The following is a 144,179-nucleotide window of genomic DNA, read 5'->3' on the forward strand; positions in this document are numbered from 1 at the left end:
AGAAGCGCTCTTTAAAGGAACGTTCGAAGCGCACTTTTGCGGAAATTTTAAAGGGCGCTTCTCCACTGGCCCAACAACAACAACAAACAATCTCCACAAACAATGTTTTCTCTACGTTGCCAGTTGATGAAATGGAAGCGGACACAGCTAGCGGGGGCACTCCGTTTATTTTCAAAGGGAATCCCCGGCGCAAAAATGTGACCACTCCCAAATTTCAAGAACAAGTTCCCCCGGTGATACCCCCTGTTAGTTTGCCTAAAAAATCGAGTGCAGCGGACAAGCAAAATCAGGTTCCTCCTGGCTTCCGTGGGCATAGTTCACCCTCGAACGACCCAGCACTCGAGGTGACATCAAAAACCCCATCTGTCCCTGTTTTTCCGTCCAGCTCAACTTCCCAATCGGGATTTATAAAGTTGACTGACCTTGTGGATCAAATCTTCACGTGTTTTAATGTCTCCGACTCCATCAGAACTATTGTCATCTCAATGCTTCCAGTATTAAAGACAATTCTGCAACAATTGATGCAAACATGGCCCCTCCTTGCAATGATTATCTCTCTCGATGTCTAATTCAAATAGAGAGGTCGGAGATATCACTGTTTTACAGTGGAATTGTCGTAGTCTTATCCCTAAATTGGATACATTCAAATTTTTAATTCATAAGTTCAATTGTGATGTTTTTGCTCTGTCCGAAACTTGGCTTTCTTCGCGAGATGATCTCTCTTTCCACGATTTTAATATTATACGCTTAGACCGTGATGACAGATACGGAGGGGTGCTACTGGGGATCAATAAGTGCCACTCATTTTTTCGAATTGACCTTCCACCTATTGGAGGGATCGAAGCTGTTGCTTGTCATGCAAACATCAGAGGCAAAGACCTCTGTATTGTCAGCTTGTATTGGCCTCCGAGAGCTGCGGTTAGCCGCAAACAACTTGATGACATGTGCTCACTCCTTCCTGAGCCACGATTGATCTTGGGAGACTTCAACTCTCACGGAACTGCCTGGGGGGAACAGTACGACGACAATCGTTCATTGTTGATATATGACCTTTGTAACAGCTTCAATATGACCGTTTTGAACACTGGGGAAACAACACGTGTACCTAAACCTCCTGCTAACCCAAGTGCTCTTGACCTCTCGCTTTGCTCGAATGCACTATCGTTAGATTGCATGTGGAATGTAATCCAGGACCCCAACGGTAGTGATCACTTGCCAATCAAAATTTCCATCACATCATTTTTCAGAATCAATAAACATGGCATATGACCTCACAAGACACATTGACTGGAAAAAATATACGGACGCGATTGCTCTAGCCATCAATTCCAGAGATGGTTTACCTCCATTGGTGGAGTATAACTTCCTTTCTCGTTTAATCTATGACAGCGCGTTTCGTCAAACAAAACCCATCCCAGGTTCTACTATTCGTCGAAGGCCTCCCAATCCATGGTGGGATAGCCAATGTTCCAAGCTTTTTGTAGAAAAATCGAATGCATTTAAAGCTTTTCGGAAACGTGGAACCCCTGAAAATTTTCAAACGTATTTATCCCTTGAGAACCAGTTCAAAAATTTAATCAAAGGGAAAAAAACGTGCTTATTGGCGAAATTTCGTGGGAGGTTTGGTACGAGAACCGTCAATGAAAAAAATATGGAAAGTGGCTCGAAACATGAGAAATCGCTCTTCAACGAATGAAAGCGAAGAATATTCACATAGATGGATTTTTAATTTTGCACGGAAGGTTTGTCCTGATTCCGCTCCTGTGCAAAAAATAGTTCGAGATATACCACAAGATAGGTGCGATCTTGATTCCGAGTTTTCGATGGTAGAATTCTCTCTTGCTCTCCTTTCTTGTAACAATTCTGCTCCGGGATCGGATCGAATTAAGTTCAACTTGCTGAAAAACCTCCCTGATGTGGCGAAACACCGCTTGTTGAATTTATTCAATCGGTTTCTGGAGCATAATATTGTTCCAGATGATTGGAGACAAGTACGAGCTATAGCTATTCAAAAACCCGGAAAACCCGCGTCCAACTTCAATTCGTACCGCCCAATAGCAATGCTGTCTTGTATACGGAAATTGTTGGAGAAAATGATCTTGTTTCGCCTTGATCGATGGGTTGAAAAGAATGGCCTCTACTTAAGCCCCCTTTTGTACAACTTCTACGTAAGCGACATCGACAATTGCCTTACACAAAATTGCAGCCTAAGACAACTTGCAGATGATGGAGTGGTGTCTGTCGTAGGATCAAACGAATCCGACCTGCAAGGATCCTTACAAGATACTTTGAACAATTTTTCAACCTGGGACATTGGGCTAGGGATCGAATTCTCCACGTAGAAAACAGAGATGGTGGTTTTTTCTAGGAAGCATAGACCAGCAAAACCAAAGCTTCAACTTTTGGGTAAACCGATCACTCATGCTATGTCATTCAAGTATCTTGGGGTCTGGTTCGACTCCAAATGTACTTGGGGGGCCCATATTAGGTATCTGAGTAAAAAATGCCAACAAAGAATAAACTTTCTCCGTACAATTACCGGCACCTGGTGGGGAGCCCATCCAGAAGATCTTATAATGTTGTATCGAACAACTATTCTCTCAGTGATGGAGTATGGCAGTTTCTGTTTTCAATCAGCTGCCAAAGCACATCTCATTAAACTCGAGCGAATTCAGTATCTTTGTCTCCGTATTGCGTTGGGATGTATGCCCTCAACGCATACCATGAGCCTCGAGGTTTTGGCAGGCGTACTCCCACTAAAAGATCGCTTCAATTTATTATCTCTTCGGTTCCTCATCCGGTGTAAGGTTATGAACCCATTGGTGATCGGAAATTTTGAGCAGCTGATCGAGCTAAATTTTCATTCTGGATTCATGAGCTCATATCATGAATTCGTCTCCATGCAGGTTGATCCTTCTTCGTATATTCCCAACCGTGTTTGTTTTCCTGACTACATCAATTCCTCTGTGCATTTTGATCTGTTCATGAAGGAGAAAATCCATGATATTCCAGATTATCTTCTATCGGGGATCGTTCCTACGATCTTTAATGCAAAGTATGGGAGTAACATGGGACTTTATTCGCACCTTCTCCCGACTCATGTCCAATCACTGTTCGTTAGACGCGTTACTCTTTCGTTTCAATCTGGCCGGTAGCAATCTCTGCATTTGTGGCCGAGGTTACCACGACATCGAACACCTTGTTTGGTCGTGCGAGGTGTATCTGGTTGCCAGATCGAATTTAGAAAACTCCCTTCGGGCTAGAGGAAGGCAGCCCAATGTGCCGGTGAGAGATGTGTTGGCTCGGTTACACCTTGATTACATGTCCCAAATATATGTTTTCCTTAAAGCTATCGATGTTCGTGTGTGATTATCCTTATATCCTTATACCCTGCTTTTCTTCCTTTACGAGTAATTGGTCCCCTTGCTTTAATCAGGAGAACAAGTTGAAATGTAAATTCACAATAGATATACGAATAGATTTAAGAATTAAGTGTGTGTGATTATCAACATTGTAATAATTTCCTTATATCCCATCCTTTTCCTGAAAAATTATGTCACCCTTCTAAACTCGAGTCCACCGCGAGTAATCGGTTTCCCACATTACTAACCATAGATTTAAGAAAATTGTTTGTATATATATATATATATATATATATATATATATATATATATATATATATATATATATATATATATATATATATATATATATATATATATATATATGTATATATATATATATATATATATATATATATATATATATATATATATATATATATATATATAGTTTTAAATACATATTAAAGAATTCGGCTCCTTTAAACTTATGTAACTGAGCCTGTAAAAATAAACGAATTAAAAAAAAAATGATAATTGGGTAATTTGGCATAATTTGACATCAATTCATAAAATCGGGAAGTCATGGCATGGTTCAATGAATAGGGGCTTCAGATTCTGGACTGGTCAGTTTATTTACCAGATCACAACTCAATCAAGAACTTATGAGGAGTTCGTACGATTAGTAGATGCAGCTTACAAGCAGTACGAGTGATTTGAAGAGCTTAAACAAACAATATCTTCCGCGTAGAACGAGATACACACTACAACGTGGCGAAGCTTGGTCAAAACCACCCCGAATGGGTTATTTAAGTTAATTGAGAACTAAAGATGACCTACGAATTAGGAGCTTATTGTTATTTATGTGAAATTAACGTTAATTTTGTAAAGGAGTGAGGGTTTTCCCATCTGGTTCTATAGTTATGAAACACTGGAATTTTTGTTTTTTGAATGTTTCGCGCATGAACACAACAATAAAGTTCAAACGGCCAGTCTTTTAAATGAAGATAGTTGTTATGTCCTACACTATATACTTCAATTGATCCGACTTCTTACATATCTCTGGAATCTCTGAAAAATGAGTGGTTCTATAGTTGTGAAACGCAGTTGGTTCAACGCTCCTACAGAAGTAGGTGAGTCTATAAATATACTATAAATTGTTGGGAATCAGAGCAGTGAGTCCGAAGTCCCTAAGGAGGATGGTTGGTATTTTGCTACCACGTGGAATGAAAGGAATTTTTCACTTCCAAATGCATTCTCAGAATATGCAGAAAGCAAACATAGGACAGAGTTTACACTGACGGACAGAGAAATATTAAATAGAATGTACCGTGTCCGTTTCTATAAAGTTAGGTAGCGAGTGTGTGTGAATCGATGGTATGCATTAACGAATTTCATGTCAACTTCATGTTTCATGTCATGTCATTGATCATTAACCCCTTCCCGTATTATTTAATACGTCATGTTATGTTATTCAAGTACCCACGAGTGAGGCTCGATGTTGTACGGGAAAGGGTTAAACAAACTTTGCGAACTTGAAATATAAAATATATATATAGGCTACTTCTTGAAAACCGTCAAAGTATTTTTCTATTTTTTTACGAAAATTTAACACAAACACTCACGTAATGTCAGAAAATAAACTGTATTGTTTGAACTTTCATAAAAAATACCAAAAAAATAAAAAAAGATAAAAAAATTTAATTAAAAATTTATTTACAACTAATCATATTTTTATTCAAAGTCAAGATAGCGATGCAGTGTATTCAACAACGTTTTAGATCTTATTCAAATATGAACTTTTGTCGAAGACGTCAACTTTCGATCTTTTATAGTTTCTGGAATTTATGACATTTTTGTATGGAGACTCCTGAAAAACTTCTCGTAACATTCTTATGTGTGAATTCTCGCGATTGACATGTTCTTGGCGTGTTGCTAAATGGACAAAAGTTTGCAGAATATGTCAATCGCGATATCTCAACTAAGTATCAACAAATGACGCAAGTTAATACATATGTTGAGACGGCAAAAGTTCCAATGGGAACGTTAACGCCTGTTGCGAGCGAACCCCGTTGGGTCGATGAGGCAGGCGAAATGTCGAAACTAGGTGACAGTGACATATCTGACAGTGCGAACCGAATTAAAATAGACAAACAATCAGATATACAAAACACAAGCTAAAGAACACAATAGGCAGACGTAAACAATTAGATTGAAAAGTGAAATTTATAAAACTTACTATTGAACACACGAATTACACAAATTAAAAGTTAAGGGACAGAAATGTGAGTCATAAACTTCATCGCACACTGTACCAAAGCAACAAAATGCTGTGCGTACCCAGCAAACATTAAATCGTATAACTAGCGTATATACAACACCATATATCCCATATTTTGGGTGGTATATGAAGCGCCAAACTGGCATATACATGCCAAAAAGGAGGTGGTATACATACATGACAATTGCTTGCAAATTAGTTTGGACGAATACAGGACCTACACATGCATCTAGTACGACTTTCGCCAGACGATTATACGATTTACTACAGGCAAAAAAAACGAATGGCGGAAAATATTCGTGAGGTTATAATTATTTTTATAGCCTAACGAACCACCTTTTGTAGATATGACAACATTTATATTTCTGAAAATAGGAATTATTCAATTGGCTTTTAGTGGGAGGAGGCAGAGATATTTAAAATGAATGATGGCGATGATTAAGAATTTTTTTCCGATGGTATTCGAACTCCGGTTGTTTGGATGATAAACAACGGCTATCTGAAATGTAATTCTGGAGCAGTTGAAACTCGTACATATAATAGGAAAAGATGCAATCGAACGCGTCATTTCTGGTCGTCTATTGTATTTTAGTGGAAATATCTTGAAATTTATATAGAAATGGTCAAGTAAGGTTCAGTACTACATATTTGAAGTAATCAAATGACATGGAGTAAACATTTTGAAGTAATATGGCCTCAATTACGATCTAATATGATTTACTGTTGAACGATTTCCCACAGCATGTAATACAATTTTTCGCAGTACTAACGGGTGTTAAATAAAAAATGAGAATTTTGTCAATTACATATAAAAAAAATTTTTTTTTCATCGATTTCAGTATTTTTTAGTAATAACATTATGTATTTTCTTCAAAAAAATGTACTTACTTTGTTTCATTAAACGATGTTGTATCCAACTCGATCCATTTTTCGCATAAGCTTCTTTCCAGAAGTGGTATCATTTCTTTGAACACTGATGAAACTGTTGGTTGAGCCATACCAAGTCAAAAGTTTTCTCCTTCATTACATTAATTTGATACAACCAGAAGCCAGAAGATTCAAACAAAGAAGATTCAACAAATTTCAAAGCTGCAGATGTAGCAGTACTTCTGAAAGTTGTTTGTAACACGGTTGTATCCAAAATATTTTTAAATGCTTCTCGACTAAGTCTGATATACTGCCGAAACCTTGAAACAAAAGAATAATTATTAACATTTATATCAGAAACGTATATAAGACAAACTCACTCATTTTCACTGAGCGAAAGAGAGTCACTTTTATCACATTTCGAGATCTTTTCTTTTTAATCACAATTCACAATTAATCACAATTGTTATATTACATCAAATTAAATTTGTTTTTTGGCATTGATATTTGCAATAGCTGTGTGTCGTGACCAGGGTCCCGCAATTTGGACGCCATCTTCAAATTTAGGTTGCTTCGACCTGAAAGGTACTTTCCACACCAAAAATCGTACACAGAATGGATTCTCAACTCGATGCAATGCATCATCCAACCTCGAGAATCAAATTCTCTCGCGCTTAATTATCTCTCAGGGCTCTCGTTTTCCTGAAGTGATGCCAGATTTACGGCAACTCGTAAATATTCGAAATGTGACCGTATATCGTAGAAGCTGGTACTTGAAGACAATTTTCAATGTTATTGTGTTTTCCTTTTATTGCACGGGATTTTATTTCGTTTATCTTCGTACCCAATTCGTACAAAATTCCTTTCTAAACATAAATGGAGCTCTCTGAAACCCTTGTCGTTCATCATTTTCAATATTTTTAACATCTATGGGGAAAGTCCGTCAAAATCTGAACTCTCTGTTCTCACATCGGAGTAAAGAGAATCATTCTCTTCTCTTCGGCTCGGCCTTCGGCAATCATCGTTCTCTTCGAACATCTCTCCTTCCGGTAAATCTTACGTTTAAGAAACTGCGTTTTCCGACACTGTTATTTAGAGTGTACAAGAAATGGGTTAATTTCAGTGCAAACTGAAGGAATTAATTATTAAAGCTGTCATATATAGCTGTATATTATTTTATGTCAGCTTTATTTCCCACACTGTGGAGGTTGCTTTGTTTACAAACCCAAAAATTTGACATTTCTCTTCGAGACAAATTTTGCTCGAAATATAGTACACTGAAAATACTAACTCGAAAAAGATACATAATACTAAAATCAATTGGATTCGAGTTTGAATTATCTCGAAACAAGTTACTCGTTTCGAAATGCGCAATGTCACCCACCCCTGGTTCACCGTGACTGGTTTTCACTGACATAAGGATAATCACTACAAACACCAGCTGGCACCTCTCTTTCAGTGATTTTCTATTCAAGCTACAAAAAGATGGCTACTTAGCAGTCCCCTGATTATGTACATAATTTTACAGACAATTTATATTCTCACACAGACATCTGAAAATAAAAAAATCTGGCATCTCTTGTAGAAGAAAACAACAAAAACAAATCATCACAAATGCAAAGAGTAATTGCATCTCTTCAACTACTTTTAATTTGTGTGTTCGAACAGCGTTTTTAACTTAATTTTATTACTAAAAGCTCAATTCCCTTTACAGAATAAAACACACAATGGAGGAAGACTTCGGTGGTGTCACGGATTCTCCAAAACGAGGCCCTACCCTGTCAACATCCACTTCTAGCTTTGAACCATTCGATGCACACGATCCGAACTTATCTCGATTGGCGACCAAAATGTTTCAAAAAACAGGCGAATACATTACACACGAACTGAGCACTACTGTTGAAGATTATAAACTGATCGAGAATATGAACAAAGCTATGATGGGGAAGGTGTCGGAAATGAGACAAATGTCCGATTCTATAGCAGCCAAAAATAACGAACTGAACAGGAATTATGAAGAGTTGGTAAGTTGTATTTACTATGAGCACTAATAAATTCTAAAGTTCCCCGATGGGTTCTGTTTCAGAAACCTCTACTGCAGAAAATCGACGACATTGAATCCACGGTTGACAAACTAGAAGCAGCAGCTTATCAGTTGGATGCGTACACGATTCGGTTGGAAAATAAGTTCAAAACTTTGAAGTCCAAAAAATAACTTAACGTTGTCGGTTGTAGCGACAATACGGCTCAAAATTACTGAACATGTTCTCTCGTCATTTAGTCAAATTCAAATTGTGTGATCTGTGGATTGCAATATGTTGCAAAACACCTGTCATCGCAGAACCCGTATTCCAGTTTTACTCATTTACGCTTTCAAAATAAAAATGCATCGTGATTAAATATAAAGCATTACATTTAATATAGTACACATGAATCATTCATAACAGCACAAACCATTGTAGAAGTTAGCACCGTTTATCATCCTAATAACAATTTGAATACTATCGCTATAAGATTCAGAAATATCAATGGAACTGAAAAGAATGCATAACGTTAGTATCAACCCAGTGTTGCATTTATATGGTTCAAATATACTTTTGGCCACAGTCCGAATTGCTCGTATCAAATTTAATATTTGCGCCTTTGTTGTTGGGGTTTCGCCGAAGCCGTGAACTTGAACCGAGGAAGCTCCCATTCCAACTAGAAATTGAAAACGTGTCAATATTATTAAGTTACTATGAAATTATTCCAGCGATAATACTCACATTTGGATAGAAATCTTTCTTCGTGTAAAATGCAGATCGCGTTTAAGCAAAGCAAAGAAGCCTCGATGAGTGACCACAATGTGAACATTTTGAAAAAATAATCTGTTCAAATTTTGAAATCTTAGTTCTGCTCGAGCTAAATTGGAGTGAAATCAAACGAATGTGTTTACATTTTGTCAAAAATAAGAAACGTCATCGGTATTTACGAACCGTAACGCAGTTACCATTACCTTTCTTGTAAATGGCATACCTTCTCCGTGAAGGGGTTCAACATTTTTTTACAGAAACATTAATCAGAATCCATCTTCTGGCAGAATTGACCAAGATGCGATTATTGACGAATTTCATGCTAAAGTGCGATTTACATACAACATCCACGTCACGTTCACGTCCAGTTACGTCACGTTACGTCAGCTATTCTACCATGCAATTCTTATGAAAACATTCACATACATCGGCAACGTAACGACCCGTCAGCTTACGTTCAACGAAAACGACCGGCAGAATTTGTAGAAAAGAATAATTGACGGAGAGGGACGGTTCGTTGGATTTTTGTCTCGGCTTTTGTTTTGATTTTGGTTGTATTTTTTATGCAAACATATCTCTTAGTTCCAAATGTCGGATTCAAAATCATTCGCGACTAGCTGTGAAAAAAGTCTAGCGTGGCACGAGTTTTTCTATTCCGAGCGGGAAGTGCGTAGCGTCCAACTTTTTGAAGTACGATGTAACTGCATCACGAATTTCTTCAGTGTTATCGAATCGTTGACCGCAACCGAACGCCTGTTTCATCACCGGGAATAAGTGATAGTCGCTAGGGGCACGGTCTGGGGAATAAGGAGGATGCTCGAACACAGTCGATTTGAATTTTTTCAATTGCTCTTGAGTTACGCGAGCAGGATGGGGCCGCGCATTATCGTGGATGGGGAACACTCCTTTCGTCGATAAACCTGGCCTTTTGTTCTCAATCGCGGCTCTTAATCGGTCCTAAACTTCACAATAGTACGGTGATGAAACAGGCGTTCGACGGTCAACGATTCGATAACACTGAAGAAATTCGTGACGCAAATACATCGTACTTCAAAAAGTTGGACGCTACGCACTTCGCGCTCGAAATAGAAAAACTCGTGCCACGCTATAAAAAAATGCCTCGGCGATTATGTAGAAAAATATAAAATAAAACGTAGATTACGAAAATTACCTTGTTTTTTGTCCTAACCAGGGGTACCAAATGTACCGCACCACGACTGTATTCTGACGACTGTCACCATCATTGGCCCGTAACAGTCGTTAGATCAATCTATTAACGACAATCACACAGTGAAAATGTCGTGCGAAATTTATATTTACTGTCGTGTGCTGTACACGGCTGCATTTCCATATGTGAGTATTTTGTTCATTCGTCTGCGACAGGCCTGGTTGCTAACTAGTCATGTTGTTTGTAGATTCGGAATGCAATCGTAAATGCATTGCTACTGTCGTGAATGATTTTTTTCCCTCGTGCTGATGATGTCGGGTGTCTTTGTATATATTATGCAACGTCGTTCGCTTACAAAAGTGTGTTCTTTATTCACCAGTATTTTATTCATTTTCTCATTCGCAAACTATAGGTTGTAGGCTTTGAAACGGAAGATAATTTTCAGTTTCAGGTGAATTCTGCAGCATATTCCGAAATGGAAAAAAAATATTTGTTGGTCGATGACGCGGCTATCATATGTGGAGAGCAAGTGAGCAGTGTGAGCAACAGGGGAGAATCTGTTGATAGAAATGCGAGAGGAAGTGTTGTGGGTGGAATTAGCGTAGATCGAACGTTTAAAGTTGGCTTCATTTGTGTTTATTGAGGCGATTTGAAATTGATTTGATCGAAATAAGGCCAAAAATGCATTGTTATATATTAATCTGTCACCACAATTATTAGTTTCCTACTTGGAGGATAAATCTAAACATTCCCAACACTGAGTATTTCCCGATGTCATCAATATATTAACAAAGAAACTCTCGCCTAGAATCATTAGGGATCCGTGCTTTTTTCTCCTATGAATTGCTGCTCATTTGTGTACCTATCTTGATTCGGCCATACCAGCAGTACATCATTCTCGATACAGCCGACCTAAAATTGAACCGGCTGTCTCTGTATATACGTAACTTGTGCTCACAACCACATCCCAGAGCGTACTGGTGAAAAAGCACAAACGCATAAAATAAAGGCTTGTTTTACGATCGCAATTTCTTGGTCATGACATTTTTCTTGCGACAGTCAAATTTTACAGTAACTCGGGTAAACCGATGATATTCATCGCATCGTGAGCGACTGTTACAGCGACAGAATTAATGGAGTAGCAGACACGAAAAAATGGAAAATGAACAGTACGTTTGGCTCACTACGATCGGGCCCGACAAATCAGACAAATTCGACGAAGCACCGACTGCTATAGTACAGGTTTATTTTATTCATTCGTGCTCTGTCGCTTGTATGCGAATGTAGCGCGCACACAGTGAGTCTCGATTTTATTTCATACCGACTGTAATGAAAATGCAGTACTTTTGGGACGCCTGGTCCTAACTTTATTTTTCCGCGATTTCTGAGGCACTGAAACTAATTATTTGAACAACCCTCGTATTATTGTTGAATACAGGTCTGGACTACGGGGCTTAAGCTTTCAAATACATAATACAAATAATTCAATGATTTTCATAAAATCTTTCTATATTTAGAACTGATTCTAGGCATGCTGATTTGAAAGAGGGCGTTGCAATTTAAAATTATTGTAGGTGGCGACACCATGAATAACATTAAATAAATCATTCGTTTGACATTTGACGTGACGGTGCTGGTGCGAGTATTGACTGCATGTGTGAATTGGTGGAGGAGTTGACGGAACGTGGACGTTCTTTTCCGTAACGTTCTATGTGAATCGCGCATAACTCGTCTTATGAGCACCTGACACGATCAAAATTATTGACAATGATTGTGTTCAATATCAACATTTTTCCATCTTACACGGTCAATATTTCCATCAACCCGGAACAACGAAAGTATTCGCGAAGACTAGTGGCGATATTCGAGTTTGAGATCCAAACTATTCTCCATCAGATAGTTTGAGATCCAAACTTTTCTCCATCAGATTAGAAGGCACAAAGGCGATTTGAAAGTTCTTACCCTTAACTTACCTTTCTTAACTTAACTTATTTCTTCTAAATTTTCCGATTCCTGCGCTCCCTCACAGTTCAAAACATAGTGAATGCATTTTGGTCAGGTCAGGTCAGGTAATGGATTATAGAGGCTTTAAACTTTAAACTTTAAACTAAACTTTTGGCCTACGGTGCATAAACAGGCTCTTGGTAACATCGTTCATCAGCGCTTTCATGATGAACGAAGTTAGCTTCACCACAACAGCGACCACATGCTCCAATCGTTGTTCAATTATAACTGAGTTCAATAGCCTATTTTGAAAGCAATTTTAAGGCTATTGAAACAAGTTTTTGGATCAAAAAGTAACAAGTATATAACGCGTAGACTTTCGAATGCAGTATTTAACATACCATTTCGATCAGTTGTTTGGAGTTAATAGCTCAAAATCTCGTTCTCCGGCGTAACGCTTTCGTTTTCGAAACTTTGAACTTACACCCCAGTATAGAAATGAAAGACGTAGTCCTACTCCAATATAAAATCAATTACAGACACATTTTTCCTGTACGATTTTCTCATCACTTGCAGAAAAAGTGATTTGCACTCACATAGAATACTAATTGAGGAGCTCAGAAAGAAATAGGGTGTAAGTGACTTGATCGATTTCTCTTCATGAACTTTTTTCTGACCGATCGTCCACATCGTCAAATAAGCTGGGAATATGTTTACAGCTAAGTTATGACCAGAAGAGAAAATCAAACATGTCACTTGCATCCCTTTTCTTTTAAGCCCCTCATATAATTTGTAGATCGGGATCGGGTTAAATTAACGCACGCTTTTTTCCTGCCTGTAATTATTCCAGATCGTGTCATTCTCCAAATTTCATAGCGGAATATGACGAAACACACAACTTAGAATAAAGTGGCTACTGCGTTTGCTAGCGCAAAAAATGATCGAATTCAGAACATTAAGAAACTACTAAAACGTTGTTATGTTTCCTCCACTCTTTAAACACCACATTGTCAATTCACATGAGGCCCATTTATACGTTGCTAGTAGCTGACTTGACAGTGAGCAGCTACTGGGCCGGTGAACTCACTTGACAATTGGTTGACTCGCCTTGTTCGTTCACACAGTGTGAGCTGCTGGCGAGAAACTAGACACTACAGCATGGGCTTAGCAGAGATGCCAGGTGATTTTTCAAATATCCATCAAATAGTCAGAAACAGCCGAATTCCACAGATGATTGATCCGAAATCGACTTCTCTATTTGCAGTTTTCGTGTCAGCTTTTAAGTTACATTTATCATTACACATTTTTATCGCGAAATACACGCTAACCGTGTAGGAAAATACTTTGTGCTGAATTTCTTCGAAATCTAGACCGACTCGTATGTTTACTCGCACCGTATAAACTAGGCTTTAGAGGTTTTGATTTGTAGCGCGAAAAGTACTGTATTGACGTAAGGCTACGTCTAACCGGAAGATATAGGAGGCACCGAACATGTGGGAAAAAAATTGATTTTGAACGCTTATAAGTCGAGCATTTCTTAATAGATCGCAAACATGTTCACTTCAATTGATAGGAAATATTTCTACGCATCTATCACAATTAATGACATTTTATTTTTCTTGAGATAAACAATTGAATGATTGTGAAATGTCAAGCATTGTCCAAACCACTATGTGCCTCGTTTTGATTGATCCAATTTGTGCTCCACGAATGGTTCCGACCAAAAGGTCGTGCTCTCTTCGGTTATGTTCCCGACGTTACCCACCCGTCTTTTTTGCTATTATAAGTATCAGTTTTGCAAACCAAATGCTTTCATACATGCTTTCTAGAATTTCAGAAGTTTATAAAATTCAATTGCAAAAAGAACTAACAGAAATGAAATGTCAGCAAATTTCTAGACACGCTTACAAATACGGCAACTCAGTCTCGAAGTCCGTGAGGTAAAACATCAACATCATGCATTTATATGGAATGTCAAGATATTGATGCTCGAAAATCAAAAAAATCGAAAATCGGTTGTGTTCAGCTGCCATTATGTTCTCAAATGTCATCATATTGACAATAGTATTGACCTGTATGGTTCGTTTTATGAGTTAGCAACACCATCTCAGATAACAATGCAACGTTGTGGGTGTAAAAACATTGGTCATTTAAGCAACCTTGCATACTAGAAATCTTCAACAAAGAAATAGACTACTTTTTGAAAAGGGCCAAAGTTTTTTCTATTAATTTCAACAAAAAATTATAACCCAAAAGCTATAATACCTACAAAGTTCTGGTCAAAGGATGGAATGTCAGAAATTGTTTAAATTTTCATAAAAATACAAACAAACTGTTTTAAAGTTTACACTGAAATAAAAATATTTTTAAAATTGAAATTCTTTTCTCCCAAAAACGTATTTTTTTTAATTCTCAAATAAACTTCCTAACTCAAAAACTATAAGACTTACAAAATGTTGGTTGAAGAATTGAATGTAGGGAATTATTTATGGTTTTATTAAAAAATATAACATAACATCAAAATTGAAATGCATTTTCTGAAAACTAGAATTTTTTTAAATTTCGAAACAAATATATATAAATAGCCCAATTACCAACAAGTCATCCATACATCGAAATAAGCGCACTGATACAAAGAAAAAATTTTCTTAGCAACAATTTTTTTCATGTTCCCTTTATAATATTACTGCTAATATTTAACTTGTAACATTTTTATGAGTTATCGTGATTGTCATGTTCTACAAACTTTTCTCTATTTAAAAACATGCCAAGAACATGGCAAATGCGAAAATTTACACACAAAAATGTTACAAGTAAAATGTTATATTTTCAGGAGTCTTCATAAAAAATGCCATCTATTCCAGAAACTATAAAAGATAGAAAGTTGATGGCTTGGACAAATGTTCATATTTTAATAAGACGTAAAACTTTGTCGAATACATTATATCGCTTTCTTGACTTTAAACAAAATCAGGATTAGTTGTAATTTTTCATAGAAAACATGAAAATTTTTTGTTGGAATAACTTTTTCCCTGTAAAAGTGCCAAAATGGTATTTTAGTAATGGTAATTGATAATTTAAACAGATGTTATAGTTTTAAATTCTATATTTTTTAAATTTTTTCACCCTCGTCATTTTCTTTCGATTGAGTTCGGATTTTTGCCGCAGTGGTTAGAGCATCCTCCGTACTCTCCCGAGCTTAGCCCAACAGATTATCACTTGTTCAGGTCTATGCAAAATCGCATGATGAATTGAGAGTGAAGGTTTAAACAGGCGGTAATGGACTTCCTTAGGGAGTATTTCAGATATTTGCCATATTCATTCATCGCTAAGGGTGCTCATACACTGTTTGACCGAAGCCAAACATTTGACTCTTTTTGACAGATAAAATTTGGTCAACGTGTACTGATCAAATATATTCTACTCAAAATACGACAAGCAAATATTCAATTGTTGGATGCCTAAAATATTTTTTCAGTCTGTTCTTCGAACCTGTCGGTACATGGTTAGGTTACTTTGCATATTTCAGTCGATTTTTTCCATGTTCGGTGTTTGATATTGTTTACCACTGTTGAAAATTGAAGAGTGGCAAACAAAATAGTGATTGTACAAATATCAAATCAAACTTTATCTGTCAAAAATATCAAATATTTGACCTCTGGGCAAACAGTGTACGGCCACCTTAAGGGTATAGACTAACTAATGTTAAAGGATACGTTAAATAAAATAATGGAAAAGATGTGCCTTACGAAAGGTGGCGAGGATGCAGGATAAAATGAATATGGATTTCCGGAAAAAATAGCAAAGGAAATAAACACAACGGAAAACCCCACCGTTAAAATGGTTAAAGGGGAATTGGTCGGTGTTAAGTCAGAGGGGACCAAGTCGCAAAATTGAAAATTTCGAGTTATTGATTAAATTTGGTTGAGTATTATGTGAGCTACATACCACATATATCAGATTTGGAAAATCACGCATACAACAGGAATAACGGATCGAAATTGTTATGATTGATCAACGAAAATCCCTCATAGTATGCAGTCAGAGGACCATGTACCATTTACCATGGCGAAATGGCTCTATATCATGTGCAGACAGAGTGGACCATGTGGCAGTCATTTGTATATTGAATCTAAACAATATCCAAGCGCCGAATTCAAACCAACAAAACATTTTCTTGAAGCTAATAGGTACCTTGTCGAAATGTGCTTGAACCCGTCAGTGTGAATGATCGCAAAATGTACTATTTCAGAGTGCTAATAAGGCTATAGCGATGACAATGAATCCAAATTTGACGATTCTGTCTAAGATGATTGAAAATGGGAAGTTTATGCTTAACATGTTTGCCGAGCAATCCTATTCATGTCAGCAGTAGATGGCATAGACTATTATGCTGAACGCAAACAAATGTTTATTCAGTTCCAAACTCACAATCCTTCTCGCTCTAATTTTCATAGCAGAATGGCACACTTTGACTCACAACTGTTAATTGATTGAGAAATATTTCAAAATTGTTCAGTCATAGTGAGCCAACTCTTAAAAAATGCTTCATTTGGTTCAGTCAGAGTGGACTATGTACGTATAGGCAGCCAAATAACTGCCTTTTTGGCATGATACATGATGTTTTCTCACAACTATCGTACGTCAAAGTATTGCCAGAATGTAGTTAACATTTCTGAGAACATTATTTAAATGCAGTAATTAAATGCTTTGAAAATTGCAGAGCATTAAACTTTATGTTCGTTTTCTCGAAATCATAAAAATATCACATGGTCCGGTCTGACTTAACAACGACCAATTAGGACTCAGTTTAAATTTAAATTCTCTAGCATAAAGACACGTAAATAAAGTAACGCCTTTATTATTATATGGCAGGTAACCATGTGCCGAAAACCATATTCAAAAAAAATAAGGCAAATACTTGTCTATGATTAATTGATAAATAAAAAATATGGACTGCCGGTAAGTTTCTTCGTTTTTTTCAAAAATTAATGCTTTATTCTGCAGAAATGGTTACAAATTTATAATTTAAAGTAGCTAGTCACAACTTTTTCCCATCTTTCTGACAATTCAAGGACCTATTTGCGGAAATAATCGGCCGGTTTGTCGACTAACCACGAATCGATACAATTTTTGACTTCATAAAAAAAAAGGTAGTAATCGAATTTTATCGTGTCTGCTCGTATTGTGACCGTTTTTACTTCAGTGCACGGCTCAAACGTATCAATTGTCTTCGGTAGAGGTCTTCCGTAATGGTTTCATTTGGTTTTAGCAGATCATAGTACACCACACCCAGCTGGTCCCACCAAATAGACAGCATAACCTTCTGGCCGTGAATATTCCGCACAGCCGTCGATGTTGATGCATGGCCGGGTATGCACACGTTGCCCGACGTTTAGAATGGTCGTAATGGACCCACTTTTCATTGCCAGTAACGATTCGATGCAAAAAAATCCTTTCTTTTATGCCGTTGGAGCAGTTGTTCGCACGTGAAAAAACGGCGTTCGACGTCTCGTGGCTTCAATTCATACGGCACCCGATGTCTTATCTTTCGGATCATTCCCATTGCTTTCAAACGATCGGACATGGTTTGCTGAGCTACTCCAAGTGTATATGCAAGTTCTTGTTGCGTTTGTGACGGATCTTGATCGAGTAAAGCCTCCAACTTTTTTGACGGTCCGGAACGTTTTTCGTCTTCCAAGTCAAAATTACCACTTTTAAACCGTGCAAACCACGTCTGACACTTTCGCTCAGTTGGAGCATGGTCACCATAAACTTCCACCAAAATGCGATGACTTTTCGCAGCTTTTTTCTTCATATTGAAGTAATGAAGTAACACTCCCCGCAAAAACACTCTCGTTGGTACAAAATTCGACATCTTCAAAGTGGCAAAAAACTATGTTGTTTACGCTTCAACTTTTTGACATATACTGAAAAAGACGCGCAATGACAGTAGCGCTCCAACGAATGTCTGGAAATTTGATTCACTGGAATAATAATCAAGTTACGCCATCTGTTGTAAAACCGAAGAAACTTACCGGTTCATCTAATATGTTTATACAGGGTGTTCAAAAAGTTCGAATACAATTAAAAGTGTGTCAGAAAAATTAAAAATGCAAGATATTCATTTTTGCGTCAATGTTCATTGAGGCAATGTTTATTGAGAACCTTTACGACATATTAGCTGGGAGCACCAATCCCTCCGCCCCCCCTCCTCCTTGTACTGTATGACGATCCCGAGACATTTCTCAAATGAATTGCACGCGGAACGCATCTGGTTCATTCGCATCTCGTCCCAGATCTTGGAAATGCGCTTCTTAAATAGAGCTCACTTTATGTTCGCTCTGATTGGCCAGCATGTACGATCAAACATAAAAGTCTAGGGGATTAAAATCTGGGGAGCCGCTAAGTCTTATCGAGAAAACCAGTCAAATTTTTTTTATTTGGAAAATAAATCAGAATGAATTGAATCTTTTTCGGATGAAAGAATATTTTGGCTCAAGTTTTGAATTTGCACCGCTAAAATTTTAACTGAAACTAAAAACGCTTACCAAATTATTTGGAGGTTATCACATGGAGTTTCTTGGAATGTGTTCAGTCTCCTTAGGACATCCACAACGAATACCGCAGCCTCTTTTTTGTGTATTATTTATTCCGTAATTTCTACTCAATTGACCGTCTTCACGCACCTCTAGTAGACAGTGTAGCAAAATAATGCTTGTTGTTAAAAATTATACCTACGCCCATCAACTAACATGTTCACATTGAACAGAATGCCTAGAGAAAAATCAGTTAACCAACCAATACTATGAAAACGCCAAATCATCCTCAACAGAATGTAGCCCGGATATGTTCGCTAGCTTCGTGCAAACGAATTACTATCAACGATGTGTTCTAGAAGGTTAAGCCTTTCGATAAAACTAGCTGAAAATAATTCTAACAATTCTTTACAGAACCAGGTTGCAAGATGAACTTCATATTAAATGCAGATGGATATAGATTTAATAGAGGGAATACGAAGTTGTACCCCCCTTTATTAAATCTATATCCATCTGCTTGCCTCGGAAAATATATTGTAATATACTGTGCCAAAATTCTATCTTTTTTTTTCTTGAAGCAGCGCTATTAACGTTTATAGTTTGTGTGTTACAGTTTTATTCCTCTTGTCCTCTACAAAGTGTTATAAATAATGCAGTCTTTGATTTGTTTTAAGTTGGTTTGCTAGCAAAACTGATACCCCATTTTAATTTTTTTTCCTTGTGTTTGTGTTCTCTTTTATATGAGCATATATTGTATTAATTTTATGTTTCATATTCCTTGTGGTAATTATTGATTGGCCATCCGTTAACATTGAGTTTTCTTGTAGTTGAAAATCATCGTTGCTCGTTGCTACGTGTAAAATTTGTTCTGCGTTGGAACCGAGGATATCTTGTACTAGGGACTTACCCATTAACCTGGTGCAGAGGTAACAAATATGAACGTGTTTTTTGGGTGTTTGTGTGTGAGGGAGAGTGTATGTATGGGAATTGGCTGGTTTAGATATAACATATAAAGTAAATTTTCCATGGTATTTGCAAATATCATTTTTCCGTGTCTTGTTGTTTCCTGGAAGTAAATGAAAAAGAAAACAGGAGAGTTTGTTATAATGATTAAAGTTTTCTGTGCATTCGATTCATCGTGTGTCTGTGTGTATTTAGTCTGGAAAAACCATAAAATTCAATTAAACTAAAATTTATGAATAGTCTATTTGATGAGATAATCGAAATATATGGATAGTGGGGGCAGTGATCATCTGTTTGTAGTATAACTATCGACTGTAGATGTCGTATTAATAGTCACCCTATGTTTGGAGATTTTCATGATTTTTGAGTCACCCTGTACTTCAGAAATTCTGTCGTGTTCAAGGAATGCCTCGTGAAATTTAGTTTATTCAATCAGATATCTTGGACAGATCATCAATCTGGACGACTGTTCGCATATTCTAAGATAGCTGAGCAGATATTTTGTTCAATTTCATCGATTAATTCTCATAGAAATTACTTTGATGTTTGGGGACAAAGTGGCCAACGGCGGATAACGACTTACATTGTTCTGTTTACTAAAGATATACCATTCTACTCTTGTAGGGGTCTTGTTCGTGTCTTTGACCCCGAAAAAACATGCCACTCCAACAAAAACCAAGCCTAATTATGTGAAACGTTATGTGTTTCGTTTCGTTTGTTTTTGTATGTTATTTCAATTACGACTTCAGTTTAATAGATCAAGACCATTTCATACATGTACAACCAAAATTGACTTAGCTCATGTTCTGTCATCCCGATTTATTTCATTAAATGAGATTAAAAATAACAGAAAATATCATGATTCTCAAATACTGGTAAGTATTTGTATAACATATATGGTACAGCAATATAAGATTAATACGAGCGAACGAAACAAGAGACAGATAAGCTTTCCGCATACTTTGCCTCATAAACGGCCCAGACCGAGATAGATATAGCTCCCCTTTATGCTCTCCTTTTTATTCTTAGGAAACACGTTTCAACTTAATTTTATAATCAGGTGCAATATTATCACGCATTTACTCAACAGCCTCACTAGCGTGGTCGTGTAAAACAGCCTTGCATTGGTTCGATCCCCGTTGACGTTGTTTGGACTTTTTTTTGGGTGCAATCTCAAAAAAATGAAAAAAAAATAGAAAGAGATGTTTGCTTCCATACATACAAACATTTTAAAACGTTGGGGGACAGATGATTTTATTTGCCCATTTGACGCTTCAAGGCACGAAATGGCACGGTTTTTGCCGAAACTGAAATGCTTCCTGACAACGCTAGTTTGGGTGTACCTACTATTTCATTAATGATTCAAACAAACTTCGACGAAAAAAAGCATGAATCTATCCCATTTAGCATGATATGTGAGTGACCACATTGACATTACGCCAAAAAAATTTCGAATTTTCAACTTTTTATCTAATGATGAAAAATGTACTATTTTAAATTGCTGTATTTACCTTTCGTGTTCGGAATTAATTTCCCTTGAAGAGATTCTATTATCTTTCCACGCTAATAATATTTTGTTTATACCGAGTACCGCTACCCATTATTCACAGAAATTCCATATACGAGGGCGTTCCGATAAGTACTTAGCCTACAAAAAAAAAACAAAAATTTCGGAAAAGTGGCGATTTATTTCTCAACATAGTCTATTTTTAGCTCGATACACTTGACCCAGCGATGCTCCAACTTCTTTAATCCATCTGAAAAAAACGTTTTCTCGAGGTCTGCAAAGTAGGCCTCCGTGGCGGCGATGATCTCCTCATTCGATTCAAATTTCTGCCCGGCGAGTGACTTTTTCAAGTTTGGAAACAAAAAAAAAGTAGCACGGGGCCAAATCTTGAGAATACGGTGTATGGGGCAGTAGTTCGTAGTGCAATTCGACCAATTTGGCCGTGGTGACGGCGGAATTTCCTTTTTCTTCGATTTTTCTAAAATCCGCGGACACGCCAGCTTCAAAACAAAACTACAAATCCGATTCGGCTGAAATTTTGAGTAAAGTAGCCATTTACGAGAATGTACAACACAATAAGTAATCTCTTTTGCAATACTGACACCATCGGGCGAAGAGGTTAAATACTTATCGGACCGCCCTCGTACGTTTTTGAAAATAATCACTAGACACTCCAAATTTGTTTTGGAAAAATGTAAACTGAGATTCCTTGTTTTAGTGGCTGAGAGCAAACAAACGACCGCAAAGGGTTGAAAATGTATGTTATTTTGAACAACAATAAGTTGAGCTACGTTATTTTTCGATAAACGGGGATCGAAGCGGTATGTGGACGCTGGAAAAGGGCATATTCCTGACCACTGTGCCCCCACTTCCCCTATGTGCTCATGTACCTTGTTATGGCAGTTTTACACGAGCTTTCCATTCAAGCCAAAACTTCGAGTGATTTTAAAGAAATGTAACGCTGGACAAGGACAAGTATTGTGTAGCGGCGAGTGATACAGTTGAGAGACGCATGAGAAATAGAGAACGCGGTAAATTATATACCCAATACGGCAGTTACGCTCCACTGCCAGCATCGAAGTTTGTGGTTACTCCCTGCAGCAGCGTGTCTTCGGTTTAAACCGAAAATTCATTCATTTTAGAAACACTGTATTGGGCCACTCAACTTTTAGCAGTAGTCCATTTAGTGCCTTCAAAAAGTGGAGACCATCACATCGGTCTTTTTTTCAGAATCCAGCCGAGCGTAGCGCAATGCAGAGTGAACTACAATCTACAATTCGTAAACTATTGGAATGGTATCAAATGTATTAATAAGTTTTTGACTGTACATCATCATTGAAATAAAAGTTCACAGTTGTTTTTTAAATATTTCATATCGTTGTCAATGATCTGATCGCGCAAAAGACCACCAAAATATGCTTCTGTCTATCATCAAATCATATGCAATCATGGAAAGAAGTTCTTCACTCAAAATTTAGTTACATTTCTCCCTTCAATATTCGAACGATAGTCAATTTTGTGAGAATACGGGGAGTGTTGTAATAGTTCATAAATATTCTATAAAAGCACGAAATTCATTTTCAAGTTTGCAAAACGATCTTAATAAAATCAGCTGTCGTTCGAATACTAACAAATGCAGTACTGAGATTTTGAAAAAAAAGAGTGACTAGAATGGACGTTTCTGAGAAAGGACGCATTGAACCCGAAACAATCACGAATGAACAAGATCGAAGAAAAAGAGATGATATTAAGGTCAAACGTATACGAAAACTATACTTCGAAACATCGACTATAGTTGGATGTCGTGCGTCAAAATTAGAAGGAGTATTTTAGTTGATGATGGTTCTCCATATTTATGACCTGTGATGGTTTGAATTTATTTCTCAATGAAGAGGACACTAGTATCTTCATTGGATAGAAACTCGTGGTAGAGACGACGAAAGGTGAGATCCATGGTTAGTTGAAGCATAGGTGTAAGTATTGATGAAGGACATCATGTAAGGCAAGTCTCAGAATAAACGGCTCATTCCACAATGGTCCAGGAGATGCATTTAAGTCGAAATTAGCATTTAGAGCTTGAAAGTTATTCTCTAGACAAAAACTGTCTGAGACAAAGTTGATACTCACGATAGAGCGCTCGTTTTTATGTTGTCAAAAATAGGGTGACCAAAATTTTCGATGAAATAAAAAATCTAACTAGAGGTAGGGGTAAACATAGTTCGACAATGTTGCAGCTCCAATTATTTGAGACATCTTTGTAGAACAAAGTTTTTCTCTATCTCTTGAAATAACCGATATAGCGCCTTTTTTCTAAGTTACGTAAGGGTCACCATGAAAAAAAAAGTCTTTTTGCTCTAACTTTTATATTTCAAATTCTACATGCAAACTGTCTTCGAAAGACTTGTAGAACTTACTAATACAAACATTTTTCTATGCAGAACTTGTTGATATCTCAACTTTACTCAAATTTATTGATATTTCTTCCCAAAAAACACGCTCTTTTCATTTGTTTGTCATTCTTTCTGGGGCAAACATAAAAAATGTTTGTTGACGGAATTTGAAAGAGCAGATTTCACTCTATATAATATGTGATTTTCAAAACTATGTTATTTTTTGTGTTTGAGTAAATTAAAATTCAAATCATGAGTTTTTTGATGAAACCCCATCAACAACATTGAGCAGGATTAAGATACTGACATGTTCTGCATCGCAAAATGTTGGTATTGATAAGCTCTAAGAGTCGTTCGAAGACAATTTTGATGTAGAATTTTAAATATAAAAGTTAGAGTAAAAAACCCTGTTTTTTCATAGTTACCCTAATGCAATTCAAATAGAAAGCGCTAAAAACAACTTTGTGGGAGATATTTATTGTTTAGACAAAATCTGTCTTAGACAAAGATGTTACATATGATAGAGCACTCATTTTTATGTTATTAAAAATAGGGTGACCAAAATTGTCGATGAAATGAAAAATCTAACTTTCTTATCTTTATAGATAGAGATAAACGTAGTTCAACAATGTTGTAGCCCCAGTTATGTTGAACAACTTTGTAGAACAGAGCTTTTTCATGGTGACCCTAACGTAACATAGAAAAAAGGCGCAATATCGATTATTTTAAGAGATAAAGAAAAACTTTGTTCTACAAAGATGCCTCAAATAACTGGGACTACAACATTGTCGAACTATGTTTACCTCTATCTCTAAACAATTTTGGTCACCCTATTTTTGACAACATAAAAACAAGCACTCTATCATGAGTAACAACTTTGTGGAGGCGATCTGGCGTAGTGGTAACATCCATGCCTCTCACGCTAAAGGTCAAGAGTTCAATTCTCACTCCCGACATTATTCCAAAAATGAAAGTAAAAAGTGACGAACCAGCCAAACGAGTTGAAAGTCACTATAATACAGATATAAAAAAAGTAACAACTTTGTCTAAGACGGTTTTTGTCAAGAGAGTAACTGTCGAGCTCTTAATGCTAATTTCCACCTTAATGCATCTTCTGGACCATTGTGCATTGGTAAAACGTCAGATAGAAATCACACGGTGTTCGAAATTGCATTTTAACCAAAAACCGGAGCTTCAAATATTGAATTCTTCTTGGTTGTTGGCCATCAGTCATAAAAACAGTTTTTCTTATTTTTCATTCAATCTCTTGATTGCCCATTCTTATACATAGGTTCGCCATTCGGTTCAACATCTATCATAGCGTTCTACGAGCTTTTGGATACCCAAGCCGTGGACAACGACGATGTTGAATTAAAGAGACTTTAAACTTTTCAGTTCACTCGCCTCTAAAGCCGTGGACATTTCCCTCCTGTGTAGATAACCAATCTTGAACTGCTTTTTCCCTCGTCATCCTGTGGTGATATATTTGCTGCAGATTGATGGTTGTTCTGATCGCGGTTCGCCGTGATCATTTTCATCCACTAATTTGAGATCTCTCACACTTAAGCTGTTGTCACTCATCATATATGTCATCATACATCATATGAATTTTTCTTTAGGGTAAAAGCCACTGTTTTTTTAAATTTTGAACTGAGGTTACAGCAATAACGTATGCTTTAAAAGAGGACTAATTTCGGATGTTGATGGAAAAAAAACTACAAAAGATAATTCAATGGACCAAACCATTCTCAAATCCTTCGTTTATTAAGCCTTCTACATAAATACAGAACCTGAAAAGGAAGACCGATAGCAAGGTGGTCTCATCGTTCCGACCTCTGGCTCGGAAAGTCTGCCGTGTCTGAGCTGCATGCATTAACCCAGAAGAAGCAGCTATGGAAGGTGTTGGTGAGATTAATCTTTTCGGCGAAGCGTGACGTCGTGGTCATAATGGATGACGAGACCTAACGGACGCTGGATGTCCCCCGCCAAAGAGGTAAGCGATGACGTCTAATATACCTTCCACACCATGTTCCCGAAGAAGATCCTGATATACAGTACGAAGTTCCTGCCATAAGTTACCTCCTTCAAGAAATATCACGCGAAGAAGGATGCAGTCTTTTGACCGGACCAAGTTTCAGTCCATTATGTCATGCGATCACTGGAGAAAATGGACCGAATGACCATAAACGCTGTGCCGAACAACGCCAACCACCTCAACGTTCGCCAGCTGCGACGGATAGAACGTTTTTGGGCAAATCTCAAACGGATGATCTACTTGAAAAATGTCGTGTAGAAGCAGCTGATCGCCAAGGCCAAGAAAGAGCTGAGGAACATGCTGACATCCGTCTTTTCATTTGCCATGGTTGAAATTCATTAATATATTGAATTAAATTTTTCAGTTTTTTCGGTACGCTACACTCCGATTAGATCAGATGGCGGTAGCTGGATTGTGAGAACTTCCGTGCAATCGCGATTCTGAATGGTGTCTATAAAATTTTGTCTCGAGTCCCTTTTTGCCGTCTATCGCCAATAGTAAGTAGGTTTGGAGGAAGTTATCATCCCGAATTCATGCCAGGTTGCTCGACGACAGACCAGATTTTTACATTGCGGCAGATCCTCAAAAAAACCGCGAGTATCAAGTCCCTACGCACCACATCTTCGTCGACTTCGAAGCCGCATATAATACCATCTAACAACGATAGTTGTAGAGAATCACGGACGGATACGGCATTCCTCGACAGCTGACAAAACTGATTCAGGCAACGATGAACGGCGTGCGGTGCAGTCTGTGAATCTCAGACGATCTGTCGAAATCGTTTGAGACTTACAGGGGACGAGGCGATGAACTCCCCTGTCTGTTCTTCAACGTTCGCATCGATTCCGGTGGGGACAATAAGAGGGGCTCATGTAGCATTAACGACCTTTTCCACACACTTTCCCACGATCCCAATAAATTATCTATTTTCCCACGCACGGAGTTTCTCATTTCACACTTAGTGAAATGCAATTAATCAATACCCCAAAACTCACATCAAACCACACGTCATAAAGTATTAGTCATCCATCAGGCGCTTCACGAAATGAAGAATAACTTGCGCTAGGACACTTAGCAGAGTAGTAAAATTGCTCAAACTATAGGCTAATCAGATGCCAGCCAGTATTGAGACAGATTCTCCTTATACAGATATCAAGATTCCAACGCATTGACCTAAATGGCGCGGCAGAAAAGCGCGTAAATTCATGATATTTCTTTCAAATCTAAACTACATAAAGCAATAAGAATCAATAGTTATTAGGTACTTTGAAAAACAATTACTCTGAATATAACAGTAAAAAACATCATGTTTTCGATCAGCCACCCTTGGTTGACGTAAGACATGGCGTTCCATCCAGTTGTAGGCAGGTATGGGCAAAATCGCATCGAAATTCGTTCAACAACACTTATCCACAGATAAAACTCTCCCTTCTATTCTCCGTTTATGCCTCACTTTATTTGAGACGGAAAACGTTCACCTATCATGTTCGCAAAGTTCATTCTCGATTATAACGGAAAAATACTGTCTCGATTCCGCTCATCTATTCTCAGAGAATTTTGCATTCCCTCATTTGCCTCTCGGAATGACGTTAGATGGTGATAGAATCAAACTGGAAACATTTGCTTGAGCCAGCGAGTGTCTCTGTAAAATCATTCGTTTTTCACTCAAATAGCAATCATTGAGCCTCGATCGCGGCATAAAATATGGGTAGATAGTTGAAATCGAGTTGTTTCCGGTGCACTATTGCAATGACTTTTTTTTGTTTCTAGTATGAAGCGATCTAAGCCAACACAAAAGACCATATTAACGCAAGTTATTGGTGAGCGGGAAGGTAGATTCAAGTGCACTTGAATGCTGACAAGGAAAAGAGTACAAGGGAAAATAAAATCATGCATACAAGCAGATTCAGTCTTTTTTGACTCACTAGTTATTTTGTTTCGTGCGATCCTTCCAAAGGAGTATTCGTTCATTGTATGTTGTTTTCCACTCTTTGTTTTGTTATGTTCACTCTCAGTCTCACGATTGCTTGCTGCATTCTTTTCGCCATGATTATTCCAAGCAGATACAAGAGTGATTTATAATTAGGTGTGGAGAAATGAGCGAATGAACTTTTCCATGCTTGGTTGTAGGACAACGTATTGATCCTCAGAGACCTTTAGCCGGGAAGCACTTGGTTCTTCGAAATACCGATATACACTGCGGTATTGATCAAGCATCAACGAAAACAGGCGGAAAACAATGAAAGCAGTCCAAACATTATGACACCAGCCGAATGTGTAGGTTGAAACTCAAACTTCTATTTCTCCGTAACATCCTCAAATTTTATTGGTGAAATGAACCGATCTGTGTGACTACTGGACACAGTATCAATGCTGAACAGTTTTTCGACGTATGCTTAGGAGTTACATGAAATACATTTGAAGACATTTGGGTTAAAACTCCTAAACATAACATGGGTAACTCCTAAACATATATTTTTAGCATAATGATGTATTAGAGGGTCTCCGTAGCCACATTGGTTGCGCGTTCGCTTAGTAAGCGATTGATCGTGAGTTCACAACTAAGGGCCCCCATTGACCATCCTTGTGTTGTGACAGAATAACTACGTCCACGCAACAATCATCAGCGATGGAGATCGATCCACGGTCGAAATAAGGTCGATTCATCCATACAATTGCTCTGCTCTGCAAGACACATCGGGCTGCTGTTCTATCAATAACTCAACAATGATCATATCAACTACCTCCGTTGTCCGGTGGTCTACTGTGTAAATGTACCATAAGCAATGGTATAGAAGGGAATACTCTTACCCCGAAAAATGACAACTGTGTAATGTGCTAATTATAGATATGATAAACATGTGACATGTACACTATTAAAATTCGGCTCTGATACAGCTAAAATGCTTATGAGCCTAAAAAATAAACAAATGAGATAAAAAAAATAGTGATGTATTCGGAAAAGTGGTTGAAAATTATAATCAAATTCATAAAATTTCATGAACATGACGGTATAACACGACAAACATATTAAAAGAGCCTATTCACTATAAAAAGACAATAAATTAGAAATATTTTTTTTAAATATCTCCAGAATGGCTGCATTTAGAAGGAGATTGATAATGGGCTTTTTTATTTTAAATCACATCAGGATTCATAATTTGTGATTTGTGATAAAAATGTGACACTAAATTCGCCAAAAATTGTTTTACCTTCTTCGACTCATTTTTGAAAGTTTCTACATGACTTCTATTCTATATGAAAAAATAAAAAAAAATAAAAAAATACATATTTTAGATATTGCAAATTAAAGTTTTTTTTGTAAATAGAAAAAATTCTAATTTTTTTTCTCAGTCATTTTTTTATCATTTTAACATCAATACTTTATAACTCTTTCTAAGACACTATCTCAGTATGACTCATAGTTTTTGGGATATAAATTATCGAAGTTTTCTCTTGCCAAAACCGATACGCCCTTTTCAAAAGTTACACTTGAGACAAAAAATTCCCAATTGCTGTGGAAAACTCATATTTCCTCCAACCAAAACGGAAAACAAACTTTCATTCGAATCAAAAATACTCATGTTTTGCTATTTTTCGATTTCATTTGGAATTGCTCGTACGTGAAAACTGCAGACCTCCATTTCCCGGCTTTCGCTTGTTAGGACCATCCTGTAGATGCTTCTAATTGTGATAAAATTTGGCCAAATGACACCTTAACAATATCTTGGGCGCCATCTGAGCGAGCAGTAAATTCGCAATCAATTCTTTGGCGTACATGTACACGAATTAACCCAATATTGAGGTTTAAGATAGCTGGTTGAAATGTGCTGATCATCACAAGGCAGAGGAAAATAAATCATACTTCGTGGAGTGTATTAACCGGGAAATTTCAAACATGCCTCCGAGTCAGGTCTGCCCAGAGTTATAAATGTTCATCAGAAACAAAGCGATACAAAGAATCAACTTTCCAAGCTGGCAGTTCATGCACTCCGTGGATAGAATAACTGACTCTTGTTGAATACTTCTTGAAGACTCACCTCCTTGACCAGTATATGTCCATCCGAAGCGGTAAACTTTGCACCTGTTCATAGTGGAACTCAACAATTCTAGACTCTACCGGGCAACGTTCAGGTAGCGCTCGAGGTACCGATCAAGGGCCATCTCTGTGCTCCTTATTTATCAATGACTAGCTGACCCGGCAAACTACGTCTCGCCCAAAATTTATTTTTCGTTATCACATTAACGTTTTCTTACTAAGCGCACATTCGTGGGTCCAATCGCAAAACTGTTCATTGATTGATCTTCTAGTCTACCCTTTAAAATTACCTTTTACTATAAAATTCCTAGTACTTCTACCAAAACTCGTCAATATAATAATAGCAGAATGTTTTCAGACACAATTCTTTTTCATTATTTTTCAACCACTTGCAAATGTTTCTTTGTTACATGGAATGTTTGATACAGAAAATATGATAGAATAAAGACAGCCCTAAATCGGACAAATCCTTTCTCGAGTTCTGCTCTCATCAACACATTCGGCTATTCATTTTTATTTATATATTCATGCCAAATTTGGCTCGATTTGCTTGATTAGTTATGAAGTTTCATTTGTATGGCAGCCTCCTCTTAGAGAGGGGGGAGGAGTGTCGAACCACCATATAAACGTTTATCGATCCCTGAAACCTCTATATGCCAAGTTTGATTCCATTTGATTGAATAATTCTCGAATTATTCAGACCTCTTAAACCACCTTAGAAACGTTTATTGCCTCCTTAAACCTCCACATGCCAAATATTGTTCTGTTTGCTTGATTAGTTCTTCAGTTAAGCAGAGATTTATGCTTCATTGGTATGACCTCCTTCATTGCCTCCTAAAACCTGCACATTCCAAATTTGGTTTCGTTTGCTTGATTAATTCCCGACAAATGCAGATTCTATAATTGTTTATGTCGATGACTTCAAGAAAATTGGCACGTGAAGTTGATCGACGATTGCCACATGTTGCAAATATGACCGACGAAAGCAGTTGAATTTGGTTCGCACTTTTGGAAATTAAATTATACGTTAAGGAGTTAACCAACTACCACAGTGGCTGAAACAGTGACTTAGATACATGTCGGAGTCACGCTTCATAGCAAAAACAAATATTCTCATTTCCTGGTTTCGAAAGATGAGTGTATCAAGAAATTTTGGAATTTGGAAACCACTGCTTGTACTGTGCCTTCAAAATAGCTTATTTACCATGGAATTCCACGAGAAAACGAAGACTCGCAGTTATATATTTCACTGCAAAACTTCACGTAAACACTGGTTTCTAACTGATTTTATAAATGAAACGATTTATAAATTAGGCTTCGAATAATCAACATCAAACAATTTGTCAAATTTGTGGTTGATCAGAACCTGTTTTGTGGGTCAAAGTTATAGCTGAAAACTGATAAAACTCAAACAAATTTTGAACCATTTCGATTGAAAATTATGCGTTTGATCCCTTAATACGGCATAATGAAAAAAACATGATACTCATCAAATGAATTATTCCTGTTATTGCGTCAAAATACCAGCTCTAAGTGAGATTATATTTATTCCATTTTGGAACCTACCCTGCAAACATTAAATCGTATAACTAGCGTATATACAGCATCATATATCCCATATCTTGGATGGTGTATGATGCGCCTAACTGGCATAACTATACAAAAGTGGAACCGATTTACAAATACTGCAAATGCTTGCGAATAAATTTGGATGAATATACGACTTATACTCGCATCTGATAAGACTATTGTCATACGTATAAACGATTTATTATAGCCAACAAGAAAAACAAATACAGCTATTCCATGCCAAACCATATAGGGGTTCTCAGATTTTCGCGAAAAATTGTAGTTTTGTTCGTTATCGCAAAACATTAGACCCGTATTTTTTTTATTTTTTCAGTAGAGTGACCATTTCCATTTTAGGGTTGTCCGAAATATCAACTTTTTTCTCTTTTTCCAAAAATGACTTTTTTTCAAAAATTCATAATTTTCTTCGTTCTTTCTTTGTCGATCATCTGAATTCGTCTAGTAGTTCTAAAGTTATGAATTTTTGGAAAGTCATTTTTGGAAAAAAAAGGAAAAAGTAGATTTTTCGGACAAACCTAAAATGGAAATGGTCACTCGAATGAAAAAATAAAAAAATACGGGTCAAATGTTTTGCGATAAAGAACTAAACTACAAATTTTATTTATTTATTTTTTATTGTGACGTAAGACAATGTATTTTTTTTAATGCCACATTCATTTGGCTTATTTCATTCAATTAAAAACTAAACTAAAACTATATCGTGAAGGTCCCAACTATTTATTGTCTTAATTCATTGATAGGTAACGCGTTCCAATTTACAATGCTTCTCACGAAGAATGACTGTCCATAGTACGAAGATTCATGATGAGGAATTATGAAGTTCATGGTTCGAGATTGCCGCATTGGAATCAGTTTACTAAAAAGGTAATTAGGCTTCCTTGAGGTCATTATTTTGTGCAAAGTTAAACATGATCTGTATTCCAAGAATTGCCAGAATGAACATTCTACTATCGTATTTTGTAGGCATGATACTCTAGAGTATTTCGATAAATTAGAAATATATCGCAGACTAGCATTCAGGGCTAATCGCAACTTATTCAAAGAAGCTGTGATTGCATTACTATAAATAAAATCACAGTAGATAAAATGCGGAAAAACCAAAAAAAAATCACGAAAGTCAAGTGAGAACCACTATATCGGTTTGGCATGGAATGACTGAATAGTGGAAAATAAATCCGTAAAATGTCTAGTCTTACGAATCGCTTTCGGGCTTCCGGAAGTATACAGCCCTGCGCTGACAACCGTTTGACATAGCTTTCAACCAAAGCGTCATATCGTTGGTTGAATGTCTGCCATTTAACAATATGGATCGTTTTAGCATCGCACAACGTGTTAATTTTGTAAAATTATATTATAAAAATTATGAAAAACCGGCAAAACATTTGTCGAGCATTACGGACGGATTTTGGTCGTCATGGACGTCCTACAGAGCACACAATCGCTAATGTAGTAAGTAAATTCGAACAAACTGGATCCGTAGCGGATATTGTGAAACCTGTGCATCATCATAATGTGCGTTCGGTCGAAAATATTGCTGCTGTTGTTGCCAGTGTAGACGATGACCCGAATATTTCGATTCCACGGCGTGCTCAGCAATTAGGCTTGTCAAACACATCATTGTGGCGAATTTTGCATTTGGACTGCACCTACATCCATATAAAGTCCAACTGGTACAAAAATTAGAGCGTGGTGACCATGGAATGCGTCGGGCATACGTCGATTGGGTGAACGAACAACAGCAGCAAAATGCTGAATTTTCGCATCAAATTTTCTTCAGCGATGAGGCACATTTCGAGCTCGGTGGCTATGTGAACACCCAAAATTTCCGCATGTGGGGCTCAGAAAATCCACACGTGATTGTAGAGAGGCCATTGCATCCGCCAAAAGTCACTGTTTGGTGCGCATTATGGTCTGGTGAAGTCATCGGGCCGTATTTCTTTGAAAATGAGGACGCCGAGACGGTAACTGTGAATGGTGAGCGCTATGGCCGCATGTTAACCGATTTTTTTTTGCCACAAATTGAAGATATGGATACGAATGACATGTGGTTTCAGCAGGACGGCGCCACGTGCCACACAACACGACCGAACATGGCCATATTGCGAACGAAATTTGAGGGACACATAATTTCGCGTTTTGGCGATTTGAACCCGCTAGACTTTTTTTTGTGGGGTTATACGAAAGACCGTGTCTATGCCAACTCTCCGCAAACTCTTGAACATTTGAAAGACAACATTCGTGAAGTTATGACCGAGATACCGCCCCATATGTGCCGAAAAGTCATCGAAAATTACCTGTTCCGGATCAAGGTGTGCGAGGAAGCCCTAGGTGGACATTTGAATGATGTTGTATTTCACATATAATGGCATAAACCAAACTTCAATTTGAAATAAAAGTTTCATCGAAATTCGAATTCTAAGTGTGTTTTATTTCAATTTACTTTCGGAATTGAAAGTTGGAAAAACCCTGTATATATGAGAACATTTGTGTTTGTTGAAATAGGAATTATGCAATAGACTTTCAGTGAGAAGAGTATATGAATATTTAAAATGGGTGGTGGGGATGGCTGAGAAAATTACTCAGATGGGATTCGAACTATGGTTATTTGGATTATCGAGCATCAGCAAATTCGTCCGGCTATCTGAAATATAACTCTTGAGCAGCTAAAACTCATACATATGATATGGACAGATTAGGATGAAAACTGCCTTCGAGCCTGCTTCCATCTACCAGATGATGAAGATAATTTGCCTCCCCAAATATAAATCACCATCAGACGTCACTGCAAATAGTGTACATTGATTTGAATTATATGTTTACGCAACTTGCGAACTGTATCTGGCTGTTATGCATATATGGTGTTGTTCACGATAGTGTGTATCATAAAACCGATGCATGCTATACCGAAAAACGATTTCATCTGTAGTAATAAATAAAATCGTGCCATTCGCTTTTTATACAATTTTATGTATACACGATGTATACTTTGATCGACGTTAAATATGATTGCAATTCGATCCCATTTTATATACGACTCTGAATATACAAGTTAAACGATTTAATGGTTGCTGGGTTCTCTTCTCGCACACATCACCCACTCCAATTTATCACATTCACACACATCCGGACAGGGAAGAGGCCAAACAATGGTACGTTAGTATCTACCGACAAATGAGAAATTGCTCCTACCTTTTGACATTGCCACATCTCTCAACTATTAAACCCTTGCTTACACGGTTGTATCTATAAAGAAACAAAATAAAGACTAATAAAACACGAAACAAAATTAAATAAAACAAATGGCAAGTTCGTTCACCAATTTCATTTTATCTCTCATATTTTTTTCATTTTCTAAAACAGTCATCTATACAATTGTTTGCTCTGTAATATAGGTTTAACTTTGTTTTTTTTTACTTTCGCCTTAAAGCGAGTTTTCGTTATTATTTTATAAAAGAGTCTACTACACGTTAAACTACGGTCCTTTTGGATAGAAAAATAAAATAAAATAAAATATTAGAATTTCTTCACAATGCTTTTCTTTCTGCTCCTCTGAAAAATACGCGAATATTCTATCGGTAGAAAAATGTAAACTGTTATTTCTAAAACATGGACGATACTTTCATATCTCGATATACGACTATGTCTCTCTCTCTTGATTATTTCTCATTTCTTTTTTTTGTGTTCTGTTCTGTTCTCTACCAGAAGTTCCATATTGGATGTTGATTTTTGTGTGTTCAATAATGACTCGGTCTCCTACTACAATATAAACATGTATAGCTCTCTTCCCTGTCCTTTCAGTCAACGCACTTTTAGACTTCATCTGGTAAAATTAGTTCGCAAAAAACAGAGAGTAACGCTCAAGTGTGCTTTTTTCTGTTCGAAACGTTAATCGGCAATAACGCTGGAGTATATGTGGCCCAAAAATGCTCCCTTCTGCATCTTAGACTCCCATACGATTTTCTCTCTTTTGCAATTGATTGTTTGCGATTGACTGAATATCACAATAATAAAATCTTCGCATTTGCTCCACTACTCGCTTTGTTGTCTCTCTTAGTGTGTGTCAAGCAATTCAACCTTTTGGAAATTGTGAACATCATGATGAAATGGAGGAAAATGAGTTGTTGAAGAATGTGAAAATATACGGCGGTTAAATGGTGTGATTCCTGTTCTGAAGTGTTCATCCAAAAAGCAAACCTTTGCATTGAAATTCACCACAAAAAAGCCTCGCAATCTATTCCGGAATACACGATGATTATTTCAAAAGGTAATTAGTTCTTTAAGATTAATATGCGACACGCCATACTACTCTTGACACAGGTCTATGAGACCGATAGTTCCTCAGGCTCTTGAGAACTTCTACATACAATGTCAATGTTCCGCTTGGAGTTTGTGTGCACGACAATGGGGTCCAAAATGCATTACAGAGTTGTGTGCTGGATAAATTATCATATCGATTTAGCATTTTTTTCAATGACATGCAACAGAGAAACTTCAGATGAAACCAAGAAAGATAGAAAGAAAATTTTACGAACACATTAATACTGGGGGAATAGGGAAAGCCAATGAAGAAAAGATTATTTTGAAATGGTCTAAAATATGAAACAGTGAGCCAGTAAAGGGGAACAGATACAACAAAAAGTACCAACAAATAAAGATAAACTAATGTGTTCTACTTAGCTTGAACCCACAATGTTTCAAGTTGTGCGGAATCTGGATTGCAGCTGTTGTTGTGATTGCAGATGATTGCCGCTGTTGAATCTGCCGAGTGTCTCTCTTTTTTTTGTAATGGGTCACAGAACTGCGAGAACGATGACGATTAGGATCACAGCACACTGTTCACAATTGGTTCAATCGGCGTGATCCCGAAAAAATAAGCTTGTTGCTCAGCTCGATCTCGGTATAGCGTTCCAACACGTGTGAATGTAAAAGTGAATGCCATGTGGATGCATTGTTTAATGTTAAGCTCCTTTCTTTTCCCTATCGTTGGAATGAGTTAAAATTCAAAACTAAAATATGCTAAAAAAAATCTTCTCAACTGCTATAAGAGCACGAACTAAAATGTTCCTATTTCTTTTCACGATTTCAACATTGATCACTTGGTCTACACGATTATTTGTAAATTAGTTTGAAGTATTTCTACATCGATACGGATTAACTGTTCGTATAGTTCCTGCTTCTACTAGATCTGGTCGGGCGGCAATCGTCCCAGATAATTTGAGTTATCTGGCTGTTGCTGGTCTGACTCTGTCTTTATTTTCTTCGTAGCATATATTCTCGCTAGGAGAAAACTATAAATAAATCCAAAAATATTAAAAAAAACAAACCCTCTTGCCACCACCTTCGTTAGAGGGCGGGACAAGGGATGTAGTAGGATCGCAGCAATTTAGAGCAGGGTTGGGGGAGGGGGAGGATGTGGGTTCCGGGGACGATGATCATGATTACAAATTTTTCGTGTAAAGATACACACAGAGCACACCGATACAAACGCCGGCGGCGATGGTAAGGGCTATTGACCTGCGTTTTTTTGGCGACGCGGCAGCTGTACTCTCCGCCTCCTTCTGTTTGCGCTTGATGTCGCGAATCTTCTCCTCCATCGCGGTCTGGCGCTCGAGTCGCTTCCGGCGTCGTAGCTCGGCGTTTGGTGATCTGCAATTGGCGAAACAAAAAAAGGAACAGTTATATAAGATGTTAACTCATTTTGTGACAGCAAAGATCTACGAAAAAAAAGTTCTATGAAATTTCATTGGAAATACAGAAACCTCGAAGTAAACTTTCTCGAATAACTGAGATAATTTCTGGATAGCTGAATAATTCTAACTCGAAGATTCATACAACATTCAGCGTTTTTGTTCAAGATTCCAATTCTTGGAAATTATTCCTCCTCGGAATTACACAGTAGAAATAAGACCCCCTTCCCAACAATTCCCAATAACAACGATCGATTGCAGGATTCGTAAACAAATATTGATATGCAATATAATATCCACTTCGGAAGTATTTTCTACACCGTATCATATCGTGTTCATAGTGAAGATCCATAGTCAATGGCACCCATCGGTATCGAATTATCACCGATACCTCGATTTTCGAAAAAAGCTCCGTTAGGTCCGACTGCAGAGGAGAAATGGAATTGAAAAACGACAAAAGGGAGAAAGAAATGTTGGAGGTTGAAAGGAGATTGGCAGAAAATTTCTGCATTGTATCTTTGGAATAATGTGATTTTCATACCACTTCGTTTTGCCAGAAACAGATTATTAATGCTTAAAGGAGGAATCGAGGAAATACCTAGCGCAAATTAGAATCAACTATCGATTGCGGTCTTGTTTTATACCCAGATACACCCACACCTCGCTATAGAACCACTCTTTATACGGCATTTCGCTATAACGGCCCTCTTTAATAAAGGCACGTTTTCGATTTACGGCCTAAAATGTTTCGTTATAGCGGCAAAAAAATTGTTTTCAATTTCGATGTATGTATGTATCTATACACAAACTCTTTTATGTAGATTTCTTGTTTACGAGCTTTATTCAGTGTGTGTTTTAGGCTTGTCTGTGAATAATTTACCTGGAAAAATTGGAAACAATTTGAGAAATTTTTGGTAAGTACATATATACAGCCATTCCATGCCAAACCAAACTCATGACCAAACTCAGAAACGAAAAAAAACGCCTCCCTGGTTTCGAGATATGTTATGTGAAAAATCCTCAGCTTTCCAGCAAAAATATAAAAAACTATAGCGCCTTTGGCCCCGAGACTATGAAAACAATAAAAAACGAATACAATCAATTATAACGAGAGCAGAATTCATTTTCTGCAGGTACAGTATTTTTCCAAAAAAGACCAGGTGATTGGCTTTAATTGGAATTGGAATCGGTCTACTAGCTCAAAAGTTATGAATTATTGAAAAAAAATATTTTTGGCAAAAATGCGAAAAAATGTTCTTTTTGGACCGTCTTAAAATGGAAATGGTCACCCTAACAAAAAAATAAAAAAACGGGTCTAATAGTTTGCCATAAAGAACGAAAATTTTACGAAAATCTGAGAACTACTATATCGGTTTGACATGGAATGGCTGTATATGTATGCACAAATTTGAAATTTTTAATATGTATTTTTGTGATAAATTTATTTTATAATTTTATTATTTTTCAGAAAAAAATGCCGTCGAAACGATTATCGACTTCGGAGACTGATAAAAAGAGTTGCTGATAATCAGTCACGCTGGGAACTAAACATTGAGCTGCAATTTTGCTTATGGCAGTTTTTCGTAGGAATCAACATTTTTAAGAAAATACCGTTTGAAAATTCGAGATAGCCATTTTCATTGGCACTCTAGTATACATAGACATATTTAATGTTGCATGAAGTTGTTGCATTTTGTTCATAGATTATTGTTTGTTTTTTGAGCCTGTTATTATTTTATGGACAAATATATGTACTTGTTATGTAGGTATTTTTTATTTAAACGAATTATATTTTTTTTTTCAAATGCAATTTGAATAATAAACCATGCTACATATTTAACAAATTTGGAACTGATCCCATTGAATTTGTATGAATTTTTGTTATAATAATTGATTCCTTATACGGCTTTTCGCTTTGCGGCCAAGTTTCGTGGAACCTATCTAGGCCGCAAAGCGAGGTTTGGGTGTAGTGTGGAATGTATACCCGACCTCTTTCACATTCTTTTCATTATATTTGTAGCTCAGCCTGAGAGCGAAACCATCTCACATTCCAATAAGATTAATGGGTTTCCAATTGGGCGCGCTACATACGGATACGGATGATTTCAATAACCAGTTTTGAAAGCTATTTTTAAATTATTGAAACAATTTTTCGAGTCGCTAAATAGCAATCAAATAACTCTTGAATATTTTGTATGAAATGATTATCATACCATTCCGTTGATCCGAAGCAGGATGATTAACGCTTAAAAAAGGAATGGATTCCTTCTTGGAATTTCCCATGCAAAAATAATGCCCTTTCCCAACAATTAGAAACGACAGACGGTTGCGGCATTCACACACAAATAATTTTATAATGCAGCTTTCATCAAAGTGATTTCTTCGATATGGTGAAATATCCACTACATCATGTCCTCTATTTCGTATTCTCCATTATCAAATCCATACTCAATGGCACCCATCAGTATCGAATTATCAACGACACCACGATTTTCGCTTAAATGCTCCTTTTAGTTCGGCCTGTAAAAACTTTTCTGAACTTTTTTTTCCATCAAATTTGGTGTCCCTGAAAAGGGCCGTTGATTATATGCTAAGGCAATAGAACGCTCTCCTTGGATACGACGGGCCAGCTGAATGCCCTTGGGCATGATGTGACGCGTTTTGCGTGGATAGCACACAAATTGCTATCTTCGAATAGGCCTCCTGCAGTGCCACAACCGCGGAACTTTGGAAGCGCAAGTCGGTTTTGAAGTCCTGGGCAGTTCGGGACCAAATGCTGCAAAGGTAGCTTGCGGATCAACAATTTTTTTCGGTCGACTTCTGACAGCGACGAACATCACGCAAAGCGACGGTTCCCGGTCGGTAGCGATGGTGCGCTCTTCCGAGCTGATTTCGTGGTGCTTTACCACCGGCAGAATTACGAGCTGTCTGCTTGGTCCCAATGAAACGAGTCCTCGCGGTACGAGAGTAGAGGTAGAAATGGACGAAAGCAAAGGAAGCGTCATGTTTTATACCCATCCGTTCGGTTCAACCACAGAAGAGAAATTGAATTGGAAAAAAAGACCATAATGCATAGGCGTCTGAGTAAGACCATCCTCATCTCACATCGCCGCATCAACTGAATAGATTTCCAGAGCGTATGCGAGTTTATATACGGTTTCAATATCCTGTTTTCTAAGCAATTTTAAAGCTATTGAAACAAGTTTTCGGGTCAACAATTTTTTTTTTTTTTTTTTTTTCTGTATTATAGTGACTTTCAACGCTTCTGGCTGGTTCGTCACTTTTACCTTCCATTTTGGAAGATTGTCGGGAGTGAGAATTGAACTCGTGATCTTGAGCGTGAGAAGTATGGATGTTACCTCCACGCCAGATCGGCTCCACGGGGTCAACAATTAACAATCATATAATTCGTGGACATTTTGTCTTTCGAATGAAATGATTATCATACCACTCCGTTCAGCCGGAAAAGAGATATTAACGTTCAAAACCTTGCAGTCCAGCGTTACTCTCTCGTTTTCGAAACTTTGAACTTACACCCCGGTGCAGAAATGGCAGACGTAGTCCTACGTCACAACTCACTCGTATTACCATAATAGGTACTACTTCGATAATAGGTACTTCTACCCTATGTGTTGCCATTGTTGTTGTTTCCATGCGGTGCCAAAGACAGATTGATGTAGTTATGAGATGTGGAATAATGGTGCTGGTACAACAAGTATATGGGCCCTATTACAGAAAACAAGGCGAGCTCGTCTCGTTTGTTTTGATATTCCAGATGACGAGCTCGACAAAAAACAGACGAGAAATTCGTCTGACTCGACAGATTAAAGGCCAGTGGCTGAACTGTCAGCCCGATGAGCTCATTTTGTTTGATCAAGGTGTATATTAGGCTGTCAAAAAAGTCCTGCGGTATTTACGCGAGGTGTCGTTGTAAGCGCGTAGTTCTAGTTGTATTCATTGTATCGAGTCATACTATAGCTTGTTGGAAAGGTATTTTTGCGCGCTATAATATAGTCCTTGACAGTGTTTTGTTCATGGATGGTGGCGGATGGTGATTGGCGATGAAAAGTGGGTTACTTACGACAACGTGAAGCGCAAACGGTCGTGGTCGAAGCCCGCTGAAGCGGCTCAGACGAAGGCCAAGCCCTCATTAACGGCCAGGAAGGTTCTGCTGTGTGTTTGGTGGGATTGTCAAGGAATAATCTATTATGAGCTGCTTCCCTATGGCCAAACGCTCAATTCGGACCTGTACTGCCAACAACTGGACCGCTTGAAGGTAGCACTCATGAAGAAGAGGCCATCTTTGATAAACAGAGGCCGCATTGTCTTCCATCAGGACAACGCCAGGCCACACACTTCTTTGGTGACACGCCAGAAGCTCCGGGAGCTCGGATGGGAGGTTCTTTTGCATCCGCCGTATAGTCCGGACCTTGCACCAAGTGACTACCACCTGTTTTTGTCCATGGCGAATGAGCTAGGTAGTCAGAAGTTAGCCACAAAAGAGGCCTGTGAAAATTGGCTATCCGAGTTTTTTGCCAATAAGGAAGCGAGCTTCTATAACAGGGGTATTATGAAGTTGGCATCTCGTTGGGAACAAGTCATCGAACAAAACGGCGCATATTTGACTTAAAACAGATGATTGTAACTAATTTTATGAACAAATGAAAATTCAAAAAAAATACCGCAGGACTTTTTTGACAGCCTAATATTAAATTAGGTGTGTATATATAAATACCAGGTGATGCAATCATGCGATATGTACTTTCAGTTATACTGGAGCTTCTGTTCTAAAATGACATCATTTCGTTGAATACTGATGAAACTTTTACATACTATGTAAAAAATTTTCCTCCTACATTAATTTGGTACGACCCACTGGCCAGAAGCTTCATAGCGGCCGCTAATTTTAAAGCTGCAGGAATAGCAGTGCTTCTGCAAGTTGGTTGGAACACGGTTGTATCTAAATATTTTGAAACGTCTGCCGAAACTTTGAAACAAAAGAATAATTATTTCATGTAATCAGTTATATCGAAAACATAAATAAGACGAACTAAGTTTTCACTTAGCGATATAGAATTATTGTTATTCGCTCTCGCCTCTGTCAAATGAGCGTGTTTGCTTCTTCATTATCGCTGTTGTTAAAAACATTTTGCAATCTTTTCTTTCTAATCACAATTCTGATCTATATAAATAAAAATGATTTGGTGTTCGTTTCTCACAATTTAACTCAGGAACGGAGCAACGGATTTAACAGTCAGTATCAGGATTTATGCGTCTTAGTCTGCGTTAGGTTTATATGCCAAAAAAGTTATAAAAACCATTCGGAAAGTTGGAAAATTTTAAAGTCATTTTTTTAGAAACTTTTGTATGCTAGTTGAAAAACTGGAAAGTTATTTTTTACCAAATTTGATTATTTGATTTGCACAGTCAGTATCAGGTTTGATGCGTCTTAGTTTACGTCAGGTTTATATGCCAAAAATGTTATGAAAACCATTCGCAAAGATGGAATATTGGAAAGTCATTTTTTAGCAGTTTTGTATATCTATATGAATAAAAATTATTTGGTCTCCGTTCCCCACGATTCAACTCAAGAATGGAGCAACGGATGTAACTGTCAGTATCAAGATTAATGCTAAAGTTGTAAAAAACATTCGGAAAGTTGGAAAATTTTAAAGACATTTTTTTAGAAAATTTTGTATGCAAGTTGAAAAACTGGAAAATTATTTTTTATCAAATTTGATTATTTAATTTGAACAACCAGTATCAGATTTGATGCGTCTTAGTTTGCGTCAGGTTTATATGCCAAAAAAGTTATGAAAACCATTCGCAAAAATAGAAAATTGGAAAGTTATTTATTTAGCAAATTTTGTATGGAAGTTGAAAAACTGGAACGTTTTTTTTTGATAAATTTGATTATTTGATTTGAACAGACAGTATCAGGTTTGATGCGTCTTAGTCTGCATCAGGTTTATATACCTAAGAAGAAATTATAAACCATGAATATAGATCACGTACAGAAAAATAATATCTGTGGGGACTTGAGTATTCGAAATTATTAGAATGAAAATATCAATTGTTGGTGGGACGAAGTTCGCCGGGTCAGCTAGTGTAATATAAAAATGAATTTATTTTTCGGCATTAATTTTGCTTGCAATAGTCGTGCGCTTTGCTTTGTTTACGAATCCAAAAATTTGACATTTCTCTTCGAGATAAATTTTGCTCGAAATCTAGTATACTGAAAATATTAACTCGAAAAAGATACATAATACCAAATTTAGTTCTATTCGAGTTTGAATTTTCTCAAACCGAGGTACTCGTTTCGAAATACGGAATGTCATCCCAGGATGGGTCATTTCCACAGAAGCCTATTGTGGCTCTGCTTTACAGCAAAATAATAGGACATCTGTGAAAATAAGTTACAATGAAGCAAAGTAATCTCCCATTTCAGGGCGACCAAGCCATTGTACTAAAAAGTTATTTCAAAAACTTCGCAGCATTATTAAATAATATCCGAAGTTATAAACAAGCGGCTTGAATAAAATAACAGCGTAGTTCTACGTCAACAATGTGGTCTTGTCTTGGACACAACCTCCCATAATTTTTCATCGTAACCAAAGTAGCACCCGCCTTGAAAAAATGCAACCGCACAGAAATCGCCCAAATGCGTCCTTTTACCCCTTAGTCTACGATTTAACTGCCAAAAAAGCGGACCAAATGCAAAAGCTTTGATGAGTTATGCATCGAGTAATTTCACTGCTATGGTGAGCATCTTCTTAGCGCTCTATAATATGCAAGTGCACCACAAGTGAGACTGAATGTTATAGGTGAAGAAAGGGTTAACATGCATCCGTCCTTGGATCGATAAATTAAAAATATTATCGCTATCCAATTATCCGATTGAACAATGTTATGTTTATCCAATTATACGATGTAATACTTACAGTCCCCCCTCCGGGCTGGCGGCTCTCTCATTGTCAGCGCACTCTTCGCTGGGTAGCGGTGGCAGCGTGGCATCGGCATCGAACGACTTCTCGTCGCCCCTGTTCGATTCCAGGGTGGATGTTTTACTGCTACTAGCGGACGCCGTTGCACTCGTTGTTGCCGTAGACAACGTCGACGAAGACGAACTGGTTATCGTTGTATCGTCGAGCACGGAACTCTTAATGTTATCACTATTGTCCTCTACTTCTCTGGTGCTGTCCCCGTTCTGGTCACTGTCATTCTCCTCGATCAGTTCGTCTTCCTCACCACTTTCACCAGAAGCCCCACTATCACCCTCGGAACTGTCCGCCTCGTGAACCTTCTCCAGGGAGCCTTCCTTCGGCAGAGGCGGCAACGGTCGATCCTTGCACACTTCGTATTGCTTGCTTTTCTCCAAGTTAACCTGGTTGTTGACGATATCTCGATCGTTACAGATTAGGAAGTCTTCGTGGACACTTTCGCTGTTAGGAATTAATGGTAGCGGCTTCTGAGTGATAGTGAGCGAGTGTGATCTGGGCGGTGGCAAAGGCGGTGGAGCATCGTCATTTTCAGTTTCCTGATCGGAGGCAGCATGATCCTTATTTTCCGCTCGGGACAGCTCTTCGAATTCTTCAAATGACTGCAATTCAAAAATGTTAGATGGAATCGTTAGAAAGCCTTGAGATCACTTACCGTATTATGTATGCGTCTCATACCCTCTATGATGGCTCGATATGAGAAAATTAATTGATCTGCAGTCTGTATAAGTCCCATCCGGTATTGTCGGAGCTCAAGCAGAACGTTCTGAACCGATACATTGTTTTCGCCTTCTTTATCGATCTGGAAAAACAACTCATTAGATTCGCTGTGTAAATTCAATAAATATCAACAACATACCAACACTAGGCAGCTGTCTACCAAGCAGAATGTACCAGACCGGCCGATGCCTGCGCTGCAGTGTATGATCGGCGGGCCAACATCCTTGTCCAGCGCTCCCGAATCACGAACGGCCTTCAAAAACTGCAGGAATGCAAACGGCGAGGATGGAGTACCGAAGTCCGGCCATGTGGTGTAGTGAAACTGCAGTATTTTGCGTGTTTTGCCGGATTCCAGGTCCGTTAACCTACGGTGGTGATGAAACACTTGCATAGACATTTGTTGATGACCCCCATCATGACCACTAAAACTTACCGGAATGTTCGCTTGGAGAAATTAGTGTACTCTACAACGTCTAAATACTCGATCGATAGCTGAACATCTGGCAGCTCCAACTTGTGCTCTTCGCCAATCTTCTCCGGCCAGTAGAGGTGACACTTGATCTGTCGCTTTTCGATTAGCCTGTTGAGCATCAGGATGCCGCACGAATTGTGCTCCCACACCATCACCCAGAAGTGGCTAACCGTTATCGGAAGGGGACCCTGGCACAGGATGTACTTCCGGTCGGCGTTGTCCATCTGGAGAGTAAAGGGAAATGTGATTTAGTTGCTTTTTCTGTTTTTGGGTATACACTAGGGTGCCGATGAAAATGGTCATCTCTAATTTCAAAAAGTTACCCCATAAAAACCTTCACCCAAGTGAAGGAAATTGGGATTTTCGAAAAAAAATTTGATTCCAAATGTCTTAAAATTGCATGAAACATCGAGATCTAGTGTCATCTCGAAAAATTTTGTTTGGTCAAAAATCGACATTCTGAGACTTGACGTATGGTTTTGGGTACCAATAAAAATAGTTTCTATTGATTTTTATCGATTTTTCATTCGGAACTTGTTGTGAAATGTTGATTTGCAAGATAATATACGCTATGCAAAATATTAACTCATTCGTTGCAGATGTGAAATTTTGAGATTTTTGAAAACCGAAAAATCATCGAAAATCGGGGTAAAATTGCATGACACGTCGAGATTTACAGTTATCTCAAAAACAATTTTTTTTTGTCAAAAATCGACTTTTCGGCAGACAGTTATCGTAATTGGTTCAATTGTTGAAGAGACCACCCGTAACCATTGGTGGGTAATTGAAAAGTGACGATCGTTATGTGTTCCAAAGCGTCCACAGATTCCGAACGAGTCGTAAAATTTCATCAATATCGGAAGCAGACGATCTTTTTTTTCAATGAAGTTTGTTCGTTTGGTCCGGATGTGCGAGGTAAATAAAATGCCGCGTTTGGTAAACTCGGCCCACACGGAAAAATGTTTGTACAATCAATTGTACATAACGTAGGTCATCGTCACTGCGGAAGCTTTTATGGCATAAATCCGCTAGATGTGGCACTTATAATGTTTTGATTAAGTCCAATACTTTAATTAAAAAAAGAATGAAATTAAAGATTCAGAATTTTGAGCGATTGTATTCAGTTGTCAGCTTCACTTATGTCAATACACCAGAAGGAGTAATTTATTCGATTCATGTAAAGTAACAGCTATATAATTTTTAGCACATTCTTGGACATCCTAAAACATACGGGTCCAAGCTAGATAAAACCGTTTAATAAATAAGTGCAAATCATAATTATATTACGTTTACCGAGAGAAAATTCGTTTTATTTATGACTAGCTGACCCGGCAAACTTCGTCTCGCCCAAAATTTATTTTTCGTTGTCACATCCACGTTTTCTTATTAAGAGCACGTTAATGGGTTCAATCGCAAAAATATTTATTGATTGATCTTTTAATTTACCCTTTGAAATTACCTTTTACTATAAAATTCCTAGTACTTCTACCAAAACTCGTCATTATAAAATCAGATTATTTTCAGACACAATTCTCGTTCAAGATTTTTCAACCACTTGCAAATAACATGTTTCTCCGTTACATGGAATAAATGTTTGATACAGAAAATATGAAAGAATAAAGACAGCCCTAAATCGGACAATTCCATTCTAGAGTTTTGCTCTTATCAACACATTCGGTGATCCATTTTCATTTATATATATAGAATGAAAGACGCAAACATCAAATGGACTAATAACTCTTGTCAATATGTAATTGTAGAACATATGCGAATTGAATTTTTCGAACTTTTCCATTTTTTTTTTGTTTTCCGAAAATTTTCAATTGTCATGTTTGGTTGAAATATGTGTGTTATTTTTATGGGACCTCCTCTACATTCCAGAGGAAGGAGGGGCGTCATACCATCATCGAAACATTTCTCGTACCCAAAAACCCTCACATCCCAAATTTGGCTCAATTTTCTTGATTATTTCTCGAGTTATACAGAAGTTAGAAACATTTCGTGCCCCCTAAAACCTTCACATGCCAAATTTGGCTCCATTTACTTGATTAGTTTTCGAGTTATACGGAAATTTGTGTTTCATTTTTATGGCAGCCTCCCCTTAGAGAGGGGGGAGGAGTGTCTATCCACCATATAAATATTTGTTGCATCCTAAAACATACCCCCTCCCGAGGGGAGGGGGGAGGAGTGTCTAACCACCATAGAAACATTTTATAAACCCTAAAACCTTCACATGTTAGCTTTGGGTTCGTTTGCTTGATTAATTCCCGAGTAATGCTTGATTAATTCCCGAGAAATGCAGAAATTTGTGTTTCATTTGTATGGTAGCCCCCCCTTGGAGAGGGGGGAGGAGTGTCTAACTACTATAGAAACATTCATTGTACCCTAAAACCTCCACATGCCAACTTTGGTTTCGTTTGCCGAATAATGCAGAAATTTGTGTATCATTAGTATGGTAGCCCCCCTTTAGAGAGGGGGGAGGAGTGTGTAACTACTATAGAAACATTTATTGCCCCTTAAAACCTCCACATGCCAAATCTGGTTTCGTTTGTTTGATTAATTCCCGAGTAATGCAGAAATTTGTGTTTTATTTGTATGGCCGCCTCCCTTAGAGAGGGGGAGGAGTTTCTAACTACTATAGAAACACTTATTGCACCCTAAAACCTTCACATGCCAACTTTGGTTTCGTTTGCTTGACTTTTTTCCGAGTAATGCAGAAGTTGGGTTTCATTTGTATGGCAGCCCCCCCTTAGAGAGGATTGTCTTACTACCATAGAAACATTTATTGCACCCTAAAACCTTCACATGCCAACTTTGGTTTCGTTTGCTTGACTTTTTTCCGAGTAATGCAGAAGTTTGTGTTTCATTTGTATGGCAGCCCCCCCTTAGAGAGGATTGTCTTACTACCATAGAAACATTTATTGCACCCTAAAACCTTCACATGCCAAATCTTGGTTTCGTTTGCTTGACTAATTTCCGAGTAATGCAGCCTCCCCTTAGAGAGGGGGAGGAGTGTCTAACTACTATAGAAACATTTATTGCACCCTGAAACCTTCACATGCCAACTTTGGTTTCGTTTGCTTGACAAATTTCCGAGTAATGCAGAAATTTGTGTTTCGTTTGTATGGCAGCTTCCCCTTAGAGAGGGGGGAGGAGTGTCTAACTACTATAGAAATATTTTTTGCACCCTAAAACGTACGTACCAAACGTACTGTGAAATGTTGATTTGCACGATACCCTATGCAAAATATTAACTCATTTGAACTTTATTAGTGTCACAGACGTTAAAATTTGAGTTTTTTGAAAAAAGAAAGATCACCGGAAATCGGGGGTTTTGAAAAAAAATTGTTGATGCCAAATGTCTTAAAATTGCATGACACGTCGAGATTTACAGTTATCTCAAAACAATTTTTTTCGAGATAACAGTAAATATCGACGAGTAATGCAATTCTAAGTCATTTGGCATCAACATTTTTTTAAACCCCCGGTTTCCGGTGATCTTTCGTTTTTCAAAAAACTCAATATTTAACGTCTGTGACACTAATAAAGTTCAAATGAGTTAATATTTTGCATAGAGTATCGTGCAAATCAACATTCCACAGTACGTTTCGAATAAAAAATCGAGATAACTATTTTTATTGGTACCCAAAACCATACGTTTCGTCTCGTATTCCAAAAAAAACAAAGTCCCAGAGTGTCGATTTTTGACAAAAAAAATTGAAATAGATCTCGACGTCGCATGCATTTAGAAGACATTTGGCATCAACATGTTTTATTGAAAACCCCGATTTCCTTTACTCTCCCCACCAAACAATCGTCAATCATTGCATAAACAAATTAGGCGATTGTTGCGTCGTTACAGGGCCAATGCGCACGGGAGCAGATACAAATGGGGTTTCAGCGTAGCGAAGATGCACTATTTTTACGTACGGGTTATGAAGCACGCACGTACGCATACTAAAAACTAAATATACACAAACTTATCTCCGTTTTGCGCTCTTCTCAAGAGAAGCTATTTCTGTTAATATTGCCAGTCTAGATTAGCTTAGCTGTCATCCTTTGTGAAGAGAGTTTTACCGTCTACCGTCCTGCGAAACCAAATCACTGACAAAATTCCAGAACAATTGTGTAGCTCAAAACTTTAATGCAATGGCGTCAGTTTGATGCAATCATTGAAATGCCAGAGACATCAGCGAGTGAGTAATTTGGTCGCGTCCACAGCTCAATCTGAAACGAAGACATGCGATGACGCAAGACAAGGAAAAACAAGCGATATTCATTGCTATGAATACAAAACGATTCTGAAAGTTTGCCTTCCTTCCTTGCTTGAGACTTTAAAGTTCTTCAGTTCGTTCGTCTCTAACCTTCAAAAAGGCCATTGGAAAACTTTACTTTATCCATAATATTAATCCTCCACCCCCATTGCCTTGAGAAAGGCATTCGATCCCACGCCGTCCAGCTCGCCCAGCAACGATGTTGTTCAGTTGATTTCCTCACGAAGAGTGGAAGTTTGCCTCAGCGAGATCCACTGTTTATACTCTAGGCAAATATTCCCCTTCGTTCTTCTTCTTTTCCTTTGTTCACGGAGACTTTATATCATACGATTTCCTTGCTCGTTATTGACAGCTCTGTTCGGGAAAGCACCCAAATCGACAGAACAAATGTATGAGGAATGGAAATGCTTCCAATTTTCATCAATTTGAACCTTATACAGACTATAGGATTGTAATGTATAGCATATCAAACAAATCTTAGAGAATTTCCGATTCGCTTGGTATGCAAATTGCCAAAATCCGTTCACGGCAAAAATAGTTATTAACGTTAACTTTATTTCATAAAAACGTGACCTGTTGTCTGATTTGGCACCCTTAATGAAAGACGTAGTTTTACGTCAAAACATAAGTGATGGTGGAGATTTCTAGACCGGAATCCGAACCATTTGTTCCCTAAACCTGCATCTGCAGCGAGAGCTGTGGGGTTCAGTAAGCCATCAGCGAACAGCCTTTCTTGCAGATTAAATACATGAATTTGTTTGCTTTTTTAACATTCAAAATCTTAGCAAACTTGTTATATACAATTTGCAACTACCCCCCTCTCCCCTCTTAAAGTGTCCACTTAGTATATAGATAGCCGTTTAATACTCTGCAATTATTGTAACAAGCTTTCGTTCGTCTCTCTAAAGGGGTCGGTTTTACCCCGACAGGGCGTTAATCTCACACGCACTCCCATTTATTTTTACCAAAAAACATCAATTTTCGTACCTATCAAAATTCGAGTTCGACCAGAAAAATTATCAAGACACTGTAGAATGGTTCATGACTAGTTGAATCGAGGTGCTTCAACGATTTAAAGTCGAAGAAACATAGGAGAAGAATGGAAATATGTGAAAACTTAGGTTGTCGGTTTTACTCTGATTTTCCCAAACTGTTTCAGACTCCATGGGACCTCAGCTTTGACAGTATCGTTTTTTAACAGGAATTTATCGATAGTTTTCGAAGAAGGAAGAATGATCGCGGAGGAAGTTGAACACATAAGTTAAGTATTCGGAAATATTCCCGGTTTCGATTGGTTGGCTGTTTGGTCAAAAAGTTATGTAATGATGTTCGGCCCATCAAAAAGAAACTACATCTCAGACCTTTTTTCAGGTTCCATTCGCCCTCCTTGAAATGATGAAATATAAATAATACCATTTGAGTTGTAATAAAATCGGAGTGAATTCGGATTTTTTTTTCAGCACCAGTACTCCAGTTTAGAAATTAATTATAATGCGATCAACCCTAATAGCCTTGGCATGAAACGTCCAACAATGAACGCCATACTCAGTGCGATACAAATTACCTCCAAATGCATCGTTATTCGAGCGAGAAAACGTGCCAATTCAACAAAATGCTGCTTTTCGCGCCGGCCACAATTAATGGCTGAAAATAAAATATTAGCAAGGTCGAACCGCGAGACGGTAAAACAAATTAAATAATCGACAGCCGAATTTAATGAACGATAATTGCATTAACACCGGGTTACACCGATCCATATTCAGCCCCAACCCGCTCGATTGTGAACCATAAATTTCATTATTTATCCATGCACAAGATACGCGAGAGCGCTTCTTCGATAAGGCGGAAATCACAAACAACACCGGACATACAGTTGTAGTTGTTGTGGTCGATTGTATCGCGTGTTTGCAGCGATCATACATCCAATCGGGGTGAGAGCCCTGGTTCTATAGCATCCTTGCAGGGTCGTCTCTTCTACGGCTGGTAGTGACGATGTTCGTTATCTTGGCTAGGGTTAGTGACACAAAGTCATTAAACACGACGGTTAATGTGGGCGGAAATAGGACAAATATGCATGCTCTACGACCGCACGTCACCCCAAACATCGGACCCACATTCGTTCATATTTTCAATCGCCAACCAGGAAATGATTAATTAACAACACTCGAACCGATAATTAAATCTGACCATTCATTAGGTGACACGACAGACCGACCGGAGAGTGTCCAATACATTCGGGACAAAATTATGGTTGACGAGCTGATAATTTTTACCAAACGCAACGACCTCGATGAAAAATAAATTCATCATTATTAATGCGGTTTTGCGCCGCTTCGCTCATCACCTCCGACAATCTTGGTTAATTGTTAAACTAGGCGAGAGATAGAGCACTTGAACTACTCACAACCTTGGGAACAAACCTTGGCGGTACGCCTGGGTAGACACGACTATGTCTGTGTACCATATGAGCGTCAACTCGCTCGATGGAACATAACAGCTAATTAATGATGATTCACAGAGTGCCTAATTATGGGACCCACCAGTGCATTGGAGTGTGTACTGAATGAATTGCCGCAGCGCTTAGTATTCTACAGCCTATTTCCGAATATAGGGGAAAAAACTAGTAATCCTCCATCCATTTACATGTTCTAGAATTAGCCTTTCTCAGTACAGTTCACACGTTCCTAGTTTTACGCGTTATGAACGGACCGGAATTTTGTGAGTGGAACAATAGTAAACCATTACTAGCCAGAGACAATTTGTTAAAACAAGAAGAAAAATGCATAAAAAAAATGATTACAATAATTTGGGATCAGCAAATAGCTTTTTTTATAAAGCTTCTGCTCAGAGCAAGGTTTAATGGAAAAGATATTGTTATTACAAGTCAATCTGTACAAGTATCCCTCGAGTTTGCCCTTGTAAAAAATAGACCTCAGCAATGCATGCATTTTTGCGCAAATCTATTCATAAATACAAATAATATCCGGAAAACAGTCACCCAGATCAAATTACATGTGATACACACGCCGCATTGAAATTGGAGAAACCGAAACCGTTTGTGCCAATTGTTGTCAAGAGCAGCCAACAACAGCAACTCCCCGACGGCTCGGTACAAATTAATTTCATTGACGCATCAAAGGGTTGAACTATGTCAGCTGTAACGAAGACTGAAAATGAACACCCACTCTCTGTAGGTCATTGAGACTTTATACGGTCGAGTAGTAAGTATCCTTGCGCCGAATCACGCGCGATGTCCTTCAGCCTCGTAAGTGGGGGTGGAGGAGCATAACAACAAATCGTAACGGCGTTTGCCCGATCGCACGTCAACCACGCCAAAGCGCCAATGGTGGCGTGCAATCGATCGCTCGCGGAAATTAATAGTTATCGTAATTGGTTCAATTGTTAAAGAGACCACCCGTAACCATTGGTGGGTAATTGCAGAGTGACGATCGTTATGTGCTCCAAAGCGTCCACCGTTTCCGAACAAGTCGTAAAATTTCATCAATATCGGAAGCAGACGATCTTTTTTTTCATGAAGTTTGTTCGTTTGGTCCGGATGTGCGAGGTAAATAAAATGCCGCGTTTGGTAAACTCGGCCCACACCGAAAAATGTTCGTACAATCAATTGTACATAACGTAGGTCATCGTCATTACGGAAGCTTTTATGGCATAAATCCGCTAGGTGTGACACTTATAATGTTTTGATTAAGTCTAATATTTTAATTAAAAAAAGAATGAAATTAAAGATACAGATTTTTGAGCGATTGTATTCAGTTTTCAGCATCACTTATGTCAATACACCGGAAGGAGTAATTTATTCGAGTCATGGAAAGTAACAGCTATATTATTTTTAACACATTCTTGGACATCCTAAATCACCACGTTAAATGAGCTTAGAAATATCATAAAAAGTGAAATCTACTCATACTGATACAGCATTTACTCAAGGGAAAGGCTATTTTATGTATAATATATATAGGGTTGGGGAAAAAGAAATGTCGTATTTCTGATCGAAATTTGACGCTTTATTAAACATACTTAAAATTATCCAATTTAAGTCAAATATGTGCTGCTTTGTTCGCAAACTTGTTGTCATTTAGAAGGCAACTTCATTATCCCCGCCTTATAAAACCCCCCCCTCATTATTTGCAAAAAAAAAACTCAGATAGCCAGTTTTCACAAGCCTCTTTTGAGGCCAACTTAGTATCACCAAGAGCGTTTTACATGGACCGGAAGAGATTATAATCACTTGGTGCCAGGTCCGGACTATAGGGTGGGTGCAATAGGACATCCCATCCGAGTTCCCGTAGCTTCTGGCGGGTCATCAAAGATGTGTGAGGCCGAGCGTTGTCCTGGTGGAAAACAACACCATTCCTATTGATCATTTCTGGCCGCTTCTGGTCAATCGTCTGCTTCAAACGGTCAAGCTGCTCACAGTAGAGAACCGAGTTGAGGGTCTGGCCATAGTTGAACAGCTCATAGTGGATGATTCCCTTCCAATCCCACCAAACACACAGCAAAACCTTCCTGGCCGTCAATCCGGGCTTGGCGATGGTTTGGGCCGGCTCACCGTGCTTCAACAACGATTTTTTTCGCTTTAGGTTGTCGTACGTGATCCACTTTTCATTTACCAGTCACCATCTTCTTCAAAAATGGGTCGAGTTCGTTCCGTTTCAGCAGTGCATCGCAGGCGTTGATTCGGTCTAAAACATTTTTTGCGTCAACTCGTGTGGCACCCATACATCCAGCTTTTTTTGGAATCCAATCATCCGCTAATGGTTCCAAACGGTTTTATGGTCTATACCCAGTTCCTGATCAATCGAGCGAGTGCTCACATGCCGGTCTACTTGGATGATTTCAACGATTATTCCACGGTTTCCACGACGATTGGCCTACCAGTACGGGGTGTATCTTTGACAGCCACTACACCAGAACTAAACCGATCAAACCAACGCTGTGCTGTGCGAATCGTTACGGCATCGGGTCCATAAACTACACGAATTTTTTCGGCCGCCTTCGTTGCAGTTTTACCCCGCAGGTGGTAAAAACGTAAAATATGGCGTATTTCTTGCTTGGTGGACTCCATCTTTGACGCGCTATAACTCGAGACTGAAAAGGACAATCACAACATTGTCAAAACGACACTTGTAGCACAGATTGTCGTCTTTAAATAAATAGTATAACCCGATGCGATAAGTAAAACAAAAGATAGGTTTAAGTGTTGCCATATATTGACAATATACGACATTTCTTTTTCCCCAACCCAATATGTCTCAGTAATATAAGAGCATTATAGGAGAGCAAAATAAGAAACCCTCTGCAGATAAGTACGGATCGAAGGTTTCACGAGTGGGTGACATCCAAATTGAACCCCTATTGCACTGACAGGAGCCATCGTAACGTGATCCCCACTGGCATTTTCCGCTTGTGTTTCCTTGGATAAAATTCCCCACTGACAGTTCTGGTTGTTTCAAATTTTCAAATTTTTGACCGCTGTGCGACACTAACTAGTAAATGAAGTCCGATTGAGCTGATATTTGTTTTGGGGTAGTTTTTCGTGGGGTAGTTTTCGTGGGAATCAACATTTTTAATCAAGTTCGCTTTGAAAATTCTAGATGGCTATTTTCATTGGCACTCTAATACACATGCATCGGTATGACAGCTCCAGTTGTCATGTGGATAACGTGGTTGTGATGAATGGCGTTACAACCCAGCCGGCCTTGGTCAATCCCTGCTTTGAATCGTTTTTTTTCCCCTGTTGGGTGTGAACTACTGCGTCCGTTATTTTGAACAATTGTGGTATACCCCTGTTTATAGTACACTTCAAGTTTATCTACTACTCATTGATGAAGGAGTAGACTGAAAGCTATAGTGAGATAGGTGCCAATCAGGAATAATCTGTTTGATAAAATTTATAATCCTGATCGGCGACGCAGATTATATTTCCTTGGGCTCCAGAATAGCTTTATCAAGGTGTTGAAGTCTGCCTCTAGTTAGAGCTCCGCAGTTACAGAGCAAATGTTCCGAGGTTTCGCTTTCGGCATTACAAAAGCGACATATATCATCTTGTGCTAAACCTATGTTCTTCAGATGGCATTTACTCGGGCAGCGTCCTGTTACAAGACCAGTGAATGTGCTTAAGTCTTTCTTATTAAGGCTTAGCAGCTGTTGAGTAATTTTAATACTCGGCATAATAAATTTTTTCGCCTGTTTTATTCAGCTCACTTTTCAACACAGTCAGAAAGTCCACAGAATTGTTCTGGACCAGTGAATGGTGAGTTTGAGCCGTTCCTGGCAAGTTCATCTGCTCGCTCGTTGCCCTCTATACATCAATGTTCCTGACCCAGTACAATTGTCCCGAACTTATCAAACTTAATTGCCGTAAAAGGGAAGTGCATTCCCAGACAATTTTTGAAGAGCATTCAAAAGCATTTAGAGCTTTAAGTGCCGCTTGACTGTCTGAGAATATGCAGATGTTAGCATGTCTATATTTTCTTTTGAGGCAGACATTTGAACATTCTATTATTGCAGTAATTTCTGCCTGAAAAACTGTTGGCCAGTTTCCCATAGCCACAGAGATTTTTGTTCTGGAACCATACACTCCGACACCTGTTCTGATTCCCATTTCCGACCCATCAGTGTAGAACATGATTGAACCATTACGAACGTTGGGGTCACCTTCATCCCATACGGAACGAGAATGTTCGATCACTCTGTATGGAATGTCATAATAAGTCCTAGGTTCCATCCAATCACTGTTCATCTCTGAGGCTGGTCGAATGGGTAAGAGAATCAGGATGCTCAAGTGATCAGTTTTGTCCCCGTCTAGTATTTTTTTGCATCTTTTAAGCTTTAGAGCGCTTTTTTTAGCCTCTAGCTGAACATATTGGTTCAAAGGTACCAGGTGAAGGATAGCCTCCAATGCCTTTGAAGAAGTGCTTCGCATTGCTCCAGTAACTGCAACGCATTCAAGTCGGTGGAGTTTGTTTAGCTTTTTTTGTAGCTACAGTCTCCTTAGTCTTTGGCCACCATACAAGTGAGGCATAGGTTATCCTAGGCCGCACAATTGCAGTGTAGACTCACATAGCCATTTTTGGTTTAAGGCCCCATGTTTTTCCTTTCATTTTAGAGCATGCCCATAGTGCTAAGTTGGCCTTACTCATTATTGAATCTAAGTGTGCGTTCCAGTTTCGTTTAGCATCTGAGATAACACCTATATATTTCACTGAAGCGCTGCTTTTTATTTCCTTTCCCCCAAGATGTAGAGACTGCAGATGCGGTTTTTTTCTTTTTGGCAAAACGAATAATTGTTGTTTATGAGGGTTTTACGCTCAAACCTTCTGTGATACACCAAGATTGTGTAAAGTTTAAAGCCATCTGCATTCTGCTCGATAAAACGTCGTCGAACTTGCCACGTACCATTATGACTAGATCATCGGCAAAGCCCACAACCTCGAATCCCTTTACCTCTAAACTTATTAGAAGGTCGTCAACTACAAGTGACCAAAGGAGAGGTGATAGAACCCTTCCTTGTGGGCAACCTTTCGTTGCAAACACAGATGTCGACGACCCGCCCAGCTCCGAGGTGATTCGTTTATGTGTGAGCATGCCCTGGATCCATTGGACTATGCAGTTATCGAAGTGTCTTTTTCTCATAGCTTGTGCCATTAATAGATAAGAAGCATAATAAAAAAAAATTAATCGTTTGGTTTTTTTTTCTTTTGTACAACTCAAAATTAACATGAGAATTCAGCTCCCATACATACAAACATTTTTACACTCTTGAATACAGCTGCTTTTATTTGTGCATTTTACCCTATAGCACAAAAATTTTTTTTTCTGTTAACGCTAGTGTCAACTCGACTGGCCTTTGGCAGCACCATCTCATACTGCAGTGAAACTTTCGTGGTGTAAATACATTGGCCATTCAAGCAACTTGTCATTGATGTATATATGAAATCTAAAAAAATGAAAGCTTTTTGGATAAAGGCAAAGTTGTTTTTTCTTAAATCTATATAATAAAATGGATCGCTAAATGTGTTACTAGGCGTGAAACCCAAGGAAAGAATAGTCCGATTTGGGCCGTCTTCATATTGTTGTATTCGTCTCTGCACGTAGAACAATAGTAAGGAGAGAAATATCGGAAATTTTTCGGAAACTCTGAAGAAAACTGGAAAAACCAGGGAAATTGAATTCCCATATGTTTTGAAATTACATCGTGATAAGCGATGTCAATCCATTCAATACATATGCTTTGTCCGAAGATGTAAATGGATTTTCAAATGAGATAACGTACTCCTATATCTTCTATCTATATAAATAAAATAAAAATTATGAATTAAAATTCACTTTTCTGTATCAAAGATGTATTTCATGTAGCAGAGAAACGGAGAAACAAGAATCTTGAGTGAAAATTGTGTCTGAAAATAAATTTATATTATAATGACGTAGAAGGAAATTGTGAGTGACAATTGACGAATTTCATGCCAACTCGACTGGCCGTTGGCAGCACCTTTCCAGATAGCAGTGAAACGTTGTGGGTGTATAGACATGGGTCTTAAACTTTGCACACTTGAAATATTCGAAAAATAATTAGACTACTTTTTGGAAAAAGCCATTTTTTTTCTTTATTTTTTACAAAAATTTGTAACATAAAAACTATGGTACTTACAAGAATCATGTCAAAGGATGAAATATAGGAAATTATTTAAATTTTCATAAAAAACACCAAGAATTTTTTGGAAAAAAAACCGCTGACAAAAAATTATTTTAAAAATTAAAATTCATTTTTCTCAAAAACGTTTTTTCTTAAATTCCCAAATATATATATATATATATATATATATATATATATATATATCATATTTTCTTTGAAAAAAATACAACTAATTCTTATTTTATTTAAAGTCAAGATAGCGATATAGTGTATTCGACAAAGTTTTAGATCTTATTAAAATATGAACTTTTGTCGAAGATGTCAACATTCTGTCTGTTATAGTTTTTGGAATATAAGTCATTTTTGTATGAAGACTCCTGAAAAAAATAATGTTTTGCTCGTAACATTTTTGTGTGTAAATTCTCACATTTGACATGCTCTTGACATGTTTCTAAATAAAGTAAAATTAGCAGATCATGCAAATTGCGTAATTTATGCATAAAAATGTAACGAATATAACATTAATATTTTTCAAAGAAAAACATGAAAAAACTGTTCGAAAAACTTGTTCCATGTAAAAGTGCCCATCGTCCGATGTATGGAAAACTTGTTGGAAATTTTAAAGGCTATATATATTTTTTTTGGAATTTAAAAAAAATACGTTTTTGAGAAAAAAGAATTTTAATTTTTTTAATAAGCAAAATTTTTTTCCAAAAATTTTAAGGGCTATTTATATATATATATATATATATTTTTGAGAATTAAAAAAATACGTTTTTGAGAAAAAAGAATTTTTAATTTTTTAAATAAGCAGAAAATTTTTGGCATTTTTTGTAAAACTTTAAACAATTTACTACATTTCATCCTTTGACAAGAATTTTGTAGGTATCATAGTTTTTAAATTATAAATGTTTGTAAAAAATTTGGTTTCTTCCAAAAAAGTAGTCTAATTCTTTTTCGCATATTTCAAGTATGCAAAGTTGCTTAAATGACCCATGTCCGTACACTCACAACGTTTCGCTGCTATCGGAGTTGGTGCTGCCAACTCCTAAGACGAGTTGGCATGAAATTCATCAATTAGAAGATAAATCAATAAAGAGTTCTACGACTGAACCCACGAACGGTCGCTTGGTAAGAAAATGTTAATGTTCGAAAGCATTCATATCAAGAAATAAATTTTGGGAGTGACGAAGTTCGCCGGATCACCTAGTTTTTACATAAAATTTTAACCTGAAAACTATAAGACCTATAAAATTTTGGTCAACGAAGGAAATATAGAAAATTGTTTAAAAAATGATTATCAAATTATCATTAAATTATTTAAAAAAAAATTTAAAAATTCAAAATTTACGCTGAAAAAAAAACACCATTATAACCTTCTTTTAAATAATTTTTAAAAATGTTCTAAAAAACTTGATGCATAGCCACACTGGTTATTGTCAGTCATCCATACTTTGGAAGATTGGTACTTCTTCTTCAGGGCAAGGGTTTTTCTTACAACTTTTTCACGTTTTCTTTGAAAATAATTCCTCCTGAAAAACTAATTTACTCGTTTTATTCGCTTCATTTTTGTAACGCGACATTCACGCGATTGACATGTTCCTGACGTGTTCCTAAATTGACAAAAGTTTGCAGAATATGTCAATCGCACGAATTTACACACATAAATGATACGAACTGAACATTAGTAATGAGTGTTCAAAAGAAACATGAAGAAGTTGTTATTAGAAAAACTTTTTCCTCTACAAGTGCTCTTTCAATGTATGGGTGATTTGATTTTTATTGTATGAGTTGTTCCTATATTTTTTTTTTAATTGAAAATATACTTTTCTGAGAAAATGAATTTTAATGTTTAAAATATTTTTTTTCCATCGTAATTTTTTAAAAATTTGTTTGATATTTAATATAATTTTCTGAGAAAATGAATTTTAATTTTTAAAATATTTTTTTTTCCATCGTAATTTTTTTTAAATCTATTTGCTACATTCCATTCTTTGGTCAAAACTTTTTAAGCCTTATAGTTTTTGAGTTGTATTTTTTTTCTAAAAAAGTTAGAAGTATACTCAAAATTAGATCTGAAAAATGTTGATTAGAGAATGGGATATAGAAAACTGTTAAGTTTTTAACCTGATTATATACAATTTCAGCCATTCCATGTCAAACCGATAGAGTCGTTCTCAGATTTTCGTAATAAGTGGTAGTTTCGTTCTTTTTGGCAAACTATTAGACCCGTTTTTTTATTTTTTTGTTAGGGTGCCCATTTTTATTTAAGGGTGACTCGAAATATCGACTTTTTCCCTTTTTCCAAAAAGGACATTTTTCAAAAATTCATAACTTGTGAACTACTGAACCGATTTAGACGGTCGATATATCAAATTAAAGCTAATTAATTTTCGGAAAATACTACGCTTGTAAAAATTTCAGGTTTTGGTTTTGTTTTTATTGATTGTATTTGTTTTTTATAGTTTTCATGCTCTCGGGACCAAGGGTGCTTTATTTTTTTATATTTTTTTATGGAAAGCTTTTTCACATAACATATCTCGAAGCCAGGGAGGCGTTTCTTTTCGTCTTTGAGTTATGACTTTTCAAAGTTACCCGATGGTCCAAAAAACCATTTTTCCCTTTTTTCCCAAAAATGACTTTTTTTCAAAAATTTATTACTTTTGAACTGCTGGACCGATTCATATGATCGACATATCAAATTAAAGTCTACTAGCTAGATTTTTTTGAAAAAATAACACACTTGCCAATTAATTGCATTTTAGTCACATATATCCAGTCTAGTCGCATAGAAATATTGAACGAAAACTGAATACGTGTTAACTTTGGAAAATCATAATTAAAAAACGAAAAATAACACCTCGTTGGTATTCGGATATATTATGTGAAAAAACCTCAACTTTCAGGAAAAAATATAAAAAAATATAGCACCCTTGGTCCCGAAACGATGTAAGCTATAAAAAACAAATATAATCAATAATTACGAAAACAAAATCCATTTTTGAAGAGTGTAATATTTTTTCAGGCAATACTAGCTCATTGGCTTTAATTTGATATGTCGATAATCTGAATCGGTTTAGTAGATCAAAAGTTATGATTTTTTGTAGTGGAAAAAATGGGAAAAAAATTATGTTTCGGACTCCCTGGTTTCGAGTTATATTATGTGAAAAATCCTCAGCTTTCCAGGAAAAAATATAGCACCTTTGGTCCCGAGACTATGAAAGCTATAAAAAACAAATACAATCAATAATAACGAAAACATAATTCCAATTTTCTGCAACTGTAGTATTTTTCCAAAAAAGGCCAGCTAATTTAATATGTCGAATGCCTGAATTGGTCCAGTGGTTCGAAAGTTATGAATTTTTGAAAAAAGTCATTTTTGGCAAAATACAATAAATGGATTTTTCGGACCACCCTAAAATGAGAATCGTCACCCTAACAAAAAAATAAAAAATACGGGTCTAATAATTTGCGAGAAAAAACAAAACTACCACACTTTTGACGAAAATATGAGAACCGCTATATCGGTTTGGCATGGAATGGCTGATTTACAAGTTCTTTTAACTTTATATATTCGAATCCTGTACAACTTCATCAATTTTTTCTTTAGTTAATAACTCAACTGCAAAAACGTTCGAATTTCAACAATGACAGAGTTATTGAACTTCTATTTAGTTTTGAGTTCTGTTGGCTTAAACTGACTCTACTTGAAAAATACGTTACGTATAAGGATTCTGTTCCTTCCATTTGAAAGATAGAAATGATCAGTACGGGATGTAGTTGTGGAACATTTACATTAGTGGATTTAAATAACATTTTAAAAGTGAAAAATTTAGAAGTTAATGATTTTTCATAGTGTTATTACTAATTTTAACCCAAAAATGCATAATAAACATGATTGGTTCTAGGCTGCCTCGGTCGTGCGATTTGACGTCGTTGGATAATTTCCTGTGGGGCTACGTCAAGTCTATGGTCTATGCCAACAAGCCAGCGACGATTGATGAACTTCGTACGAATACCGAACATGAAATGCAGCAGTTTCGGCCGATTTATGTTTGAAAACCGTCGAAAATTGGGTTCAACTTCTGCAAGCGTGCCCGTGGTGGCCATGGAAAAGAAATCGAGTTCCATACATAATGGCATCAAATGTACTTTCAAATGAATAAAAAATTTCATTGATATTCAAAACCGTTTTTGTTTTATTTAGAAAAAAAACTTTGGTAGCGCTCTTATTGAATAACCCGATATAAGGAAAGGGGTGATTTGATCGATTTCTCTTCATCAACTTTTTCTTTAGTCAATAACAAAAACGTTCCAATTTGAGTTTGCTAAGAATCCGATAGATGAGGTTTTGACCTATCGTCCAAATTGTCAAATACATATAGGAATGTGTTCGCAGCTAAGTTATAACCAAAAGAAAGAGCCGATGTAGAGGAATCGATTATGTCACTTACACCCCTTTCATGTTGAGCCCCTCATATATTTTTCAATCTGTATATAATCGGGTCCGACCTGTACTAATGTTTAACTCGTAACATTTCTATGTGTAAATTATCGCGCAAACTATTCAAAAACACATCAAAAACAAACACACAAAAATTTTGTTTTTCGAGAGTCTTGATGAAAAAATGTCATATATTTCAGAAGCCACAAGAGATAGAAAGTTTGCGTCTTTGACAAAAGTCTATTTATCAATATTATCTACAACTTTTCCGAATCCACTATATCGCTATCTTTTCAACAAAATTTAGACTAGTAAAACTTTTTTGTAGGTCGAAATTTCTAACCGACCACTCACGCTTTTCTTCGTACGCCAGGTCAGCCTCAGAGAACGGTCTTTCACTGTAAACACTACTACAAGGAACTGAATGATAAACTTTAGCAAACCTTGTCAGTTGGGGGTACTGCTTAGAGATTAATGATCACCAAATAACAAATAACAGTCGATTTCGTTGGCAATGGAATTTTTTTCCTGAACACGACGCTGACTATCATTATCGTTTGCCACTTCATTGAAACACTCTCAAAAGGTGTCGTAAGCTTCGCGTGTAAAGTTTAATTCAATATCGTCTGTTTTGCTTCGTTTAATTTGATTTATGGTGAAATAAGTGTACCCTCTATCAGATTATTTTTCCTGAAGATAGTTTTGTCCAAAATCCGCGTAAAAATAAACCGGGTAATTTTCAAAATCCGTGTAAAAATCTAACAAACAGTGAATTATTAGTTTAAAATGTAACCCATATCCTAACAAATGATTACCTGATTTTTTTGCATGTTACAATCCTGCTATCTGTATCTTCTTTTATTTTTCAGCTACTAATCAGTGATACAATACTAAATTATTTTGCGAAAAGTTACATCAATTAACATATTGCATTTCACGTGGTTAATGCGTGCCGCGTGAAAAAAACCGCGTAAACTTCGAAATCCGCGTAAATTCCGAAATCCACGTAAAAAAACCGCCTAAAATAAAACCACGTAAAAAGCGACTTCAGTGTACTTACTCTCTCTCTCTCGACTAGTATTAAAATTATTTCAAAACATCCACAGAAATCTTCTCTGTTATTAAATTTTTGTGTAAAAATCCAGCCAAACTGCTATCCGTTTCATAACTACTTTTTACCCACCACGATTCACTGCTATCTAAGATGGTGCTGCCAACGAGCCTGAGATGAGATGGCATGAAATTCGCCTATACTCAACGCAAACAAAACAACGCCAATCAAAGAATATTCTTTTATTTACATTGGAAGTATCACAAAGATTGTGCTTTTGTTGAGGTTTTATAAATTAACTTGATCGTTACAAACAAACAGAAAGGCAGCAATTAAAGTTAAGAGAATACCATTAACTACAAATTTAAATTACACGATCTTCTCATATATTTTGCGAAAAAGAAAAATGTCGCAAACTCTGGGTACTACTTTACTCACTAGTCACCAGTCCGACCTACACAGAGAACGACATGCGGATGGAATCTCCATTTTTAGGATATCGACAAAGCTCAATTTTCCGCAATTTTTTCGAATGCTAATAACTCGAGCTTTACCTTATAGATCGCAGAGATGTTTGCATCAATTTGGGAAGAAATATCAATAACTTTGAGTGAAGTTAAGATATTGACAAGTTCTGCATCGAAAAATGTTTTTATCAGTATGTTCTAAAAGTCTTTCGAAGACAGTTTGTTTGTAGAATTTGAAATATAAAAGTTAGAGCAAAAAAAAATAGTTTTTTTAATGGTGACCCCAACGCAAGTTAGGAAAAACGCGCTATATCGGTTATTTCAAGAGATAGTAAAAAACTTTGTTCTACAAAGATGTTTTAAATAACTGGAACTACAACATTGTCGAACTATGTTTACCTCTATCTATAGAGATAATAAAGTTAGATTTTTTATTTCATCGAAAATGTTGGTCACCCTATTTTTGGCAACATGAAAATGAGCGCTCTATCATATGTAACAACTTCGTTGAAGACAGTTTTTGTCTAGAGAATAACTGTCGAGCTCTAAATGCTAATTTCCACTTGAATGCATCTCCTGGACCATTGTGCAATGAAGTCAAAAATGAATATCTTTTTCTCGGGCGAAGAAGAGAGGGTTTCATTCGAGTGTTCGTAAAAAAGGGCACATTGTACCCCTCAGATCTCTCAATTTTACCAGTCCAAGAAAATTGTGCAAACTTGTTTGAAAAATCCCCTAGAATAGGATACAAGGGTACTTACTAAGGAGACTAACAAATTGGCAGCATATTTATAAAGCAACCTAAAACCCCCTTAATCGTCATCAAAAAGTACGTAAAAGATAAAGCACAAGGATTATCGTCTAAATATTGCAAGAAGTATGTGCACTGAATCGATGAGTGGCATTAGGTGATTTGTTTCTGACCAAAAAAACAATCTAAATTACCCTGATTGCTACACTGAATACTGGCATCTTCTGAGAGAAATAAATATTACCCGATTCAAGCCTAATATTGCCAGTTTTGAAGAGTATTGACAGAGCTATAGACTAGACGCTATAGGCTATAAGCTCTGTAAATACTCTTCAAAACCTTTTAAACTTAATGCCTCAATACCTAGTAAATGTTTGAAGTAATTAAGAATAAGGAGCGAGCCGAAATTATCCGACTGGTGTTTGCATTTTAACTTGCACAACTTTGACTTGTGGTGCGTCTTATCGCATGCATCGACTTATCAAAAAAACTAGAGTTGATCCAAAAATGACAAGTTCAAGCTAAAAAATAAATGGACTTTCAAAGCTCTCATAAAGCCGCTCAATCTGTTTGTATACGAATATTGAGAACCCAATACGGTTTTGGAAAGCTGTACCCAATAAACAACAATAACAAACTATATGCAGAGCGCCCCCCCCAATAAACGAAACTATATTATACCTTGATTAGGTTGGCATTGATGTAGTCAGTCGTGCCACGCTTCAGCACGATCCGGGAGTGGTCGTAGGGAGCGACATCGCGATACCGATTCAGGTGTTTATTCTCCGACTTCTTCGACTCGGCCGTTGTGAAATCCTTCTGTTCCGCTTCCTGTTCGCATTTTCGGCGAATTTCCTGTAACGATACACGGAACAAGAGAAGAGAAAAAATAAAATAGAAACGAAAAACAAGGTCAGAAAATAGTTCATTTGGAACGGTAGACGTGTACACAAGCTGCAGCGCAGAATGAGTACTATTTTTGCTGCAAGAATAAGAAAAAGGAACAATCCGACGCAAATGTATATTTAAAATGGATCGAAGAAATCGAACAAAACAAACAAATTTGGCAAATGGCAAGTGTCAATTCAATAAGTTTCTGCCTTATAGGCACACGGTTTTATCATACGCCGCTTTTTCGTCGAATAGTTTGCGGGATCGGTGTTTTTTTTTCATTAGTCAGAATGCCGGTGCACTTAGTGGAAAAGAACGGTACAATGAGTGATGTTTTTGTCCGGTGAAACGATTGGTGGTGGAGGCGTGTACAAAGGAGATGGTGCTTTCCTTTACTGTCTGTTCCCATTCATTATTGGCCGGCAAAAGCGCTAACAGACAACGATATGAATACTTGTTAAGTTAATGTTCCCTACTTTTGCTTTAATGTTAGTTGTTCCACGCAAAATTGCGACACAAATTCGTTCTCTTCTCTCTCTACAGTTATTCTTTTTCATCGCAGCTTTTGCTTGTGTGTTCATTTCTGTAGAATTTCCAGGCAGATTTCCAAGACTCCAGAAACTGTGATCAGAGGAAAAAAGCTACCAGAATTAGTTGGAATCCACTTTCTAATCTTCTATCTAGTGTTCGTTAACGGATAGCGTAACCAAGGTACATTACCTCGAATAGTATATGCTTTAGGAGTAACGTACGAGGCAAATGGCATTTTAATTATACTCTGGTACAGAATAAACAAGATACGTTTATAATTCCCACACAACACAATGAGAATGCCCTGTCTGCGTCTGGATGAAAAACATGAATGGTTTGCCGATGGCAATCTAAACGCAATCAGCTGTTGTAGATCTTATTATAGTGAACGGTTCTCGTCAAGAAAATCATCCCCACCAATCATATTCGATTATGTGGAATGGAATAAAATGCCACCAGTGGCAACCAAACTATTCCAGGCACAGGCGAGCGTCATACGAATAAACCTACCACTCGATCGTTACACTATCCGTCATAGTGTTTTCAACCGCATTTAATTGGAGTACTGGATGTTTACGTTGTTGCGACCGTTGGCCCGCAGTAAACATTAGTCACATGAGTCAATATTTATGAATTTGGTATGGTCAGGAATCTTGTAAGTATAATTTTGAAAATTTTCAGATTATTGTTGACGTAATATGTCGTTCAATAAATTCAAAGACTAACTAATTTTCATAAACGAGGAGGGTGAAAGTTTGAAAGTACACCCAAAATAGCGTTGGCTGAAAACATGTTATCTTTGGTATAAAAAATGTCATTTCGTGTGCTGGAGGGTTAAATGCGCAAATAATGACCTGTTTTAAAAGCTTTGTATGTATGCGAGCAGATAGCTCTTTCTGTTTTGTTTTCTCATGGGGATTGGGATTGTGCCCAAAAAAAATCCATACGATGTCAACGGGGATCGAACCAAGGCCGGCTGGAATGCAAAGATATTTGACACAACCACGTTATCCATATAGCTGCCAGCGCTGATATATAAAAGCGTGATAATATTACACCTCATAATAAAATGATGTTAGAAAGTGTTTTCTAAGAGGATAAAGAAGAACATGAACGAGAATATTTCTCTGTCTAGGCCGTGCATTTGACAAACTATACGAAAAGCTTTCATATGCTTTCATTTAAATGTGTCTCCTGTTTCTATATATATATCTATACATATCTCTATATATATATATATATATATATATATATATATATATATTTATTTTCCCTATTTAAAAATTGCGATATTATTATTTTTGTGTCAAAAATATTCTAATAATTTAACCGTTGTTCGTTTTTTCAACAGAACGAATTCATTAAAGTTGTTCAATGACTGATGGCGTAACGCCCGCTTCATTGAACATCCATCTACTAATACACAAGTAACAACAATTCATCTAAAGCAGGGAGCATCTCCGACGAGCTGGAAGCCTTTTTGAATGAGCACAATGAGTTATCGAAATTCTTCAAATCACATTTGCTCGGATTACAAAACGACAATCACGCTATTGCCATCAACCCTGATAAAACATCAGCTGGAGAGCACGTGTGTAGATCCAAAGCACAAGCGCTGCTGGAATCATGATGGCACGGTGACACGAGAAATTTTATGCGAAGAAAAAACAATAATCTGGAATTCATCGTTGACACACACCGTTCATACGACCCTCGCTATCTTCTTCTTCAATGGCACTAACGTTCCCAAGGTTTGCCTTCTCAACGTGGTACTACTTGCGTCATTTTTATTAGTAAATAGTTGAGATTTCTATGGCGAACAATACGCCTTGAATGTATTCTGGAGTGGCAAGCCCAAGAATACGCGTGACTACAGTGCAAGTCAGAAGGGTTTCTTTAACGAAAAATCTCTTGCATAAACATTAGACCAACGAGACCCCGTCACAGATACTTAATTCATTATGAACATAATTTCTCATTTTGATTTAATATTTATGAACATGCGACGAAACAGAGGGCGCGCTCGAAGGATTTTTATGTTCATCATATGGTGATTTGACATGGTCAAGAAACGCCAATTCAAGATATCGTAAGCTGTGCCAACAATTTATGGTCGACATATACGCGAAGGTAAAGATTGAACGACTGCAATTCTTACTACACAATCAACAAAAGCGGTGCGAGGAATAATACATTCACTTGCGAGACACTATCATGAGCAACGCCGACACAGCTTTAGTTATAGCCAGGCCAAAGCGCAATGCATTGTCATGACATTGCGCGTGTGTTCAAACACAAAATGAAGATCGATCGTATTCGTCCCCACATATTGTTGGTTGTATTCTATTGAATGGAAAAAGCGCAATTTTGCATTCTGTTCAAGCTCAAGTCCAATCGAGTTGAGCAAATGTGACAACCTTGCCACGCAATTCGACGTAAACAACATTAGTCTCCATGTTCCATTTCTATGAAGCAAAAATAGTAATGGTTTTTCGGATAGAATGAACACGCAAAATTTAGCATTCAAACACATTCAAAACAATTTTAGCATCCAAACGAAATCGAATAATAATTTTCATTCAAATTTCAACAATTTAGAATTATTTCCGGAATTATGCCGATCAGATAGAGAGTAAATTGAACCACAAATACGGATGACTTATTTTGACCATTGTTTCGCGACAAGGCGAATGAATTTAAGAGTGTAAAAGTCGATTTCGAACGAATTGCAAAATCCAATCACTCATATGCATATATGAATATTGAGTTCTACAAATCGGTGAAGAGTAATAAAAACATCCATGAATAAAGGAAGCAATACGGCTGTGTTTCAAACTTAGATTACCGATGTGAATACTCCTCGATTTAATGACAACGATAAAATAACGCGATTCCAAACAGGCCGATTAACCAGCTCCATTAAAGTTAGCTGGCGTATCGCTGTCTTCCAATTTATGAACGAGACCAAGCTGTTATAAACTAAGCTATGTTGAAAATCACATGCACGTATTTTCTAACAAGGAGACAGCAATAAATATTGATTTTCTATATTTCATTTTTTCTACTTTACGACAAACTTATATTAATTCGTTTTTTTATCGGTCACGTTAAAATATTCAAACACACTTACAATACATTAGTGTGTTTTATTCAACACCCAAAATATTCACTAAAAATAATTTATTTGGCAGAACAACGTTTGCCTGGTCAGCTAGTATATATATATATATATATATATATATATATATATATATATATATATATATATATATATATATATATATATATATATATATATATATATATATATATATATATATATATATATATATATATATATATATATATATATATATATATATATATATATATATATATATATATATATATATATATATATATATATATATATATATGTATATCTATATATATAAAAATGGAGTGATGTCTGTCTGATTCTTATAGACTCGGAAACTACTGAACCGATCGACATGAAAATTGGTATGTAGGGGTTTTTGGGGCCGGGGAAGGTTTTCGTGATATTTTGAGACCCCTCCCCCCTCTCTAAGGGGGGCTGCCATACAAATGAAACACAAATTTCTGCATTACTCGGAAATTAACCAAGCAAACGAAACCAAAGTTGGCATGTGAAAGTTTTAGGGTGCCATAAATGTTTCTATGATGGTTAGATACCCCTCCCCCCCCCCTCTTAGGGGTGGCTGCCATACAAATAAAACGCAAATTTCTGCAAATGAACGGCTCTTATATGTACGGCTCTTGAATGAACCACGGTTCAAAAAAGACCCACGGTTCTTTTATGATCCGTGGCTCTTTTTGAAGCGCGGTTCATTTAAGTGCCGTTCATTTGAGAACCAAGGTTCAAAATAGAACTGCGGTTCATAAAAGAACCGTGTTTCTTTTGAGAGCTGGCTTATTGATAAAGAACCGTGAATCGTACGCTTGTTCTGACGAACCGTGGCTAGCGGCAGTGCGGAAGAAATATATGTTTCCCATGCTGCTTTTCAAGTGGTTTCATTTATCTGTTTGTATGTTTGTAAATTTTGGCGGATTACATATTTTCTCGAAATAGAATTCTCCTATCAATATGAGTATCTAATAAAATGACTAGACTAGTAGGACACAGTTATTTATGTAAAATGGAAATCCAAGATGGCGGCAGTTATAAAATGACAGACTACTAATTTCGTCAAAACCCCATCAATATGGGTATCAAATGAAAGGGTTTGCCTAGTAGATCACAGTTATTTATGAAAAATGTAAATCCAAAATGGCCGCCACCCCAAAATGGCGAAATATGATTTTTTTCCAAAACCTCCTCAATATGGGTATCTAATGAATGGACTTGACTAGTCGAACACAGTTATTAATGAAAAATGTAAATCCAAAATGGCGACCGTTACGAAATGGCAGACTACATTTCTTCTGAAAACCCCATCATATGGGTATCAGATGAACGGGGTCGACAAGTAAATCACAGTCCCGCATATGGTATCGAATGAAATGATTTGACTAATATAATACAGTTAATCATAAAAATATTCCATTCGAAATATTTTAAAAACGTTTGGGATATAAAACGGGGAGAAAACTGTGTCGTTATCGAAAACTGCTATATTCTCCCGACTGATAATTCGACATGATCAACATTATATGGATCAAGTGAAATCAGTTCTAGTGATTATAAAAAAGCTCTGTATAAATTGATTCCGGAGCTGGTAAAGCGATCTACAAATCTTGAGTCAGACGAATTAGTAGCCTAACAAATACCGTTAGATCCTCGCTTCAAGCACCAAGGTTTTGGGGATAACAGAAAGTACAACTATGCACACCAGTCGTTGATAAGGATGCTAAAAATGACATCCATAGAACACACACATACGAAACTACCACAAATTGTTGGTGATGAAGCTCTGTCATCTGTATGGGAGGAGTTTAATGCATTGGTTGGCCATCCTCGATCCTCACATGATCCAAAAGCTGTTGCAACATCTATTGTAGATAAACATTTAGCGGAACCACATTTGCTGTGACTAAGCGACCCTTCGTTTTGGTGGAATGAAAGGAAATTTTTCTCTCCGCGGCTGTATCTTTTTTTTGAAATAATTATGTATTCCGGCGACTTCAGTACCATATGAGCGAGTTTTCCCGAAAGCAAGAATAAAGAATATCATTGTGATGGAAATATTTCAGAGAAAACCTTTAGTAATATTTTTACTTTTCTCTGCACTGATTATTGTTTTAAACCTTATTTTTTACGTCTTCCATTCTTTACATATCCGAATGAACCAGTTCTTGAAAAGAGCCGTCGAGCCGCTCAAATGAGCCGGCTCTTTTCATTGAGCGCACGGCTCTGAGCTCACTGAAATGAACCGTTTTGCCCATCTCTAGCTCAGAACCTTAATGCAATGGCGTCAGTTTGATGCAATGATTGCAATGCTAGAGACATCAGTGAGTGAGTAATTTGGTCGCGTCCACAGCTCAGTCTAAAACGAAGACATGTGATGGTGCAAACAAGAAAGAACAAGCGATGTTCATTGTTTCATATCTAGAATGATACTGAAAGTTTGCCTTTCCTTCTTTTCTTTGTTGAATTAAAGAGACTTTAAACTTCTTCAGTTCATTTGTCTCTAGCCTTCAAAAAGGCCATTGGAAAACTCTACTCTTTCCTCATATTACTCCTTCACCTCCATTGCCTTGACAAAACCATTCGATCCCTCGCTGTCCAGCTGGCCTAGCAACGGTGTTGTCCAGTGGATGTCCTCACGAAGAATGAAGTTTTTCTTAACAAGATCCACTGTTTATACTCTAGGCAAATATTTCCCTTCGTTCTTCTTCTTTTCCTTTGTTCACGGAGACTTTACATCTTACTATTTCCACTTCGTTGCTCGTCGATAAGTTGCTTGTTATTGACAGCTCTGTTCGGGAAAGCACCCAAATCGACAGAAAAAATGTATGAGGAAATCGCCAGAATCCGTTTACGGCAAAAATAGTTATTAATAGGAAATGTTAAAACTGTTCCCGACGTATTTAAACCCTATTTTTATGGATCATATGTTTATTATTATGAATCATTTTTCACTAGGTTGCTCTAATTTCACAATTATATTTAAACTGCTTATATTTTAATTTAATACATTACATATTTCTGATGCTAGTTGTTGCACTCGGATGGTTCTATTTGTGTACACTGTTGTGGTTCTAATAGTGTAAAATAACAAGAAATTCTACTCTACAGAAAAGAATTTAACCCAGTTAGGAAAAAGTTGAATTTTTGTTCATATCCTTGACTGTTTTTCACTTTTTCTAATCGGAATATATGAGGGGTGATAGATAATTGCATCAATTGATAGGAAATACTTCTACGCATCTTCCACAATGAATAAAATGTTATTTTTCATGATGATAAACGAGTGGAGGCGATCTGGCGTAGTGGTAACATCCATGCCTCTCACGCTAAAGGTCACGAGTTCAATTCTCACTCCCGAAATTCTTCCAAAAATGGAAGTAAAAGTGACGAACCAGCCAAATGAGTTGAAAGTCACTTTAATTCAGATAAAAAAAAAAAAAAAAAATGTCACAGGAGGGTTGTGTCCGAGACACGACCGCATAGTTGACGTAGGATTCCGTTGGGCTATTTGTTGATTTTGGATATGCTTGAAGAATTACATCGTTAAACTCTTTGATGATGATTTGATGGCCCTGAAAAGGACAATTTTGTTTGGTTGCTGGGTATTGTTTGTTCACTTGACTAGTGTTTACCGAGTGATGATGACAGAAGTATGGTAAACAGTCGTTGGGTGGTGCGTATCAGATAGAAGATGCCTAAGTGGAATGAGATATGAAGAAAACCGCCCTCTGTAACCCTAGACGAGATACCTCCTGTTATGTATGGATGAAATAAAGAAAAAAAAACTCATCAATGTAATATAAGATAATTATCAATACCGACCACAATTATCTATTTTTCTCATCAGTAAAACCATGTTACTTTAATATAGTGAAAACATATTTGAAACGGAAAAGGTAATTTTGTTTTATAATTTTTACTTTCTGAGCGTTCATTCAACCCAATGCGAATTTTAATCGGACTAACAAACCCTGATACTATATGTAAAGCATATGGGAAATCACTTTTTTTTGAATATTTCTTCACTTTTTAAATTTTTTCTCGCCGCATGAACTTTCCTTGGGTGATTGGTTTTGGTTGGTCACCTTGGTTTTTATTTATGAAAAGTGAAATAAATCGTTTCATACATCAAGTTATTTTTAGCACAATTACTACCATATACAATTTTACACTTACACTTGTACTAAATTTTTCACAATACACTAGCGGTCATTGATATGAAATTTGACGAAGCAACCAACATTGAAGTTCAAAATTTAAATTTAATTTGCTAGAATCAATCGTATCACTCACCCTACTTGCAATATAAAAATGCCCTTCACTTGCATATATTTGCAATTTAGATGTCCCTCGGGCACCTTGGTTTTGATGTCTCTGTTAGGGAACACATTACGGTAGGAACAAAAGTTCCCCCTACTTACATGTATTTGCTATGCCGATTACCCCCAGGCAGCTTGGTTTTGATGTCTCTGTTAGGGAACCGCCGCATGTGTCGTCAATTTCGACCAATTAGAAGTGGATATTTCCGTTAGGTAGGGGTTGAGATTTTTCAATTGTTTGATAGTTAGATTCATGACATATATCATTTTCTTTAATATAAAAAATTATTATGGAGTTCTGAAATCGATTGACGCAAAAATTTAATCAATCCATCATGAAATGACTGAGCAATAAGCGTTTGAAATTGGACAATTTTCACGATGTGCTCGATTTTCGATTTTCAATTTGTACCCCAATATGTTCCCGAAAGAAGTAATCCTACGTCAAAAAAAAAGATGATAAACGTATGTAGAAGATTTTTTTTCATCGAATATGATCCTCTATCACATTCTGAAAGATTCCGGATATATGTAATTTTTTGTGTGAGAAAGGTGTTTTCTGACATTAAGGGGATAAATCAAAAATAGAATTCTTATATATTCCAAACACAAAAAATATATGTGTATTAAACCAATGAAAACATTTCTTTTGACTCAATTATGGGTTGCAGGGTATTAAAGGATTCGATTGTATTCTATGAAAAGCAACTGGAGACTGTAAAAAATCGCGTCCGTTCGGTATTTGGTCGGTGTTAAGTCAGAGGGGACCAAGTCGCCAAATTGAAAATTTCGAGTTATTGATTACATTTGGTTAAGCATTATGTAAGCTACATACCACATTTATCAGATTTCGAAAATCACGCATACAGCAGGTATAATTGGTCGAAATTGTTCTGATTAATCAACGAAAACCCCTCATAGTATGCAGTCAGAGCGGACCATGTACCATTTAGCATGGCGAAATGGCTCTATATCATGTGCAGAGTGGACCATGTATCAATCATTTGCATATTGAATTTAAACAATTTTCAAGCGCCGAATTCAAACCGACAAAACATTTCTTGAAGCTAATAGGTACCTTGTTGAAATGTGCTTGTATCCGTTAGTGTAAAATGTTCACATCCGATTCATAAGAATCAGATAGTCAGACAGACAGAAATATATATATATATATATATATATATATATATATATATATATATACTAGCTAACACGGCAAACTTCGTCCCGCCCATTTACTTGATTAATTCTCGAGTAATGCAGAAATTTGCGTTTTATTTGTATGGCAGCCACCCCTAAGAGGGGGGGGGGGAGGGGTATCTAACCATCATAGAAACATTTATGGCACCCTAAAACTTTCACATGCCAACTTTGGTTTCGTTTGCTTGGTTAATTTCCGAGTAATGCAGAAATTTGTGTTTCATTTGTATGGCAGCCCCCCTTAGAGAGGGGGGAGGGGTCTCAAAATATCACGAAAACCTTCCCCGGCCCCAAAAACCCCTACATACCAATTTTCATGTCGATCGGTTCAGTAGTTTCCGAGTCTATAAGAATCAGACAGACATCACTCCATTTTTATATATATATATATATATATATATATATATATATATATATATATATATATATATATATATATATATATATATATATATATATATATATATATATATCTATATATATAAAAATGGAGTGATGTCTGTCTGATTCTTATAGACTCGGAAACTACTGAACCGATCGACATGAAAATTGGTATGTAGGGGTTTTTGGGGCCGGGGAAGGTTTTCGTGATATTTTGAGACCCCTCCCCCCTCTCTAAGGGGGGCTGCCATACAAATGAAACACAAATTTCTGCATTACTCGGAAATTAACCAAGCAAACGAAACCAAAGTTGGCATGTGAAAGTTTTAGGGTGCCATAAATGTTTCTATGATGGTTAGATACCCCTCCCCCCCCCCTCTTAGGGGTGGCTGCCATACAAATAAAACGCAAATTTCTGCATTACTCGAGAATTAATCAAGTAAATGGGCGGGACGAAGTTTGCCGTGTTAGCTAGTATATATATATATATATATATATATATATATATATATATATATATATATATATATATATTTCTGTCTGTCTGACTATCTGATTCTTATGAATCGGATGTGAACATTTTACACTAACGGATACAAGCACATTTCAACAAGGTACCTATTAGCTTCAAGAAATGTTTTGTCGGTTTGAATTCGGCGCTTGAAAATTGTTTAAATTCAATATGCAAATGATTGATACATGGTCCACTCTGCACATGATATAGAGCCATTTCGCCATGCTAAATGGTACATGGTCCGCTCTGACTGCATACTATGAGGGGTTTTCGTTGATTAATCAGAACAATTTCGACCAATTATACCTGCTGTATGCGTGATTTTCGAAATCTGATAAATGTGGTATGTAGCTTACATAATGCTTAACCAAATGTAATCAATAACTCGAAATTTTCAATTTGGCGACTTGGTCCCCTCTGACTTAACACCGACCAAATACCGAACGGACGCGATTTTTTACAGTCTCCAGTTGCTTTTCATAGAATACAATCGAATCCTTTAATACCCTGCAACCCATAATTGAGTCAAAAGAAATGTTTTCATTGGTTTAATACACATATATTTTTTGTGTTTGGAATATATAAGAATTCTATTTTTGATTTATCCCCTTAATGTCAGAAAACACCTTTCTCACACAAAAAATTACATATATCCGGAATCTTTCAGAATGTGATAGAGGATCATATTCGATGAAAAAAAATCTTCTACATACGTTTATCATCTTTTTTTTTGACGTAGGATTACTTCTTTCGGGAACATATTGGGGTACAAATTGAAAATCGAAAATCGAGCACATCGTGAAAATTGTCCAATTTCAAACGCTTATTGCTCAGTCATTTCATGATGGATTGATTAAATTTTTGCGTCAATCGATTTCAGAACTCCATAATAATTTTTTATATTAAAGAAAATGATATATGTCATGAATCTAACTATCAAACAATTGAAAAATCTCAACCCCTACCTAACGGAAATATCCACTTCTAATTGGTCGAAATTGACGACACATGCGGCGGTTCCCTAACAGAGACATCAAAACCAAGCTGCCTGGGGGTAATCGGCATAGCAAATACATGTAAGTAGGGGGAACTTTTGTTCCTACCGTAATGTGTTCCCTAACAGAGACATCAAAACCAAGGTGCCCGAGGGACATCTAAATTGCAAATATATGCAAGTGAAGGGCATTTTTATATTGCAAGTAGGGTGAGTGATACGATTGATTCTAGCAAATTAAATTTAAATTTTGAACTTCAATGTTGGTTGCTTCGTCAAATTTCATATCAATGACCGCTAGTGTATTGTGAAAAATTTAGTACAAGTGTAAGTGTAAAATTGTATATGGTAGTAATTGTGCTAAAAATAACTTGATGTATGAAACGATTTATTTCACTTTTCATAAATAAAAACCAAGGTGACCAACCAAAACCAATCACCCAAGGAAAGTTCATGCGGCGAGAAAAAATTTAAAAAGTGAAGAAATATTCAAAAAAAAGTGATTTCCCATATGCTTTACATATAGTATCAGGGTTTGTTAGTCCGATTAAAATTCGCATTGGGTTGAATGAACGCTCAGAAAGTAAAAATTATAAAACAAAATTACCTTTTCCGTTTCAAATATGTTTTCACTATATTAAAGTAACATGGTTTTACTGATGAGAAAAATAGATAATTGTGGTCGGTATTGATAATTATCTTATATTACATTGATGAGTTTTTTTTTCTTTATTTCATCCATACATAACAGGAGGTATCTCGTCTAGGGTTACAGAGGGCGGTTTTCTTCATATCTCATTCCACTTAGGCATCTTCTATCTGATACGCACCACCCAACGACTGTTTACCATACTTCTGTCATCATCACTCGGTAAACACTAGTCAAGTGAACAAACAATACCCAGCAACCAAACAAAATTGTCCTTTTCAGGGCCATCAAATCATCATCAAAGAGTTTAACGATGTAATTCTTCAAGCATATCCAAAATCAACAAATAGCCCAACGGAATCCTACGTCAACTATGCGGTCGTGTCTCGGACACAACCCTCCTGTGACATTTTTTTTTTTTTTTTTTTATCTGAATTAAAGTGACTTTCAACTCATTTGGCTGGTTCGTCACTTTTACTTCCATTTTTGGAAGAATTTCGGGAGTGAGAATTGAACTCGTGACCTTTAGCGTGAGAGGCATGGATGTTACCACTACGCCAGATCGCCTCCACTCGTTTATCATCATGAAAAATAACATTTTATTCATTGTGGAAGATGCGTAGAAGTATTTCCTATCAATTGATGCAATTATCTATCACCCCTCATATATTCCGATTAGAAAAAGTGAAAAACAGTCAAGGATATGAACAAAAATTCAACTTTTTCCTAACTGGGTTAAATTCTTTTCTGTAGAGTAGAATTTCTTGTTATTTTACACTATTAGAACCACAACAGTGTACACAAATAGAACCATCCGAGTGCAACAACTAGCATCAGAAATATGTAATGTATTAAATTAAAATATAAGCAGTTTAAATATAATTGTGAAATTAGAGCAACCTAGTGAAAAATGATTCATAATAATAAACATATGATCCATAAAAATAGGGTTTAAATACGTCGGGAACAGTTTTAACATTTCCTATTAATAACTATTTTTGCCGTAAACGGATTCTGGCGATTTCCTCATACATTTTTTCTGTCGATTTGGGTGCTTTCCCGAACAGAGCTGTCAATAACAAGCAACTTATCGACGAGCAACGAAGTGGAAATAGTAAGATGTAAAGTCTCCGTGAACAAAGGAAAAGAAGAAGAACGAAGGGAAATATTTGCCTAGAGTATAAACAGTGGATCTTGTTAAGAAAAACTTCATTCTTCGTGAGGACATCCACTGGACAACACCGTTGCTAGGCCAGCTGGACAGCGAGGGATCGAATGGTTTTGTCAAGGCAATGGAGGTGAAGGAGTAATATGAGGAAAGAGTAGAGTTTTCCAATGGCCTTTTTGAAGGCTAGAGACAAATGAACTGAAGAAGTTTAAAGTCTCTTTAATTCAACAAAGAAAAGAAGGAAAGGCAAACTTTCAGTATCATTCTAGATATGAAACAATGAACATCGCTTGTTCTTTCTTGTTTGCACCATCACATGTCTTCGTTTTAGACTGAGCTGTGGACGCGACCAAATTACTCACTCACTGATGTCTCTAGCATTGCAATCATTGCATCAAACTGACGCCATTGCATTAAGGTTCTGAGCTAGAGATGGGCAAAACGGTTCATTTCAGTGAGCTCAGAGCCGTGCGCTCAATGAAAAGAGCCGGCTCATTTGAGCGGCTCGACGGCTCTTTTCAAGAACTGGTTCATTCGGATATGTAAAGAATGGAAGACGTAAAAAATAAGGTTTAAAACAATAATCAGTGCAGAGAAAAGTAAAAATATTACTAAAGGTTTTCTCTGAAATATTTCCATCACAATGATATTCTTTATTCTTGCTTTCGGGAAAACTCGCTCATATGGTACTGAAGTCGCCGGAATACATAATTATTTCAAAAAAAAGATACAGCCGCGGAGAGAAAAATTTCCTTTCATTCCACCAAAACGAAGGGTCGCTTAGTCACAGCAAATGTGGTTCCGCTAAATGTTTATCTACAATAGATGTTGCAACAGCTTTTGGATCATGTGAGGATCGAAGATGGCCAACCAATGCATTAAACTCCTCCCATACAGATGACAGAGCTTCATCACCAACAATTTGTGGTAGTTTCGTATGTGTGTGTTCTATGGATGTCATTTTTAGCATCCTTATCAACGACTGGTGTGCATAGTTGTACTTTCTGTTATCCCCAAAACCTTGGTGCTTGAAGCGAGGATCTAACGGTATTTGTTAGGCTACTAATTCGTCTGACTCAAGATTTGTAGATCGCTTTACCAGCTCCGGAATCAATTTATACAGAGCTTTTTTATAATCACTAGAACTGATTTCACTTGATCCATATAATGTTGATCATGTCGAATTATCAGTCGGGAGAATATAGCAGTTTTCGATAACGACACAGTTTTCTCCCCGTTTTATATCCCAAACGTTTTTAAAATATTTCGAATGGAATATTTTTATGATTAACTGTATTATATTAGTCAAATCATTTCATTCGATACCATATGCGGGACTGTGATTTACTTGTCGACCCCGTTCATCTGATACCCATATGATGGGGTTTTCAGAAGAAATGTAGTCTGCCATTTCGTAACGGTCGCCATTTTGGATTTACATTTTTCATTAATAACTGTGTTCGACTAGTCAAGTCCATTCATTAGATACCCATATTGAGGAGGTTTTGGAAAAAAATCATATTTCGCCATTTTGGGGTGGCGGCCATTTTGGATTTACATTTTTCATAAATAACTGTGATCTACTAGGCAAACCCTTTCATTTGATACCCATATTGATGGGGTTTTGACGAAATTAGTAGTCTGTCATTTTATAACTGCCGCCATCTTGGATTTCCATTTTACATAAATAACTGTGTCCTACTAGTCTAGTCATTTTATTAGATACTCATATTGATAGGAGAATTCGATTTCGAGAAAATATGTAATCCGCCAAAATTTACAAACATACAAACAGATAAATGAAACCACTTGAAAAGCAGCATGGGAAACATATATTTCTTCCGCACTGCCGCTAGCCACGGTTCGTCAGAACAAGCGTACGATTCACGGTTCTTTATCAATAAGCCAGCTCTCAAAAGAAACACGGTTCTTTTATGAACCGCAGTTCTTTTTTGAACCTTGGTTCTCAAATGAACGGCACTTAAATGAACCGCGCTTCAAAAAGAGCCACGGATCATAAAAGAACCGTGGGTCTTTTTTGAACCGTGGTTCATTCAAGAGCCGTACATATAAGAGCCGTTCATTTGAGAGCCGCGGCTCATTTTTAAAGAACCGTGGATCGTACGCTCTTTCTGACGTACCGGCTCAAATGAGCGGCTCGTGAGCGCTCGCCCAACTCTATTCTGAGCTACACAATTGTGTGGGGAATCATCCAGCTAGGCTATCGTCAGCTCACCAAGAAAATAAATGTTCTGGAATTTGACGGTACGAAAACTCTCTCCACAAAGGATGACAGCTAAGCCAATCTAGACTGGCAATATTCACAGAAATAACGACGAGATTAAGTTTGAGGAACAAATTGCTTTATTGAGGATAATGTGTATGTAGATGTATCCCCAGAGTTATTAATGTAGGAATACGTTTCATAGTGCAAAATTACCCAAGAGAAAAATTTTGAATCCACAGTCAATATAAAGAGATTTTAATTGTAAATTATTCGTCTGATTCTAAGTCTTCTTGAAAGGCGTTAACGTTCCCTGTGGAACTTTGACCGTCTCAAAGTATGCATTAGTTAGCGTCATTTATTAATACTTAGTTGAGATTTCTTAAGCCAAATAACACGCCTTGAATGTATTCCGAGGGCAAGCTCTAGAATACGCGTGAGAATCAAACTCTAATAATGAGACTATGGTGAATATATCTATAACCGTACTAAATATCATAAAAAATAAGGAAAATTCAACAAGTCTTCAACTACTGACATGCTTTCCTCATTTGTTGAGTAAATATTCATTTCAAAGCATGAACGATGAATTCAGTGAAAATTTTAATATTGATTTCTCTGAAATTGATTGTAGCTGTAGGTTTTTTGAAAAAATATCAATAATCAAAAAGTCAGGCGGAACACTAGCATTTCCGATATATACTCTGTTTCTGGTGGGATTTGGAATGGATTCTGTATTATGAGCTACTACCAAGCAACCTGTTTCTTACATGTATGGCTCGCAGCAGTTTTCGACGAGAAAGCAAACATGTTCTGGGAGGATAGAATTTTTAAGCTGTGTGAAAGATGACGAAAGATTGTGAAACAAAACTATGGATACGAAATTAAATTATAATGTTTTAATTGAAAATGATGTTTTTGTTTGTTTGTTAACTTTCCGGACAACCCAATATGAGCTATGCTGATTTATCCTGATTTTTATTTTCCCTGATTTTTTTAAACTATAGTTGGCAATCCTGGTCCCACCATGTATTTTTCGTAGATCCATAATGAATGAATCGGTTCAAGTAGGGGATATGAGGGTAAGACGGACATGTGAAGGAAAACTTCAATTGTATCTTTGGAAACTCAAATTTAAAAGTTTCTTACAGTTCAATATACTGGTTTTCGAAATAACTGGCCAAATTTTCTATGAAAATGTGTTTTTCCATCTTTTTTGCTAAAATTTAAACAAGCCAAAAAGTAGAACATTTTTGTTGGTGCGGGTATAATGCACATGTAGTGGGGGGAATATGGACAGGTTCATAATAAACGAAGCGTACAGGTTTATCGCTCGCGAGAAAAATAATTTTGAAATTCATAATGCAACTATACAAATCAATCACCTGTCCATTATACCCCCACTGTCCATCTTACCCTCAGCTCCCCTACAAGAATTTCATGTCACACTTTCAGAAGGGCTAATGCACTCATTTCGGGTTTGAAATATCGAACTAATTCTCAAACAAATAGAAAAAAAGTTTAACAGAACACGTGTACACTTTGATAGCGAATGCCTAATAACAAGGAGATTTATATTCTGCAAAGGAATTGCAGATCATTCCCTTCTTCATAAAACGATGTTTTTATGCATAATCTTTCGGATTACCTTATTGTTTGTTCCCAGTATTTCAAAAAACAACATCAAGTTCAATTGTCCCATGTTGTTATTCTAGGCATAACTGTCCCACCATGTATTTTCAAATCGCAAATAAACTTGATTGATTTAAGCGAGGGGAACTCTTCACATTTCATTAAACAATAGTTTACTACTTATAAAAAAACCGGTGTATTGCCAAACTGAAATGCTTAAAGCTTCTGGTAGACAAATATGCTTAAAAAATTTTGATTACGTTTTTCTCAGTTGCTGATTATGGAACATAGGATAACTATGCATAGAACGGCAGTGTAGAGCTTCTCAAAATTTGTCAGTGAGACGTAGCCGCTTGCTCTTTTGTTTTGGTTATAGCTTTCATATTATCTGACCACTGGTGCACACGACCTTGCAAATGGATAGTTTATTGATAGTAAATATCTTTATTTCGTGCTTACACCTCATTTTTAGTCGCATATTGCGTTATCCGCGATTTTCGTTAATCGTGGTGACCTAGCAAAACTATTTCGCGGATAATCGGGGTTCTACCGTATGTTCGTAAGAGGTTACTTGCATGACACATTGGGCCTGATCACGAACGTCACGATGAACGGTGAAAACGAAATGAAGTTAAGTTCATTCGGGACACAAAATTATTTAGTGAATGTTCGCACAATTAAGAGTTTTAATCATACTGTGAAATAAGGATGCATGACTGCACATGCAATAAAAATGCCTCTAAGCAAAAATAATTCTCAATATGTTTTTCTAAAAAACATTAATTCCCCTAGAGATTTTGTAATCGGAAAATATACTTGCTGGCGAGATTTTCAGGATCTTTTAAGCGGATCACGTTTCAATCCGCGTTTTTTACTTTTGATTATTTATTTTGACATTTAGTTCCGTCCTATTGTTTCCTAATCTCCTTACCACTGTTTATCATGAAAGACCATCTAAATGGCCCACTGCTTTCGCCGAGGGGATTTTCCATGGCCGGCCAAAGAAGCCGTAACAATATTTATTGGATCTAAACCTTGTATAACCGAACCTGTCGAAGGATGGGTCACATTATTAGCAAAATTCTGCAATAATGACACTCTTTTGAGCTGCATCAGATCAGTGGTCGTATAGAGCAAAACAATATTTAATCTAAAATGGATTTCCAGTAGCACATCTGATATTGTTAAATGAATTTTAACAGGTAACACTCTTAAGTTTATTTCAAAATTCATCGCATTGGTTCATGCGCAGTGAGGAGCAAAAACATTGTATTCAAACTAATATTTTCAACCTCCTTCCGTTTTTAATCCTTGCCACAAATAGGCGGTAAATTCCGATGAACCCAATTAGACATTTAATCCTTTTTACATGACGAAACATTCGTCCATATACAGCATCGAGTATGCAAACTGGAGGAAAGCCGAGTGGTTACATGTTGTTGGTGACACAGAAGCGGTATAAGCAGAATACTACGAAACTATCGCCGAGCCATTCTATTCCAACACTATTCCAGCCGATGCAATTTGGTGCACATTCCGACACAACAACAACAGAACGAATCCCAACTAGGCCAGCCCAGTATACCGCTCTGTCCGACGAGATAGAGCACTCATGAATGTTTTTTTTTTCTTTTCGCCGTCTCGGAATGCCAGCCTACAGCAGTTTGCTTCGCAAAGCGCTCCGAAGGATCACCACAGTCCGTGACTAATTCTTCCCATACGTGTTTATCCGTGACACACAATAAGCTGAGAGATTTTGCGGTTGAGGCAGAAGAAAAGGCGCATAGCAATTCAATCTTTTTGCGGAGGCACGTTGGTTGGCTCGATGGATCCGAGGAAAAACCGGCTTCGGATGAGATTGTGGTTGTGGGCATGCCTATGTGGCTTTGTGTGGGCGGCGGATGTGTATGGAAAAAAAAGCCCAAATCTCGTCTGAATGGAAAAACGCTCACCGTGAAAATGGATCCCCATTCTTCTTTGGAATTGAGTCGGTTGAATTCGGCTTCGATGCTATTCGTCCCACTGTTGCTGCTGCTGCTGACAGTGTTGCTACTGCTGTTGCTGCTAGTGGTATTGCTGTTGGTTGTATTATTGGAACTCATCTTGATTCCAGCTTTAATCCGTGGCACTTGTGCTTCCGGAAGAAGGGAATATGCGTTCTTCCACGGAAAACAGCGATCGCCACGAAACAACAACAAAAAGCAAACTCCTCGCTAGGGCAAAGGTTAAAGACACTTCCTTAGCTTCAACTCTCCGTACAGAAAAATCTTTTGAGGAAAATAAAACACAACACAACAAACGCACACACAGACACTGAATTCTCTTCTCAACTGAAGGCAGAAAAAAAATCTTTCACTATTTCTCTTCTCTCGCTCCTTTTGATTTCATCCGAAAACCATTATCTTCGATTCTTCTTTTTTCTTCCTCCTCTCCCACTCACTCACGCTACTCAGCGGGTATTATTTTTTTTTCTCCGAAAAGAGGTGCACTATTTCCACATCAAATTTCGCCAATTTGACATCACATTTCCAGCACGCGAGTTGATCAGCAAGTACTTTTTTTCACGCACAGCCTACGCCAGAGTTTGCTTCAGCAATGGCTCATGGTTCGGTTTGTTTCGGACGTCGCGCCGCGCTATGATGGCTCGTTAAAAAGGAGAAAAAATCAGCACTCGTTTTCACTACGCGACTAGTCGACGACGACGGCGGCGGCGGGTTCTCTCACAGTGTGGCTTCATGAACATGAACGAAAAGAGAATAGACCGATTGACGGAAAGATAGGGTAGCCAGTTGAGTTACCCTGTTAAGCATCATATTGTACTCGCGCGCACTCTGGTTGATTTTTTAATAACAGCAGCGTTTGTTTGGCTACGTTCCAAATAGAAGGTACACTCAGAGAAGAATTGAGCAAATCTCCTGTACTACGCAGAGAGATTTACGTGGATGGCTCAAGACACGGTGTTTCGGTGTTTCGAAGAGAATCAAATTGGTTGTCAAAAAGAATCCAATTGAAATGTCAAAAGAGATCCAATAATCAGGAGGGGATAAAAGTGTTACTTTTTTTATGTTGTTCCATTACATAGAGAAAGTATTGTTATCAAAGAAAAAATGATTAAAAATCATAAAAATGAATGAACTACCTTTTTGCATCAAATAATGCTAGCGTTCAGAATCAAAAAGATCTAGCTGATATTTTGGCAGGAACTGAAATTTCAGTATTACAGGGTAACTTCGATATAACGTACATTTCGCTTTCAAAATTGTACGTTGTATCGAATTGTACGTTATATCGAAGCATAACAAAGAACTCACAAACGTAGCCTATAATACATTATTGTGTTGCTGTTTCAGTAAAGTTATTGAATAAATTTAATTAGAAGGCGAAGCCAGCCTTTCTCATGATGTTTCCCTTCGTACTGACGATTAAAGGGCCGTTTTGTCTGGTTGCTAGGTATTGTTTGTTCACTCCACCAGTGTCCATAACCGAGTGATAATGATAGAAAGATGGTGATTAGTAATTTGATGGTGCGTATCACGATAGAAGATGCCTAAGAGAAATGAAATGATGAAAGTCGCCCTCTGTGGTCCTGGACGAGGTGGCTACTGTGTTATGCATGGATGAAATAAAGAAAAAAAACCTCATCAATGTAATATAAGATAATTATCATTATCGAACACAATTATCAAGTTTTCTCACCAGAAAAAAAGTGTTATTTTTTATAGAGAAAATATATTTGAAATGGAAAAGGTAATTTCATTCATAATTTTTACCCATTTACATTTTCGCTTTAAACCCAACGGAAAACAATGCTACATGCATCAATGCGAATTTCAATTGGACATTGATATCGGTCATTGATATGAAATTTCACGAAGCAACGAACATAGAAGTTCCAAATTTACATTTTATTTATATTCTGTCAAACATAAGTTCTATTCAGTTCATTGAAATATCATTCTTCAATTAATCCAACGAAAGATTCTTATTGAACGAAAATTTAAAAAAACACTCATTCATCGCTCCCTACTTATTCGCCAGCATGTATGCAATCAGCAATGCCCACGCTAGTTACAATGAGCACTATCCATTTGTGCGCGTCGTTAGTTAAACTATCGACCACGACGGTATCTACATGCTGATTTCCCCCAAGCACCTGTAGGGTTCATTATTATATACATTCTTTTTATATCCTCACAATTTATATGAATCTTGATAATCGATCAGATTCATATCTGCGAGTGTAGACCCTTGGTTGAATAGACTAGGGACTAGAGATTTGACAGATCAGAGATACGGGAAGAATGAAAAAAATTGGAGACAGAAGGAGAAGCCGTAAATAGTGGTGAGAACCAGAATTGATTGAGAAAGAGCTGCGATAAACTCTTCAATTGGTGACGAGGATGGGATAGATAACAGAAGTAAGTTCCATTAATTTGAATAATTGATATCGTTTGTGTTGTAGATACCCGTTTGTAATAGATGAAAATTCCTAGAATTGCATGTAGAAGAAGGACACAAAATGGTGGAACTCAATGACGGTGAAAATATAGATGATATAGATGAAAAGCGAGAATGGCCATTGAAAATTTCGATTGAAAGTTACGACCGTTGGCGACTACTATTTTGGAATTAGTATTTGAAATTTTGTATTACTTTTTTGTTGTTGTGCCTATAGCGTATTTCTGGTTGATTGTCTGCTGACAATAATTTATGGTTGCTAATCATTGCATGTGTGATAGTCTGTTGTGACGGTGACGGATCACCTGATGGTAATAATTCATGGCCGTGGCGGATAGCCGACCATGACCTCCAAAGTCATTTGCTTAAATGCAGTCTTTGTGGACGTGGTGGGATGCCAGTCGTTTGCTTAAATGCAGTATTTGTGGACGTGGCGGGATGCCAGTCATTTGCTTAAATGCAGTATTTGTGGACGTGGCGGGATGCCAGTCGTTTGCTTAAATGCAGTATTTGTGGACGTGGCGGGATGCCAGTCATTTGCTTAAATGCAGTATTTGTGGACGTGGCGGGATGCCAGTCGTTTGCTTAAATGCAGTATTTGTGGACGTGGCGGGATGCCAGTCATTTGCTTAAATGCAGTATTTGTGGATGTGGCGGGATGCCAGTCGTTTGCTTAAATGCAGTATTTGTGGACGTGGCGGGATGCCAGTCATTTGCTTAAATGCAGTATTTGTGGACGTGGCGGAATGCCTGTTCCGTCTGCTGGGAACTAGGGGTGGACTGTATGTAGGATGCGTTGATCCACTCTTGGACACAACCGGTGCGTGGAAGGAACACTCTTGTTCCTCACGCCTTAATCGCCGGGTGGGAGCCCTAATGGCTCCGCTCCATGCATGGAAAACTCTACATGCTCTGAAAAGAGCATTTTTACTTTTTCGGAAATGCTTGAAAAAACTCTTCTTAAACCTTTATGGATTTTGGGTTTGATTAGTGCGAGATGGAGACATTGGTTATGCTTTATTTAGACTGCTTTCATTGTAATTATTCTCACTGAATTGTTTAAATACATTCAAATTCACTCGCTGCTACTGCTGATGTTATATTTCCCCCGCTGCTGATGACGCAGTAGAGCCGCTGATGCAATGCTGCTTCTTCGTATTTTTCTTCTTCTGCCACTGCTACTGACGTAACACTGGATCTGATGCAATGCTGTTGCGACGCAATATAGCTGCTGACGCAATGCTGCTTCTTATTCTTCTTGCTCTGCCACTGCTGCTGACATCATAATGCCGCTGGTTCAATGCTGCTGCTATTTATTCCGCTGCTGTTGATGGTGTTCACTTTTCCTTGTTGCTTGTCACACGGTCGAGATAAAACTGAATGATGTTCGCGGTTAGTGCATCGCCTTATATACCCTCATTTGGGCAAGTGCATCGCGACGAAACTAAAGTGGGCGTGGCTTACGGAGCGAATACTTTTCAGTGCGTTTCTCGGACTGAACAATGCCAGTCGTTTGCTTAAATGCAGTATTTGTGGACGTGGCGAGAGCCCAGTCGTTTGCTTAAATGCAGTATTTGTAGACCTGGCAAGTTGCCGGTCGATTGCTTGAATGCAGTGGTGTGGTGTTTGTACTTGTTTCGGGTTGCCGGTGGATGCTGTTTTGTAACGATAACTTAGATTCTATTTTGCGACACTGTCCGAGAAGAAGCGATTTTTGTAACGATTAGAATCCTTGAAAGGACGGTTTGATTCTACATGCCCGATGACAAAAAAAAACACCTCGATTACAAGAACAAATACTTATTTGAGAATGATTACTGGCTCTTCGATGGAATAAGATTAATGAATTACTAATAAGAACTAGCTACGGTTTCGACTCTTATGCTTAGTTATGCTCAGTTATTAGTTTTCATTAACAACATACGCAATAGATTTTTACCTAATGATGATTAAATGTGAAGTGAACATGAATTAAAAGGTATGGAATTGAAGTCACGCGTATTCTAGAGCATGCCACTCTTAAAACGTTAGAAGGAGAAGAAGAAGTATAGCACGACGTGGTCTTGTTCGTTATGTAACATGATGTATATTAAGAATTAACTTGGTAGAGCGAACGGTACTGCGTAGGTATCCGTAAATGTTTCACGTTTTCTATCACCCAACAACGGGGAAATCATCATCCCAGTTGAAACTTCAGTACTATACTTTGATTCCCCCAGTCGAAATTGAAGATCAAATCAAATCAAATCAAGATCAAAAAGAAAAAATGGGTGGGTTATATCTATGATATAACCGCAAGGTTGACGTGGGACTACCTTAGATTATCAATCATTTGTTTGTGTTGATTAAATTTTTGATGGCATGAAACAATTCCCGAATTCAATTGAATTCAATATATTTATTTTGTGAGCAAAAAGATTGTGAAATGTCATGTAAGGTCAATTCATGCATTGCGATAGTAAATTTGATGACAGTCCTTTTACGGTTGGTATGATGCCTAGAACAAAATTTGTGAACGGGAGAATTTTCAAACGATTATTTTATTTTACATTTGCTTCTGAAGTTTGCATCTTTCAAGTGTACGTACTTATCGAACCGCGAATTCGCTTGATTATATGAACTTCAGGCACTCAGTTCCGATTTTGACATGTATGTCGAACGCATATTGTTTAATGAATAGGCGTTATCGCAGCAAATGGTTAACAACATTTTGCCTAATCATCAAATGGTATGCGTAGAAATTCAATGAGCGGAAGATATGAAGTTATATCCTTCAATACAATAATGTAAAACCGAGCCAAAGCGTTATGTTCGTACCCGCTTTTGTAATCCGTGCTAGGAAAACACTTTGCGGAGTGCAAAAAAAATGCGGGTGCAGAGATACCCCCGACTTGCATGAATCAAAAACTTCAACTTCTACTGTTTATGCTATAAAGGATTTAAACTTGAAAGTTCATTCGTCTCTAGTGTCTGCACGATTTTCCTAGGTTCCTAAGTTTAGGAGACCGTGTTAAGGAAACATATTCTAGTTTGCACAAAGGCAAGCGAGTACAAAAGTACTCGAAGCTTGCATTTATTTGCAGAGCCGATTTTCCTAGACATTTTGGTTTTGAAGTCTGTGTTAAGCAAACACATTTCAGTCGGAACGAAGATGCCACTGACTTGCTGAAATTTACAATGCCAATTTCCTCAGACACCTTGGTTTTGAAGTCTGTGTTGGGGAAACACATTTCAGTCGGAACAAAAATTCCCCCGACTTTCATGTGTTTGGAATGCCAATTTCCCCACGCTCCTTGGATTTAAAGTCTGTGTTAGGGAAACACATTTCAGTCGGAACAAAAATACCCCCGACTTTCATGTATTTGCAATGCTGATTTACCCAAGGCTGCTTGGGTTCGTTGGCTGTGTTAGGGAAATCGTAGATCGGGCCAATCAAAATGAGGCAGTTATGCCGTTTAGATAACGCTTAACATTTTACAGTTACAGTTACAGTAGGTACATGAGCCGCCACATGTGTCGTCAATTTCGACTAATCAGAAGTGGGTATTTCCGTTAGGATAGGAGTTGAGATTTTCCAATTTTTCGATGGTTAGTTCCATGACATATATAATTTTATTCAATGTAAAAAATTGTTATGGAGTGCCGGAATAGATTGACACAAAAATCTCAACAATCCATCATGAAATGACTGAGCAATAAGCGTTTGAAATTGGACAACTTCCACGATGTGCTCTATTTTGGATTTTCAATTTGTACCCCAATATGTTCCCGAAAGACGTAATCCTACGTCAAAATTTCCTTTACACTTTGGAAATGTGTATGTTATAACGAGGGTACGTTATATCGAAGTTTCCCTGTATTGAGATAACCTAAACTACTTATAAGTCATTTTTATTTCCCGCCAATTATTTTTTATGTGATTTCGGATGATATAAAAACAAATTTTCTTTCATTAAAACAAAAATACGAATTACAAAAATTACAGCATTTATTCCATTCGAGTTCATACAAAAGGCAAAATAAAATCAGAATCAATGAACAATACTTGAATGAACATACTACGGCTATCGTGCCACCTGAATCTGGTCTTCAATCTGAATTTCAATACCGAACATTCTGTCTTCACATTTCGTGCAATCTGTAATTGGAATATTCTGAATGTATCAATCAGGATTGTATCATACAAACAGAAAAATTACCTATGATATTTGGCACAACATTTTGGTGTTTTGAATATTCCCCGGACAGATGGATAGAGTTTCGCAAAAATTTTCGGAATTTCACACTCAGATTCTGCGATATTGTCGTCACTCCATGGATTAGGAACTTCCCGGATAAAATCCGCAGAGTTATAAATAAAACGACAAAACAATCTGTGCTACGTGTCGGTGATTAAGAATTAGATGGAATCGACCTAATTGTTAGAAGGGTGTTTCGATGTTTCATCTATTAAAATGGTCCTGTAAAAGTAAATGAAAACATTGCAACACTATTAGTTTATAATAATTCATCCATTTCACTTACTCCACATACACGGGAAACCTTGTACGGAATAATTTTCACGTCTCCACGAAAATCGACCCAGTGCTTTTGTAAGAACGCATCCGAGGGGAAACGATGGAATCTTACGCGAGTATTTGTACTCGTATTCGGACAGTCTTTCACTGAACAACGCATTTTCAATCACACTGACCACTTTCTGGAGTAAAATATTGGTTCGCACACAATCACTTTCTGGAGTGAAATGTTGGTTCGGATACAAACGTAAAAAAAACGAAAACGTTTGTTCCTTTGATCGGAGAGACATTTCACAAATAGTGTGAGGGGGGAAAGTAGCAAGAATTTTTGTTCAAGCAAATGCACTTGAAAAAAAATAATTATTGACTCCGCATGGCCCAGAGACTAATCATGACATGTTAACCCAAACTTCATGTATGCATTGTTATTAATTTATTCAGTAATTATTAACGTCTTTACAGCATGGCCTGATTCACAATTTTTCTCCAATTAACTCGGTTCGTGGCTATCTCTCTCCAATTCCGCGAGCATGATCCACTTGGTCTAACCACCTTGCTCGTTGTACTCCTCGTCGTCTCGTACCAGCCGGATTCCCGATGAACATCATTTTTGCAGGATAGTTGTCCGACATTCTTGCAACATGTCCTGCCCAGCGTATCCTTCCAGTTTTTAACACTTTCTGGATATTGGGTTTGCCGGTGAGTTGCGTGAGCTCGTGGTTCATCCTTCGCCTCCATACGCCGTTCTCCTGTACACCACCGAAGATGGTTCTTAATACCCGCCGTTCAAAGATTCCGAGTGCTCGCCGGTCCTCTTCGAGTATTGTCCACGTCTCGTGCCCGTAGAGGACAACTGGTCTTATGAGCGTTTTGTACAGGGAACATTTCGCACGACTGTTATGTCTGTTTGACCTTAAGTGTTTGTGGAGACCATTGTAGGTATGACTCACATTGATGATGCGTCTCCGGACCAGCGTTTGGTATCATTGTCAGACGTTACCATTGAGCCAAGGTAAACAAATTGCTTCCCACATTATCACGCTGGGGTCCTGGTCGGAGGATTTTCGTCAATGGAATTTCATCCGACCTGCACTGTGGTCACGCATATTCTAAGGCTCGCCACTCTTGAATCCTTTCAAGGCGTGTTAACCGGCACAGAAATCTCAACTAAGTACTACTAATGAAAATGACACAAGTAATACCTACATTGAAAAGGCAAAAGTTTCACTGGGAACGTTAGTGCTATCCAAGTAAGTAAGTAAACCATCTATGGGAGATAAGAGTCAATCATAGGAATGAATTATAGAGTTCCACGATACTGCACGAAATATGTTACTTGGTTAATACATTTGTGTATTATACAAATAGCAGTGCATCTGTCCTGATCTTTGACAATGTTGGAATTGGACAAGTTTAAAAGAGTTGAGAGTGAACTCGTCAACGCATACTGGGAGATTTATTCTCTCATTTACTGTTGCACTTAAGGAGGGAGAAGAAAACGGGAGACTACCAGAAAGAAAAATGAAAGTTCATACACATGAAATAATTGTAGCATGCAGATTGAGATTAATTCTCTGGATTAAAGTTGTTGCGAGCGTTTGGTTTTGGACAAGCTAAAGAACCTGGCTGCGACACTATATAAAATACAATATTATCAACATTTACGAACTAAAAGCCAGCAAATCTGCTTCGACATTGGTCAACACATTCTGCTATTCAGTAATTTCTAATGCTTCTCATTCTGCTTTTAAGGCAGTTTTAAAATCTTATGGCATGGCCTCTGCAGCACCAGACATCTGATGTTGTATAGATTGAGTCAGATTCGCGTCTACAGATTAGGAAAACAAAATACACAATCGTTACTACAAACAGATGGACTACGCAATTCTCACCATTATTCTCGCCCAGGACCAACGTGTAAATACTTCTCAGTCAAACACATTCAGGAAATATCACGAAGCTGAAAAAACTGCTACGCAAGCTCTATGATCCGTTGCAACATTGTCTTGAAGTGCAGCGCCAATGGAAACGGAACGATCGTCGTGACGAATTCGGAAAACATAAAATTGATCGAACCATCGATCACAATCGTCGGCAAAATGTTTACGAAGTTGTCCTTGACCAAATCCGACAGCATAGCGGTGGAATTTGGACTCAGCGGGGCTCGTCTTTGTATCTCGAAGTACCTAGATTCCTCATATTGAAGAAATGTCTTCGGATTCTCCCACAGTAGACGAGCACGGATCATTGTTTGGCTGTCCAATACGTATCAATATTGATTGAATTGATTTTCAAGAACGTAATTGACCTGTCCTGAATCTGGGTTAACTCGACCTTCTTCTGTGAAGAAATCAATATTGAAAAGTAGTGCCGGGTTTATACGTTGTCGGTTACTCGGACCCTATTCCCCAAAAAGATGTCATTTGCTTCGTGCGAGAAATGTTCAACACAAAATTAAACTGAGATGATTCAGTCCAGCATTGGCTCTATTTGGATTCATTTTTTCTCAACGAACAAGAGGTATAAAATATACAATTTGATGAAAAGCTGAATTTAACAGCTTATACCGGTTGGCCTATGTTTCGAATAATCTTATTTCTCCAATAATACTTTTTTTTCTTAATTTAATTAAATATCCGTAATGTGTAACGCTTACACAACACAATGACGAACAGGTTCGCCTTGCCGCCTGCAGTGTAAATGTTAACTAATGCTGTGCATACTGGTTCCTCAGCCGCCTTCCACTAAATTAATCCTTCTATTGTGCGACTCACATAACAAAAGACGGGTGGGTAATGTCGGGGACATAACCGGAGTGACGTAGGACTATACAAAGGGGACAGCTTTTGTTAAATATATATTTTAAATATATTGTTTTATTTTCTTCTCCTACGTGAATACCTACCTATCTACCTGAAAATTTTTTTTAGTTTACTGTTTACTCTTTACGAATATGTTGAGGGTTGAAAAGAACCTTTGGTGTTGTGTTTTTGTTATCACTCGATATTCCCATCTTGTTCGGTTAAACCTTCCTGTTTAGCTATTGCGTTTGCCACTCGCCACAGCTTTCACAGTTGGAAAATTTCTTCCTATCCAGCTTGTGACATATTGTTCAGTAAATTACATTTAATGCGACGTGCCGGAGAAGCACTTTGCCACTCACTGAAACTAATTGTTGCCTTGATGAGCGCCGAACCGAAGCTGCTCTGTTCTTGATGCGGGTTTTCTGATTGTCGTGAGCAACTTTGCAAGCCAACTCGAGCACTCCGACGGCCGAAACTCTATAATCGCTGTTAGGTATACTGGTGCTCCGGCACCAATCCGTTCGGCCTAGTTACCCTTGCGGAGCAATCAGTGAATGCGACCAACAGAGAACTGGAGACCGATGCTGCCGATGCCGTACAACCACACGGGTTTACGGTTTGAAAGAAAATAAGATATTTTTTTGGGGTCCGCGTGTTTTATACTCTAGCGGTACACACTCACAGGATAGTGACAAATCGGCAGACTCAGCCAGAGGGGCGAGTCCAACGAGACGAACGATTGAGCGGTAAAAGGGAGCGATGGCAAAAAAATACATTCATTACGATTTGTTCGCTCGTTGGATTCACATGCAGGCTAAAAAGGGTCCTTTTCAGGATCACAAAATTATCTTCAATCTAAAGAGTTTATTGTTTTGTTGTCACTCGATATCCCCATCTTGTTCGGCTAAACCTTTCTGTTTAGCGATTGCATTTGCCACTCGCCTCAGCTTTCACAGTTGGAAAATTTCTTCCCATCCAGCTTGTGACATATTTTACAGTAAATTACATTCAATGCAACGTACCGAAGCGCCACTCAGTGTCGCATTGGAGGCGATTTGAACCTGTAATTGAACATTTGCGATGACAGTGGTACAGTGTCGACTTTCAATGTGCGGTCATAATTTGGATCTCTATGTTTACAAAAATGTCCAACTAAATAAGTCGCATTACATGTCCGTCCAATTAGCTAAATGTCGAACTAATTGTAAATTACTGTACTTTCAATCTGGAAACAATTTAAGAGTTGGTGAAAATTGAATAATCTTGAAAGTCCCCAACTATCAATAAGCTCAGAACTACTGCCAAATTCACATACTCATCAGATCCTGGCAAACAAATTATGAAAACATCAATTTGTGTTTTATTATTATTTTGGATAATGTTTTAGAACACATTGAACTTTATTTCCTAAACTCTTTTTTGGAAGGTTTAATGGCTCTGAAAAGCGCCTTGTTTTATGGAATGGTTCCAATTTAGAAAACTTAGTACTCGTGGTTTTGAAAAAAAAACCATTTCGAACGCCCTCGATGCCGCCTTGTTCTGGATTTGCCACCAAAGCAGATTGTAAAAAGAACAAACTTTTTTCTTCTGCTACCTGCTGCCGTTTTGCGATTGCGTTTGCCACTCGCCACTCGCTGCAACTGCCTGTTGTTGTCTTGATGTGTTCTGTTCTGAATGCGGTTTTTCTTATCGTCGCGAGCAGCTTTACCAGCCAACTCGATCACTTCGGCGGCCGAAACTATATAACGGCGGCTAGGTGGACTGGTGCACTGGTACTAACGCGCTCGGCCTAGCTACCCTTGCGGGGAACTCCATATCAACACGGTTCGAGCGGGATTTTGCCTTTCCCTTCACTTTTCCTCCTTTACCATGTCCAGACATGGCTGCTTGGGTTGGTTTGTTGATGTGTTGTGATGCGAACCGCTGTGGTGTACGGTTTGAATGAGAATGATCGTTACGGCAGCGGAGCGGGGATTTTTAAGCTGACTGGCTGGCTCGAGAATTACGCATGTGTGAGACTGCGACCAATGTTTCGTTAATTTTTTTCTTTTTCCTTTCCAATCGTGCTTAATTCTATTTCGCTGCTGCTCTGGTTGCCCGTTTTGGTCGGTACGATTTGAGGAGCACAAAATGGACCAATCAAAAATGGGCACATAGTGAATTTTGAGAATGCTTGATATTTCACAATTATTCAATTATTTATCTCAAGAAAAATGAAATGTTATTCATTATGATAGATGCGTAGATATATTTCCTATCAATTGATGCAAAAACCTTTGCGATCTATTGAGAAATGCTCGAGTTATAAGCGTTCCAAATCTTGCATTTTTTCCTACTTGTTCAGTGCCTAGATTTCCATTTCACCCCCTATATCTTCCGGTTAGACGTAGTCCTACGTCAAAAGTTACGGAGAAGAACGTCTACGTTCCGTCAACGTCTTCACCAATTCACTCATGCAATCAATGATTCCGTCTCGTCAAATATCAAACGAATGATTTATAGAATGTTATTCATGGTGTCGCCACCTACAACAATTTTAAATTGCAATGCTCTCTTTCGAATCAGCATGCCTAGAATCAGTCCAAAATTTTGAAAAATTCAATGAAAATTGAAATTGAATTTAAATGCATGAACCCCGTAGTTCGACCCTTATTCAACAATAATAATATATAGACTATTTCTCTCAGCTGGTCGCAAATGTTTTTCACTCCGAAATTTGGAACTAAGGGTGGGTTTAGACTAGTGATATATTCATGTGAAGAAATATGATGAGATTTATAGAAATCGCATCAACCGTTTACACTAGCGTGAACTTCTATAATGAATATATTCATATTTTCGGTGAATTTATTCACCTGAAGTAGAACTGCATCCAACTTTAGTGATTTCTCACCAGTGAGAAATTCACAAGCGTTTACATATGCTGAATTTATTCTTGTTATATATACCTCGAATTAGTGTATCATATTTATTCTCACCCGTTTACACCTATTTTCACGTGAATAAATCCATCTATAGCTATAGATCTCCCTAATGTAAACCCGCCATAAGAGATATGTTGGCATAAAAAGTATAGTAAGTTACTTATATGTACTGCGATATGCCGAGGCACCGAAGCATTTAGTGTCGCATTGGAGGCGATTTTGACCAGTGATTGGATATTCGCAACTGGTGGTGACTCTCAATGTGGGGCCATAATTTGGGCCCCGAACTCAATGTTTACAAAAATGTCCAATAAAAGATAAAAATGTCCAATCAAACATGTTGCATCACTGGTCTGTCCAAATAGCTAAATGTCGAATTAGATGTAAATTACTGTACAACCAAAATCAAAACAAAAGCCCAGACAAAAAGATGGGTGGGTAATGTCGGAGACATAACCGGAGAGACGTAGGACTACACCAAGGGGTGTCCATTATTCGAATATCATGGAGCACAGATCCCAGAATGACCAACTTCTCATGTACAAAATTACAGAAAAAAATCTTGATGGCAAGCATATCGTAATAGGAATTTATCGTCTGGTCTCGCGATATAATTGGGCTTTGCACTCCTCATGAATAACTGTGTTCTACTAGTCAATTCCTATTCCTATTATTATGTAATATGGCCTCAATTAAGATCTAGTTTACTGTTGAACGATTTTCCACAGCATATAATACAATTTTTCGTATATGTTCATGCGACTCACAAACTGCATGAGGCTGATATAAAACTAATGTTTTCGATTGACCTAGAATCGCAGCAATTTCTCTCTGAGATTTTCCTTGCTTTGTATTTGCCTAAGCCGTTGTCTATCATTGTAGTGTAAGTGACCCATTTTCTTCCAAATTATTCTCAAAATTCACGTTCAAATATCTCTGGTTCTCTTCGAAACAGTAACGACTATTCCAATAACGGATTCACATGTATTTGGGACTCATTGGCATCCGAAGTTGAACCAGATTTTCCTTGGGTGTGGAAATGGAATTATTCACGGATTACACGATGAGAAGCGAAGTATGATAGGAGTCAAACTTTGCGTGGTTCGTACCTATCGCCGGAAGAAGAATGCGGAAGTAATCGGAGCCGCTCAACGCTCCTCACGCGCTGTACATATTCCGTCAGAAGCAGTCTCGCTCTCATGGGAAGGAGTTGAAAAAGAATCGTTTGGATGGTGTCATATCCAAACAACGACATTTACCCATTACCAGTGGACAAGGAGGGCGTGTTGTTAATTCCGGAGGCACCCTGTCGGCGTACGTTATTAGAAGTCTTTGTCTGAGCAAGAGTGGAAGATGATCAAGATACTCGTATTGCTCCAGCCTACTCGGAAACGCCATCGAAGGCAATATTCGTCAATGAAGATAAGTCAGAGAGTAAGAAAACGAAGAAACAAAAAATAAAATAAAAGCATTAACACTATCTATCAAACTGTCAATTCTATTATAATTTTCTCGAAAGATAGCATACTGCAAACGCTGCAAAGGAAAACAGTCGCTAGCCATCTTCCATTCGTCCCCTTGTACCATTGTCATGAATGTATGCTGAATGGCTTTGATGGATTTTCTTGAAATTTAACGGTCCCAGAAACATGTATCACGAACGTGAGCTTCGATGAGACGGCATCGTTAATAATGGAATGTGCTCCTGGATGTTATCTTTTTCGGTAGCAGCGTTGTCATTCCGGACTAGCGGATCATTGTCTGGAAAATAATGGTAAATACGAATTCCCACGAAGACCACTCGAGAAACTATTCAAAATGCCACGGGATACTTTTTCACTCGTTCGCAAGTCCAAACTGAAACCATATCTAGTATCTATGCCCAGTCGGCTTCATAAGACCAATTAAGAGTTCCATGAGCTAACAGTTTTAAAAATGTTCATAAATTATGCCGGCATTCGATTTCATTTCCGCATAGATTTTAAACTCAATCCCGAGGGATTCTTTCTTTCGGTAGACCTAAAGATTTCCATAGAAAAACAAAACCTTCGCACTTTTAAGAGGAAATGAAATGAATGTTTACAAAAGTGTTGTTTTCGTTATGTCCTTTAAAGTGCGATTCATGCAAACATTATGCAAACATTCACATGCCCCGGAACGGCAACTTCGACTTGCCGTTGCTGGTGTATGTGAATGCTTCAATAGGAAGTGCATGGAAGAATAATTGACGCATCGTGACGTGACGGAACGTGAACGTGACGTGGATGTTGTGTGTGAATCGCGCATAAGTGCGCTACACATACAACGTCCCGTCACCGTGAAGTCAACGTAAAGAAATGAAATGTCAAATATTCTCCCATGGAAATCGTAAGTTAGCATTCACATACCTAATCACCGGTAACTTTGACGTCGGCAAAATCAATCCAAAAGAATAGTTGACGGGACGGTGACGGTGACGCTGTATGTGTAGCGCACTTTATTAGAGTAAACATCATCACCTCCAGAGATGCCAAATGATTTTGTTGGAAGTCTGCGATGATAATCTGAAATGTTTTTTTTTTCCAAAATATATATTTTTATCAAGGCTCATATGGCGTTAGCCTGACGGGGCCGGAGTTCAATATTTTGACAGTTTTTCTTATTATATATGTTAGTAATATGTAACCGATTACTTGCGGTCGGCTCGAGGTTAGTATTACAAGTGTTCTCGTAATTGGGATGTTGCTGTCTCCAATGTTCTGTACGTGTGCCCGACACGGGATACTTCCTATTGGGATGCAGCTGACCATTAATCAGCAACGCCCAACGGGTACATACTAGACCCCATATCTAGCGTGGTGCGTCTTCTCGACTCGAGGAATCCAGGATAGAATGGTCACTAGCCGGCGCAATCATCAGCTCGTGTAGAGTTGTCATGAGCGGTACAACCTTTGGCTCTTGTTGAATCATCAGTGGACTGCACAACCTTTGGCCCGTGTATCTGTAAAGAGTGTGTGTATGTATTGCCGCGACTAAGTAAAAGTTTATAGATCGGATAGGAGGGATATGAAACAGGGACACAACGAAGGAAACATCATTAAACGTTGACATCGGCGTTTCTGAGGAACAGGTATAGATGAAGCAGAAGATCAGGATCACGGCTACCTAAGATATCCCGGACGGGGATATCCGATTGTCTGCCTTTTGCTCTCAGTGCTCTAGAATCTGAAATGTTAATGTGTATAAATATCGGCCAGCTACCTTTGCAATCACGAGAATAGCAAAGTGATGTTTAAAAAAGAGGTTATTAGCGCAGGGAACTGAACCAAGCCATTAAAAAAGAAATACCATATCCCTGCAGTCTGCAACAAGGTAGAGTTTGCGACAAAAATTAAATATCATTAAAATTGCGAACTTGTCTGCCAATTTGGCATCCTTGCAATGATGAAAAACAAATTTCGAAATAATTCGAAGTCGAGCAGATTGATAAATGTGCTTATTCGAAGTCGAACGGGTTGCAAAATGCACCATTTTGCCAATTTCAAACCCGATCGGGAATCGGAATAGACCGGGTTTGCTGGGTAGCGTTTCAAATCTTTCATCCGTAACATGTTCAATTTTTAAATTTTATTTTGAGCCTTACACCTTTCATTCAAAAATCAATCAATTTGAAAGGTCGTGTACACCAGTGGTCAGATGATATGAAAACCATGACCAAATTTTAAGAGAAAGAGTCTACCACCCACTGACAAATTTCAGGAAGTCCTTTAGAATTACCATGGAAATCGCTTCCGCGGATAATCGAGGTTCTACTGTATTTTGAAACATTTCTACCAAATTGAATATCCCTGGCATCCCTGACCCATTCAAAACATTTGTCGATGCAGCTAAATTGTCAAAATTAGAATTAAAAGAAAGTCCCAAACATAAACAAGCCACATAAATTGTGCTGAGTTAAACTAGATATTTCACAAATCCTAATTAACGTTGAGTATCAATGCTACTGCCCGAAAAATGTCTGCGATATTCAACTCTAGAGATATTCTCTCTTACTGCCGTATTTGTCTCAAACTTGTGAAAAATGACCATCAATCAGTGCCAATCACCGAATCGGCGAATGGGCTTACACTGTTGGAATTGTTAAAAGACCTAGTTTACGAATTGCCACAGGTATACCGTAAAATATATATCTATCTTTTCATCTTTTATTCTTCGTCATATAATTTTGTTAGGAAGACACGGTGGTCGGACACCTCTGTAAACCGTGTAGCGACAAGCTTCAAGATCTGTATAATTTTCGTGCTCAATGCAGTGAAGTCCACAAATTCATTTCCGCAGCTCAAGCTGCGAATAAGTCTTACAGTGAAACTCCCCTAATTGAATTACTAGAGCACAGTGACTCGCAAGATCTTCGGTTACACCTTTCCCGGTTAGGAATTCTTTCTAAAATTGATGTCACTGCTGAAGAATTCCTCGCGGAGATAGGTTTTATGAAGAAAGAGGTTGAATTCGAGTCTGAAGAATATAAGGAATTTAAATTGGAAGAACCACCCGCCGACGATTCTGAAGTGGAGGTGAAGTGTCCTCCTTCGGAAGATGAGTTTAATTCTGACTACAGTGACGACAGACCTCTGGCTGAGATTAGTCGAAGTGCTCCTGAGCAAAAACATGATATTCGGAAATTCAGAAAAGATGTACAAAAAATCGGCATTTGCCCTGTGAAAGACTGCCAGGAACAGCTAGGAGAACAACGATACATAGATCACCTCAAACAGTACCACCGATATGGGTGCAAACAATGCGGATTAGTTTTAAGCTCGAAGTACACCATGGGGAAACATGTCACGATGCATGTAAACCTTCCAGCGACAGTTAAGTGCACATTTTGCGAACGCATGTTTCCGAATGTGTATAAAATGCGTGCACATGCAAAGGAGGTTCATTTGCAGCGCGCTAACAACTACGAATGTGACGAGTGTGGCCAAAAGTTTGAAAGGTACCAAAGGTCTCGTAACGTCACTGAATCGTGTAATAAAAATTTTCTTCTTTTAGTCGAAAACTATTGACTGTACATAGGCAATTACATGTTCCAGAAAAATGCTCAGAATGCGGTGTGAAATGTGACCATCCAAGCAAATTGCTTTACCACATTAAAAAGGATCACCCTGAAAAGCTTCTGAGCTGTTTTCACTGCACACGAAGGTTTCTCAAGCAGTCTGTCCTCGATCGTCACATGCTTAGTCATACAGAGAACACAATGGACAGCCCAGAGGATGCCTACGATCTGCTTACGGTAAAAATGATTGCCACCTTCCCCTGTCACCAATGTGAGAAAAAATTCATAACCGAAGCATACCGTCTAGCCCACATGTCCGTCCATGATCCCGCGAAACGGCCGAGAAAGGTAATAAAAAAGCGCTCTAAAGAGGAACTTCAAAAGCTAGAGTACAATTATCATTGCAAGCAATGCGATGCCTCGTATCGTGTGCCAACATCACTGGAGTCACACATGAAGACACATACGGCCTCACCGTTCGTTTGCGATATCTGTGGAGTATTCTTGAAAACGAAAACATATCTCAAGCAACATGTGATCTATCGTCACTCGAGAGATTTCCGATATTCTTGTGACTTCTGTCCGAAGACATGTGCGACCAGTTCGGACCTGCAGCGCCATCGTCGGGTGCACACAAACGAGCGACCGTACAAGTGTGATCGGTGTGAGGCTCGGTTCAAAACCAACGACGGATACCGGAAGCATATGAGGTCCCACACGGGGGAGAAAATTTATCGTTGCGACCTGTGCGATCGGAGCTTCATGTGCCACGGTAGTTTGAAAACGCACAAAATTTCGCACACCAATGAGAAGGCATTCAAGTGTTTCTATTGTGATCAGTTCTTCAATGTGCCGAAGAATCGACGGAGGCACATATTACGCGTCCACCCGGGACAATCAACCAGTGGAGAACCAGATTGAGAAGATTATAACGGGCAAGGCTCGTCCGATTTTTATGAAATTACTAGCTGACCTGGCAAACTTCGTCCCGTCCAAAAAATATTTTTCGTTATCACATCCACGTTTTCTTACTAACAACCGCAGAATTGTACATTGATTGATCTTCTAATCTACCCTTTAAAATTACCTTTTACTATAAAATTACTAGTACTTCTACCAAAACTCGTCATTATAATATCAGATTATTTTCAGACACAATTCTCGTTCAAGATCTTTCAACCACTTGCGAATAACATGTTTCTCCGTTAAGGTAGGTTTAGAGTTCCCATGAACGTGAACGCGGACAAACACTTTTTTGTTAATAATTCATAAGTCCATATATAAAACGCGAGGAAAACATCTTGAAACAATAAGATGAAACATTTGCTAGTTATAAAACATGTTTAAACACAATTCATATTGATAAAAGTGGATGAACTCAATATTTCACAACGATTCTGAATTTCCACCGTGGAATCGAGATGTTGGTGAACTCACCATAGTTCACCGACTTCGGTGAACGTGAACGTGAAAAAAGTGGTGAATATAGACGTCAAAATATTTCCCCGTTCATGTTCACGTTCGAATGTCCCAAGGCATTCTGAAAATTATTTCACCGTGAACTTAAAAGGATATGTTTAGCAATTCTCAAGTTTTCAATGAAAATTTTGATATGGATGCAATTTCCTTCAATCGGATCTTTGCGCGGGTTGAAAAACTTCGTTGCTTCGGATTGATTCGTGAACAATTGTATATTTTATCCGAATTACTTTATTGAAGATCGATGTTTATTTACTTCACGTTTACTGCAGAACTTTCAATATGAACGTGAACGTGAACAAAATCATTCTATTCACCACGATTTTTTTAGTTGTTTGTTCGCAATGTAGTTCACCGTGAACTGATCGTACTATTCCACCACCTGTTCAAGTTCACGTTCACGGGAACTCTAAACCAGGCTTTACATGGAATAAATGTTTGATACAGAAAATATGATAGAATAAAGACAGCCCTAAATCGGACAATTTCTTTCTTGAGTTTTGCAACACATTCGGCGATCCATTTTTCTTTAATTAGATAGAAGACGATATAGGAGTGCGTTTTATCACATTAAAATCCATTCCCATTTTCGCACGAAGATCAATTTCGTTAACGTAAACATCAAATGGACTAAAAACGCTAGTCAATATGTAATTGTAGAACATGTGCGAATTGAATGTTCCGAACATTTTCCTTCAGAGTTTTCCGAGAATTTTCAATTGTCAATTTGGGTTGGAATATGTTTGATTGCAATATGTGTATTATTTATATGGCTCTCCATTCCAGAGGAGGGAGGGTAGTCATACCATGATAGAAAAGTTTCTCGTACATAAAAACCCTCATATCTCAAATTTGGCTCCATTTGCTTGATCAGTTCTCGAGTTATGCAGAAGTTTGTGTTTCATTTGTATGGCAGTACCCTTGCCCTCAGAGAGGGGGTAGGTGTGTCGAATCACCATAGAAACCTTTATTGCTTCCTAAAACCTCTATATGCAAATTTTGATTCAATTTTCCTGATTAGTTCTCGCGGGAGGGGGGAGGGGAGGAGGAGTGTCTATTCACCATAGAAATATTTCGTGCCCCATAAAGCATGCTGAAGTGTTCGTAATAATTGCATATTCACCTTGATTGGTATAATGAGTAAATTATAATCTGAGTGTATATTCCGGGTCACCAACACAGTTAGAGCCCCCGCAGACTGCAGACTAAGGCTGATGTCACATTAGGCGGATTCGCCGCCGCGGATATCGCGACGGTTATTTTCTCCATTTTAAAACCGCCCCACTCTGTGTGACATGGCTCATTCACAATACACTGTAGATCCACCGCTGCGGTTTTACTCGCGGAATCCGTGTATTGTGAATGAGTCATGTCACACAGAGCGGGGCGGTTTTGGAAGCGAATTCAAATTGAGAAAAAACCCGTCGTGATATCCGCGGCGGCGAATCCGCCTAATGTGACATCAGCCTTAGTGGAACCGTCGAAAGCCGCTGAATGTGTTTTACATGAAGCTCCTGCTGCGACTTGTCATTGCGAAAATCGCGCGGTAGCGCCGTCTAGTGGGTTTCCACGCTTAGGCTGATGTCACATTAGGCGGATACGCCGCCGCGGATTCCGCGAGTAAAACCGCAGCGGAGGATCTACAGTGTTTTGTGAATAAGCCATGTCACACAGAGCGGGGCGGTTTTGAAAGCGAATTTATATCGAGAAAAAAACCGTCGCGATATCCGCGGCGGCGAATCCGCCTAATGTGACATCAGCCTAAGCGTGGAAACACACTAGACGGCGCTACCGCGCGATTTTCGCAATGACAAGTCGCAGCAGGAGCTTCATGTAAAACACATTCAGCGGCTTTCGACGGTTCCACTATCTGCCATTATTATATTTTTATAGACGGATGCAAGACGAGTATATGGTAGAAGGTACAACTGTTGGGACAGTAAGCGGATTAGAGGGGTGGTATATGAAGACAGAATTGAGGAAAACGGAAGAGTGGATGTTTACCTGAACGAGAGGGAGAGAGAAGTTGATCACAAACGTCTGAAATATTGCATTTCTCGACAATTTGGATGGAATTCGAGTATCCGCAGCTACATGACCGCAGAGTGGTTTTCACGTATTGGTTCACCTGATAGTACATTTATTGTTGCCTTGCTTTATATACACCTTTCAGAAGCGCATAAACACTACTACTCTCACAAAACCGTTGCGGCGCATCATCTTCTTCGGGCCACCGCAGCGAACGAGGAACCGTACAACAGTGATTTTGGAACCGTACACACCTGCCCCGCCGTATATGTTTTATCGCATTCACCGAGAGCCGTCCAGTGTGTTCTTACGCTAAGCGATTTTGCAATGACATGCCGCCGCGGGACCTCGATAATGGAATGTGAATGAAATAAAACACACAAGGCGGAGCGGGTGTGGCCGGTTCTAAAGTCACTGTTGTAAGGTTCCTCATTCTCTGCGGTGGCTCGATGGAGATGATGCACCGCAACGGGTTTGTGATAGTATTAGTGTTTATGCGGTGCACCTGAAGCAAGGCAATAATAAGCCAATACGTGAAAATCAATCTGCGGTCATGTAGCTGCGGATTCTCGAATACCACCCAAATTATCGAGAAATGCAAATGAATACATCGAATAATAGTCACTGTAATCACGATTAATGAAAGAAGCAATCTTTCTCAAGGTTAATGCATTTTTAGGCTTAGAATTAGGCTATATATTTTTTTTATCCAACATCTAACATCACGCGACCAGAATGACAACGTGATACGTGATTATTACGAGAAATAAATATTCGTTCGATTAATCGAATATTGAAAGAGAATTATTCGAATGAATCGAATATTGACAAATGTCCCAACGATTAATCGATAATCGAATAAATGAAAAATTTAGACATCACTAATCACGATATGTCAGATGGTGGTAAATTGGTAATTCCCGATGGTGTCGACGTCTGGTGGCGACTTCAAATTAGGGCCATAATTTGTGTCCCAAACTTGTTAGTGTAATCTCTATCAGATTAGAAGACACGAAGCCGGTTTTTAAATTTTAAATTTTGAATTTGACCAAGTTAAGAGAGTCTCGAGCGTTCAAAATGGCTTTAAAGGGTGTGTCACATCAAATTGCATCACGGAAAAAACGCTGTAGAAATTTTATTTTGAGGAATTATATCTTCAGCTTTCGCTTATAATCAGATAAGAGTGTATAGATCACGTTGGCCATGCTTCACTGTCAATTTTTCGTAAATTTGGAAGAATGTCGTCGAACGAAAAAGAGCGTCGTGAATTAATCCTGTGCACTCATTTCGAGAATCCGGAGTTGTCACATCGGGACATCGGTAAGATGCTGGGAATCGTCCAATCCACGGTCAGCAGAGTACTAAAACGATACTTCGAGAACCTAACCATCGACCGGAAGGTGAAGAACGGCAAAAATGGATGCTCCGTCAGTGAAAAAGATCACAAGCGCGTAGTTAAGCAGTTTAGACGTGATCCGAGAAGTTCGGTCCGGGATGTCGCCAATAAGCTGAATTTGTCAAGTTCATTCGTCCAGCGGACCAAGCAGCGGGAGGGCCTGCGTACATACAAGGTTCAGAAGGCTCCTAACCGCGACGAAAGGCAAAACATGGTGGGGAAGACGCGAGCCCGGAAGCTGTACACCGAAATGCTGACGAAGCCGCATTGCCTGGTAATGGACGACGAAACCTACGTCAAAGCGGACTTTCGTCAGCTGCCGGGCCTGTTGTTCTTCTCCGCAGAGGACAAATTCAGCGTTCCGGAGGAGATTCGCAAGTAGAAACTATCCAAGTTTGCCAAAAAGTACATGGTGTGGCAAGCGATCTGCTCTTGCGGAAAGCGGAGCGTCCCCTTCGTGATGACCGGCACGGTAAACGGGCAGGTTTACCTTAAGGAGTGTCTACAGAAGCGCTTACTACCACTATTGAAGCAGCACGAGGGCCCGACCATCTTCTGGCCGGATCTCGCTTCGTGCCACTATTCAAAGGACGTGTTGGAGTGGTACGAAGCCAACGGGGTCACCTTCGTGCCAAAGGAAATGAACCCGCCCAACGCGCCGGAGCTTCGCCCAATAGAGAAATATTGGGCGATTATGAAGCAGGCCCTCCGGAGGAACCCAAAAGTTGTCAAATCGGAGGCGGACTTCAAGAGAAAATGGATTTCTGTTCAAAAAAAAACTACAACCTGACGTTGTACAGAACCTTATGGACGGGGTAAAGAGAAAGGTGCGAGCATACGGGCTTGGGCTCGAAGTATGAATAAAAAGAAAATGCCAAAAGTTGTTTAATAGTTTTTATTTTACTGTCTAAAATTTTCAAAAGGATCGGTCTACTGGGCGAATTTCTACAGCGTTTTTTCCGTGATGTAATTTGATGTGACACACCCTTTATACTTGGATCTACGATTTACTTTCCTCAACAGAAAAACAGGAAGTGGGTTATATCTATGGTATAACCGCAAGGGTGACGTAGGACTATCGTCGATTTAGAGATCATTTGTTCGAAGTTGAATCTAAATCCATTCTGAATGAATGAATAAATGAATATTTGGGGGACTTCGAAAACGAGAGCGTTACGTTGGAGGCACAAGGTTTTATGCATCCAATATAGGATACGAAAAACCTTGTTCTGAAGAATAATCTTCAGAAACTAACCTGCTAACTGTACTTGATTGACAAATCACAAACCCAAATGTATTATATGGATATTTTATGGATAGAAAACATTCAAATAAACTTTTTCACATGAATGTATTTTTAAATTCCAAGAGGAACTGGCAGATTATTTTCAGTAACGATTAGATATTTCCACATTTTCCTCGATACTGGAAGCCCACCAGTGGTTAATACTAACTCGATAACCACCTGTTAATAGTACTTGATTGAAAAATATTTGGTCATAGTGTTACATGGATAGAAAACATTAAAATAAACTCTTTCACATGAATGTATTTTTAAATTCCAAGAGGAACTGGCAGATTATTTTCAGTAACGATTAGATATTTCCACATTTTCCTCGATACTGAAAGCCCACCAGTGGTTAATACTAACTCGATAACCACCTGTTAATAGTACTTGGTTGAAAAATATTTGGTCACAGTGTTACATGGATAGAAAACATTCAAATAAACTCTTTCACATGAATGTATTTTTAAATTCCCGAGGAACTGGCAGATTATTTTCCAGAAAAGATTAGATCTTTCCGGATCTTTCTCAATGCTGAATGGCATCCAAACGGAAAGAATTCCGCGCGTGTATGTGTGTAGCGATGTCTTCTCGGGGAACCGTTTGTGGCATCACTCTCCTCCTGATGGATTCCCTTCTGGCCTAAGGTGCACAAACAGGCTCTTGGTGGCACCGTTCATCCGCGCTTTCATGATAAACGAAGAGCTTCACCACAACAGCGACAACATGCTCCAATCGCTGTTCAATTATAACTGAGTGGATTTCCGAGCGGCGCTCGCTTATATACCGATTGGTGATTTCAATAGCCCGTTTTGAAAGCAATTTTAAGGCTATTGAAACAAGTTTTTGGATCAAAAAGTAACAAGTATATAACGCGTAGACATTTCATCTTTCGAATGAAGTGTTTATCATACCATTTCGTTCAGTTGTTTAGGAGCTATTAACGCTCAAAATCTCGGTCTCCGGCGTAACGCTTTCGTTTTCGAAACTTTGATTTTACACCCCGGTATAGAAATGAAAGACGTAGTCCTACGTCAAAATTTTTAGCGTCGAAGAGAAGGATCAAATACAAGTAATATGCATGCTATGTGTGTGGGACACGACATAACTACTGTATGTCACCCTGCATTATATACTGCATATGCCGATGTGTAGTAAGAGATTGCACACAGCTCCGCAGTGAGAGCCTAACAGCCAAACTGGTAAGACAAGTGATAGGATTCCAGACAGTGAATGGCGTAATGGGGGATTTCCTGATGGAGTTTGATGTCACACATTTGGCGACCGTGGTAGGTTTTGCTGCTGATAATTTGCAGCATTTAAATTAACCACATATATTGGATATTCAGGAAGAAAGGAAATCCCCCATTGCGAATCGAAGCAATGAGCCTTGTGAAAACAAATAAGTGAGAGAAAAAATATTGCGCGTTGAGAGAGCCGCAGAGAAAAAAAACATTGTTTGTCGTGATTCAGGTCTATGCGCGTTGGGAGGACAGCATAGAAAAAGGCAAAAAAAAATGTGTGCATGAAAAGCCCACAAAGCGTGTTGAGAGGACCGCATAAAACAATTGCCTTACATTTCTGTAAATGCGCGTTGAGAGTACCGCATTACAAAGATTAGAGAGATGTGTGCTTGAGAAGAACACACAAAGCGTGTTGGGAGAACCGCAAAGATAAAAAATTTGGCCTAAATTTTGTAAATGCGCGTTGAGAGAACCGCATAACAAAAGGTTAGAAAAATTTGTGCGCAAGCATAGCCTACAAAACGCGTTGTGAGAACCGCATACCAAAGTATTGGAAAAAAGAACTGTGTGCATGAGAGGAGTCCAACGTAAACACATAGCGAGTTGAGAGTACCGTTGAAGTGATGTATTATCTGCAGCAGAAAGAAAAGAACAGCAAGCACGGAGTTATTAGACGATCCATTTGGTTCATTTGTTAGTATTTGTATAACGTAATGTACATGAGGGCATGTTGCATATTATAAGAAGGGATATAGAATTGATACAAACGAACTATGGCCGTATGTAATGGTGTTGAATAAAATATACATATACGTATGACGGTTGCCTTATAACAGTTTGTGTAATGGTTTAATGATACAAGTATAATGTGTAAATTATTTTCTGCGAGCCGCCATTACACAGTGTCCATGAACAGAAATAGGTGGAGCAGATGGAAAAGTTTGCGAGTGTAGGGTGCGTGATAGAACGCGCTGCCATAGCTACTTTTCACATCGTGACGTCTATTTTTATTTTTCTTGTTAGCTCATGGTTAAGTTAATTCGGCGTAATATCATATTGAACAGTAGGAAGTAGACACTCATTGAGAAAAAAAAAAAAAATTTTCTATTACTCGAACGAACGATTACTCCGAACGAAAAAATCAACATGTCCAGTGCGGAAAAGTATGCCCAAAACCAGTGGAAAGCTTTGAACACAGGCTCTACGCCTCAGCCCGTACAACTATGACAATGAGTACATAAAAGGGATGGGCAATATAGCGGACCCTTCGTCGCGGCTATATTGTGGAGATGATGACGCATTCAATGAAGAGGTCAGTGCATGGGAACTTTGCCACTTAGAACCGTTCGAGAGCGAATTCCTCACTGAGGAGGGAATCCGTGAGAACACAGAGCAAGACGATACTCTGACGGGTGTAATCCGTGCCATGGAAACACACACAAAAAGTTTGTCCTAATTAAGGTCAGAAGCGGACGATCTTGTCTCTATCGGTGGATTCATAACGAAGAAAGGGTGTGCTGTTATTCCTCAGCACTTCGTGAAAAAGCGTTGAAGGTAGCTTATGTAGGAATCCACTTGAAGCTAAGATGAAAAGCATTCTTCGTAAGCGTGTATGGTGGCCTAGGATGAGTGCTGATGCGGAAAAAAATGGGTAAAATCTTGCGCCATTTGCTATGTAAACGGACGATCAATGCAACCACCTCCCATGCAAAGAGCATTTGCCCCAAAAGTCGTATAGAGAACTACCGCTCTTGATTTCAACGGACCATACATAAAACTAGGGGGAATATCCATTTTGGTTATCATAGATCTTAGATCCAGGTACACTATAGCGCGACCTGTGTCAACAAAATTTGAGCACATGAGAGCAGTATTGAATTCTATTTTTGACAGGGAGGGTTTCCCAAGGGCGATGAAGTCGGATAACGAACTGCCATTCAATGGCGAAGATTACGTTAAATATTGCTCGGAGCGTGGCATTCAAACCATATTCTCGATACCTTTCTAGCTCCAGCAGAATGGGCTGGTAGAAAGCTTTATGAAAGTTGTAAATAAAGCCATGTATGCTGCATTTCCAACAGAAACAAGCTACCAGAAAGAATTGCATGTTGCAGTTCAGTCTTATAACGCGGCAGATCACAGTGTAACCAAAATATCTCCGGAAGAAGTGTTAAATGGTCGCAAAATTAAGCGTTGGTTGTCACTTTTAAGTTATGGTAAATCGGAACACGATGAACGGCTACTGGATGCAAGAGATCGTGAGACTAAACTCCTCTCGAAAAAACGAGAGGATATTCGCCGTGGTGCAAAGGCGAGTAAGGTTAAACCAGGAGACATAGTTATCGTTGAACTCCCTTTCCAATATAGAGGTGGAAGTAGGTTCAGCGCGATGCGTTTTACTGTGATGCATGAACGAAACGGCAGCTTGATCCTTTGTAATTCTGGGTGGTCATCATGTGAGGCGTCATGCTACGCAGACCAAGAAGGTCCAGGTCCAGAATGATCTAATCCCATCGGTTCGGCCAGGGATGGTTTCCTTGAGCGACAAAATTTTTTAAATTGCAATGCCCTCTTTCAAATCAGCATGCCTAGAATCAGTTCTAAATTTAGAAAAATTCAATGAGAATCATTGAATTCAATTATTTAAATGCTTAAACCCCGTAGTCCGACCCTTATGCAATAATAATAATAAATAGAATAATTCTCTCAACTGATTCTGATTTTCACTCCGAAATTTGGAGCTAAGAGATATGTTGGCATAAAAAATACAGTAAGTTACTTATAAAGCGATATGCTGAGGCACCACTCAGTGACGCATTGGAGTCGGTTTTGACCAATAATTGGACATCTGCGACTGGTGGCGACTTTCAATGGGGGGCCATAATTTGGGCCCCGAACTCAATGTTTACAAAAATGTCCAACTAGAGGTAAAAATGTCTAATTAAACGTGTTGCATCACAGATCTGTTCAATTAGCTTAATGTCGATGTAGATGTAAATTACTGTGCAACCAAATCAAAACAAAAGCCGAGACACAAAGCCCAGACAAAAATCAAACGAGCCGTCCGTCTCCGTCAATTATTCTTTTCTACAAACCCTGCCGGTCGTTCTCGTTGAACGTATGCTGACGGGTCGTTACGTTGCTGGTGTATGTGAATGTTTTCATGAGAATTGCATGGTAGAATCATTGACGTATCGTGACGTGACGGGACGTGAACGTGACGTGTATGTTGTATGTGAATCGCACTTATATCATAATCGCATATAATATCAATCAAAGTATGTATCGTGTATATTTGAAATCGCATAAAATGTAAAAACTCGATTTTATATACCATTATCAAATTAAGTCGCAATTCGGTATAATAAACATCAATTTTATGATGTACATTGTCGTAAAATATATTTAATCCGCATCATATGCGTATATTACGCTGATGCAGTTTGTGTGTCGTATAAGTGTATAATTTAAATCGATTCAGTACTGTAGTAAATCGTATTGCATGCTGAAGAAAATCATGAAACAGTAAATCATATTAGATCCTAATAAAGAACATAAATGCTGATGCACTCGAAAGTTTGAAACGCTGTTGAATTAAATTTCAGATAGCCGCGCGAATTAAATTTCAGATAGCAGACGACCGGAGTTCGAACCCACATCGGAGCAGTTTTCAACCGAACATCAATCTGTGCCATTTTAAACATTCATATTCCACTCCCAACACAAGTCAATGAAACAATTATTTTTTCTACAAACATAAATACTGATATATAAAAATGGCGATTCGTGAGGCTATAATAAACATTTCACGAAAATATTTTGCGCCATTTGTTTTTTTTTCTATTTTCAACACTCGTGTGTACTTGCATAACATAGTGCGCTGTAGAGGTGTGCAAATCAGCTCATCATGATGAACAGCTCTGATCATATCAGCTCATCTAAATGAGCTGTTCTTTATGAACAGCTCTTCAGCTCAGTTGTCAGTGCCGACTTTCAATTTGGGTCCCAAACTCGATAGCCACGAAGCCAGTTTGAAAATGTTAAAATTCAAATGAAATTTTTCACACCATATTATTAATTACTTGAAACACGTATTCCAGACTATTATTTACAACAGACTCGGCGAGTACAACATTTCCGACATTTTTACTGAGGCTTTACATTACAATAGAAAGTTTTCTTCAAAAAAAAAAATCTTATGAGATTTTTGCACCGCATGCAAACAAAGTGTTTTTCATTGAAATAGAATACTCATTTGATACACAGAAGTTAATTTTCATTAATAATTTGAATTTTAAAAACGTGTTCATTCTGCCTGAGAGCCAATTATTATTTTTGGCACCCCTAAACTGGTAAACAAAGCTCAATGCCGTCAACGCGAATATTGTGCGATTCACATAGCACGTTACGGAGAAGAACGTCTACGTTCCGTCAACGTCTCCACCAATTCACACATGCAGTCAATGCTTCCACCAGCACCGTCACGTCAAATGCCAAACGAATGATTTATTTAATTTTATTCATGGTGTCGCCACCTACAACAATTTTAAATTGCAATGCCCTCTTTCAAATCAGCATGCCTAGAATCAGTTCTAAATTTAGAAAAATTCAATGAGAATCATTGAATTCAATTATTTAAATGCTTAAACCCCGTAGTCCGACCCTTATGCAACAATAATAATAAATAGAATAATTCTTTCAACTAGTCGCGAATGATTTTCACTCCGAATGACTTAGCTCCAAAGAGATATGTTGGCATAAAAAGCACAGTAAGTTACTTATAAAGCGATATGCTGAGGCACCACTCAGTGTCGCATTGGAGTCAGTTTCGACCAGTAATTGGACATTTGCGACTGGTGGCGACTTTCAATGTGGGGCCATAATTTGGGCCCCGAACTCAATGTTTACAAAAATGTCCAACTAGAGGTAAAAATGTCTAATGAAACGTGTTGCATCACAGATCTGTTCAATTAGCTTAATGTCGATGTAGATGTAAATTACTGTGCAACCAAATCAAAACAAAAGCCGAGACACAAAGCCCAGACAAAAATCAAACGAGCCGTCCGTCTCCGTCAATTATTCTTTTCTACAAACCCTACCGGTCGTTTTCGTTGAACGTATGCTGACGGGTCGTTACGTTGCTGGTGTATGTGAATGTTTTCATGAGAATTGCATGGTAGAATCATTGACGTATCGTGACGTGACGGGACGTGAACGTGACGTGTGTGTTGTATGTGAATCGCACTTATAACAGTTGAAAAGACGAGGGACAAATGAAACTAAACTGATGTCTTAACACGAAGAGCGAGAGACGGTCAGTTCATTTGAATCTTACAGCTCACACACTCTCTTCAATTCTACAGCTCTTTTCTCTCCTTCATCATCATCAAAGTGAGCTGAAGAGCTGTTTGATTTTTTTTGCGAGCTGTTCCGCGTCAACTCACTTCAAAGAGTCGATTCTTCGGAACAGCTCATGAGCGGATGGCACATCTCTAGTGCGCTGGAACCAAGGGATTGCTAAGATGGCCGCCTTTTTGTACCCAGCATAGAAAATCATGAGTATAGAAATCATAACCTTAATTAAAAATGAAATGCTCCGCGCGATTCTCCAGCAGTGATTTAAATTGCAAATCGCCAAGAGAGCTTCCGGATGAGTATCCAAACATCACTTGCCAAATGAAAATTATCCAACGTAATCAAATATTAACATATATAACTCCAAACATTAAACAATACGTGAGCCCCCTAAGCGCGAGCCCTGTTTTATGCTGCCTACACTGGAGAAATAGTTTAGTAAAAGCAGCTACCAAATCTTTAGTAGCCAAAACATTGGTAAAATATACAATTTTTTTGTAAATATTACCAAAATTCAGTAAAAGCAATGTCAGATTCATTGAACGTCTCTATCAGAGATTCATATATTTTACTCCATACCATTAGTAATCTTGTTTATTTTTGTCATACCTAACATCTGTGATGTGCGCTCTTTGCAATCGCCATTTCTCTTTGGGAAACGAAACGATTCGGGGGTAAGCGTTTTAGGGCCGTTTTCTTCACCTGCCCCGCTTAACGCGTTAAACCTGGCTTACGGTAAGCCTCGCTTAACGTTAAGCCGCACATTTAAGCGAGGCTTAAAAAATTACATTTCTTCACCCCGGTTTAGCAATCTGAGAGGCTCGCTTACCGTAAGCCGCGCTTATGTATATTTCCCGTTTAGTCGCCCTATTTTTCCATTTGACCTGTCACTTTAAGCCGACGATGATTGTTTTGATGTGATACGCAATCGAGAAATTCGACATTGATCATTAATGAGGGCCAATTTCGTAAATGTAATAAATGATTTTCATGGATTTTCCATGTTGTTATGTTTTTTTTTACTTTACTCATCAATTCTATGCAACAGCATGTGTTTTTCTTTTCACAGTAATGATGAATGTTTCCTTGAGAATTACATATTTCTCAACACATAACACCAGGAAACAGTCATTTTTATAAATAAGACTTTGGCTCTTATGAGATAGTGTCAGTAGTAGAAGAATTGAATCTATTTTTCTGTTTTTAACAACTCGTTGGGACTTTGAACAAAAAGGTAAAGTAAAATGACGCCGAAACTCGGAGACAAAAAGCGAGTCCGCTCGATTAATTTCACAGATGCGGAAGAAGAATTGCTGCTGAGATTAGCATTGAATAGAAAAGACGTAATTGAATGCAAGGTCAGCGACGTTAAAAGGAACGACGATAAAGTTCGCATGTGGGAGGAAATCACTAGAGAGTTCAATACGAGCTGCCTCAATACGGTAAGTATAATAGTACTTCGTGTGCTATTCACAAGTAAATTTGCGTTTCTTCGTTACGCACGATTTTAGTTTGAGCAATCTGTAAATTTTGAATATACTTCGAATGCGAGCAAGACCTTTTTAAGGCCCAAGCACAATGACAGCGACAGAGTGACACAGTGGTAGCGCGGCAAACCAGATTTTATTCATCGTTCAGTGGCGTAGCCAGAAATTTGGTCTAGGGAGGATTTGTGTCGAACAAATTTTAAAAAGAGGATGTAAATGAAAATTTTAGGCTCTGGGGGAGGTTTTGACCTTAAGCCCCTCCCCCTGGATACACTACTGATCAAATCAAAGTAGGATTGATGTTATCTAAAACTAATTCAACTTGATTCAACTCTCATTGATATTGGGCTGCCGAAACTGTCCCTGTTATTATGCGTGGGCATTCAAAGCATTATGATATTTATGATCGGGTTATGGCTCTATCAATACAAATATTTTTTTTTATCAATTTTATCAAACAGGTGAGAACGCTGACAGTACTCAAAAAGAAATATGAAAATATAAAAAAGAACATCCGTCAGGCGGTTTCAAACCGCGACCGTAATTGAGCTAACGCAAAAGGTACACGACGAATGATACGACACACAGAAGAAATGCAAATACCAGCAAAATCAGCGACGGCTATCTGCACCGACCCTAGTGCGTAGAATCGAAGAGCCACCAATAATTGTACTAATGGCTGAATATAACGCGATCTGCAAAACATAGATACAAAGGATGTAAGAATTATATCTTTCAGATACGCTGCAATACAGGTTATATTTTCTACCTTGTCTCATCGATTTCTAAAGAAGGTTGTATGATATCCAGTATCATCATGACCGTACTCTTCTGAAGACGAAATCTCATAAAGAAATCCAGATCGTCCCAATTATCAATATTTTTTCGAACACGCATTTTATATTGACGACGTGCTAATAGTAATTCGCCGTATTGTTCACTATTTTCTTCATCATCATCTAAAAATCTCCAATAATATGTATCCCAAACACAATTACGATAACAAGACATTTTGTATAAAATCGTTTTCAATACTAGTTGAATGGCTGAAAAAATATCTGCTACTACTACCAAAGCACAACAGTGAAGAAAAGCAAAAACTGAAAATCGACCGCTTAACGGCGTTAAGCGGTCATAGACCACCGCTTAAGATAAGCGACGCTTAGCCTAAGCCAGGCTTTATTAAACCCTGGCTTAGCCGTTAAGCGGAGGTGAAGAAATGGGAAAAAAGTTAAGCGAGGCTTAACTTGCCGTTAAGCCTCGCTTAAATCTTAAGCGGAGGTGAAGAAACCATCGCTTATTCTTATTATGTTTTATTGCATGTAAGCATCTCCTTGGTTGAGAATTTCCGGGGAGAAACAAACAGATGTTTTAATAATAATGACCTAATATTTGTCACTGATCATTTGGTATTTCTCTCCAACTTCAGACTAAATGGACGGAGCGAACGGCAGGACAACTGTACTTTCCAAAAAAATCTCAGGTAAACTTACATTTTCTATTGCATATTTTATATCATTCAAATATATGTATATTTCTTCTTCATAGATACATGGGAATACAAAATACGGACGAAACCAGAGCCATGCAGGAAGGAAGAGAAACGGGAACTTGTTCAAGTACTCCAGACTATGGAAAAGCGTATGAAATTGATGTGGTTGAGGCTGCGTTTATAAATCTCCCCTTGTACACTGCTTATAATAATTGTATCGAGATTTATTGACGTTATTATGTATTATGTTATTATTATTGACAATAATTATTGTAGAATTGTATTGTATATAGGATAAGTTATACGTTATAATTATAATGTATTCTAAATATGTAGAGTTACATGAAATCAAATACAACTTTTAAATTGAAAATTAATTATCACAAATATTGTCATTATCCCTGATGATTATCTCTCACAAATACGAAGCAACATTTTCACTGATATTGTACATATGTTGGACCAACAAATCGTAGTTCGTTTGACATTTGTGCCTACCATTTTTCTTTCGTAGCATGTACTAATGATTAGTAGGGTAGAAAATGACTAGAGAATTGGTAACATGTACCAAAAAATTCGTCGTATTTACTAATTATTTCTCTCAGTGTACGCTCAATTTGCACACTGGAGAAAAACTTTAGTAAATGCAGCTACCAAATCTTTAGTAGTTGAAACATTGGTAAAATGTACACATTTTTTGTACATATTACCAATCTTCGGTAAAACTGATGTCAGATGCAAAGTACATTCCTACCAAAGATTCGTATATTTTACTACATAGCATTTGTAACCTTGTGTGTTTTCATGCCTAGCAAATGTGTGTGCAGTCGCCTTTTTTCTACTAGAAGCGAAGCGATTTGGAGGTAAACGTTTTGTTTTTGCTCTGATTCACTATATCTAAATATCTTTTTTCAGCTTCTAAGCGTAGATAACAATTTATTTACATATTATATGGCACGTTGGAGCAGCGTAACAGTAACGAAAATCAACGAGTGGAAAAACTAAAATTAATCAACAAAAATAAAGTCCATGCTCCGCTTGTTCGTAAGGATTTCACCAACAGCACTTCCTCGCGATCGAATTTTTCAGGTAAACAGGTTCATGATACAATTATAAACAAGCCTCTTTTGCTAAAATCCGCCACTTCTTCATTTCTACAGAAGTACTCTAGCGAAAACACCACACAAGGGAGTACCGAAAGACAAAATTCTTTCACTATTTTAACCCCTCAGGAAGCGGCGTACAGCTGGGATGGAGAAATCTGACTCCGAGGAGATTTGCTAGACAACAGCTGGACAACAGTATAATTGCTTATGTGCAATTTGGAATTCGGAGGTAAGTATTTTGTTTTCATTAAATATAAATTTGAATCCGTGGACCAATAAATCTGTCATTATTAAACCGACGAATCGCTTTTGTTCGACCAATATTGATCCAATATCGGTATAACAAATCGTAATTTTTGCTTGACATATTTGCCTACCAATTGTTTTTCGTAAAATGTACCAATGATTAGTAGGGTCGAAAATCACTAAATAATTGGTAACATGTACCAAAAAATTGGTCATATTTACTAAAGATTTCTCTCAGTGCATTGGTTGGGATAGGGTTGCCAGGGCCTGGGCTGGAATGCTCAGTAGAGTAGTGAAATCGGTGAAATCACTTGATGTGTGACGTATTAAATAATACGGAAAGGGGTTAATTCATCACCCGCGGTGCAGAATGGGAGGAAATTTTGCTTTATAATCAGAAACCAATAATAATCGCTTTTGCATTTGTTACTTGGTTCTTACTTACGGGCCTCTACTGTCGGTCCAAAGCGAAACATGCATTCAGTCCAATGATATCATCACAAACTGACTGTCAATTGCGCCGTCATCACATTACTGCTAGTCGATCATCGTTTGAGTAAGTACCAAAGAAAGAATATTTCAGCAGATCTCACGGTAACACTGCGTAAAAGAATATTTTTCCTGTGGACGTGTCTGGTATGCATCTCCTCGAAGCGAAATTACTATGATGAAATAAAATTCTATTTTTAGATCAACCCGAAAGCCACAAAACACTGTTCTGATCATTTTTTATTTTTACAGACCTTGAGCGAACCCAACAACAATGACTGCTACTCAAGCCGGAACGAACCTTCAGCTGGCCCCTTTGCGTTCGGTCAATGACTTCCTGCTTGAATCGGCCCGCTTTCAGTTGCCCAATTTCCAGGATTTCGAAAAGTGGGGTAACCGGGTGGTGAAAAATTTGCTCTACTACCAGACGAACTATTTCCTCATGAGCGCCGCCGTATTTCTGCTCATTGGATTGATCCATCCGTATAAGGTGGTACTCGGGGCAACCATTATTTTGGTCCTGTCGTACGTGTTCATTAAATTCTTTTCCTCGGAAGCGCGTCGTTCTCTTGGTGCAGCAGGGGAGCAACCCAACAAATGGGTTGTCCTGGGCGGTGTTCTGGGATGCAGCTATTTGGTGCTGTACCTGTTTGAAGCTGTGCTGATTGTCATGTTTGCCATGCTGTTACCATTCTCACGTACGTGTCCCGTGATTCATAGGACTAATGACACGGTGTTATCAAATGACATCATCATTATGCTATTTGGTGTAGAGAATGCTAAATGTTTTTATTTGTTGTTTCAGTCATTTTCGTGCATGCCTCCTTACGACTGCGGAATATTAAGAATAAGATCACCAACACCATTGAGAGTGTAGGAGTGAAGCAGAGTCCAATGGGACAATTCCTTGAGGCGATGGGACTCATGCCGGATGCATTCTAAGCGAACTTGATGTTTTTACTTGAACCGTTCTCAGTCGTCAATAGGCAGCTGATTTTCTACTAGCTATAAGCCATCCAAAGCAGAGAATCTTGTTCTATTAGATATTTACAGATGCGAAAACTATACATTTTGAAATTGACGATTTCCGTAGGAAGACAGATCCGTAAGCTGCGACTCATTGGTTGCTATAGTTTATAAGTGAAATTTTCTTGACGCTAGTCATAAATATGTTATTCTGGTTGGACATTAAGTTGAATGATGAAACAATAAAAAGCATGTAAAGAACATAAGGTCTTGGGGTATTTATTATTGCATTGTGTGGAATATACCGTGCTCCACACTTTTCGTAAACTAGTATGTTTTAAATACGAATACTTGAATATAAATACATTTTCGAATAACGCAGAACGTTCAACTCATTCAAATTCTTTTTATTTATTAATTTGGTTTACATTATAATACATTTCATTTCAAGTGATCAACCTAGGGTTCTACATCTTTAAGTTGTCTTAGGCTCCCTAAGATACACTAATGTAAGCTACGAACCTGGTACGATTTCATTCCCCTTCATTCTGCGCCGCGAGTCCACAACATACGTGGACACGACTTTCTTTTGACGTAGGATTGCGTCTTTCGGGAACATATGGGGGTACAAATTGAAAATCGAAAATCGAGCACATCGTGAAAATTGTCCAATTTCTAACGCTTATTGCTCAGTCATTTAACACTAAAACTACCAGAGCGGTCAAATGGCCGCTTTTGAAACGTTAAACAAAATTGTTAAATTCCAGGTTTTCATTTCATGTGAAGTTACTACACGACTTATTCTTATTATTATTATTATTATTATAAAGCTACTTTATTTCTCAAACTCTATTTCTCTTCTTCTTTTGTTCTTCCTGATAATCATATGTAAGATACTTTTACCTACCATGAGCGGTCATTTGACCGCTGGAGAATATATGATTTTTTATGAAGTTTTTTGCATTGAAACTCAAGCAAGCATTTTAAGTTTTTTAAGTTTTTTTTTAAAATAGTAAGTGATAATTTTTGTAATTTATTATTGATGGATTATCAAAATACAAATTCAGAAATTTATTCCCAGCCTGTAAAAAAAAGAATGTTGTTAGAAGAAATAAACGATCATAAAGAACTACGGTCTGAAATACACGAAGCAAATTCTGAGAATATGGAAAGTATATATGATCTATTGGATCAAATCTTTGATCTACTCGACACCGATAATGAGGAAGGAAATATTGTGAACACACGTAGGGAGCAAAAAAGAATGAAATTGTTTTCTAGCTCCGATGATCATTGTGAACAGAACATTCAGGATATGGAAACTTCACCTTATGGAATAACTTAGCTGAAAATGCATAGCTCTGAACCTGGGAAATTCCCGATTCATACCATGTTTGGAGCAACGCCAGGACCAACAGAGTTTGCGAAACGCAATATAATGATGGGAGAAGTAAGGAGTGCATTTTCGTTGATACTTGAGCAACGAATTATGAAACACGTAAAAATGTGTACAGAGAGTGAAGCACGTCGAGTGTTTGGATCCGAATGGAGTTTAACTTCTGCAGAATTAGATGCTTTTATCTCAATTCTAGAAGCACGTGGTGCGCATCAAACAAGAAATTGCAACATTTCATATTTATGGAATAAGAAATGGCGCCCTGATTTTTTTTTCGCGAACAATGAACAAAGATTGTTTCTCGGAAATCATGTGAATTATTCGTTTTGATGAAGGAGACGAACGAAGCGTTTACAGATCGACAAATTCGTTCTTATGTCGAAGGTGGAAATAAAACCGTTGACGAACAACTACTTGCGACAAAAACAAAATGTAGATTTACTCAATGTATGCCCACAAACCCGTTCAGTTTGGAATTAAATTTTGGTTGGTATCGAACGTTAAGAGTAAATATTTTGAAAAGGGATTTTCGTACTTCGGAAAGTGAAACACTGAACCACTGAACCACAGGGTGCGAAAGGGATATAACCAACGATAATGGTAATTCTGAGACAAGTGAATCTTTAGTAATGAAATTCCTATCAGAAAGAACTACTTTGATAGGGACTATTTGAGCGAACAAGATGGAATTGCCCAAACCTGCAGAACAAAAGAATGATTGCACGTTTTGCAACGCAGCTTTACAAATCAGAAAATTGTACTTTAACAATTTATAAAAACAAACCGAACAAAAAAGTTCTCTCGCTGAGTTCGAAACATAAGTTCGTAAAAATTGGAAAAATAGGTAAATGTATACCTGAGACTCATATTTATATTATAACTACACTGAATATGGTGTGAATATAACAGACCAAATGTCTAAAAAGTATAAGAAGTATAACACAAAATAAATATCTCATAGATGGCCTGTTCATGTATTTTTCAACATTTTGGATTTGACTGGTATAAATGCTTGGATTTTATACAGCAGACAACAGGAGAAAACATATAGCGACAAGAATTTCTATTTCAGTTGGAGGAGGAACTTGCCACTGAATATCAAGATTTTCAGGAACAAGGAATGAAAAGTATGGAGAAAAATTAAGGAGAATCAAGTGCAATTTTAGAGAGACGAAAAACCTGTCAAATTGGATGTTGCAAATAAAGGGTGTGTCACATCAAATTGCATCACGGAAAAAACGCTGTAGAAATTCGCCCAGTAGACCGATCCTTTTGAAAATTTTAGACAGTAAAATAAAAACTATTAAACAACTTTTGGCATTTTCTTTTTATTCATACTTCGAGCCCAAGCCCGTATGCTCGCACCTTCCTCTTTACCCCGTCCATAAGGTTCTGTACAACGTCAGGTTGTAGTTTTTTTTGAACAGAAATCCATTTTCTCTTGAAGTCCGCCTCCGATTTGACAACTTTTGGGTTCTTCCGGAGGGCCTGCTTCATAATCGCCCAATATTTCTCTATTGGGCGAAGCTCCGGCGCGTTGGGCGGGTTCATTTCCTTTGGCACGAAGGTGACCCCGTTGGCTTCGTACCACTCCAACACGTCCTTTGAATAGTGGCACGATGCGAGATCCGGCCAGAAGATGGTCGGGCCCTCGTGCTGCTTCAATAGTGGTAGTAAGCGCTTCTGTAGGCACTCCTTATGGTAAACCTGCCCGTTTACCGTGCCGGTCATCACGAAGGTGGCGCTCCGCTTTCCGCGAGAGCAGATCGCTTGCCACACCATGTACTTTTTGGCAAACTTGGATAGTTTCTGCTTGCGAATCTCCTCCGGAACGCTGAATTTGTCCTCTGCGGAGAAGAACAACAGGCCCGGCAGCTGACGAAAGTCCGCTTTGACGTAGGTTTCGTCGTCCATTATCAGGCAATGCGGCTTCGTCAGCATTTCGGTGTACAGCTTCCGGGCTCGCGTCTTCCCCACCATGTTTTGCCTTTCGTCGCGGTTAGAAGCCTTCTGAACCTTGTATGTACGCAGGCCCTCCCGCTGCTTAGTCCGCTGGACGAATGAACTTGACAAATTCAGCTTATTGGCGACATCCCGGACCGAACTTCTCGGATCACGTCTAAACTGCTTAACTACGCGCTTGTGATCTTTTTCACTGACGGAGCATCCATTTTTGCCGTTCTTCACCTTCCGGTCGATGGTTAGGTTCTCGAAGTATCGTTTTAGTACTCTGCTGACCGTGGATTGGACGATTCCCAGCATCTTACCGATGTCCCGATGTGACAACTCCGGATTCTCGAAATGAGTGTACAGGATTAATTCACGACGCTCTTTTTCGTTCAACGACATTTTTCCAAATTTACGAAAAATTGACAGTGAAGCATGGCCAACGTAATCTATACACTCTTATCTGATTATAAGCGAAAGCTGAAGATATAATTCCTAAAAATTAAATTTCTACAGCGTTTTTTCCGTGATGCAATTTGATGTGACACACCCCTTTTATATAATCGCCTAGAGCCGCACTGTGTGTAGTATGAGAATAATGTCGTGATGCAAACTGAGTACGTTACGTGTACAATAAACAATTTGAAAAACTCAATTAAACATCGCCTTGAGAAATACCGTTTGGAAAGTCTTGCTGCTGTCCGGTCTGGATGACTGATAAATCGTTTATGACTTATTTGTGATTTTGACGTAGGATTACATCTTTCGGGAACATATTGAGCTATAAATTGAAATTCGAAAATCGATTACATCGTGAAAATTGTCCAATTTCAAACGCTTATTGCTCAGTCATTTCATGACGGATTGATGAAATTTTTGCGTCAATCGATTTCGACACTCCATAACAATGTTTTATATTAAAGGAAATCATATATGTCATGAAACTAACTATCGAACAATTGAAAAATCTCAACCCCTATCCTAACGGAAATACCCACTTCTGATTGGTCGAAATTGACGACACATGCGGCGGCTCATGTACTTACAAATATTGGTCAGTTATTTCCTGATGGATTTACGAGATATTTGCATCAATCGATCTGAACACTTCATAACAATTCATCACAATGGATAGAATAATACATCAAATGAAACTATCAAAGAATCGAAAAATCTCCAAACGAAAATATCTCATTCTGATTGGTCGAATTTGAAGATACGGGGAAATCGGCATTGCAAATACATCAAAGTAAAGGGAACTTTGTGCACCCGTGGCCGAGTGGTTAGCGTCCCACACTATCATGCCGGGTGTTCGGGTTCGATTCCCGTTCTGGTTGGGGGATTTTTCGTCAAAGAAAATTCTTCCGGCTTGCACTGTGGTCACGCGTATTCTAGAGCTTGCCACTCCAGAGTACATTCAAGGCGTGTCATTCGGCATAGCAATCTCAACCAAGTATTAATGAACGACGCTAGTTAATGAATACGTTGAGACGGCAATAGTTCCACAGGGAACGTTAACGCCATTCGAGAAGAAGAAAGGGAACTTTTGTTCCCACCAAAGTGTGTTCCCTAACAGAGACATCAAAACCAAGCGGCTTGGGGGAAATCGGCATTGCAAACATATGAAAGTAGCGTGAGCTTTTGTTTCCATCGAAATGTGTTCCCTAACAGAGACATCAAAACCAAGCTGCTTGGGGGAAATCGGCATTGCAAATACATGAGAGTAGGGGGAGCTTTTGTTTCCACCGACAGAGATTTCAAATTCAAGGTACCTGGGGGAAGCCCATGTGGTCGATAGTTTAACAAACGACGCGCACAAACGGATAGTGCTCATTGTAACTAGCATTTTTATATTAAATGTAATGATGAGTTCGTTTCTTCATTGTATCCCAACATAACACATGAGCCATCTCGTTCAGGGCCACAGAGGGCGGCTTTCATCATATCTCATTCCAGTTTGGCATCTTCTATCGTGATACGCACCATCCAATGAGTAATCACCATCCTTCTATCATCATCACTCGGTTGTGAACACTGGTAGAGTGAACAAACAATACCTAACAACCCTTTCTGGGTCACCAAATCATTATTGAAGAGTTCACCAATGTGATTCTTCAAACATATCCAAAACAACAGATAGCCTAATGGAATCCTACGTCAACTATGCGGTCTTGTCTTGGACACAACCCTCCTGTGACTTTTTTTGTTCGTAATATTTCGTCAATAAAGCCGGTTCATGGGTGCAGTTCTCCAACTCTGGGCTACACCAACTCATAGAAATGAAACACAAATTTCTGCATAACTCGAGAACTAATCAAGCAAATGGAACCAAATTTGGCATGTGGAGGTTTTAGGGTGCATTGAATGTGTTATGGTGGTTTGACACCAGTAGTGAGGAATTAAGGAGATTCCTGCGGTGAAGCACGTGACCGACTGCTGTTTATCGGTCCTTTCGTTCCTTCCCCAACAGCTCCCGCAGGTGAGTGTGGACACGATTCGACCGACAGTGGTCTAGCTGACACAATGTAGCTATGAAGAAACCAAATTATCTAAAATCTGTCAGTGTCCGTGTGCCATATGTAACGTCCCATACCAGAAAAAATAAAAAGAAGAAAAAAACTAAGCAGTGGACCAAAATACAAAGAATAAATATGGAAAAAACTAACATTTAGTTCAGCGAATATATGCTTAAAGTGTAGGAGAAGATTCTGAAAAATATCTGTCAGTGTGTATTAAAAATTTAAAAAAGTAAAATTTCTAAAGTCTGTAGGCAGTAAGTTGGAAGGTGATTCGTTTGAAGCTAAGAGTCTTTATAATATCATATTTTCTGTATCAAACATTTATTCCATATAACGGAGAAACATGTTATTTGCAAGTGGTTGAAAAACCTTGAACGAGAATTGTGTCTGAAAATAATCTTATACACTGCGTTTCATAACTATAGATCCACTCCTTTTTTCTGAGTTCCCAGAGATATGTAAGAAGTTGGTTGAATTGAAGTATATAGTGTAGGATATAATAACTATCTTCATTTATAAGACTGGTCATTTGAACTTTATTGTTGTGTTCATGTGCGGAACATAAAAAAAACTAAAATTCCAGTGTTTCATAACTATAGAACCAGATGGAAACACTTTAACTCCATTACAAAATTTACGTAAATTTCACATGAATTACAATACGTGTCCAACTTCAACCGACTTCTTATATATCTCTGGAAATTAAAAAAATAAATGGAGTGGTTCTATAGTTATGAAACGCGGTGTAATAGCGATTATTTAGGTAATCTACAATTTTGCGACCTGATTATCCTTCAAGCACGGTGTCAATTTCTTTATTCTATTCATCCTATCATGAAAAGTAAAACAAAACAAGCTTCATTTTTATTTTAACCTAAATAGCATATTTTATTATTCTTTCTTCTTACATGATTTATTTTTCTCACTCAATCATGTTATGTCGAGCAATAGAACAGTAATTATTTAGAAAATGATGTTAGAGCCAAATATGGATTTGGTAATAAATATTGTACTGATATGCATGTCTGTTACTTTAGGTCATGTTACTGAAAAATTGAATGATCAAATATGACAATAATTTTATTAGGTGGATTCAGTTCAAAAAGGGATCGTGATATAATATCAAATCATTTTTCTTCCTATATTATGTGACAGAACTGAAATCCTGACAAATTTTCACTATCACTAGCTGATAGGCTAGTAATCGAACGTTGTCCACTCTTCCAATATAAAACCCTGACCGAGACTCTTTTTTTTGCTTTCTTACAATGCAGGATGAGATGCGTCGAGAAATGGAAATAACAACGAGTAAAACAAGTTTTTGGCAAAAATATTCAAATCAACCTGCGGGCATTCTTCGCCGGACGTGTCGAATCTGGTCCACTGCCATAAATACCACTTTCGCGATATGCGCCTTACATAAGTATGAACTTTTCCTATTACCGAACATATCTAGTCAATGTTGAGCTTCCGAAAACTGCCCACCATGCCGGTTTCGATTTCGCTCGCTCTGCCACAACCACCGGTCGGATGGTTCTGGTTCCACAGGGCCGTATATTTGGTTATGTCGATCTCCATCTCGTCAAGCATCGCCAGTTCATCCTTGGACTCGTGAATTTGTCTGTGGAACGTCTGCGTCAGTTCCTGCGAATCGTTGGTTCCGTTGTATTCGGCGGGCAGCAGGGACTTGTCCAGATGCTTCTTGGCGTCGATCATCGTTTTGTGGAACTTTTTGTTTTGCGAGAAAGAGTTGAGGAAATAAACAAAATTAATATTCATGCATGCAAATTACTTAATATGAAGTAGTATGTATATGAATATGAATAGTCGAAATATAATGTATACGTTGTAAATCTCTTTGGTTTTCTATATAATCACATTTGACGTTAGTACTTTTGCAAAAATAAAAAAAAACATTATAATTGATAGAATTTTGTTAAAGTATTTGAATATTTAACAGCCATTTGCATTGGAATATTTTTTAAAATTTCCTTTGATTTTAATTTTTATAAATATTAGGCATTGTTTGCCTGTCCGGACACTCATAACAAATTTAGTATTCAATTATAATTTCAAACCAGCGTGTCGGACAATTTGGATGCTGTAGATTAGTGGTGGCCAACCTGCGGCCCTCCAGCCTTGTTTATGCGGTCAGCAGCCTGATTTAAAAAAAAATCATATGAGCGAAATTAAGAATATAGTTGGAAATTCTTCCATACAATTGAATAAAAATAACTTTGTGAGTAATTCTTGTTAATCGGGTATATCCAAGCTGATCATTATCTGTTTTATTTTCCGTGTTTTCTGTGCTAATTTAACCTTCTGACAATTGTTCTCGTCAGTACTGAAGGGCTTTTTTCATGTTTTTGATTCTGTTCTCCTCACACTCGCATAAATGCGTGCAAGTAACGAAGTAAAATCGGGTTTCTACGTTGTCAGTTACTCGGTTGCGAGTAAACGTCAAACGATCCTAAGAATTACGAACGTACCTACCAATCGTTGAAGAATTCTCTCGAGATTCTGCAGCGATTAACGATTGGCCTTAGCGTTCTCGATTCTGCTTGAAAAAGGGATAGTCGAATAATTTTGCCAAAAATGTAAATTCTGGATACTTTTATATCTCTTATTTTGTTCTCGAGTTATGAATTGTACTGAATGCTTTCTAATTTAAAATAAAAAATCAAACGTAAAAAAGTACCAGTTAAATACGTATATTTGACATTCCTTTATGAAAGTAGTGAGAGAAAAATCAGTGCGGTCCGCACCATGTCTATATCTGACCACCATATATATATATATATATATATATATATATATATATATATATATATATATATATATATATATATATATATATATTGAGTATATATATATATATATATATATATATATATATATATATATATATATATATATATATATATATATATATATATACAAAATAACATTTCAGCCTATTTTACTGGGCGAAGCAATGAGTGTGACACACACATGATAACGAACTGCATCCGGGAGCTGCAAATCGAACCCTGTCATAACATTTGGAATTCTATCACGCGAATCAAAACGGGTAAAATATTTTTTCGACGGTTTGTGAGTTAACAGAAAAGCGATATTAGGTATATACGGAAAAGGAATTTCATTTTTGAGTGGAAACTTTAAATTATTGAAATAATTGTACTGATGAGGTAAAACGGACAGTTGCCAGTGGGAGTGAGATGGACGGTGAAAAATCTGTTTAATCTATTCCTAAGAAATGCCCTGCGTCTATAAATGGAAATCAAATCGCCAAATGTGAACTGTTTAGTAGCTGAGTTGTACTTTTCGGTCTGTTTTAACTTCAGTATAAAACATTGAAAAACACTTTTTTGTAAAATATTTGACCAATTAGGTTGAAAAACAGTATATTGAATTACAAGAAACTGCATCAAAGTTTTGGGAAACATGAGTTTCCAAAGATAAATTGAAGTTCTTCCTAACATGTCTGTTTTACCCCCACCTCCCCTACATAGATTAGAGCTGTGTTTTTGGCGATGTCGTAGTAAGAGAGTCCCGGGTTAGCGTTTTCACTATTTAAGTACCTGACCACCGGGCCGGATTTGTTTTATAAGGGTGTCCAAGATCAAATTTCTTCTCTCGGCACTCATCCTGCACAACTTTTCCAAATCAAAACGGATCAGCGGGAAATTTTCACTAATGAAAGAAACAGGTTTTCCAAACAATTTTCTGTTAAAAGATTTCAGATACGCCTGCTACGACCGCTGCTATAAAATGAACAGGTCGGATGATTTCGGATTCTAACTGGATCAAAGCTTTATAAAAAACAATATTATATTTTCGTTGTTTTGTTGTAATGTCAAAAATCAATGTCAATTAGATCAATGAAAGATTGCAGATAGAAACGATTTTATCTCGCATTCTATACTGGTCGTGATTGAGAATGTGATGCCATGGCGAAAAATTTCTTCACATGTCTTAACTCATGGGAAACCGATCTCTGAAAAGGTCGCCAACATAAAAAAAACTCGACATCGATCGCTAAACAAAATACAACATTTTCTTTTGAAACATCGATACTTTTATATATTTTTTACACTTTTTTGAAAGTCTGCAAATGTCTTCACAATTTTTGAAATGTTTTCAATATATCTTCAAAAAATTACATGTTTTCACATTTGGCTTCGCTGCTCTAATTTTGATCACTTCTTAGCAGAGTTGCCAACCTTCCAGTTTTCCTGTATATTTCCAGTTTGCCAGCGAAACAACCAAAGGTAAAACATCTCCAGTTTTTTGAAATTTTCACATTTTTATTCAGTATTTTTTATTTTTTTCTTCCAAGTGGGAGAATCCCACTCCGGTTCACTCGCATAGAAGACAGGGGCATGACTAAAACGTCAAATCCCTCATATTGTAAGTGTACCCAATATTGCTGCGGTTCACTGACATTTTGGTTCTGTCAATTACTGTTGTTTACAATTCGGTCCGGTTATATAGTCAAATAGTGGCTAACTTTAAACTCCATGTTAAATGTGAACACCTCCATGTGAAACCGAAATATGAAAAAAAAGTAATATGCTCCAAAAGCTATTACTGTATTGTTTATTTCTAATTTTGAAACATCTTAAAAAGTTACGTTATATCGAGGTTGCTTTATATCGAGACTGCCTTATATAGAGGTATGACTGTATTCTTTATTTCAACATAATTTTTGAAAGCCAGAATTCTTCGCATAGTTTTTGTTCCTAGCTTTCATCTGACAAATTGTAGACTGAAAATAATCGCCCAACAGTTGCGGAAGAATCAAGAATGTTGTCAATTTTATGTCAATTTGGAATAAGCTAAATTAATTTTTAGGATAAGATTTTACCCCGAAAGAAGCATTCTGGCGTTCATAATTTTCCTGATCGAAGTGAATATCAATAAAAGGAAGTCAAATTATTTGTTTCTTCTGTGTGCTTATAGCAGATAGATAGATATAGATCAAGATAGATAAACGTCATAAAGGTCTTCGATCAGGGGTTAGACATCAATTGAATATAGGCTACCCAAAATCAAAATCAATATGGCGTCATTTGTTTACCAACATATCATTTGCGAGGATTGAAATCGTTGAAATCACGGAGATAGTATGCTTTATTTCTAACTGCATGAGTGATTTTCATATTTCGGTTTCACATGGAGGTGTTCACATTTAACATGGAGTTTAAAGTTAGCCACTATTTGACTATATAACCGGACCGAGTTGTAAACAACAGTAATTGACAAAACCAAAATGTCAGTGAACCGCAGCAATATTGGGTACACTTACAATATGAGGGATTTGACGTTTTAGTCATCGTTTTAGACGTTTAGACGTTTTAGTCATGCGAGTGAACCGGAGTGGGATTCTCCCACTTGGAAGAAAAAAATAAAAAATACTGAATAAAAATGTGAAAATTTCAAAAAACTGGAGATGTTTTACCTTTGGTTGTTTCGCTGGCAAACTGGAAATATACAGGAAAACTGGAAGGTTGGCAACTCTGCTAAGAAGTGATCAAAATTAGAGCAGCGAAGCCAAATGTGAAAACATGTAATTTTTTGAAGATATTTTGAAAACATTTCAAAAATTGTGAAGACATTTGCAGACTTTCAAAAAAGTGTAAAAAACATATAAAAGTATCGATGTTTCAAAAGAAAATGTTGTATTTTGTTTAGCGATCGATGTCGAGTTTTTTTTATGTTGGCGACCTTTTCAGAGATCGGTTTCCCATGAATTAAGACATGTGGCGAAATTTTTCGCCATGGCATCACATTCTCAATCACGACCATTATAGAATGCGAGATAAAATCGTTTCTATCTGCAATCTTTCATTGATCTAATTGACATTGATTCTTGACATTACAACGAAACAACGAAAATATAATATTGTTTTTTATAAAGCTTTGATCCAGTTAGAATCCGAAATCATCCGACCTGTTCATTTTATAGCAGCGGTCGTAGCAGGCGTATCTGAAATCTTTTAACAGAAAATTGTTTGGAAAACCTGTTTCTTTCATTGGTGAAAATTTCCCGCTGATCCGTTTTGATTTGAAAAAGTTGTGCAGGATGAGTGCCGAGAGAAGAAATTTGATCTTGGACACCCTTATAAAACAAATCCGGCCCGGTGGTCAGGTACTTAAATAGTGAAAACGCTAACCCGGGACTCTCTTACTATGACATCGCCAAAAACACAGCTCTAATCTATGTAGGGGAGGTGGGGGTAAAACGGACATGTTAGGAAGAACTTCAATTTATCTTTGGAAACTCATGTTTCCCAAAACATTGATACAGTTTCTTGTAATTTAATATACTGTTTTTTTACCTAATTGGTCAAATATTTTACAAAAAAGTGTTTTTCAATGTTTTATACTGAAGTTAAAACAGACCGAAAAGTACAACTCAGCTTCTAAACAGTTCACATTTGGCGATTTGATTTCCATTTATAGACGCAGGGCATTTCTTAGGAATAGATTAAACAGACTTTTCACCGTCCATCTCACTCCCACTGGCAACTGTCCGTTTTACCTCATCAGTACAATTATTTCAATAATTTAAAGTTTCCACTCAAAAATGAAATTCCTTTTCCGTATATACCTAATATCGCTTTTCTGTTAACTCACAATAACCATCAGCGAATTGAATTTTGATATTAAACCACTCAAAATGCTTAATATCGAGGCTGCTAAAATTACATCCCCACACGGAATCATGAATGATTTTCGGTCTTTGCTTCTCTGTTCCACTTTTGATTAGTATTCATTGCCATAGGTTGGCTTAAATTTTATAGAATAACATGTAGAAGGTGTTCTCATTAACAGAAATTTGAAATTCAAAATGTAACTACAAATACAAATCAACCACCTGTCCATATTACCCCCACTATCCGTATTACCCGCGGTTTCCCCACCATCCGGATAATCCGTATACAAGAGATTTATCATCATTTCCGCACCTGCAGTAACCAAACAGGGGGCTCAAGCAAAATCTTATGGCCAAAAGACGCACTCAAAAGTTGTGCAACGAAGTTGTTTTGACGAAGTACGAAGGATGCAGACTGATGAACGACCAATCGCGAATCGTCACCAAATGCATTCTGCAACATTTTCAAAGTTTCGGCATAAGAAATTTGGTTTGCTAAAAAACACAATATCTTACAATATTAAGAGAATTATCTATATTAAAACTAATGAATTATAGGTTCGTTTGTTAAGTCCTTACAGGATTGCTAAATTCACTTTTCAGATACACGCGCGTCTATTTTTTAATGCCGGCCCGAAAAATCATTTCGAAAGGTTCTGTCATTTATTTAGACATTGACCTTCCTGTTGGACGTGAATCACTTCACGCCACTAGTGATTTTTTCATGTTTGAAATTTACGGACATTGGAGTCAAAACCTAATGTGGTGGTGAATGCCATGGAACTTTAACTCATAATTTTCTTCATCAAATATGCTGGGGTGAACATTGTTTTAGTGATGATTTTTTTCCATATAACTTTTTTATTGTCTCACTCAGTCGGTGCAGAAATGGCACCCAATAAATCTTACTGGTTGTTTTTTTCTTCAGATAGTCGATGTAGATAATTCCGTTTGCAACCTCAAAAAAAAAAAATTATAGGAGGTTGTGTTCAAGACGCGACCGCATTATTGACGTAGAACTACGCTGTAGTTTAATTGAATCGTTTGTTTGAGAAACCTCATAAGTCCATTTGACGCACTTGCGAGAAAACGACAAAAAACTGTTTTTCTCAAAATTTTGACCAGGTCCTCGAATTTATTGGTATGAGGTTCGTTAAGGTTAAACCAAAAACGTATTATTTGAGACCACTACTTCATCAATATAACTGCTTAAGCTCAAAATATAACTCTTCAAAGTTGGTGGAATTAGAGGGTTTCTCAAAAAAACGAGAAATCAATGGTGTATTTTGCGGTTTTGAAGTGATTTAATTCAATTCTTCTTCTTCTTGAATGGCGTTAACGTTCCCTGTGGAACTTTTGCCGTCTCAACGTATGCATTAACTAGCGTCATTTATTAATACTTAGTTGAGATTTTCTAAGCCAAATAACACGCCTTGAATGTATTCCGAGGGGCAAGCTCTAGAATACGCGTGATCACAGTGCAAGTCGAAGGAAATTTCTTTGACGAAAAAATCCCCCGGCCAGAACGGGAATCGAACCCGACCACTCGGCCACGGGTGCACGCACGATTCAATTCTATATTCTTTTAATGTTCGTAATGTTCATACCAAGCAGGAGTGGGGTTGTTTGTAAGGTATTCTCTGCATTAAGGAGTGAGGAGAAGGGGAGGAGGGGAGGGTGTGTGCGTGTGAATATTGTATATTCATCAAATGAAGTAAATTTTAATGGCAGGCAAACTTTTAAATGGTTTCATTGGATTATTCGTAACTTGAACCCGAATTGTATTATTGGCCAGGTTCATCCTGGGCTTCTATGTTGTATAATCTTTATCCGGAATATAGGCTTTCAATTTCCTGATGTCCTCGATTTTCTCGACGATTGTGTACTGGGATACTTTTACGGGAGACGATGAAATGTGTTATATTACAAGGTCAATTACAGTTCTCAGCTTGGGGTTTCCGAGAGATGATTTGCCTCTCAAATCATTTGAGTAATGTCACAGCTGGAACATCCTTTCTCCTCCCTATTTTTGTATACGTTTCCATTGACTTTAGACCTTTTTATGACTTCTGCTTTGTACTTTGTTGTCCGCCGAACACCACGCTTACATTTCGCAGTCATGTCTGGGTCACAATCCAAATCAGAAGACATTCCGATTATGTTGAGTTGCGCATGCTTCTTACCAAACAATGGACATGGACTTATGGGGTATCTCAAACAAAAAATATTTGCAGCTTCAATTCAGGGGATTCGTAGAATTAACTTTTCTTCAAATATTGATAGTCGATGTAGATCAAGGACTCAAAATCTGCCAAAAAATCAATTTTGATAAAAGTGGCGTTTATGGGGTTTCTCAAACAAACGATTCAATTCAAGTCGCTTGATTATAACTGCGGATATCATTTCATAATGCTAGAAAAATTTTGAAATAATCATTCTACCAGTTTGGTCGCCCTGATTTTTTTTTATTATAGAATCATTTGACTATAATTGTTTGATGATTCATTCTTGTACTCGCAGATCAATACATGCACGAGATAAGCGCAGCTGTCATCCTTAGTGAAGAATGTTTTGCTACTGGCAAGCGAAACCAAATCACATACAAAATTCCAGAGCGAAATTTACTTTCTTGGTGACAAAATAAGCGAAATAAATTCTATCTGCACGCGAACGCAAATAAATTATTGACTCATTATAACTTATTGAATAACTTGGAATTTCCCAAATAATTTTTCGGTGCACAACCTTAAAACCTGCTTCACCTTAGCGTCAGTTCAATGCATTGATGACAGAAAACAAACAATGTTAACTGCTTGGAAAAAGGCTGAATATTTGCCACAGCAATCCCAGACACAATTGTGTAGCTCAGAAATTCAATGCAATGGCGCCAGTTTGATGCAATGATTGTAATGCCAGAGACATCAGCGAATGAGTAATTTGGTCGCGTCCACAGCTCAGTCCAAAACGAAGACATGTGATGGCGCAAAACAAGGAAGAACAAGTGATGTGGATTGTTTCGTATCTAGAACGATAATGAAAGTTTGCTTTCCTTCCTTTCCTTGATGAATTAATGAGACTTTAAACTTCTTCTGTTCATTCGTCTCTAGCATTCAGAAACGCCCATGGAAAATTCTTCTCTTTCCTCATATTACTTCTCCATCCTCATTGCCTTGAGAAAGCCATTCGATCCCTCGCCCAGCAACGGTGTTGTCCAGTCGGTGTCCTCACGAAGAATGAAGTTTGCCTCAGCAAGATCCACTGTTTAAACTCTAGGCCAATATTGCCTTTCGTTCTTCTTCTTTTCCTTTGTTCACGGAGACTTTACATCTCCTTCGTTGCTCGTCGATAAGTTGCTTGTTATTAACAGCTCTGTTCGGGAAAGCACACAAATGGACAGAACAAATGTATGAGGAAATGGGAATGCCTCCAATTTTCATCAATTTAAACCATATACAGACGGGATTGTAATGTATAGCATATCAAACAAATCTTAGGCAATTTTCGATTTGTTTGGTATGTAAATCGCCAGAATCCGTTCACGGCAAAAATAGTTATTAACGTTAACTTTATTTCATAAAAACGTGACCTGTTTTCTGGTTTGGCATGAAGAACGTAGTTCTACGTCAAAACACATTCATTTCCCCAAAGCCGGAAGCCGGATGACGAGATATAGAATTATAGAATTCTAACGATTGGGACTTCTAAGCCCCTATAAACTGGGGTGTACGAAAATATGATTTGGATTTATACTTCGGACAGAAATTTACTTTAGAATATTATTAACTTCATAATTCATTGTTTGGTTGTGTCCTTGTGTTAACTATTAATTATTGAGATCTAAATAGCGGTCTTTTATAGTTTCAAAAATATCAATTATCGACAGGTCGTCAAAAATTGCATCAACAAACAATCACTTCTTCAAGCAAAATCATCATTCGTGATTTTACCTTGTTGTGTGTTCTTCCACTGTACAATTCGAGATCACATCTTTCGTCTATGTTTCGTATCTATGACGATTAAATGGTTGCGTGATAGAGTAAACGGCGACACAAAGGGTTCCATTTTTCTAGAAACATTGGACCGATTTCGGCCAATGTCACACTGGTTGGTATGTCGCCGCCGATATTCCCCCCGAGGCATACTTTCGATGCATTCTGTCTCATTTGCCCAAGTTCGTTGTGAATGAATATCCAAAGCCGGGTGGTCAAAATAGGTAACGCAATATGTGCCGTTGTAGTGAGAAACAAAGTTGAAGCGATTGGTCAAAGTCGCGGTCATTTTTTTCTCAGAAAATGGAAGCTGCCATGATGAAATAAATGTAATGCTTGTTAGCAAGCCCTTTACTATCAATGAGTAAAAAATGCAAATGGGTATGAACCGAAGGTGAGACTATGCGACATTGACATGAAAACAGTTTTTCAGCAGGGTCAACACACTTTCTGATGCTTAGTCACAGTTGTATTTGGTATTAAAGAGCGTGGATAATCTGTTAACTACCATATCTATGGGATGGAGAAATAATCTCTAATTTGCATCGTTTCACAGGCACTCATCTACAATAGATTTCACATTATTTTTTGCCATTGCATTGTGCAAATACCCGGAGGGCTATATCGAGATCGATCATTTCGGCAGATGTCTGTTTAGAGAAATGACATGACGATCGCATGCATGTCTTGCGATTGTAGTGAATACATCGTTTGGAATCGTAAATGCTTCTAGTATGCTCGTAAAAGGAAAGTTGAAGAGATCAGAGCGTGTGATAAGTCGGACTTCAGACGGTAATACATTGAAACGAAACGGTCCATAGAATAGAATGCGATGCTGGCCTATACTAGGCCTATACTCTGATCTCTTCAAAAAGAAATTTAAGAAACATCAAAATCGACAATAAACGCTTTCACAATTTGAACAACGAACAAGCATAACAAATCTTGTAATAACTCTTCATGCTCACAAATTCTTTCTCTAAGTACGAGTGCCAGTTCTATTCAATGTTAATGTTTTCCTAATTATTGATATTATGTTGTGTTGTAATATATTTGGATCCCTTAAAAGAAATTTGTTTTTCACTGGGATCCAAACATCGTCCTTTTTATGTTTTCCCGTTCACTCTTTAGCGTCCCTTTCCTCGTGTGTGTTTTTGTCTTGTTTTTTTTTCAATTCAATAAATGGTGCCCAACTCCAGGATGCTCATAACAGAGTTTCTTCGAGATGGGGGTGAGCGGAGGGATTAACAAAAAAAAAGGAAAGTTGGCTACCAAATGGTTTGCGTTATTCAATCGATTATTCTTGAGTAAAAATTAAGTTTTGATCAGTTTTGAATGTCACATGTTCAAATACTGTCTTAAGAATAGACGCTCTGTGAAGCAATCGTGTTGGATTATCTTCAGACTCGCGCTAAATTGCATCGAAATTTAATCAAATTCAATCTAACAAAATTGAACAGAACTGTTGATTTACAAGGGCGTTATAAACCTCAGAACAGGCATTCAGATAAAGAGTTTCCGCCGAATTGATCAACTCTTTGGACTTTGGATCTTTCGATTTTTATTAGAGTGTTCAAGATTTCTTAAAATGTGCACAATGCTCAAAGGCTCTGTCATTGTCATGTCATTGCCATGACAGGCTCAAATAAATTTTAATTCCAATAATTACATTAACTTGAAAAAGTGTCAAACCTTTGGATTATTTTGGCGTATATGAAATGAATGAACTTCTAGCATCCTAAGGCAGTGCAGACCTTCCATTGGGGGTGTGAACGAACAACAGCTCATCTGACAATCGCCGATGAGTTTGCAAATCGCGAAAATTCCATTTCCAGAAATTGTACCAAGGTGAAAGTTTCGCAGAATTGCAAATCGGTCGTATGGTATGCACCATGGCGTTAAATAGGATGATATTTGCATCAACAAATATTAGGGGGTTCTTTCGGCTGAATATTTTCAACAAACATTGCCTTTCAATACGCGATCCACAAACAAAATCATCGTGTGTTTGAAGACATCCAATTCATGGAGCCACGTTGAAACCGTCGTGTTTTATTATTAAATGACCAATCAGCTTCAGTGTTTTCGTAGCAATTTGTTGGATAATGGGAATGAAAAAAAAACCTGCTGACATTTCAACCGGTTTATCAACATGGATTCTTGGCACCCGACTGGATCGAAAGCTGGTCTTATCAGAAAAGGTAAGGTGTACTGAGCAAAACTGTAATGATCACTTTGGGTACCCTAGGCAGGGCTTAACAATCTTAGGGCCATAATCATTTTCGATTGTGAGTATACTGAAACATCTATTCTTCAATTTCGTTTCCGTTCTGCTGTCGTTTCCTTTGAATATGAAAGCAGACGCTTTCGCTTGACGATTGAAACTGCTCTATACATTGTGATTTGAATAGGTTTTCTCACGTAAATGGACGATCCCTGCTTTCAATTGAAAATTTAATTCGATTCGAGTCTTACAACCAGTGCCGGCCACTGATTATGCCTGCTGGCACACTGAACATTCTTTCAATACCTCATTTTCATTAGTTTCAGTGAATACGATTGGAACTCAAACGAAATTTTCATTCTAGAGGTAATATTATACTATCCGGCACGTAGCGTAACCGGCACGGCACATTTCATGCAAGACAAATATTATTGCGTGTATTTCAAATATGTATGCTTATATTAGGATTGCAATGGATGTATGGAAACAATTTTATCATCGTATTTCAAAAACCGACCATGTACATTTTGTTTATTTTTTGATCTTCGGAAATCTTCCAAGGGGGAAGCAAAGGAAGTTTGGAGAATCGAAATTTTTTATTTCGATGCCAAATGACTTAAAAATATATATGGTCGGTTCTCTCTTAAACCTACCACGAGGGGTCAAATGACCCATTTTAAACTTTTTGTCAAAATTTTCTTGCAAATTACATTGACCTCATTTGCCTACACTACTATTCTTGAAACATCTAATGTATTTGTCAGTGTTTGAGGAGTAATTGTTATTTTTTTTACTGATAAAAAAATGTCATCTGCCCTAACTACCGCAACGGGTCATTTGACCCGTGCCAACATTCAAATGATTTCAGAAAGATTTGTATGTGTGGTTGTGATACAAAACCATTGCATCACACATTTTTGCTATTGTTTTACATATCTTGCTATATTTGTGAATGAATAGTGAATAATTAGAATTAATTGTATTGCTGACTATCCAAGCGAGCTCACAGTAACCCAAGCTCAGCCATTCCATGCCAAACTGATATAGTGGTTCTCAGATTTTCGTGAAAAATGGTCGATTTGTTTTTTATTGCAAACAATAAGACTTGTATATCCGGTGAAAATGGTAAAGTGGCAAACAATAAGACCTGTGTATTTCCGTTTGAAAGTGGTCCGAAAAATAACTTTTTTTCACTTTTTTCCTAAAATGACTTTTTTCAAATTTTTCGGCATCAGATATTAGGCAATGACTTACATCTATTAGTTTGATCAGCAATTTTGGAGTTGAACTCGTGAAAACTACATAGCACAACACAACATGTTTATAGTCTCAAAGGCATGATAATATTCACATCGATTTCTATACTCTTGCTGGCTTGTGTCGAGATCCAGTTTTTCTTCAATGATTTTTAATAATGAAGCACTTGATTTCATTATCTGATTTTCTTGAAAATTCTAACAGTTCACATGTGATGTTTTGCTATAACGTAAATATAATGTTTTATAACCTGATCAAAGCGTAAATGGGATTTGGAAGAAAACAAACAGCAATACAAATAACTTCACGGGTTGTTATTCCCCAAAGTTATTCAAAGACTTGAGAAGAAACCGCTACTATTAATTAAATTTACAGTTGTATAATCTAAAAACATAAAATAAAGAATAGGAACAAACATAACATTGAATTTCCTGGATTACTTATTATATATTCTCATATGGTTATATATTACAATGATGATTTTTTTTTGGAAATGTATAGACAAATGGTTAAGCGAGAGTCAGGACTACATGTTTTAAATTGTTAAAAAAGGTAAGTAATAATTAAGTAAGTAATTATTTTCTTTCAAAATAAAACGATTCGAAACTGCTCTCGGGCGTGTAAAACTGATAGAGTATTTTTCTTTCACGCCAACTCCAAGCTTTTGATAAATGTCAACAATATACCGTTCTGAATCATATTTCCGACACTCTGTAATAATAACTTACAATACTTAATGCCCTGATGATATAACTATACATACAGCCATTCCATGCCAAACTGATAAATCGGTTCTCCGATTTTCGTGAAAAGTGGTAGTTTTGTTCATTATTGCAAAACATTAGACCCGTACTTTTTTTTTATTTTTTTCAGTAGGGTGACCATTTCCATTTTCAACTTCGAAAAATCAACTTTTTCGTCTTTTTTCCAAAAATGACTTTTTTCAAAAATTCATAACTTTTAAACTACTAAACCGATTAAAGCCAATTACCAATCAATTTTTTTAAAAAATACTACACCTGCAGAAAATTCGAATTCTGTTCTCGTTATTATTGATTGTATTCGTTTTTTATTGTTTTCATAGTCTCGGGACCAAGGGCGCTATATTTTTTTATATTTTTTCTGAAAAGTTGAGGATTTTTCACATAACATATATTTTTTTCGTTTTTGAGTTATGATTTTTCAAAGATAACATGTTTTCATTTTTCGTTCAATATTTCTATGCGACTAGACTGGATATATGTGACTATAACCCAATTAATTGTCAAATTTGTTATTATTTCAGAAAAGGCTAGCTAGTATTTTAATTGGATATGTCGATCATCTGAATCGGCCCAGTAGTTTAAAAGTAATAAATTTTTGAAAAAGTCATTTTTGGGAAAAAAGGAAAAATTATTTTTTGTGCCATTGAAAAATCATAACGCAAAAACGTAAAAAAACGCCTCCCTGGTTTCGAGATATGTTATGTGAAAAATTCTCAGCTTTCCATAAAAAATAAAAAATTAAGCAGCACCCTTGGTCCCGAGACCATGAAAACTATAAAAAACAAATACAATCAATAATGACAAAACCAAAACCTGAAGTTTTCGTAAGCGTAACATTTTTCTCAAGAACGACTAGCTAATTAGCTTTAATTTGATATATCGACCGTATAAATCCAATCAGTGGCTCACAAGTTATGAATTTTTAAAAAATGTCGTTTTTGGAAAAAAGAGAAATAACCCCAAAATGAAAAAAAAAAATTAAAAGACGGGTCTAATAGTTTGCGATAAAGAACGAAACTACCACTTTCTACGAAAATCTGAGAACTATGTATCGGTTTGACATGGAATGGCTGTATATTATACAATATTCAACATCCTGGGACATAATGATATGAAACTCAATGATTTTGTAATGCATTCAACGTTGATATTAAAGAATATCAACTTATGCAAGTTCAGTTACATGTAGAGATGCCAACCTTTCTGATTTCTCGGGATTCCCCAGATTTTTTGTCACGTCCGCTCATATCCTGATAAATGTTCGATTATGTCTGATTTTACTGGAAAGATCCTGATTTTTCTTGATTTTTGTACTTCATCATATACTGGGATCTCTTCCAAAAATTTACTGGTTGGAAATTAGAACTGTCACAATAGCTTACATAGAAAAGCTCTCTGGTCCGCATTTGTACATTGGTCAGTTTTTTTCTCCTTTTATTATCTATATCTATTCTGAAGAGATTCTCGTCATCAAAGGTACCGTTCTGAATCATATTTCGTACAGCTTCATATTTCGGACGCTCTGTAATAATAACTTGAAATACTTTATGCCAATAAAATTAATATCACAATTGATTCTCTAGAGCAACTCTTTAGTTATCTTTCCAGTAAAATCAGAATAAATCGAGCATTTATCAGGATATGAGGGAACGTGACATATTGTCTGGGAAATCCCGAGAAATCAGGAAGGTTGGCATCTCTGAATGTAACTGAACTTGCATAAGTTGATGTTCTTTAATATCAACGTTGAATGCGTTACGAAATCGTTGAGTACTATAGCATTATGTTCTAGGATGTTGAATATCTTATTGAAATATCTTAGGGAGCAAAACAAAATCAAATTTGGCGAAAAAATGTTTCTACGCATATGATGAAACCTCAACCGTTACGAAATTATCGAACATTTTTTTTCAATTTGGTCTTGCTTTGAATTTGCTTAAACTCTTAAACTCGTTCTAAATCCCAAGTATACTTTTAAAGCGGTGCCCTCACATTATTCAGGTTGTAAAATAAAGTCAGATTCTAGAAGTTAGAGGTTCGCCCTGGATTTTTTTTCATTTTATTCCCTAAAAATTGTAGTTAACTTTATCGTTATGTTCAACCACTTAAGCTGTTCTACAGAACTTAAAAACATAACTTTCCAGAGTCCAGATAAAACAGTTGTTACCAAGTAGTACTCAAACCTCAAAACATTATTCAGGACCGAGTTTCGTGTAGAAAGTTTGCACAAATTGACCTGTGAATCAATTTGTGCATATGGCAGTTATGCGACAAGGTATAAATTATCTTGTTTTTGCATAGTCCGTATTATGTAACTGTTGTAATCGGCGATTACACTTTAAAACGACGAATACATCGTTTCGGGGTCTTTTGGTTTTTAACTCCGGAATCAGAAACAATCTGCCAATTGGGGTCGTCTGATTATGATCAGCTCATTGATATTCGTGTCCTCGCAGAGTGTCGACATTCGCAAAACGAGAATGGAGG

The 144,179-nt window shown here is 37.6% G+C and overlaps 7 protein-coding genes and 1 pseudogene across 9 annotated transcripts in view; 3 read left to right on the top strand and 5 right to left on the bottom strand.

Annotated features, from left to right (window-relative positions):
* LOC129771308 (uncharacterized) overlaps positions 1-6,535 on the bottom strand; it is a 267,638-nt gene extending 261,103 nt beyond the window's left edge. Inside the window, exon 1 of the mRNA XM_055774829.1 lies at positions 6,511-6,535. Within this exon, the coding sequence (XP_055630804.1) occupies positions 6,511-6,520 (10 nt within the window). The 5' untranslated portion in view covers positions 6,521-6,535. The remainder of the gene's footprint in view (positions 1-6,510) is intronic.
* Positions 6,536-8,005: 1,470 nt separating this feature from the next.
* Positions 8,006-9,002, top strand: LOC129768796 (biogenesis of lysosome-related organelles complex 1 subunit 2). Its single transcript, XM_055770682.1, has 3 exons — positions 8,006-8,143; positions 8,204-8,513; positions 8,576-9,002. Exons 2-3 carry the CDS (start codon positions 8,217-8,219, stop codon positions 8,702-8,704), a joined length of 426 nt encoding a protein of 141 aa, XP_055626657.1. The 5' UTR covers positions 8,006-8,143; positions 8,204-8,216; the 3' UTR covers positions 8,705-9,002.
* Positions 8,854-9,437, bottom strand: LOC129768797 (immediate early response 3-interacting protein 1). Its single transcript, XM_055770683.1, has 3 exons — positions 9,255-9,437; positions 9,085-9,189; positions 8,854-9,023 (listed from the first exon to the last, which is right to left on the bottom strand). Exons 1-3 carry the CDS (start codon positions 9,340-9,342, stop codon positions 8,968-8,970), a joined length of 249 nt encoding a protein of 82 aa, XP_055626658.1. The 5' UTR covers positions 9,343-9,437; the 3' UTR covers positions 8,854-8,967.
* A 9,365-nt stretch (positions 9,438-18,802) lies between these two features.
* LOC129764989 (tyrosine-protein phosphatase non-receptor type 61F) lies at positions 18,803-85,369 on the bottom strand. 2 transcript variants are annotated; one of them, XM_055764706.1, is made up of 8 exons: positions 84,580-85,369; positions 65,658-65,831; positions 45,295-45,557; positions 45,001-45,226; positions 44,797-44,943; positions 44,085-44,743; positions 36,971-37,102; positions 18,803-19,998 (listed from the first exon to the last, which is right to left on the bottom strand). In XM_055764706.1, the coding sequence occupies exons 1-8, from the start codon at positions 84,727-84,729 to the stop codon at positions 19,974-19,976; spliced, it is 1,776 nt and encodes a 591-aa protein (XP_055620681.1). In that variant the 5' UTR covers positions 84,730-85,369; the 3' UTR covers positions 18,803-19,973. The 2 variants fall into 2 exon arrangements, with proteins under 2 accessions (XP_055620681.1, XP_055620680.1); XM_055764705.1 differs by lacking the exon at positions 18,803-19,998 and having other exon boundaries at positions 34,764-37,102.
* A 7,894-nt stretch (positions 85,370-93,263) lies between these two features.
* On the bottom strand, positions 93,264-93,972 carry LOC129766746 (ER membrane protein complex subunit 3-like; annotated as a pseudogene).
* A 7,248-nt stretch (positions 93,973-101,220) lies between these two features.
* Positions 101,221-104,368, top strand: LOC129764988 (zinc finger protein ZFP2-like). The gene is made up of 3 exons (XM_055764703.1): positions 101,221-101,479; positions 101,542-102,305; positions 102,362-104,368. Exons 1-3 carry the CDS (start codon positions 101,324-101,326, stop codon positions 103,284-103,286), a joined length of 1,845 nt encoding a protein of 614 aa, XP_055620678.1. The 5' UTR covers positions 101,221-101,323; the 3' UTR covers positions 103,287-104,368.
* A 15,510-nt stretch (positions 104,369-119,878) lies between these two features.
* Positions 119,879-121,204, top strand: LOC129768733 (PRA1 family protein 3). Of its 2 annotated transcripts, none has more exons than XM_055770578.1 (3): positions 119,879-120,039; positions 120,225-120,670; positions 120,778-121,204. In XM_055770578.1, exons 2-3 carry the CDS (start codon positions 120,247-120,249, stop codon positions 120,912-120,914), a joined length of 561 nt encoding a protein of 186 aa, XP_055626553.1. In that variant the 5' UTR covers positions 119,879-120,039; positions 120,225-120,246; the 3' UTR covers positions 120,915-121,204. The 2 variants fall into 2 exon arrangements, with proteins under 2 accessions (XP_055626553.1, XP_055626551.1); XM_055770576.1 differs by having other exon boundaries at positions 119,892-120,119.
* A 5,991-nt stretch (positions 121,205-127,195) lies between these two features.
* LOC129771198 (alpha-tocopherol transfer protein-like) overlaps positions 127,196-144,179 on the bottom strand; it is an 18,568-nt gene continuing 1,584 nt past the window's right edge. Inside the window, exon 2 of the mRNA XM_055774611.1 lies at positions 127,196-128,528. Coding sequence (XP_055630586.1) covers positions 128,253-128,528 — 276 coding nt within the window. The 3' untranslated portion in view covers positions 127,196-128,252. The remainder of the gene's footprint in view (positions 128,529-144,179) is intronic.

This window comes from Toxorhynchites rutilus, chromosome 2, assembly GCF_029784135.1.
Source record: "Toxorhynchites rutilus septentrionalis strain SRP chromosome 2, ASM2978413v1, whole genome shotgun sequence".
NCBI classification, from domain to species: Eukaryota; Metazoa; Arthropoda; class Insecta; order Diptera; family Culicidae; genus Toxorhynchites; species Toxorhynchites rutilus.

Bases quoted from the DNA above. Each gene is read 5' to 3' on its own strand.
- LOC129764988 (XM_055764703.1), top strand. From the start codon at position 101,324: ATGTCTGCGATATTCAACTCTAGAGATATTCTCTCTTACTGCCGTATT. The intron at 101,480-101,541 runs GTATACCGTAAA...TAATTTTGTTAG, and splicing joins TAGTTTACGAATTGCCACAG to GAAGACACGGTGGTCGGACA. The intron at 102,306-102,361 runs GTACCAAAGGTC...TTCTTCTTTTAG, and splicing joins TGTGGCCAAAAGTTTGAAAG to TCGAAAACTATTGACTGTAC.
- LOC129768733 (XM_055770578.1), top strand. From the start codon at position 120,247: ATGACTGCTACTCAAGCCGGAACGAACCTTCAGCTGGCCCCTTTGCGT. The intron at 120,671-120,777 runs GTACGTGTCCCG...TTGTTGTTTCAG, and splicing joins CATGCTGTTACCATTCTCAC to TCATTTTCGTGCATGCCTCC.
- LOC129764989 (XM_055764705.1), bottom strand. From the start codon at position 84,729: ATGAGTTCCAATAATACAACCAACAGCAATACCACTAGCAGCAACAGC. The intron at 45,227-45,294 runs GTAAGTTTTAGT...TCACCACCGTAG, and splicing joins TTCTCCAAGCGAACATTCCG to GTTAACGGACCTGGAATCCG. The intron at 44,944-45,000 runs GTATGTTGTTGA...TTGTTTTTCCAG, and splicing joins TAGACAGCTGCCTAGTGTTG to ATCGATAAAGAAGGCGAAAA.
- LOC129768796 (XM_055770682.1), top strand. From the start codon at position 8,217: ATGGAGGAAGACTTCGGTGGTGTCACGGATTCTCCAAAACGAGGCCCT. The intron at 8,514-8,575 runs GTAAGTTGTATT...GTTCTGTTTCAG, and splicing joins ACAGGAATTATGAAGAGTTG to AAACCTCTACTGCAGAAAAT.
- LOC129768797 (XM_055770683.1), bottom strand. From the start codon at position 9,342: ATGTTCACATTGTGGTCACTCATCGAGGCTTCTTTGCTTTGCTTAAAC. The intron at 9,190-9,254 runs GTGAGTATTATC...TTCAATTTCTAG, and splicing joins AGAAAGATTTCTATCCAAAT to TTGGAATGGGAGCTTCCTCG. The intron at 9,024-9,084 runs GTATATTTGAAC...CATTCTTTTCAG, and splicing joins AATTCGGACTGTGGCCAAAA to TTCCATTGATATTTCTGAAT.